The 107,848-nt window shown below is 46.5% G+C and overlaps 4 protein-coding genes across 10 annotated transcripts in view; 2 read left to right on the plus strand and 2 right to left on the minus strand.

Annotated features, from left to right (window-relative positions):
• The first annotated feature begins 3,063 nt into the window (after positions 1-3,063).
• PLEKHG4 (pleckstrin homology and RhoGEF domain containing G4) lies at positions 3,064-52,744 on the plus strand. 3 transcript variants are annotated; one of them, XM_081872096.1, is made up of 23 exons: positions 3,064-3,244; positions 17,209-17,406; positions 19,290-21,249; positions 24,641-24,856; positions 26,456-26,579; positions 28,387-28,480; positions 28,771-28,857; positions 31,085-31,201; positions 31,399-31,497; positions 32,170-32,318; positions 36,525-36,663; positions 37,604-37,726; positions 40,151-40,345; positions 45,004-45,776; positions 46,282-46,531; positions 47,035-47,124; positions 47,239-47,463; positions 47,820-47,990; positions 48,520-48,697; positions 49,404-49,520; positions 49,626-49,874; positions 50,311-50,510; positions 51,008-52,744. In XM_081872096.1, the coding sequence occupies exons 1-23, from the start codon at positions 3,242-3,244 to the stop codon at positions 51,011-51,013; spliced, it is 5,763 nt and encodes a 1,920-aa protein (XP_081728222.1). In that variant the 5' UTR covers positions 3,064-3,241; the 3' UTR covers positions 51,014-52,744. The 3 variants fall into 3 exon arrangements, with proteins under 3 accessions (XP_081728222.1, XP_081728223.1, XP_081728221.1); XM_081872097.1 differs by lacking the exon at positions 3,064-3,244 and adding an exon at positions 15,047-15,064; XM_081872095.1 differs by lacking the exon at positions 3,064-3,244 and adding an exon at positions 15,690-15,719.
• Positions 52,745-55,967: 3,223 nt separating this feature from the next.
• Positions 55,968-78,337, minus strand: KCTD19 (potassium channel tetramerization domain containing 19). Its single transcript, XM_081871876.1, is given in 17 exon segments — positions 55,968-56,118; positions 57,760-57,861; positions 58,223-58,377; positions 59,642-59,836; positions 63,916-64,516; positions 65,116-65,221; positions 66,130-66,213; positions 66,987-67,129; positions 68,373-68,470; positions 70,116-70,276; positions 70,843-71,065; positions 71,237-71,368; positions 71,795-71,986; positions 74,613-74,763; positions 77,312-77,617; positions 77,973-78,121; positions 78,124-78,337. Coding segments are annotated over 17 exon segments (3,111 nt in total). The 5' UTR covers positions 78,323-78,337; the 3' UTR covers positions 55,968-56,004.
• LRRC36 (leucine rich repeat containing 36) lies at positions 78,123-101,877 on the plus strand. 5 transcript variants are annotated; one of them, XM_081871880.1, is made up of 13 exons: positions 78,123-78,222; positions 80,660-80,782; positions 88,498-88,591; positions 88,698-88,783; positions 91,021-91,145; positions 91,859-91,910; positions 92,754-93,230; positions 95,114-95,337; positions 96,208-96,370; positions 98,031-98,209; positions 99,635-99,746; positions 100,648-100,762; positions 101,529-101,877. In XM_081871880.1, exons 4-13 carry the CDS (start codon positions 88,708-88,710, stop codon positions 101,728-101,730), a joined length of 1,725 nt encoding a protein of 574 aa, XP_081728006.1. In that variant the 5' UTR covers positions 78,123-78,222; positions 80,660-80,782; positions 88,498-88,591; positions 88,698-88,707; the 3' UTR covers positions 101,731-101,877. The 5 variants fall into 5 exon arrangements, with proteins under 5 accessions (XP_081728006.1, XP_081728004.1, XP_081728007.1 ...); XM_081871878.1 differs by lacking the exons at positions 78,123-78,222; positions 80,660-80,782 and adding an exon at positions 84,710-84,852; XM_081871881.1 differs by lacking the exons at positions 78,123-78,222; positions 80,660-80,782 and adding an exon at positions 84,758-84,848.
• Positions 101,878-103,612: 1,735 nt separating this feature from the next.
• The window catches only part of LOC309347366 (C-signal-like), a 6,831-nt gene continuing 2,595 nt past the window's right edge, over positions 103,613-107,848 (minus strand). Inside the window, exons 3-6 of the mRNA XM_081871897.1 lie at positions 106,598-106,785; positions 105,845-106,006; positions 105,021-105,131; positions 103,613-103,833 (exon numbers count right to left, since the gene is read on the minus strand). Coding sequence (XP_081728023.1) covers positions 103,720-103,833; positions 105,021-105,131; positions 105,845-106,006; positions 106,598-106,785 — 575 coding nt within the window. The 3' untranslated portion in view covers positions 103,613-103,719. The remainder of the gene's footprint in view (positions 103,834-105,020; positions 105,132-105,844; positions 106,007-106,597; positions 106,786-107,848) is intronic.

Consider the following 107,848-nt stretch of genomic DNA (forward strand, 5'->3'; position numbering starts at 1 on the left):
TTGATGGGAGTTTTAACTCCTGGGGTGCTGAGCCCAGTGCCCTATCAGTCCTGGCCCCTATCCATTTGCCTCCTGTCCCAAAGAGAGAAAGTCAAGGAAAGAGAGCAGGGAGAAGCTCCACCAAAAGGCACCATTCCAGTGATGGCTGCTCTCCCCCTCCTCGTGTTGGATCAATACTCAAAAGCTGACCATGCCACTTATCTGTTGGCAGGAATCTGTGTTACCCTCCTGCCAAGGCATCTGGGAGCCCAGGATGGCAAGGGATTCACTGGAAGGGATGAAGACTAACATTAAGGAAAAGAGCCTGCCATGAATCAGGGCTCAAGGGAAGACGCCGGGAATGCCAAGTGCATCTTGGGCCCAAAACTCAGGCTTATTCAGTGCTCTAGACTCCCATCCACTCTACATTATTCTAATAATTAGCTCCTAGCTTTTCTGCTAACAGCAGCATGTATGGAAATTGCCAGAAGCTGGACAACAGGAACAGGTCTTAACATTAACTCCTAGAGTGTGGTCAATAGCATTGGCCAAGAAGCTGGCCTGTCAAGTCAGAGCAGCTAGTAACAAACACAATCCATTCTCATTCTATAAAGGTAAAGGTACCCCTGACCATTAGGTCCAGTCGTGGACGATTCTGGGGTTGCACGCTCATCTCGCTCTATAGGCCGAGGGAGCCGGTGTTCGTCCGCAGACAGCTTCCTGGTCATGTGGCCAGCATGACTAAGCCGCTTCTGGCAAACCAGAGCAGCACACGGAAACGCCGTTTACCTTCCTGCCGGAGCGGTACCTATTTATCTACTTGCACTTTGACATGCTTTCGAACTGCTAGGTGGGCAGGAGCAGGGACCGAGCAATGGGAGCTCACCCCATCATTGGGATTTGAACTGCCTACCTTCCAATTGGCAAGCCATAGGCTCTGTAGTTTACACCACAACTCCACCCAGGTCCCATTTCTCATTCTATAATACATGGCAAATATTTATTGAGTGCCTGAATCATTTAGACCATGTAAGGAAGCCACCTGATGCTCATGGGAAAACATGGCAAGACCGTTTAGAATAATTGAATGAAACTTTGTTATAATGCATGATACACATCTGTACATATAAGAGGACAAGCTTGGGGTGGTTGTTGTTGGACAATTTATTTTATTGTTGTTGCTGTAATTTGAAAAAATAAATAAAAACATTTATAAAAACAGAATGCCAAACTGGGCCTGGTCAGGACTCCACTCCTCAGGTGGAGGCAGGAGTAGCTGCCCAGAGGAAGCTGTAGTCCCTGAGCCTGGGTTTGCTGGTAGCTGGAGCAACATTCCAGCCTGCCTCTCGACTCCATTTGGAGCTCTCCAGGGTTCTAAACATCTTGCTTGCTTGCCTTTTGGACCTTGACCTCTGCTTTGCCTGACCTTGTTTATCTGGATTTCCCACCCTGCGTTATATGACCTTACCTTGCAAGCCTTTGCTAGACCTGACTTGGTTTGCTTGATCCCAGATTGGGACTAGTGGTAGATGGCCTGCAGTTCTAGAAAACTGTATATAGCACACCCACCCATTTGGGTTCAAGCAATGCCCACTACGTGGGACAGTACAGACTGGAAGGGGTGATGCACCACTTATTCCCAGGGGCCGTGTGTCATAAAAACTACATTTCACCACCCAGCTGTCTTGTTGAGTTTCCTGGGGAATGGGTGCACCACATGGGAGGGTCAGTTTCATGAGCTGCCTTTGAAAAATGTGGTTCCATATTGGAGTGGGTGTTGAAAGAGTGGACTAGGGACATCATCTGGTCAATGAATCTGGATTAGAAGGTAGGCAGTTTAGGCACGAGTTTGCCACTCACACAAGCTCAAGTGATTTGTTGGCACCACAAAAGGCTGAGGGCCCTTTTTCCAATATGACCTATTTAGATTGTACAAAAGGCACAGCACAGCAACACTGAACTCGTAGCACTCAGCTTGTTGACTGAGAAGACAAGTATCCACCCCAGAAAAATTGTTCCTGAACAGCTACAGGAATTAGCCTTTTAAACTATACCTGCATATTGGTGCCACCTGGGATTGGCAACGAAGGGCCTCGGAACCTGGCACCACAGAAGGGAGGGGGTGACAAGTGCAATGCTGGCAGACCGAACTGTTGTGGGTGGGTTAAAGGGTTTCTTTTTGGTAAGAGAGACTGAAGGACAAGTGCAGTCAGATGGGTTGGGGTCATGGGGGGGGGGGGCAAAAGAGAATGCTGATTTCAAGGCTCAGGATTGTTTTAGGGACCCAACATCATGCCTGCTTCTTGAAGACAGGCTCGAAGCTGGGCATCACTCCGTTGGCCAAAATCAAGGGGTGGTCTCAAGGCTTGGCATCTCTTCCTGGCATTAGGCCCCTCTCCCCACCACACGGTTTGGGAATCCACCTGGGTGAGGATGTGGCTGGCACTAGAAGAGGCCAACCAGGGGCTCCAGAGGGTGCAATGGTTCAAGGACTAGATGGCCTGTGTGTGTGCCAGGGGTTGCCAAGAGGCCTCTGGGGTCTGAAGGGTGCCAGTGCCAGGATCATTACAGGCAAAGCCAGAGTTGTCGGAAGCGCAGAGGAGGCTAGTGGGGGCCTCTCTCCAGCAAGCCCTGCAACTTGGAGCAGGAGCCGGAACCCCAAACTGAGGAGGCTAAGGACAGGCTTTGCAGGACCACAGCCTGGAGTGCTGGAGGCAGGTGGAGGCTGGGGGACCAAGCAAGGCCGCCGGGACCGGGCAAGCAGAGAGAACAGCATGAGCAACAGGGGCTCCCCGAGTCTCCCGGGCAGGGGGATTCTCCGACCCTGGGGCAACGAGGCCTCTTCCAGGTGTGCCTGGGACGGGCCTCTCTCTGGCCTCCTTTAGCACAGCCTCTAGCCAGGATGAAGGCGCAGCCGTCCCAAGCGAACCCAGGCATCGCGGGGAGTAAGGGGCACGATCCACCCCGCTCCCGAGGCCCTGAGGGGCGGTCGGGGGGCGCCTCTGGAGCGGAGGCCGGGAGCTGATCTCCCCGCTACCTCCGCTTTGCTCCTGGGAGGCCGCGGGGCCTTGGGAGCCGGAGCAGTCTGCGAAGCCCGCGAAGCGAGGCGGGGCGGTGGGCGGAGGGGGGATCAGGTTACAGGGCCGGCCTGGCTGGCTCTGCGGCTGCGGGCCGGGCTCAGCTGGGCGCCTCCAGCAGCAGCAGCAGTGCCGGGAAGCGCCTGCCGCCGCCGGCGGCCGCAGCGTCGTCAACAACAACGGCCATGGTGAGTCGCGCCCGAGGGGGCGGCAGCGCGCGCAAGGCTGATGGCTCCTATGAGCATGTGCAGAGTGCCTCGGGGAGAGGAGCGGGCCGAGCCTGGTGCTCCAGCTCCGCAGGGGAAGCGGGAGCCGAACTTTGCCGGCTGGCTGACGAAGACCATCTCGGAGGCGCCCGAGCTTTGGGGCCGCCGAGGTTCCTTTGAGCATAGAACTGGGGTCGGAGTGCCTTGCCCGAAGCAGCTTCGAGGGCAGTTGCTGCGCCCGACCCCATCTACCAATCCATCGCTGCTCTTCGCCGTTTCTCAGTGTTTACGAAGCGCTGGAGGAGGCCGAGATCCCTCCAGGTGGGAAGCGAGCCGGCGGCCTCCCGGCTCAGGTGGCACAGATCCCCGGAGGGAGGGAGGGAGGGGTGGACGGCGGAGCCTCCGTCTTCGGAGGCAGCCCGCCTCTCCAGGATGCCGGAGCTGCAGAGTGACCTTCCTGCCCTGCTCCTCTTGGGCAGCTGGCGGGAAGGACCAAGGGGGCCCCTGGGATGAGCCCCATCTCTCTTAGGCACCTTTTCTAGCGCACCTGGCTAACCCTCCTTGCGGAAAAGTCACCGCGCGGCACATTTCAAAGAGCGCAATTTGAGAAGGGGAAAGAGCAGTTTTCCAGCTTGAAACTGGTGCCACCGCGGGCAAGGCACGGTCCATGGAAACAGGCTCCCTGCCATTGCAAACTGGTCTGAAAGTGGAAATGACTTTCAGGAATGTGTTCCATTGTAGGGTGCAGTAATTGTTAAAGTTTTGGAGTCCCAGGTTCAAAACCTCCCCAAACTATGACCCTTGAGGCCGGCCACCAGCTCTGCTACCTGGTAACGATAAAGGTTGCAGGACCCCATGTACACAGCCACCAGTTTGCAGCTGAAAGGTGCCAAGTAATATTTCAGCACAAGCAAGTGAAAAACTTCAGTCTTTCAGCACCTGCTGAACTAATAATGAGATTTTAAAAGTTGAAAAAAATTGCTATAGTTTCAGCCAATAAACAAATAACTTTAAGGACATGCATTTTTTCATTCTGCATAAACACAGAGAACCAAACATGATAGAACGATGAGGTTAGGCTTTCCAGAATTCTTTAATGAGATTTCCTCCATTCCCAGGGAATTTGAGCAGCTGACCCTGTTTACTTGCCTGTCTGTACTAAGAAGGAGGAGGGGGTCTTGAGACCCTCCGTCTGCTCCTGTCCTCAGCCATCCATCCTAGCAAAGGAAGGGCTATCGTTTTCATCTTGAGTCCCCAGCAGGGAAAATGGTAGGGTATAAATAAATATATAATAATTATAATAATAGTAGCAGCACAGTGCTTAAAGCTCCCTGCTTGTAAAACCCTGGAGAGCAGCAGCTGCTGCTGCTGCTGCTGCCAGTCAGTGTCAACTACACTAATCTAGATGGGTAAATGCACTGACTCAATACAAGGCAGCTTCTGAAGGGAATGTGGAAGGATACCTGTGTCTCAGTCTGTGTATTGGTTTGCAAAGTAGTTTCTCATCAAAATGCAAACAAAACTCTCGACCCCACTCCCCACAGAGAATAATTTTTACTTATAGCAACCAATTCCTAGCCAGCATTTCTTGTGTCCCTGCTCAGTTGGAGCAGAAAAACAAGTCTGCATGGACTGGAAAAGACCTCCCATCTTCGTGTCTTGTCTCTGATTTTGCGTGTGTCCTGGCTGGAAAGGGTCTTTGACACAGGGCGGGAGGGCTTCTTCTTGAACTTTGGGTTGCCTTTTCTTTGGGGTGTTGGTGCTGGTGGGGGTGGCAGGCAGCTCCTTTTCTTGGCCTGCAACCTGGCCTCAGGAGGCTTTCTCCAGCATCTGCATGCTGTCTGTGGGATCCTGGTCACAGTGTTTGCCTACAACTCATCTCTAATTAAAACAAAATACTGTAGGGGCTAACTTTGCATAGTTATTCTGCATTCCTCCTGGCAAAAATAACTAACAGGCTTGCAGCACCTTAAAGACAAACAAATTTATTATGGCATAAATATTTGTGGAACAGAGGCTATTTTGTCAGATGCAAGGAGGGTAAGTCTTAGCTGGCAGGGATGGGTGTTGAGATCAAATGGTAAAAACTGGAGATCAAATGGGAAAGAAATGCAAAAGGTATGCAGATTGTGAACATTCAGTTTAATCTTAAATGTATGCAAAATAACCCCAGTGAACAACAACAACCGTCTGTGATGACACAGTCATCCCCGCATTGTTGACTGTTTGCACCTGTAGTGGGACAGGCGTCCTCTCATATTCCTTTTATTGAAAAACGTCAGCTTCCTCAGGGCAGGAAATGGGACTGAACCCTCACCCAGGTTTGCTGCTGAGTAAATCTTGAGATTTCAGAGACACAAGCCAAGGCCACAATGGTCCTTGTACAAGAAGCAGAAGAAACAAATGAGCTCATTCGAAATGATTTTTAATTGCCTCCTGCCATCCGAGCACAAGGCTGCTGAAATGCAGGGTAGGGGGTGGATGCTGTTTTGTTCCATTTCCCCAATGTGCCCTTTCAAGAGCACAGACATGGATGAGAAAATGAAGCCCTTTAACTCTATGCCCACCATATGGACTGAAGGCGTGAGCACAATGCCCCAGTCATCCCGCTCCCTGGGAATGCTTGGCCTTTGAGCACAGGGCAAAGGCGTCTGCAGGGAGGCCTGCACACATTTTGCCCGTCTCTCCAATCTTCACAAGGAAATCACTTTGCCCTTGCAAAGTGCTCCTTTCTTTCCGCCCACGGAGCTCAAATGCATGAACTGGAGTCCCAGTCCCAGTGGAATGCTGGGGCCACCCTCGGAAGCGGAACTGCATCTTCTCGCCTTGCTGGCTTTTTCGCTTGGCCTTCCATGGCGGCTGGACAAACTGAAATCATTAGGCAAAATGCCTTCTCCTGGTATGCAGACAAGTGATGCTCTGGAAAAAAGTAACAAGTAGAGTGAAGTGCTGCAGGCTTCTGTCCTGTCCTGTCCAACATCTTTATAAATGACTGTTCTCATAGAGATGCCAATGGGAAGCACACAAGCAGGATCTGAGCACAACAGCATCCTGCCCACTTGTGATTCCCAGTAACTGGGATTCAGAGGCATATTGCCTTGGGCAGGGGAGCCAGAGCGTGGCCATTGTGGCTAGTAACCGTTGAAAGCCTTATTCCCAATGAATTTGTCTAATCCTATTTTCAAGTCATCCAAGTGGAAGGGACGTTCCATAGTTTAACTTCATTGCATGAAGAAATACTTTCTTTTACGTGTCCTGCATCTTCCAGCATTCAGCTAAATTGGACATCCGTGAGTTCTAGTGTTACGAGAGAGGGAGAAAAACTTTTCTCTAACCACTTTCTCCGCTCCATGCATAATTTTATTTGCCTCCGCCACGTCACCTCTTCTTCGTCTTTTCTGTCAACTAAAAAGGCTCAAACACTGCAACCTTTTCTCAGAGAGGAATCTCTCTATCATCTTGGTCATTTTGGTTGCCCTTTTCTGCAACCTTTTCAACTCAGCAATATCCTTTTGAGGTGAAGCGACCAGAATTTTACACAGTATTGCAAATGCGGTCACACCATAAATTTGTGTAATGGCATTATGATATCAGCTGTTTTATTTTCAGTTCTTTTCCCAATCGTCCCTAAGCATGGAATTCACCTTTTTCATAGTGGTTCCTATTTTTCTTGTGCAGCAGGTGGTACTTTCTCTTTGGGAGCATTCAGGTTGTGGTGGCTGGTGTTTTGAGGGTGGGCACTTGCTCTTGGGGGTTAATCAAGGCAGACATGATTTAATTATTTGCAATATTTACACCCCACATTCTGCCTAACAGCAGGCCTCCCAGTAAAAACTGATAAATAATAACATAATAATAAGAAACAAAATGTTGCTGTGTTGGACCACAAGAGGAAAAAACCTATTAAAAAAACTATTAGGCCAAACCATAATAAGATCTGTAGATGTTTTGTGGTTGATGGGAATTGTAGTCAAAACATATGAAGGGCACCAAGTTGGCAAAGACTGCCTTAGGTTGCTGCTGCTGCAGGTGATTGGCTTCCCCTGGGTTTGAGGGCATGTGAGCTGCTTGTGCAACTAAGCTGCACCCACACAACTGCACCAGTCCAGCTACACTACAGAGTCACTGCTGGGAAGAAATCCATAGCTGTCAACTTTTCCCTTTTCTTGCGAAGAATCCTATTCGGAATAAGGGAATTGCCCTTTAAAAAAGGGAAACGTTGACAGCTATGAAAGATATCTAAGCCTTCTGTTCTGTAAGCTCTGCAGGCACCAAGGAAATGAAACCCCTTTGCCTCCTTAGCATAAGGGAGTTTGGTTTGGCTAGACCCATATGTAGCCCTGTCAGGCTCCTGCTTCCTTTCTCTCAGGAAGACTCTGCATGTGCTTGCGCTGGCGGATGGGGCTCCCTGCAGTGCCAGGATATCTCTTTTCCAAAGATTTTGATGCAAGCTGTGCGGTCAGAATTTTGAATGCAGTGCTGCCACTAGATGGTGCCCTTCCGATAGTCTCTAGAGGAGAGAGCTTATTATGAAGATGCACATGGGGCTGATTTCAGTGGCTAACTGCAATTCTTGAAGTTTTCCGCTTGCTTGAAGGCAGGTTTTTATGTCTGCAAAAGTGAGGTCTTGGTTGCATAGTGAGGTGGCGGGGGGCGGAGAGATGGAGGGAGGAGGGGAGGGACACATGAACTGGAAAAGCATTCCAGAGCTTTTAGGGCCGCCCTATCGCTTGACAGGGGTCCAGTTTGTGACCTACCAATTCAAGCATTGCATAAATCAAAAGCTCACCCCAGAGGTTGCCGGGGGGGGGGAACCTCCTCTTGGGCCTTTAAGCCATGCTGTGCTGTGCTGCAACAGGTACGCATGCTTAGAAGAGGGACCAGGTCATGACATTTCCTTATCTCATTTCACAGACTGGACTGTGGGGGAGCTCAGCCTGGGGGAGAATGCCCCCCTTGCTACTTACTTATTGCAGCAGTAGCAGCTGTGGGAAGGGCAAAGGAGGGGCAGGAGCTGCTGTGGCTTCCTCCTCATCTTTGAGGGCAGTGCAGAGATTTAAATGCACAGGGCAGATTTCTGCAACCTTTCCCATAGTTGCTGGATCTGGGTTTAAAATGTGCATGGGGGATAACTTGCCTTCCTGCCTATCCCTGACTTAACAGGTAAGACTCAGAGAAAGCTGGGGGTACAAATGGGTGTACATGTACAGTAACTGTGGTGCACGGTGCAGAGTAGGCCTGGAGGGCAGGGCTGTTGTTTATTTACATAAGTTTACATATCACTCTTCAACCATGAAAGGTTTTCCAGAGTGGCTAGGAATTCCAAAAAATTAAACTATCGCTGTTTCCACACTAAGAATTTACTGGGGACTAGCCACACAGTGTTCACTCACATTTTACAGCCATTTACATGATGTAAACAAAACATCCCCGTGTCATATTTTACCTGTTCAGCTTCTGTTGCTGTTTTTCTTTAGAGCTGAACAGGTAAAACATGCCACAATGATGCATTTCTGTCTGGGAATTGATTCTTAAACCCTTCCTTTTTATATAGAATCATAGAATTACAGAGTTGGAAGGGACACCAAGGGTCATCTAGTCCAACCCCCTGCAATGCAGGAATCTCAGCTAAAGCATCCATGACAGATGGATATAGTATTTAATTTATATCTGTTTCTTCCCCCCATCTTGTAGCAGGGTGAGGCAGTCATGTAGCAAGGTGGAGCGAATAGTAAACTCATCTGCACGCCCCCCATTGTCCAAACTAATATCAATCTCCCCACTCCACACCCTCATATTTAAGGCAGGGAATGAGACACTGCTCACCTGGCTGCAGCATGTTGTCTGGATTTCAGAAGTCTGGAAGCAGAGTTGCTGTTCCACTTGCAGCTTAAAGCAGAACAGCAATGATGAGGTGCTGCTCAATTGTCCACATCTGGAAGCCCCCTAAGGCAGCAATTCAGCACAGTAAAACTTTGAAAGTAGGATAACCTGAGCAGCAGCAGATGTGAAAACTGCTTAACGTCAGTGCAAGTAAGGCAAAGTCATTTATCAACAGCATCTAAAAAGTTTGGGTAGATTAAAAGGACTTCAGCCTGATACTGGGACGATCACAGAACTCTTTGAGGACCACTGAAAGGCCTCAAAGGCCTCTCTGGTAGTAGCAATGTGGCAAAGATGGGCCTCTGAAGATGATCTTAAGATCTGGGCAGAAAGTTATGTGGGAGGCATGTGGTAAACCATAGGCACCAACTGCACCCAGCAGCACTCTTAAAGGTGAGCCCCACCCTTGGGTGTTCCTTCCAGAGAGACTGACTTCTAGGCCCTGACAGCTCTGCTCCTTCTTAGAAGCCACAGTTGCCCAACAGAACTGCCTTTGATGCGGGAATAAGATATGTCAGGTGTTTGATTAGGAAGTTCAATGTTCCTAACTTTCTGGTGCTCTCTTGAGAGAGATGGAGAGAGAACTGTAGGCATCAGACCCCCTCCCCTGGTAACTCAGGGCTCGGGAACCTCTGGTCTGCAGGCCATACTTGACCTGCCAGGTGTTCAGATTTTGCCCGCAAAGCTGTTTCCCCCCAAACCATGCCCACCTGCCACATGCCTGATGTCCTATGTGACTGCAGGTAGTGAGGAGACTGCTGGAGCAGAATTGAGGGCCTGTACGTGCCCCCACTGTTCTCCCTCCCTGGAGTTCAGGCTCCTACTCTCCTTCTCACCAGCTGATTATGGCATCATGTAACAGGCAATGACCAGCCTGAGTCATGTGGGAATGTCCAGCAAAGTGATGCTGACTTCACCATAAAACAGGAAGGGCAGGAACTTTTTCTGCAGGAGAGATTCAAGGGGCATTTTGTCCTTTTCCCTAGGAGAGAGCAAAGCACTCCTATTGTGGGCATCATGGCATAAAAAGTCTCTGCCAGGCTGGGCAGAGTTCTGCCAGAGATAGATCTTATGCCACCACATGCATCATCTGTCTTGGGCCTCATGAGAGTACGCTGGCCAAGGTCAAGATCCAAGCAAGGAAGTCAAGCTGAAGGCTGCAGCAGTTGCCTTTGCCAACTGGGTGCTCACCCACCCACACCAAACGTTCTTGGGCTCGAAGTCCCACCATCCCTGACTTTAATCTATGCTGGCTGCTGGGGTTGCTCGGAATTGGAGTGCTGGAACAACATCTGGAAGGCACAGTGAATCCTTGGAGGGCTTGGCTAGCTCTGTTGTAATTAAAAATAAAAATCCCATTAAGGCTCTGTCTGGCTTAGAACCTGGGCAGAGGGAGATGAGAAGAACCCCACTGTGAGATGAATTATTAAGAATAAAGATGACACGAGGTTTCTGGGAGATGGGGGCTTGCTGAAGATTGCCCCCTTTTACTGATCTTGCTCTTGTGCTTAAACAGTAGGCTCGACACAGTGAAATCAGGCATGTGCAGCTTCTCCCTCCCCTACCAGAAGATTCACCCACGAAGGGTGTGTTCATATTACTGCCTTAAAGCGCACTGACAGGGGTGTGGACGTCTTTCCCTGATACATAGCTGCCCACACCTTGGCTAGAGACTAATTAGGAATAGCTTAAGGGCTCCAATCAGTGTGAAGCTGGTTTTGAGAAGCAACGGCATCAGGCAGTAGTATCTTATAAGGAAGTACAATATTCATTTGCATTTTTGATGATGTCTTCTGACTAAAAACTCAACACTGCAAAGTTAATGAGTGCCCAGTAAAGGGGAATGTGGAATTTCAGTGTGTCGAGTTGCTGTTCAAGGCACAGGAGCCAGGCAGTAAAAAGGTGACAACCTTAGCCACCTTTTAATGATGATGAAGGCAATAATAATACTTTCCACACCCCACCACTTTTGTATGAGAATTCCCCAGACTCAGTTCTTTCCAGAGAATGAATCGTATTTCTTTTATCTGGTAGATCCTGGGAAATACTAGAGAAAGTCCACACTCTGATAATGATCTCATGGCCAAACAGTTACGGAGCAGGGAATCACAAGTGGGGAGGGCCCTGCTGTTGCACTCAGGTCCTGCTTGCTTATGGACCTCCCTTGGGGCATCTGGCTGGCTACGGTGAGAATTAGGTGCTTGACTAGATGAGCAGCCATGCTCTTCTAATGTTTTTAATTATGAGTTTCCTCTTTGCAGACAAAATCATTCCTCATAATTTTTCTGTCACTCCTTATGTGCACACTTCAGCTGGCTAAAAACAGGAAACTAGTATTAAACAACCTGCTGCACAAGAAAAATAGGAACAAATTAAAGGCAATTGAGGGTGTTTGTGAAAAATATGAGAGCACCCGCTCTCATTGGCATGTTGCTGGGGGCCTCCCACAACCTGGAATTAAGCCTGGCGGGCAAGGAGGGTTCTTGGCTTCCTGTGCCCAGTGGTATCTGAGCCAGTCTGTGCCCTACTTGCCTTTCATGTAGTGGGTGAGGAACGTACTCCTGGGATAGCATGCAGGATCTCAATGGGACAAGTATGACTGGGCATTTGGCCACAAACACAAAATGAATTTCAAAGGTGGAATGCATCACCAGCAACAAATCTGCAGAGCGCATGACGGAAAATGAAGGGCAGAAGCACCCAATTTGCCACACAATTCGTGGAACTTGTAGTTTGATCCCAACAGTGAGAGAGAATGAGGGAAAGTGGGGATGGAAAAGTTAAGGTTCTTTCCCCCCCATTCCCCCCATTTTCAACAGTAGGAAATGCCAAGGAGCCAACTAGAGATCCTGCTAGATCTGCAAAATCAGAGAGCTTTTATCTCAGTACTTGGTTGGTGGCTGTCAATTCTTTGTTCACTGGACCATCTACAGGAACACATCTCATTTTTTAAACTGAGGTTTTCCTTACACTTTCCAAAGGCTGGTATGCTAGGCTGATTAATAGATCAGGGAGAAACGCCTGGGGATATGTTCCCCTTTGTGTGCTTGTGCTTCATAAACGCCCATATTTTGGCACACGTCCCTTTCTGCACAAAGGCGTCTTTTACAAGTTGTTTAAAGTCTCCACCCTTCTTTGATCTGCATGGAAATGAAGGGGCATGTGAGGTTGTTGCTGTTCGAATAGGTTTCAGAGTGGGCTGTTACTGGAGGGAACGCTTGCGGATGAGCTCTCTCTCTCTCTCTCTCTCTCTCTCTCTCTCTCTCACACACACACACACACACACACACACACGTACGAAGCCGTGTAACCCTGAATCAGATCATTGCTCTATGTCGTGTGGGACTACAGTCTACTCTCACTGACAGCCACTCAACAAGATTTGTGACCCCCTCAGAATACTTCTGCAATCTTTTCACTAGTTCTAAGGACTGAGCTTTGGCCCTTCTGCATAGCCAGCAGGTGCTCTAATACTGAAAATAAATCCATGGGAACATATTCATTAGTTTTCAGGAATGCTTTAATCAGGGGTCAGCAAACTTTTTCAGTAGGGGGCCAGTCCACTGTCCCTCAGACCTTGTGGTGGGCCAGACTATATTTTGAAGGGGGGGAAAAGGAACGAATTCCTATGCCCCACAAATAACCCAGAGATGCATTTTAAATACAGTAAAATGGCATGTAAAAAACCCGCTGATTCCCGGACTGTCTGCGGGCCGGATTTAGAAGACGATTGGGCCAGATCTGGCCCCCAGGCCTTAGTTTGCCTACCCATGGCTTAAATGCTTTTTTTGGAGCAAGTGTCATAAAGACCCCTGGAATACTAGGATGTTGGCAGTGAAGGTCATGAAAACAAAAGGAGGCAAGATCTGGTGCTTTTGTTAATCAGCTGTTTATTTAGCTCAATGCATTTCAGAGGCGTCTCCTTTGTCAGGAGCAATAGATTAAACACAGTAAAAATAATGATAAAACTCACAGGCCAGTGACATTATTAATAGGGAAGAACACATATTGGGTGAAAGACACCCAAATATGTAAGAAATCTCCTATTGCATTGTACATTTCCTCACTAGGGATGCTGCCTTGGCTTGCATTTGCGGCCAGATAACAGAGGTGCTTCCTAAGTAAACTTTTACTATGGCAGTCTTAACCAGGGCTGGCCCAAGACATTATGGCACCTGAGGCCCTGGTTTTAACGGTACAAATTCAGTGCCTAGGAAAGAACAGAATATAGTTTGGGTGCGCTTCTAAGGCAGGGGGATAACAGCAAGAATGATGATTTTTTTTTAATCAAGTGGTCTATAAATATTCAAAATTTAAAAATTAGTATATACAAGTGAGGACAACAAAATGTTGCCAAGTATTTTGAATTACAGTATATATGTAAGAGACATTGGTGTGAACGGAAAAATAAAGATTTGGGTTGGTGTCTTGCGTTTTTCTCAGTGTGAGATTTTAAAAATAAAAAAAATGGAAAAAGCAGTGACTCGTGATTGCCATGATCCTAGGCTGCAACCAAGCAGGAAAACTGATTTGATTTTTGTGTGTGGGATATTTTGCTGTACTGCATCTGACTTCATCATTCCCTATCACCTTATTTCTTGTCAAAATGTTCACCCTGTTTTGCAAATTATGGCTGCCAGAATAAATTGTATACATTGATGCACAGTTATATAATGTAATTGGAGTACTAAACAGAGAGATTCTTGGCACGGAATCTTTTCTGGAATACACCCCTGAAGGCCCATCAAGAAGGGAGGGAGGGAGGCAATTTGGGCTTTGCAAAGGGGTGTGTGTTGGGGGACAGTGACTGCTCCTTAATGAGCGAGGCGTTTTGTCTGTGGGGTGGCTGATTCAGTAGATGCCGATATCCAAGTGCACAACCCCAGGCAGCAGCGCCCTCCATGGTTCCCCCTGAGGGGAGGGGAGACCTCTGTTAAGTTACTGCGAGGACAATTTCCTCTGTGCCCTGTGCCACTGTAGGGCAAGCAGCGTGAAGGGCCTGCTGGTGATGGCAAGGAGTGAGCCAGGAGGGTTTGCCGTCCTCCATCTTGCCTGCCAAGAGGCCCTGTCCAATAGGCCGAGGGGAGGCCTGCTGGCCTCACTGTCTGGGTGGCTCCAGAGACTCAGCTGGACCAGGGAGAGAAGAAGGTGAGACTTGAGAAGACCAGCCTCATCTTCCCCTCTGTGAGCCCAGCCCCACATTTCCGCCTCTTGCCTCATATCTGAGAATCGTTCCCCTCATAGGAAAACCTATGGCAAGCAATTAAACGATTTCCAAAGAGTGATCAGCTATCAGTAGAAAATGATGCCAGCAATTGCCAGCTGTTTATGTCAGACTTCACCCCTATTTTGTGACAAGCTTCTCTCGTGCACCCCCATTTTGCAGACTGGTGAGCCTCACTAATTTTCTGTGGGGTATTCCAGTCGTGGTATCTTGGTTGTAGTATAATATGGTGAGCGCTGAGTGACTCAAAGATTCAGGCACACCTCACTCTACTTCAGACGTAAAGGAAAAATGGATCCAGTAACAAGTCACATGATGCGTTGTAACCTGCTTCTTTATAGTGTTCAAAATTTTTGTGATTTGTCCGCTCTCTGCATGGAATGGCTATAACATAGCTGTGCTTTGCAGATAGGTGAGTAATGGCTGCCAGGGTAACTCAGAAAAGTTGTGTTCTCCTTTCTAGTACAAGCTAGCCCACCTTCTCCACTGTGCGTCCTAAGAGCTCCCACCTAATTTCAGAACCGGGGTCTCTGCTTTATAAGGCAGCTGGTCTTTGAAAGAGACTGCTGGGCATGGTTAGAAAAAGCAGAAAGTCCCAGGAACAACAGCTGCTAATTTCTGGCAGAGGCAATAGTTCACACTTGCAGCCCAGGATCTCTTGTTAAGTTCTTTCTGAGGAAGAAAGTTTGCACATGGTAACTTTTATCACCTTGCTTTCATTTAACTGCATTGCATTTATTATATTTATATCCTGTTTTTCTTCCAAGGAATTTAGGGTCCTCCCCGCACCTGCATTTCATCTTCACAACAAATTATGTGAAATCATTTTATTATTGATGATTGATTATATTTGTTATATTTATTATACTTGTTAGTTGCTATAATTTGCCCAAGGCAACTCAAAGTGACTCATACTTTGATAGGGAGAGGATAAAGTAGGATAGACTGAGCTGCATGAAAGTCTCCAGCATTGTCACTTTGGAGGGACCGATAGACTTAAAGGCTTTCCCTGATTTGGTAAATTCAGAGATTTATCACCTTTAAAATAAAAGTGTGACTTAGCCTCAGATGTTGAGGAAAGGGACACTCTCTGTGCTTGAAGCACATTCTGCAGAGTGGGTGGTTCATCTGAATTCATTTGGAGATGACAAGTTAATTGTTGTCAGATGTATTCGTTTTGGCAGTGAGCAGAACTGCTGAGACTGCAGGATCCTGCCTTTTGGTCTCTTTGGCACTGGTGTCACAGTGAAGGAAGCCACCCTTGCAAGAAGGGAGGTTGGCTCTTGAGCCTGCGGCCTACCCTGCTACAAAGATCACTCCCAGGAGGCCAATCTTATGTCTTCTGAGCATGTGCGTAGATGCTACTGTACCTTCTGCTCCCATTTTAAGTCAAAAAGGCCACAATTTTCTCAATGTTCAGAATGTGGATACATATTGGGGTTCCCCTAATCTGGAGTTAGAGTTCCTATTCTTTGTGGTAGTTGAAAAGTGGGTAAGTGATGCAGTCTCCCAGAAACCTGAAGGGGGTTTGGCCCAGACTACCCTCTCCTTTAGCTTTGTTTCCTTATAATGTGGGAAGAGGGCTTATTTTGCTGTTTTGTTTTAATTATTTAGTTGTGTTTTTATCTTGTATTTTATTCTGTGAACCACCCTGAGGTCTTATGATGAAGGGTGTATGAATTTTAATAATAATAATAATACAATATGTTCTGCTAATTCTTGCTTAAATAGCCTACCCTAGATTCTAGTAAATGCTAATAATGCAATTAAAAGAAGCAACACAATCTCATTTTTAAAATAGTAATTTATTAAATGCTTAAATGTTTTTGCACATTTATTTCATAAAATTTATTTACCACTTGATTGGAGCAAAGCAACCTTAAAGAGGTTTACAAAAAGAGTAAAACAAAAAAATCACTGATATTAACAGTTTAAAAGAGCTATTTAAAAATTATGTAAATTAGATTCCCTTATGTTAAGAATTTATGTTTTCTTGGAGGAGAAAGAGGATTGATGTAACAGTCACCAGAGCAAGAGCTGGCTTTCTCATAAAGAAAGGTGGGCAGCTGCAGATTTCAAAGGCAGGGAGGGCACCTCCAGGCTAGGGCTGGCAGAGAGTGTGCTGTATGTTGAGAGCAGAACAGGGGACAACATGGACAATGTTCAGAAGTATAATATAAACTCTTTATGATATGCTCTAGCTGGCTTTAGAAACCCAAACCCAGCTTGTGCTGGTGGTATGATGGTTCGGGCCTTCCTCTTGCTCTGCCATGCTGTCATCATGGCTGTTCTAAAGCTCTTGGCTTTGGAGTCCCATTTCTAGCTGGAGTGACTGTGAGAAAACTGTACTAAACACTTTTAGCCACTTCTTTTTCCCATACCTCCCACCCCCAGTTTAGGGGGAACTTTCCTTTTTCAATATAATTCCACCAGGGGACACCTTGTAAGCCTGCAGTCCTGGGAAGCCGTACCAGCAACTGCATAAGCCCTTTTAGTCTCTCTTTTTCACTCTCTCTCTCTCTCACACACGCACACCCTGCGCACTGATATCTACAATAATAATAGTTTAGCAACAGCCCCACCCCTGCTCAGTCAGGGGAAGGATTCTGCAGCGTAAGCTGTCTGCCGCCACTCTGTCGAGACTAGGTGAGCGCTTCATTTGCACGGTAGAGGAGCTGGGCTCGGTGGATGGCGGTGGTTCAGAATGGTGGCACAAAAAATGAAGAGGGCGGATACGTCGATGTCCTCTGCCAAGTAGCAACCTGAGTCCCGGCAGGCACAGCTTCCACCTGTTGCTCCTCCTGAGCCACTTCACGCCCTCCTCTCCTTCTCTTGGCAGGATTCCCAGTCCCTGGACAGTTGTATCCAGAGTACGCTCTCGGCACTCTACCCTCCATTCGAGGTCACAGCAGCCACGGTTCTGTGCCAGGTGTTTGATGTGGTGGAGAAGACATACCGTGGGGACGGCCTGCACTACCTCATCGACTTTCTGATTCCAGCCAAGCACATCTTGCAGTGTGTTCAGCAGGATGCCTGTGTGAGTATCATGCTGCCTCCAGGTTGACCCAGAAGATTCTGCTAGCGCTGCAGGTGGGAGCTGAGAATCCGTCATGATGCTCATGCCTAGGTTCCTACTCAGCTAAGGAGGAGGGGGGACAGGGAGCAGTGCCACCAGATGCACTGATGAAAGTAGTCAAAGGGTAGCCAAAGAATCCTTAAGGGGACGCTGCCCTCTTGCCCATGGCGCTGAGACATACTCTGGATTCCCCATCTCCACCCCCACTTCTCAGTAGCAGTGATTATTTTGGAATCTTTAAATGTTCTGACTTGTTAAGTGTTGATCATAGTGAACAATTATGTAACTGTCCTACTTAAGAAAAACAATGTTTTTTTCAGATTTAAAAACATTTTGTTTTATGCAAATACATCAGGGTTGAAGGCCTCCTTCCAACCCTGCTGCATTGCCATGCTGGCATCCTAGCTTGAGGGTCCAGCCTGAACATTAGCAACAAAACATGCCCTCCATTAGCCACATGTTCTCTATAGGTGCATATTAATGCAAGAACTAAAAGGGTGGGGTGTCTTGTAGGAGGTGTGTTCTCTTGCCTGGATTCTACAGTTACTCACCTTCAGCTCCCTCCCCTCTCCTACTCTTGGCAGGCAGCAGACTGTCAAGTTTCTGATGGAAAGGTGCCAAGTGATTGCCCAATCAGAAGTTTTGCCTCTGTTCTCCTTTGCTGTCACAATATTTGCGGAACTCAGTAGCTGCTAAGGAGGCTCCTTCTCCAGTAGCAACTGTGGCTCTCTGGTTTGTGCAGACTTTACGGAACCAGATCTGGCGCAGGACTCTGGTGCATGATGTGGAACATCCGGGTGGGTCTCCCTTCCCTCCCCACTGCTGCACATTCATTTCAGTGGGACTTATATAGAAGAACTGGAAGATTGTAACCTATCATGGTCTTCATGGAACCCAAACCTGTCCCCAGGGATGGCTGTCCCAGCTTGCCTCCTAGCAGTGCCGCCTCTGTGGGGGACTTGTGCCGTAGCGTGTTTTCATACCCAAATCAGCTTTCCATGGAAGTCAAAGGGACTTGTTTTTGAGCGAAGAGTCAATCAGAGGGTTGCGGGTTTCGTAGGCAGACTAAATTCAAAGCAGGGAAGGACCTGGGGCCTGTTCTAGCTTTTCTGTGGCCTCAGGATCACCACCATCCTCCTTTCCTCTTTTCTCAAGCTGTAGAACCACATTCAAAGTGAACAGGAGAATGGAAAGCCCCTCCCCCTTGGTGTTGCTACCACCAAAATGCTTCATTGGGCAGATTTTTGCTTATTGATGCTTTGCCTTTTGACCCTGGTCCCTGACTCATCCTTTAAAACAGTATCACAGTAAAAAAAAAAAAAAAAAGATAAGTAAATTAAAACATTCCCCTTGGGATTGATGCTCTGAAGGGCAGTATGGAAATGCCTGACATTTTTAAAAATGCTCCAGGACTGCAACCACATAAACATTGCAAAACCGAAAAAGAAAAAGCGTTCAGCAAGATTTAATTGCTCTTAGAAGCCTAAACATGAAGAACAGCAAATTGATAGATATGGGGAGGAAGGTATACAATGTAGCACCACAGTGAAGGTCTCTAATAGCTACATTGAAAGGTGGCATTACCTGAAGATCTTACTAGTGAGTCAGGGGATCTTTGAGATATTCTCATCACAATTTGCCATGTATTATATAGAAATAAAATGGGTTGTGCACACTCACACATGCCAAAAGTCAATGTAAGACCAGCCCCACTTTTCCAGCATCCGGCTGTTTCCATTTGTGTTGCTGTTAATAGAAAGCTATGATATCATTGTTAGGATGTCTGTTGTCTGTTCTGAAAACCTCCTTGCGGTCAGTTCACCTGGATTATCATTTTCCTTCAGGTCCAGTATTGTGGATTGCTGTTCCGGCATGAGGGCTGGCCCCTCTGCATCCATGAGAAGATTGTAGTTCAGCTTGGCTCCTTCGACTGGCGAATCTTGAGACCAGGAGACTTTTACCTGCAGGTGGTCCCTTACTTGAAAAAGTCCCCACGAATCATTGTGAAATGTTTGGCCGAGGACAAGCATAATGTTGATGAGCTTGTGGTTCCTGAAGTCTCCTACACTTCCATTTTCACTGTGGAATGGCTGAATGGCATCAACAGGGAGCGGATGGGAATGGCACTGGAAAACTGCTTACTAGGCACAGAAGATAAAATATTCCGGGTGCCCTGGGACAGAATAGTCAATCCAGAATTTATTGAAAGCCCGCCCAAAATGAATGGTGGCCTAAGTTCTGTTCCAGTGACTGAACAGCCTTCAGATTTGGTATTTTCAGAGGTGCCGTCTCAAAGCAGCTCCCTTAAAGTGGAGTCCCAACTTTTAAATGGGCCAAGTTTACCTGAAGACAGCTTCTTCATGACCAATACAACAGAGCAACTTGTGAGGGCAGCTGCCAGCATGGAGTGTGTGAGCCCAGGCCTTGGAGAAGACTCTATAAGTGACCTGGAAGGGGAATATGTGGAGCTCACAGATGTTTCACTGCCTAAATTCGGACCTCAATCAGTCTCCTTCAGTTACTGCACTAAGCCGAGGATGAGAGTAAAGGACAAGCCTGCAGCCAGTCAGGACAGCAGCACTAGCCTGAGGAATGGAGTTGGTTTAGCAGTCGAATTAATGCCACATGGGCATCTGGACACAGCAAAGCCCTCTGATACCCAGGCCAGTAATGCTAGGAATCTTTTGGAGGATGCTCATGAACTAGAAAGTGACAAATTGCTATTAGAAAATTATGAAGGGCCTGCTGCTGGCTCTGATCCCAAGGAGCCTTCTGATGTAAAGGGACAGGCCCAGCCAGAACATGAGCTTGACTGGAGGTACGCAATGTGCAGCTACCATGATGGAGAAGATGCTGAATGTAGGTCTCTGACAGCTGTGGCTTCTGAAATAACAGAGACAGCTCAGAGGAGTAGCACAGAGCTGGAAAATGGCAGCAGGGTCTCTGAGCATGGCTATTGCTCTAGTGTGCTAGGCATGAAGGCCACACAAGGAATAGGCACCAGGGAGGGTTGTGGGAGTTCTGGGAAGGATAACTTCCCTGAGCCTCATTTGGGACATTTGGCCAAGGACTCTGACCCTTCCAGCCCAAGGTTGCAGGAGAATGCCTTTTCCCCACCCATGCCAAAGTCACTGTCACCAAAACCCTTCTCTGATGTGAGGGCGGCAGCACACAGTCACCTCCCACAAGAACTGTCAGTAGAAGTCACAGGTCACACTTCTGAGTGGCTGGTGGAGCTCCATCACCCAGTTGAGCAGTTGGAGAAGGTGAGCCCAATGCCAGCAGAGGCATTAGTGGGGTTGGGCAGCAGTGTTTATGGAGCAGAAAGCCTCCAATGTTTAGCCAAGCAAAGTCTCTCTGAGAAGGAGAAGCAGACCAGTTCTGGAAGCACCTTGCCACTCCAAGGTGAGACAGAGGCACACCTGCTCCAAGAGGCTGGGCAAGAGAATGTGGATTGTTCTCAACAGCAAGATGAGAGTGCTTTTCTGCCTGTCAGTTCTGGGGTAACAGCAAAAACATTGGGGAGCAGCTGCAGCAGCCCTTCAGTGGAGACAGATGCACAAGTTGAGGATGCTTCTAATCAGGGTAACAAAGAAGAAGCTGCGGCTTGCTGGGTGGACCTACCATACCTGCTAAGCAAACCAAACACTTTGATGTTGGAAACCCCCCCAAAGGTGGAATGTTTGACAGGCAAGCCCCAACCCAATAAGGAGGGCCAAGTAGCACCCCTGCCCTCTGCACCAGTGAAAACGAGGTTACAAGGCAGCACCAGGAATGTCTCAAATGGGGACCAAGTAGTCACAGGTAGGATTTGTGTCATTAATTTGGGAAATGTGGGTTTGTTTGTTCTTCTGGCAAAGTGACTTTTATGCAAGGAAGGCAAGGGGTGGAGGTTGAGAGTTCAGGCCTCCTCTGATGCTTCCCTGCGCCAGGGAGGAGCTTTAGCATCCTCAGAGTATCCTAGGACATTTTTGGACTAAATGTGGGTTGAATATTAATAGTAATAATCCTACCAATTTCCACTCTCCGTTTCCCATCCTCCATAAAAAATGACAACCCCCCCCGCAAAAAAACCCACACAAATTTCTAGCCCTTGTGTTCCATGAAGGGTCCTGCTTGCCAGTTTCCTACAGGCATCGGGTCATTGGCCTGATCCAACAGGACTCTTCCTATGTCCCATTTTGTGCAAATAAGCAATTTGCATACATTTGAAGTGTGCAAACTTTTCTGGATACATAATTTAATTTTCTGGTTGCAGGATTTTGATTTTTTTGAGTGTTTGTGCAGCATATACATAGGCCTCTATAGTGCTTTTATAACACTAATCTAAACTAAGTGTGAATATGCAGGCATGAGGGTTCCCAGAGATGAGGTCGCAGCTTTGCTCCTCTTCTAGCCTTGCTGCTGCCCTGCTACCTTGAGCTAAACCATGGTTTGGCTTAGCATGTTGTCTGAACCCAAGCTTGTAGTTTGTCTCCCCCTGGCAGACTGTGAGCTAGAAACCCACTTAGTTGCAACTTGTGCTATGGAGTGAGACAAATCGTAAGCCTGGGTCCAGACAACATGCAAAGCCAAATCATAGCTTATTTTTGCTGCAGCAGCTAGGAAAAGTCACCTGGGGTGGAAACAGAAGGCTGAGAGGATGGGCAGGGAAGCAGTCCATTAGGAATGTCCTTGTTGTTGTGGCATGAAAAGAAGCAGGCCTTGCTTGGTGTGCACTTGTGGAGCGCATGTGAGTGAGTTTGCCTGCTCGCTTGGCACGTGCTGGAGCTGAGTCAGAGGAATCGGCTGCCTGCCTGCCTACCTGCCCACACAGTTGTTGCTTAACACACAACATTTCAAAATGATCCGTAATGCAAATGAAGTTCCCTCCCTGAAGAAGCATTTAAGTAAAGATCTTGAGGAATGCTTCAAGCAGGTTAGAGCATCTTGCATGCTCAGTCTATTATGGAAGGCAAAAACTGGCTGTTTTGGAAACCTGAGTGTGTATTTGTCTGTCTGTTCCTTCCTGACTCCTTTTCCCTGTCCTTTCTTGGTGGTTGGCTTCAGAGATATCCTGCACCAGCAGGGTTTGGCTATGTGGGCAGAATCCAGTTGGATTTACATTAAAAATAGGAAGTTGCCTTATACTCAGTCAAATCCATTTGTCCAGCTAGCTTAGTACTGTCTACCCTGACTTCCAGTGGCTCTCCAGAGTTTCAGAGAGGAGTCTTTCATATCCCATCCTGGAGAAGCCAGCGGGGATAGAACCTTTGGACCTTCTGTGGACAAATTGGTTGCTATCCCACTGAACTATGAGCCATTCCTCTAATTTGTAAACTCCATTGAAATGAATGAGACCTGTGCAGAGGTGCTTTTTGAGGAAGTGGGTCCTTGGCACAAGGGCCTGGAGTGGAGGCCAGATGTCACACCACACCAGCAGACAGCAGGCCTATAGCCGCAGACTTTGGAGAGGGACTGTGTGTGTGTGTGTGTGTGTGTTTGGTGCCAGGGCTGCACTTCTTGCCCTGCTTGGCTCTGAAAGCTTGCTCCCTGCGAGTCTTCATTTGGATCTGGCTGAGATGTACACAAATTGTGTTTAATTGAGTTGTTGGCAGCTTTGCTATCAATAAAAGATGCCCCTTAATGTTATTCATTGAAGGATATTGCTGAGTCAGAAAGATCTGAGGTAATTTTTAAAAATCAAAATAGCTGTAAACCTTCCCTTTTCTTGTTGAAAGGCAGCTTGTCCCAGGCCCTTTCCTCTTCCCCTTCCACTTCTGGAGGTGGGCTTGAAAACAAAGAATGGGGAGAAAACTCCTTTCTGGTCCATGCTTCTTTAGCATTCTGGAGGAGGGTAACATGGTGTGTCCTGGTCTGCAGTGGTATGGAGTACCAATAACAGCAGAAATGTCTCTGAGACAGAAGCTGCAGAACATCAAGATGGTTTGTCACCAAGGTTGGCTGCCCCAGACCTCTAGCAACTGCTGTTTGCATTCCATGCAGCAGGATGTGTACACTAGGGGAAAGAAGTAGTTATGACATAATAATGGGTGGTGCTCAGCTTCTTTTAGTCTCTCAAGGCCAAACTACTGTAACACACTCTATATTGGGCATCCCTAGATGGTGATATATTCAGAAGCTTCACTTGGCAAAAACACACAGCAGCCCACCTTCTCCGTTACAGCAAAGAATGAATTACATCAGTTCTCCAGCATCTATCTTAGCTCCTTATTGTCTTCTGGTCACAATGTAAGGTGTGGCTCTTGACCAAGAAAACTCTTAGGCTTTGTTTCTAATTACCTCCGAGGCTGCCTTCTCTCCTCCCTACGCTTGCCACAGGGAAGATCAGTTGAGAGTGCCGCCTCGGCTGTGCCATTTGCATGCCACGTTTGACAAGTAAGGTGTTGAGAGAACCTTTTTTCCTGGTAGCTGCTTCTTGAGGCAAGATGAGATGTCAGGAGATCTGATAGCAGCTTTTTGCCAGTTGTTGTTGAGATTTTTTGTGCATGATGGTGGGGCAATTGTTTCAGGTCAATGCAGACATAGAGCCTCACAAATTGGATAAATGGGGATTAGCACTTGGACAGGAGACATTTAACCCTTTCCTTCTGTGCTGTTTTTCCAATCTAAATTGCCTCCCCAACCCTGAAGCTGCTTTTATCCTAGGCACCTATATCCCCCTACAGGACAGCTTCAGTTAGGGGGCATTTAGATCAGGAAAATGGTGCAGTCAGATTAGAAACCTGCCCATCTTGAATTTGGTCCTGTGTTGTTTCTCTAGGTCTCAGCTGGTATATTTCCCATGGGAGCTGTTACTACCCTCCCCTCTTTGGGTTGATGTTCAATGGCTATGAATAAGCAGGTGTGTGGAGTAGTGGCTTTTAAACACACTATAATTGGTTATTTTTGTGTTTATTATATTTGCTTTATTTTTAACTGTTGCAGTTTAATAAATAAACTAATTTTCTCTGAATTTATTTGGCAACAGTGACACGGGTCTCTGTGTGCATCTGCGACAGCATGGGCTGTAGTTTGCACAGTGAAAGTGAAGGCAGGCAAGCAAACCTGCCAAACCAACCCTTCCTTCTTCTCCTATGCAAAAGAGGCCTTAAGAGGAAAAAGCAACACTTTTATAACCCAAGCTTCACAGCCAAATACCCAACACAAAGTTGGTGATAGACCTATTCTTCTAGCATCACTTTTTCTTTTACAGAAGCCTCATTGAAATGGGTAGAAGAATTCAGCAGAGGAGGTGACCAAGTTAGGCTGGTGCCAGCTGGTCATGGATCTATCTGGGAAGAAGGCTCAGCAGTGGTCACACACCAAGAATATCCCTTTGTTCCATCTGGTGGAAGTCAACAAACTGTCCCCACTTCCATGAAGGATGTAAACTGGGAGGTGCTTAGGAGTGGAGTTGCCTGCCTGCCAGGTAATAAGCATGGCTCTTCATAGACTGTTGCTGAAATTATTTTGCCTTTGCAAAAAGGCAGCAGGTGGAGAAGGGTTGTGTGTGTGCCTGAGTGAAGCTTAATGTTTACTTTATAGACCAGATCATTCTATGCTGCTCCTTTGGCTTGTAGTGCTTACAGCAGACACGAAACATTGCCCATCTCAAGTTGAAAGAAGCAAGACTACCTTCACTGATGGGGCTGCTATGAGCTGCTCACTGCCTTTGCCTGAGGACCAATGTGACTTGACACAGCAGGTTTCCCAAAGCATGGTTGCTGACTGTCAAACCCTTTCCCACATTGGTGCTGTAGCCTCTCCAACACATGCTGAGATCGCTTGCTTGTTTTGAAGATGTGGGGGGAAATGGAGCTTTCAGAAGACCATTCCAATGCTTGAGTATGGTCTTCATTGACAGCACTCTGTTCATTGTATGTCCACAGGTGCCAAATTCTGCCCTAATGACCTAATTACTGGTATGCAGGTTTGCATTTGTCCTTGTTAACAAATTCTGCTTCTAGGATACAGGTTTTCAAAATGTGTTTGTTTTTTGGTATTCATTCATTCTTCTGTTCATTCATTGAATATTTAGTGAAAGTCCATTTCTCTGTTGCAGTCGTGAGTGGGTCTTCAGTGAATGAGTGGATATGGTTTTGCATGCTTAAGACTCCTTTTTAAAGGTGGGGATGAGAAAAGCCAACTGAGGCTTGAGGCTTACAATAGCAGCTGCTAGACTGGGTGGCCCTTGCTGGGCTGGAGGCAACAGGTGAAGGCAGGTTCTTGTATTGGTTTTATTTATGTTATGTTAAATAACCATGTATTTGTTTAAGCCAATCGGTGCCTTAGGGTGGCAGAATATATACCGTATATTTTAAAATATATTAAAGAGTGATTGAAAAGTAATAGCAGGAGGTAAGAACAATTTGGAGGTTTGAGGGGAAATTCTGTTAATGATTTACTTCAGCTGTTTTTATGTTTTTATTGTTATTTTTTTGCATTTTATTGTAGTTAGCTTTCTTGAGCAACATTTGGTAGAAAGGCAAGAGACAGATGTAACTAACTAACTGGATAATAAACCAGTAGTCCATTTCTTCGGTCTTTGGGCTCTAGTCTTAAGCACTAGGTGGTAGTACTACTAGTAGTTTTCAAATGGTGTTCCACATACTGCATTTGCCTGGAAATCCTGCAAATAAAAGCACCCAACCCAAGTAAAAGAAGGAGAGAACTGTGAACTGCCTTTTTTTAAAGCAAGCGTCTTTCACACTTTCATCCTTCTACCTCACAAAGTCAGGTTAGTCTTGTTTAGAAGAGAGCCCAGGGAATCTTCTGTGTTGGGGTTCCAACAGAGACTTCCTTTTGGATCAAAGGCCCAAGGTGAAACCCCCTAGGTGTTTTGTCCACTAAAAGGATTAGGAGCCACAGGTTATCTCGTTAGAATAAAGTCTGTGTGTCTGCCTGCATTTTACCTGTCCAGGCGAATGGCCAATGGCCAACATTTCCCAAGGGCTTCCTGTGCGTGGAAAGAGCATAACTGTAATTCCTGCCCCGTAGCCAGATTTAACCAAATCATCCTTATTCACAGGCACCAGAGACAAGTATGGACATGCCGTGGTCATCATCACAATGAGGAATACAATTTGGCTAAACCCACACTGCAATGCTAGTGAGCTGATGCGCCTCCTCCTGTACTTACGGAGTGTCCTCAGGTTTGTGGGATGACTGAGGAAGGGAAGAAGGAGAGAGTGACTAGAGCAGGAAGAAATACTGCTGTGCAATATATGTATCACACCAGTAGGCCTTCTAGTGTTTCCCGTTATGCAGGCTGCATTTCTTCTCCATGTGTGCTGTTTGCAGAGATACTGTGCTTTTGAAAATCAGGAGGCATCGGGGCCATCAAGCCCTGAGTACAGCAACTTAGTTAACCTTCAAGATGGAAGTACGGTTCTTCTTGTTGTTTTGCTAAAATTGCACTGTGGCCTACTTTACTGGTTAGTTGAGAGGATAAAAAATGATAAAGTGCTTTGTCAAATTTTAAATGGCATTACAAAAAGTAGTAAGCTGCAAGGGACTGTTCAAATGAGAACATAGTATGTAAAGCCTATACAGTACATAGTACAGGAGCATGGATGACACTGTGCCTGGACAGCCCACCCAGGCAAGCCTGTCCCAGCAGAAACTCACACACTGGATTTGCCAAAGACTTGCATGTAGAGTCTAATGTGCACAGGCCAGAAAATCCTGGTTGTGTCCCAGATTCTTTTTTCTTTGATTTTTAGACTTACTTATTTTTATATTACTTCAGACCTTGCCTAAGCACTACCCTCAGGCCAGGGGTTGACAGGCTAGAAATCTTCTTTATTACATTAATTGCCTCATTTCCTCCCAAGGAACTCAAGGTTGCACTCATGATTCTCCATTTCCCCATAGGGAAGTTTTTAACATTTTATTATGCTTTTATATGTTCTGGAAGTCGCCCAGAGTGGCTGGGGAAACCCAACCAGATGGGTAGGGTATATTATTATTGTTGTTGTTGATGGGTAGGGTATATTGTTGTTGTTGTTGTTGTTGTTGTTGTTGTTGTTGTTGTTGTTGTTGTTGTTATCATCATCATCATCATCATCATCATTACCACCACCACCACCACCACCCTGTGAGGTAGGTTAGGTGACAAGACAGTAAGGTTAAAGGTTTCACTGCTTCAAGGTTCAACAGTGGAAATTTAATCCTGATCTCCCAGGTCTTAGCCCAGTTAATATCTCTCCACCTTATTCCATATTTTGGGGGAAATGTGTAGAAGTGAAGAAGTTGGGGAAGGGGAATACTTCCCCCCCATAGGTCTGAAAATTTATCGGACCCCTTAGTAGCACCTTTAAAGTTAACCAATTCAGGCTGCAATCCTGTACATACTTATCAAGGAGCAAATCTCATGGAGTAGACAGTACATATTAGTATGATCCTTGGCTTGCTGTTGTCCACTAGACACAGAAAACTATGTTGGTCTGTTCCAGAGATTTATGCTGGGTGGGGTTTTGTAAATAATAATAATAATCATAATAATATTGATGTGCTAAGTTAAATTTTAAATTCTAAGGTTCCTTAGAATTACAATAATTTACTATTACAATCCATGTTTAATGACATTTAATTAAATGTACTTTTATTTATTTCTTTAAATGTGCAGTTAATTAAAACGAAGATTAGAAATGCCCTTATGCATGATTTTAAAGTGCCCTTTTGCGGTATTTCTCTCCCCCCCCCCCCATGAACATTCCTTAAATAAAATCCTGAGGACCAATGTGGATAGTCAGCTGCAATTCCACTGATATCGTGGAAGAGAAGGGCAGTAATTGGGTAGTGCCAGGTTCCACCTGTAAGCACCCTTGGTGGTATAAGAAATAGGGCCAGTGGGTTGAGGGCTGCTGTTGCTGAGAGGCTATTGTCTAGAGTTGGGCACTCTAGAATAGCTTGTATGGATCCTCAGCAATGAAGTCTTCTCTTCTTTTTGACTTCCAGGCCCGAGTGCCAGGCTTTGGGCCTAACTATCCTGGCAGATGCCCGTCGATGCTCTCCAGTCCCAGCTCTCTTTAAAGCTTTAGCTGTTCTGCAGGTGAGGCCTTTGCTACCAACTCCTTTGTCTTTTCCTCTTCCTTCCAACCCCAAAGAGTGACCAGAGGAACCCGGTTAGAACAAGCAGGTGGCAGCGCCCATCAGGCCATCAAATTTGTCTCTTTCACTTTAAAAAAAGGAATGGCTTGTAGGAAGGCAGAGCAAAGTCTGTGCAAAGCAAACAGTCAAGAAAAGATCCTTGCCCAGCTGCTCATAAGACCAGACGAGACTTTGGACCAGAGCCAAAGCCAACAGCAGGGGCTCCTCCAATCTCTGTTTCTGCTCTTTCAGGATGCTGTCCCTCGCTGCATCCACGGGGCCCTGTTGCTTGTTGAGAAAGATATCAGTTTTCGATTGGAAAAACCAGCTTCTATACAGGTATGAGTGGTATTGACACACCTTTTTCATCTCTGAGCACTTCACTCTTTTACTCTCAGGCTTGTTTGCCTCTGCAATTCTTTGTTGCAAAATTCTGGGTAGTCTTATCTAGCACAGAGTTTGAATGTAGAGGAATTTCAACTTCCTTTTATTTTCCGTTATTTAGCTTCCAAGCTCAGTTGCAGGGAGACTTTAGAAAACGTGTTGGATGGGCCTGTCCTGTGTGTCATTCCAGGTTGCATGGACTGGCACACTGTGACTTTATATTTTTAACAAACCTGCTTCAATGACTACCTTTTATTTGGAGAGGTCTTTAACACTACACCACTCAAATCAAAGGAACTGCTGGGGGGTACAGTCCACTTTTCTGTAAAAATGTTTTTTTTTTAGATATTTAGATAAATGTAGATATTTATCTGCTGCCTCCCAGTGAGAAGAAAAAGAGCCATTCTGAATTTCCCAAAATGCAAAAAGCACATCAGAACAGGGCTTTATAGGAAAAACAAAAAGGCTGCTCTGATTCTCTCTCTTCCCTTCCCACAAATTAATTTCACATTAGCTCCAAAATACTGCTGAGACAAAACAGCTTATTTCAAAGCTGGTAAAGAATCTCAAAAATTGTCCTTTTGGTCTAGCTGCAGCATTGACATTTGTTCCTCTGTGGCCTCTTGCAGTCCTCCAAATATAAAAGGTTTTCTCCAGCTACATTCAACTCAGAACAGACCCATTGAAATTAATGGATTTAAGTTAGTTGTGTCTGTTAATTTTAATTGGTTTACTCTGTGTAATACTTAGTTGGTGGCAACCAAAAGTTCAGAAAAAAGCTTGCAATCATAGTTTTTGTTTGTATGGATTATTTTGGGTGAATGTCAACTTGCTCCAGATCTGAACATATTTGTTTCAAATTACAAAAGTGTTTTGTGCCCAGTCACTTTTCATGACTTTTCCCTCATTTAGGATGACAACCTGACTCTTTTGTGCATGATTTAGATTTCACATGACTTGAGCATGTGTAAAGGAACCAGCCTCTCAGGCTGAGAGAGCAAACCTGACAAGCAGAAGGCATCAACATGCCAATATGTCAGCTGAAAGGGAAGACAGCAATTAAACTAGGCGAGGAGGCTGGGGAAGGCGGGGAGATGTTCTCAGTGCTAGAGGAGAAATGGCTTAAGCCTTAAGCCAAGGAGGCTCTGGAAAGAAGGGAGAGCAGCAGAAGACACCAGACAAGTACAGGTACCTCAGAAGTCAAACAGAATCAGTTTTGGAAGTCCGTTCAACTTCCAAAACGTTCAGAAACCAAGGTGCAGCTTCTGATTAGCTGTAGAAAGCTTCTGCAGCCAATTGGAAGCTGTAGAACCCACGTTGGATGTTTGGGTGCCAAAGAACGTTTGCAAACCGGAACACTCACTTCTGGGTTTGTGGTGTTCAGGACCCAAAACGTTCGACTCGCAAGGCGTTCGACTTCCGAAGTACGATTGTATTATCAATTGGACCAGATAAGGAATGCTTTGCCATCACCAGGGGAAACCTGAGGGCATTGCTTCCCTTTTGTAACTCATGCCTGACCCTGGGTAGCTCCTCTAGTGCTGCTCTGCTGAGCTGCCACCAACCAACTGGTCAACCAACTGAGTTTCTGTTGTTGGGGGTTGGGCTGTGGCAGCCACCCTTCACCCGCCTTGCTTTGTTAGTCTGTGTTCACTCCATGCACTTCTCCTTCATCCAAGGAAAATCTCAGGCTCTCACCAGGAGGGTCTATACATCCCTTGGCTCTTGGGACAAGTTTTTAACCCATGGTGACTAAGAATCACTCTGATCCTCCCTATCCCCTACTGCTGACCAAAGATAGAGGCAGAACATAGCCATCATGGCGGGTAGCCCTTGATAGCTTTCCCCTCTTCTGTGAGCTTGTCGTACCTCCTTTATAAAGGTAGCCAAGTTGTTGATCTTCACTGCCTTTTGTGGGAGAAAATACCGCAGCTCAGCTAGGTGATGCTGTGTGAAAAAGTCCTTTCTTTTCTCTGTCCTGAACCTTCCAATATTCCTCTCGTTGTCCTAATCTCTCTCCTCTCTGAACCTCTCCTGCAAGTGCCTTATTCCAAGATGCAGCACAGCTGGGAGGTATTGGTGTGAAGGCCAGCAGGAGAGTCTGGGCCCAGTTCGCTGGCCCATTGGCCTATCTCAGGGGTCTTTGCCTCAGCTTTGCACTTGCATGTTTGTTTCTCCTCAGTGGGAACTTCTCACCTCCATGAAATCCCTCCACAAGCACATCGAGGGGGGGCAGCTGCCCCTGGAATTTGATGGGTCCCTTCCGTATTGCCATCAGGACTGGCTGCGCTTTCGAATGGTGAGTGAGTGATGCTCACATCCAGGCCCAGTAATGCTGCTGCTTGGTGGTATAAGCAGCTTTGGCCATAGTCCAGACCAGTCTCTGGGGCCTCCCAGCATTCCCCTCCCTAACCCAGGAGAAAACTGCTTAGTTTGGGAGCCTCAAGGAAGGAGGTGGGCTGTCAGTCAACTCTGTACTGCTTGCTGGCCTTTCAGCGCCTGGAGCACTTGCTGCATGGATGCGAAGATGCCGGCACCTTCCTCAGGGAAGCTATCCAAGCTGTGGAGTCCAGCAGCTGGCCAGAGAAAGCGGAGGTGAGTCTTCTGCTTCCCGTCTATAGAACAACCATCACTTGTTTCAAGAGTTTGAAGAGTAAGCAAGGGGAGGGGAGCACTGAGTAAATGACACAAACATTTACAATCACCCCAATGTATCATTATTATGTTTGGCCGCCATGGCCAGAAATGAAGGTCCGCTCCAGGAAGTAAAGAGCAGTTGCCCAGAATGTATTGTGGGAAGGGAGTGGTGTGTCAGTCTTGGGCATCCCGGTGCTTCTTTCTTGCCGCAGAGAGACAGCTTGCTGGGGAGGAGACCCTGGAGTGCCTGGAGACCTGGCCAGGCCAGCAGGCTTTGCAGCACAACTACAGCAGAGAGCAGGATGTAAGGAGGCAGTGCCCTCTGCCATTCTGTGTCATCTTTTCAGTGTGAAACTTGGGTGCCTCTTGCTGTTCTGTTGGCCTCAGAGCAGCACCTACCTGTGTCAGGAAGGACGGAAAAGGACCAGTTGATCTCAGAGCAAAACGACTGGGTCTAAATCATCATAATACCTCAGCAAAGAGGGAGGATTCTCATCTTCTGTTCCCAGGTCACTTTTAGGAGCTTGTGAGGGTGGGCAATTTTCTCAGGCTGCTTTTCATACTGGTTAAGAAAAACATTTGATTGTAAATGCCCTGAGCAGGGTCTGTGTGCTTTTCTTGGTTTCTCAGGAGGCTGATGCCTTGCTGAAGAGCTACAGGCAATTAATGAAGACTGTTCTTGATGATAGACGGCTGGTCAGGTTGCAGCTGGAAGGAGGGGCACTTCTTGCTCGCCTGAGGAAAGAAGAGTCCTGTGTTACTCTGACAGAGGACTACAGGTGAGTCTATAGGGAAACAGAGAGTGGGGAGGGAGAGTGGCCAGGAGAAAAGCAGGAAGGATGGGTGTGCTGTGAAAGGCCCCCAAGCACACAAGAACTGCCACTCTGCCCCCCTAGTGCATGAAGCCATAGGGGCTCTGGCAATTCAGATTCTGCCCCCAAATTAAAAATAAATGACGCCCATAAATAACAATGACTCATATTAAATTATTTTACTATCTAATGCTTATCCAACCTTCCCTCTGAGGAGTTCAGAGTATGGTACGTGGTGTTTTATCCTCCCAACAACCCTGTGAGAAGGAGGTAGCTTAGCCTGAGAATGACTTGCCCATAGCTCTTCAGCGAGCTCCAAGGGCAAGGAGGGATGCAAGCTCTAGTCCTTTATCCACCATGTCACACTGTTTTGTGAGTGACATGTTTGAATGATTCAGTGATGGAATGCTTTTTGTTTATTTGCATAGAGGTGCTCCATTTGCACACTCTTCATACCACTTCCCAGACAGGCCCTAGCTCCTCCCTCTGCAGCTTCCTTGGGTGGGAGGAGAAGAGCCTCTGGCTCTGCCTGCTGGAGGTTCTCCCCCTGCCCTGGGACTCCAGGCTATGAGGAAGGGAGAGCTGCCTGTCTGCAGCACAGCAGCAGGTCTGCTGATCTGGACTCTGGAGATTTGGGCAGGGATTTGTTGTGCGCATGCACAAGTGTGAGAGGCAAAAATGTGCTGTGTTGTTCAAGTGACGGCCTGCAGAATCTAATTGCATTGAATTGCACAAGCAGAAAAATGCCCTCTTGGGGCTGGTCCACACGTCTGCTTGTCCCATGCCTAGAAAGCATGGGTTTGAGTGGTTTTCTGCTTGTTCCGTGCTTTCTAGGCACAGGTCTGAGCACTTTTGTGTTTGCCCCATTGCTTCCCCCCGCCCCCAAAAACCACTCTTCAGTGCTAAAGCGGAATAAATAGCAACCCGTAGAAAATCCAATTGCCATTTGTTCCAATTCAGCACTAAACTGTGGGTTTTCCTGAGGGAAAGCGGGGGTGGGGGAGGAAGTGTGGATAAGCCCTTAGTCTCACATTAGTACTTTGAATACTTCTGAACTTGGGATGTGGCTGCACAGACCAGTCCTTCTATTGATGTGCTTTCAGATAGGGCCTCTCGCCACTAGCAGGGCTGGATCATGCCTGCTCAGGGGGACAGGGAGGAAAAACATAGGCTTTCAGCAGTATACAGGACTAGCAAAAAAAAAAAGTTCTTGATGGATTGCCTGCTGCTTCTTGTGTCTGTAACAGTGTAATGCAAAATAGGTCTCCCCTACCCGTCTGGCTCCTGTGGGAGGATCACATGTACAGACTTGGGGGTCCCTTGTCACCCTGCCTTTATTGATTTACTCAGATTCATGACAAAGTCCTTGGCTCCTGGCTGCCTTTACCTTGCTGTTGAACCAGTTTGTTGTGTTTACCTTACCTTTCTGCCTGTTGAAAAGCTCCACTCCAGTTGCACTCAGGTCTTGTTTGCAAGATTCCCACAGGCATCTGGTTGGCCACTGTGAGAACAGGATGCTGGGCTAGATGTGCCACTGGCCTGATCCAGCAGCCTTTTCTTAAGTATGCAAATACCAAATCAGCTCTTTGTACCAGTGCGCTTTTCCAGCAGTGCTCTGGGGAGTCTGCAGTAAGCAAGCTCCAATGACCCAAGCAATGAGCCAGGGCTTTCCTTTGGGGGTACCGTACTTTCCACTGCACTTGAACGGAAGTTCAGGGCCCTTCCATATGGAAGGTGGTTGGCTTTCCTCCAGCAATCAGAATCCAAAAGCAGGGATGGGGAATCTTCTTCAGACAGAGGGCCACATTCCCTTCTGGGCAAACTTCCAGAGGCCACATTACAGTGGTGAGTGGGACTAGAGGCAAAAGTGGACAAAGCAATGAGGGTGAATTTGTTTTACCTTTATACAGCCATCTAGTTTCTGTTCATGCATACATCATGCAGACAAAGAAAGAAGTACCGGTATTAAATGAGTTCATTCTACTCAGGCAAAAGCAGTACTGGTGGGTGTGGCTCAGGAAGGGGCGTGGCCTGGAGAGAGTCCTGTGGGCGAGTGGGGGGCGCTGGAGGGCCACATTTGGCCCTCGGACCAGAGACTCCACATTCCTTTGCTGAAGGAGATGCCTGGAAGTGAACCAGAAGCCAAAGGCTGTAACCTTTCCTCATAAGGGAGATGCTCCACCCTCTTGATCATTTTGAACCTTTTCACACCCTATAATATCCTTTTTGGGGTGAGGTGAATAGAAATGTACACAATCTTCCTGGTGTTGTTGCACCATAAGATTGCATAATGGGGCATTATTATGCTGGCAGTTTTAGTTCCAATCTCTTTCCTAATAATGATCCCTAGCATAGAATTAGCCCTTTGTCACGCTGTTGGCCGCACACTGGGTTGACATCTTAATCATGCTATCCACTGCAACCTTATTTATTGAATTTATTTATCGAATTTATATCCTGCCCTTCCGCCTTAAAACAGCCTTTGTTTTTAGAATCATTTAATTGTAGAGTTGAAAGGAACCCTGGGGGTCATCTAGTCCAACCTCCTGCAATGCAGGAATCTCCTGGTTAGTCACCTTCGGCTCAGACCCCAAGAGAGCTGATGAAGCCCCACTTAGCTGACAAGTAACAAGCTGTGCAGCAACAACCCTACTGCCTTCAAGAGAGTTCCAGGCCATTCTGCCAACACTTGGATCACCCCCACTTTGTATGCCTGGGCTCCCACCTGGGCTGTCCTAAGGCTGCCAGTTCCCTCTGATGCTTTTGCAAGAGTGATGGCCTAGCTCTGCCTGTTGCTTGGCTCTGACCTGGTTCAGCCTGGGAAGGTCTCCTTCCAGTCTGTGGCTTGCCTTGTAAGGGCCTGTGGCCATGCTCAGGCACTGTGGGTGGGCTCAGAAGACTCTGAAGACTAGCTTCCATGGGGCAGAGAGCTCTCCTTGCCAGGGCTAGTGGTGATAGGACAAAGGGCTTGCCCCCTGCTGGCCTGTATTTGAGACGCTGTCTTTGAAGACTGTTCCTCTTTCCGCTAAGAGTGCCTGCATTTTCCTTTTGAAATTGAGTGAGTTCAGTTTCCTTATTTCTCAAGCACCCCCACCAGCCCTTCAATGAGAGAAAGAGCCTTCAGCCTGGTAAGGAAATCTCCAAAAAGGAGTCCTGCCAAAAGCAACTTTCAGACACAGGAGTCTAAAATTACCCTGGAATCACACAAGACATTTGTTGGCACTTGCTGTTGGAACCTTCCCCCCACCCCCCTACAAAGTAACAGTGGCCAAGGAAAACAGATTCCGGTGGGGAGGGGGAGGCTCTAAACCCACTTCAAGCGTCTCCTTTTTGTTGTAGGCCTGCTTGAATCTGGTGATTTGATCTGGAAAGTATGTGTGGGGTAACCTCCTTTACTGAGCTCAGCACAGGCGGCAAGGCATACTGGCGCTCTGCCATCCTAAACTTTTTGCCCCACTGCTCCGCTTACCAGATCCTTCTTCAAGGCTTTGAGCACAGCCTAGGGAAGGCCCCTTTCGGCTGGCTGTGACTGCTGCCTCCTGCACAGCACAGAGCAGAATTAGGCAGCCATTGGCTGTGTTTGCCCCAGATTGGGGTGAAAAGGAAAGATGAATTCATTGATTGGATGAGCTTCTGGACCAGGAAAGGTCTCTGTGCAAGCTTGCCAGTCATCTTGTCAGCAGGCATAATGGGTGGTGGGGGTGGTAGCAGTTGTGGCAGTGCAATCAAAAAAGTGTCCACACTACCTTCTCCACCTACAGTAGTTCTCAGATATTTAGATGTTTCCAGGGCAGACTGAGATGCTGCTGGGTGTGAAATGAACTTTGAGGCAGCCTGGCAAGCCATGCAGCCATTCACAAGTAGAGCTTCCTTTCCCACTCCAACAAATCCAGCCAGAAGAGAGGACACCAGCAGCTGCTTGCTGCATCCTGATCAGAAGGGAAGTGAAGCTCTTGGAGGGCAGTGGGACATTGGCATCTGTTCTCTGCCCTGCCACATGGCTGTGCAATGAGCTGGTGCCCTCCTCTGTCACCCCATCACCCTCCAATGTCCTGGAATCTTGGGCCTTTGTTTGAGTCACAGCATCTCAGGGATTTAAGCAGTACCCACAGTAGCAGGTTGTAAGAAACTGGAACTCCAGCTGATGATACCTGGGCCATGCTTCCCTTTCAGAGATGCGCTGGAGGCAGCTGTTGCACTTTACAATGGAGTGGACGAGGGCATCCATCAGCTGGTGATGATGTCAAACAAGCGCATCCAGGCCCTGGAGTTGGTGATAGACTTTGGAGCCTTTGAAGAAAGCTTCCGGGAGGTTTGTTGACATTTTTCTGGCAGCTCAGATGGATTTACAACCCAATCCTTTTAACTGCTGTGCTGGCCAAAAACTATGCACAGTCAGGCTCAGGGGTTGGTGTTGACAGTGAAGCAGAACGTCCACTAAACAGCACCTGGGATGGCTGAAATTAAATCTTGATGGGGCTGAAATAGTGTGATTGGCAGGCCTTGGGCCAATGGGAGTTTTTTTCACCTCCTTTGGCCACTCAGTCTTGTAGCCTGGGGTTGAGGTTGATTGGCTGTGATCCATCACTGGAGCAGGTTAACACCACTTGTTAAAAAGGCTTGTATTTTAGAGGTCAGTAGATAGATGTGCATCCTGCATCCAGTTTGGACTCATGTTTTCTGTTAATGGAAGAGCAGTGGGACAGGGCCTTTCCCTGGGCTTGGCAGGTAAGGTTCCCAAAAACATCCATGATATAAGGACTGTGCTAGCAGCATGAGCAGCAGCATCTAGGAACTCTAGGAGCAATGTGAAGTGCCACAATTGCACCGTCCCAGTCTCTGGAGTCAAGAGACCTCATACTCAAAGTTTTGAGCAAAGAGCTCCAGAGCCCGCCCTCTGTCATTACAAGCATATGGATTTATTCATTCTAAGTATTTTTATGTAGCCAAGTTCTCAAGGCAGCTTACAACACAAAACAGGATAAAAATAAACAACACGAAAAGAGATCAAAATCTGAAAGTAGCACAGAATCACATGGCAGAGATTAAAAATAATAATAATCTAGAAGGCTAAATGATTGAGAGGAGAGGAGATTCCCTTAAGTGGGAGGTGGAGGAGGCACCACTCATTCCCTAGGAGACCAAAGGGCGGGGCGACTCCCATTCTTTCCAGGAACAGGAGTGTGTGGTTTTGCTCTCTGAAGGCGGAGAGGCTTCTTCTTGGCCTTGATCTACCTTTTTGCCTCTTGTAGGTCAGCAGATGGATGGAGAATGTTGGTCAAACACGGCTCACGGAGCTGAGTGAGCTGGATGGTTCTTTGGAGGTCTTGCTTAAAGCACAGAGGCAGTTCCAGGACTTTGAGCTCATTGCAAGTGTAAGTCCTCTCCCGACACTCTCTGCACAAATCCACAGGCTGGCTGCTTTGTTTAGAGGCAAACACTTTTTCATTAATATATCATATCCCAAGGCTGAGCAGTGACATGAAAAGAGGTTCTGGGGCTAAGCCCTAAAGAACCTTGGCTCAAAGAAAACTTTCATTGTACATTGGTTGTGCCTTGGTGAACTTTAGGATCTGCAGGCAGGACTCTGCATGGGCAACTGCAGTGGGTCCTCACTGGAGACTGGGAGTCTCCTGATTTTTGTATGCATATGTGTACATACATACCTCAGAACCAGTGATGGAAAGATCTGTCCACTTTAGCTCTCTTGGGCTTTATCTGCACATCCATTTGTTCCATGTTCTTCTGCTTGTTGCAGTGCAGATTAGTACTGCCACAAGTTTGTGCGGGATTCTGGGTTCCCATGCCACATCTTCCTCCATGCTATTTCAAGGAGGCATCGGTGAAAGAGGAACACTCGCACAATGTGCCACAAGGGAAAATGAGTGTTTTTCTGTTCAGGTGCCCAAAAAAGGATTGGATCAGAAGGGGAACAAATTTCTATTTGGTCTTAAAGGGGGTTTTCTTTTGTTCTAACACAACAATAAAAAGCATGGCTTATTTTGGGGTTTTGTTTTGTTTTGCATTTCTACATTGGGATATAAATGAAAAGCTTTTGGACAAGTGTTACTGATTTGATGCAAATTCTAAGAAACCGCAGGGCAAACAGGCCCTTACTTTCTCATTTTTCCAATCTCAGATTCAGTTCTCCACATTTCTGCAGCAGTTTGCATTAAAAAAAATATTAATGGACATTCTTCAGCATTTAGTGCAAATATATCCTAATAAATACATTATTAAATGCAGTTTAGACTAATGCACACATTTTTGTGAGTGATTTCATTTAACATAATGCCCTTTTGTATGTTATTTTTTTACTAATATAGTCCATGTTTATGTGCCCTTTCTCCTCATATATGCATATATGTAAACATTGATTGGGGAACAGCACAAAATTTGGATAAGCATGAATTTCAAAGGATTGTTCTGTGTTTCAATTCTCATAACATTTTGGAAACTGCAAATATGATTGATTTGGCTTTAAATGTCAACTGAATCAAATTTCTTCTCCATTGCTGCTCAGAACTCATCTTTATTTCCTTGCAACAGTGTTGGAGTGGAAGTAGCAGGACACTATTCCCCCTCCCTTATTCCAGTCTGTATTGCAATGTGCTTAGAGATTTTGCTTGCGATGGCACTGAAGACTCTTGGCAGCAGTTAAAAGGGCTGTTGTGATGTCATGAAATTTTGACAAACATTCTAACTTCTAGTAGAACTGAGAAAAAAATACAGTAAGAGTAAGCAGCTGTGCAAGCAATGGTAAGCAATGCTGCACAGCTAGATTCAGCAGAAGAAACCATAATAAGATGTTAAAGAGGACATTTGAACAATATAGAGGAAACTATGCACTCTAGCCAAGTGACAAGAGAGGTTACATCACCACCTACTGTTAGAGCAGGCCAGTTACACCCTTAGTCGCCTTTGACTGGACTTAACCATCCAGGGGTCCTTTACCTTTTTACCTTACACCCTTAGTAACTTGTCTCTCCAACATTAACCCCTGAGAGCAAGAAAAAAACCAGCTATCGAATACTTGCAAATAGTCTTCTGAAAGGGAAATGAGAAGTACGTTAAGGAGGGATTGAAACCTTCAAAAGACTTCCCCGTAGCGGGGATACTAGGAACTGGGGCTGAAGTGCAGCAGAACTTGGAGCTGTGGGGCAGCCAAGCCAGCACTAGGAGAACAGAGCAAGCGACGCAGTGAAAAATGTCTTGGGGGCAGTTCTCGTCTCTATTCAGGAATGGAGGTTTCCCCTGCATTTGCAAGCCCTATGCCTGGGTGGCTTAGCTTCTTGTGAGGAGGAAAGATGAGATGGATTTTGGCAGGAACATTTCTTGCCTGCAGTGCTGTGGCATATACACTGGCTGCCTCTTATTTTTCTTTGTCATGTACCCCCAATCCTCCACACACATGCACATTGCTAGGCAAAGGGCCCATAGTGCTCCCATGATCTTCAGGACTACAACTTCCATCATCCCTGATCTTGGACATCTAGGGCTGTTGGGAGTTGTAGTCTGGAAAGGCCACTTTCATGCATCTCTGTCCCATGTTGAGACCCCCTCAGCTCAACCCACCTGGTCTTTGGCCACATTTTACAGCCTTTCCAGAGGTTGGTTAGTCATGATGATTCCACCAGGCAGGCCTATATGACCAGGGCTGGTCCTCATGCCAAGAAAGGTCCCAGGACCACATTGGAATAGTCAGCTTAATCAGCCTTCAGGTTCTTTGCAACACCAGGAGAAGCTGCATGTATCCACCAGAGGCGATGCAATGATTTGCTGTTGGGCTTTGTTTCCAGGAATATTGCCGAAGGGGTTGGGAATCTCTGAGAGAGATGGACAAGTGGGAAGATGCTTCCTCTGCTGAGCTGCACGCAGGGTGTCGTGTCAAGTTGCAGATGTACAGAACCCAGTTCCAGAGGTTCTGCAGCCAACTGGAGGCCAGCAGGAGCCGGATAGGCCAGACCATCAAGCTGTATGAATTCTTTGACCAGGTGAGTTCTGTAGAGGGAGACAGATGTCCCCTAATGTAACTTCTGTTCAGATTCACTGCCATGCTGTGGCTTGCACTCTCTCTGTGTGTGTCTTAGCATACGGCATTTATTTGCCACAACAGAAGTTGAGCTTAGTCATGGATCCTTGTTTGGATGCTTTTTAGCCTGAAAGCAATCACAGCGAGACTTTGAGTATGAAAATAAGAGAGCTATGTTTATTATAGGACATGCATGCTTGATAGCTAGAATTGGGAACTCTTTCCTAAGGGCTCATTTACACTTCCTTTGCCCTGCCACTTTCCCCTGCAAAAACCTGTGGCTTAGCACTGAACCAGAACAAAGGGCAACTGGGTTTTCTGCACATTGCTCTTTGTTCCAATTTTGTGCCAAAGAGCGGGCTTTCCAGGGGAATGAAGCAGGACAAAGGCAAAACAGCTACGGCCTGTGCCTAGAAAGCCGGAGACAATCAGAAAATCACTTGGACTGTCTAGACACAGGACAAGCAGAAGTGTGGACGAACCCATCCCCATGCCATCTTACTGGCCTTAATAAGCTGAGTTGCATCCCAGCACTTCCAACAGGTTCAACAAAAGTCAGGCAGCTGACACCCCTTCCCTGCTTCAAGAGAGATTTGGGACTAGAGGTCATATTCTGTGTCTTGGCAAGTGGCTGGGCGGCGTTGAGGCTTCTCAGAAAACAGTCCTACTTTCTGTACTTAAAAAAGAAAAAGCAAGATTCTTTGCCAAAGAATCACAGGTTACATTCCATAGTTCCTAATTCCAGTCATGGAAACGCATATGTCACTCATGGAGGCTTGATTCCTCTTGGCTGAATGTGTGAACTGCCTTTGTTGAAAATGATGGCATTTGAGTCCTGCCAGTAAAGTTTGATCTGTGGCGACTCATTCACCTGTACAAGCCACCACTGGTCAGCAAGTAGTTCAAATGTCTCAGGTTGGGGGTAGGTTATAATAGTAGTCATTCTAATTTCCTGAAAAGAATGGGAGACTGTGTATCTCCTATAAGCAAGGACAAAAGAGCTCCAGGCACCCCTGAGCGGAGGTGGGGTGGGGGTGTTTGGGTTGTTTTGGTGCCTGTCTCTGTAAGAGCTTTTTTGCTTAGGAGCAGTAATGGAGTGCTGTCCCTCACAGGCCCTGGAGCCTCTCCTCCTCCCCCCACTCTTGTGCTGACTCCAACCCTTCTCTCCAGCACCCCCACCTGCCCCCTTCTTCCATCTGGCACTTCAGCAGGGAGCATTTGCCTGTGAATAGGCTGGCTCTTTGACTGGAGCCCCCTCATTGGTTACTTTTGGGATTGGCTTTGGCTTTGGCTGCAGAGGAGACAGGAGCGGGACTTCCATTGGGCTTTACACTTTTGGTGGTTCACCCTGTGCTACAGAGCCTCTTGGCAGAAGGATGAAGGTATGCTGGAGCTTCTTTCCTTTGTCTTGCAGGGGGTTCATTTCTGAGGGGATACTGTTTCTCTCTCTTAGCTGCTTGGGGGTGTCAGTAGCAGGGAGAAGAAAAGAAAGGAGATGCAGCCTCCCATGCAAAGTTAACCCAAATAGGAAGCAGAGGAGCTTGTCGTCTTTGGGGGAGTGTAGAGTTCACCCAGGATGCGGGAAGGCCTCCCCCCACTTTTTTTTTTCAAACTCTTGCCTTTTTTCTTGGCTGGTCAATTTGTCATCTGTGATGAGGGAAGGCAAAGAGGGAGGAGCAGCTGGCACCCAGGAACAATCACCCCAACTTTGACTGATAGAAAATGCTCTCCCATGAAATTAGGGGTGGGGAACTTGTGATCCTCCAGATGTTGCATGGCCAATGATCAGAGATGAGGGTGGGGGCTGCAGCCCAACAACTTCCGGAGGTCCGCAGGTGTTCCCTCTGTCTCAACATTAAAGGCTCAGGGCAGGCTATCTGCGCTTTCTTTTGCACCAAGTATATAGATACTAAAAATGTTTCCTAGCCAAGCATTGTCTTTGTTAATAAGTAAAAATATAAGGAGGCCTTTTGGGGAAGTATCAGTGTGGAACTCTGATTGCACTGTATGCTGGTGTATCTGCATGAGTAAAAGGAGAGGATGGGGACCACAAAACTTCCTAGACTGTCCCTGTGCTGACTTGTTGATCCTGCTTCTGTGTTAAACTGATACTCTAAGGGCTGCTGGCCTCACATCCTCTTCACCTTCCTCCTCCTCCTCCTCCCAACTAAACATTGGGAAAAATGGTGTAACAGTAAGAGCTGTCCAACAGAGAAACAGGCTGCCTTGGAAGGTAGTGGACTCTCCTTCACTGGAGCTTTTTAAACAGAGGTTGGGTGGCCATCTGTCAGGAATTATTTAGCTGTGATTACTGCATTGCAGTGGGTTGGATTTGATGACCCTCAAGATCCCTTACAACTCTGTGATTCTTATCTCTTTTGTGCCACGGAAACTGGAGACAGGGAGCATCAGAGTTGCAGATGCAGCCTGGGCTTGCAGATGATTTTCCAGCCCAGCTGGAAATGCATGTCTAATGAGGGAGCCTGCACACATCCCTTGCTCAGCCTGCTCTGTTCAAAGTGGCAGGCCTCAGACTCTTGGCATCTGCTCTTCTTTTCAGCCCACAACCCCCCCCCCTTGGGGGCTGGCCTTGGAGTTCTCTGCATGTCTGCAGTGGGACCAGTATTGTGAGCACAGGACTGGACATAGCAAGGATATGCAGAGTTCTTTCATGAAGACACTTTCTCTTGTAGGCCCTGTTTTATTAGTCCCTTGTGTGGGATGCTGTCTCAGGCTGTAAAGGCCAGCCATTGGCTGGGAGATTATGGAACCTCCCCCCCCCGCGTCCTTTAAACTCTACATTTATGGGCTGTATTGTGTTCAGGGTGGGGGTGGGGCGGTATATGCGATCACACTTTCAGTGCTATTTGCTCCTGCAAAAGTTTTGAGGTGGGCAGACTGCTCAGTATGCTCTGTAGCTTCCTGTGGAAATCTTGTGACACAAATGTTCTGGGTGGGGGGGTTCCTGTCCTACTTTTGCAATGCTGCCCTCTAGACAACAATACCAGAGCAACACTTGGGAAAGTATTACAGAACAATTAATAAAGTAGAATAATATGTGGACTCTCCACATATGCTACAGAATGCACTCCCATCCGCCCAAAATACCCACTACAGTCTGGCAACCAAGATGGCATTCATGAGGACCTAAGTCCTGCTCAGCACTCCTTACTTTGTTTCTGACAGGCTTTGGCTGCACTGTGCTCTATTTCCATCTCCCGCTTACATTTATTCAGAATCTGGTCCAGACTAGAACCAACCAGGCCTAACCTGGAAGAGGGGGTGAGGAACAACGAAGCCAATCATCTGAATGGACGTGGGAGTGGCCTCACTGAAGCAGAAGAGACAGCCATAGGCTACTGCATTTCTCACCACCACCAGCCCCCAAAAGCCTTTCTTGGAAATTGGCAAAAGGGGGTCACTTTTATTGAGATGCGAGGCAATGTTCTGCACTAGCTCTCACTTCAGAGTTGGTTGCAGGAGCGATCTTTGTTCCAATGCAGTTATGTCTGAATTGCGGTGTGCAGGGGGTCATGTTTTGCATTCACAGCTTGCCCACTTGTGCTATTCTTTCAGGCTGAATCCCTCCTTTGGCTTAACCCTACTCCATATCCGCCAGAGCTCTCCACATTCCCTCTGGGGACAGTTGTTTTCAGTTTGGGGCTGAGGCAGGGGTAGGCAACCTAAGGTCCGTGGGCCGAATGTGGCCCAATTGCCTTCTAAATCTGGCCCGCAGACAGTCCGGGAATCAGCGTGTTTTTACATGAGTAGAATGTGTGCTTTTATTTAAAATGCATCTCTGGGTTATTTGTGGGACATAGGAATTTGTTCATTCCCCCCCCCCGAAAAAAATATAGTCCGGCCCACCACATGGTCTGAGGGACGGTGGACGGCCCATGGCTGAAAAAGGTTGCTGACCCCAGGAGGATTCCACACACACAAGGCGCCCTCTGGTGGCACCCTCTGACTACACACACACACACACACACCAACACATACTGCTTTCTTGGTGGTGGTGGTGGTAGGAGAGGGGGATACCTCTCTGGAACAACTCCCCACAAATCTATTGTTGGGCAGAGTATTGGTGGGTGTGGGGCATGCTGGGACTGATCCTGCCACATTGATCTTCCCACTACAGGCAGCAGGCCAGTGCACCCCCTGCACTCTGCTTGGGGGCCATTTCCAGTCTTATGTCTTTGTTGTCTGTAGAGTCAGCCAATTCCCCAGTCCTAGCAGTCCACGTGATACTTGACACACATGTTTGCACACACAAGATTCTAGAGAAAACAAATGAAAATGAAGCAGGAGAGAAAAGGTGGAGTGGGGGGCAGAGGAAGGCACATGGAAAAGCTTGATGTGGCTTTCAGACTGTGGACAAAGAAGAGGAGGGCCTTTCCCAAACAGCTCCAAGTGCCACATTTCCTGGGGAGGGCCTGAGCAAGCCAAGCTGCTGCTGCCTCCATCGCAGCCTGGCAGCCGTGCCTGGCAGTCAGTCAGGCTGGTGACAGGGCCTAGCCTCAGATAGAGAGCCTCTTGTTGTGGCCTAGCTGCAGAGGCCTGTGGACCCCACCCTCCTTCCTTCCCTCCACTGATCGCTCTTTCCTTGTCCCACCCCTACAGGCCTACGAATGGGCATTGGAGGGCATGCGCCACCTTTCCAGCATCAGCACAGAGGAGGGCAGCTCCCTTGAGGATTGTGCTTCAGCTCTCAGGAGTCTGGAGAGCTACAAGAGACAGCACCCAGAAATCAGTAGTGCCAGATTCCAGGAGATGAAGGAGCTGGCATGCCAGCTGAAGAGCAGCCGTGCCCTGAAGCAATGGCAGCTAGCCTGGTCCAAGTGCCAGGAGACCATGCTGGGCTTTGAGATGAAGCTGGAAGCTGCCCTGAGGACCAAGAGTTCTCTGTGCCCTCCTGACTTGAAGCTATCACCTGAGGGAGAGCTCAGCCAGGAGGGCAGGCCGCCTTTGGAGGGGCCACTCCCCTTCCGTCTTCCTGGGTGGACTGGGGAGCAGGTTGTGCTCCCAAGCCAGGTCATTCCAGAGGCTTCTAAGAAGGAGAAGGTCACCCTGGAGAGCATTGTGGAAGTCCTGGAGGCAGGACCCTCCCGCCCCTCCACCCCAGCCTCTGGCCAGCAGCCATTCCCCAAAAGGCCCCTGAGGAAGGCCCAGAGTTTTGACCTGCCCTGCACAGAGGGACTGCGCTCTGGCTGCCAGCGGACTCTGAGTGAGCCAGCCCGTTATGGCAACACCGGCGTCTTCATCAAGGGGCTGGAAGTGAGCAGTACTGAGCATGTGGCCCGGCAACACCTCGGCCCAACCAGTTGGGCACCTGGCGGCTTGCAAGTGGAACAGAGGAGCAGCCTCTCCATACCAGAGGCAAAGAGCTTGGGCAGGTAGGTATGGATGAGGTCGGAGTATCACCTGCTAACAGCCGTCCAAGTGGGGCTGTGGGCAGATCCAGTCAGAAGCCTGTTTAACAGCCAGTCCCTTTGGAACTCCTCATTCAGGGAGGTGGGTGTTCTCAGCTTGTCAACAATCTACTGCCAGGCAGTTAAAGTGGAGTAGCACCAGCATATGTTTGTAGTGTAGATGTTCCCTGTTATTTAATTCTGGGGAGGGAGAATGAACCAGCAGGGAGTCAGCTGGCAGAGCAGTTGGCAGCATAAGCATGGAGCACTGTTCAAAAAGGCAAGAAGAAACTGGTGGGGTTGGAGAGACGTCTCTTTGGGCAGATGCAGATTAAAAATGCTTCAGGGATGTGTTTTTATCTGCAGCCATTGGGGAAGAGCTTGTTTTTCCAAGCAAGCTGGTAGGCTCTCCCTCTGGCTCCACAGACCTTGAAGAATGAAGCCTCTTCTCACCATCCTCCAACTTTGCTCCTGGCTTCCTCTCTTGCAGCAAACTGCGGCACATCATTGAAGAGATGGTGATGACTGAGCAGGAGTACGTCCGGTCCTTGCGCTACATCATTGAGAGCTACTTCCCTGAGATGGAGCGGCTGGACCTGCCCCAAGACCTGCGGGGGAAGCGGAGCGTCATTTTTGGGAACCTGGAGAAGCTCTACGACTTCCACAGCCAGTACTTCCTGCGGGAACTGGAGAACTGCTGTAACCACCCGCTGCGGGTCAGCCACTGCTTCCTGAGACATGTAAGGGAGAAACTCAGGCAGGGCTGGGGAGGGGCTGATTGCAGGGAACTTTGGTAGGTGGGCAGGCCGGCCGGCCTAAGGGTAAGGATTCGGGCTCCCAAGGGGAAATGCCCTTGAAATGCCCGCCCATAGCGCCAGTGTTTCTGGCTCTAGGTCCAAGGACCACTGCAGGAGCAGGAGGGAGAGGCAGTCAGGCAGACGAACAAGGCCTGCTGAGAGGATTTTGCAAAGGGGAAGAGGATAAAGGAGAGTCAGCAGGAGCCCCAGTGCAAGCTGAAGGCCTCCAGGATGGGGCCTCCACTATCTTCTCTGGACATGGCCTAGCCTGGGCCTGCTATCACCTTTGGAAGCATGAAAGCCTGCAGGCTTTTGTGGTGGCGGTGCCCCATTCTCCTTGACGCCCAAGCTCTGTATTTTGTGTCCGTGTGCTTGTGGCCAATCCCTTGACAGAGTCTGTGGCCTCCCTTTGTGGGGGGCCTGTGTGCTTCTAACCCTTTTTGCAGAAAGATCAGTTTGGGATGTATGCTCTCTACAGCAAAAACAAGCCCAAGTCTGACTCGCTCCTGGCCAGCCGTGGGAACTCTTTTTTCAGGGTAAGTCCTGCCCCCTCCCAGCAACCCCTTCCAGGCGTTGGGCTGGAGCAGAGTGGCCCTTGGTCTTTCCCTGGCTCCAGCCACTCAGCTCCGCTCTCCTGCTCTGGCCTCCAGCTCAAGCAGATGCAGCTGGGGGACAAGATGGACTTGGCCTCCTACCTGTTGAAGCCCATCCAGCGCATGAGCAAGTACGCCCTCCTCCTGAAGGACCTGATCAAGCAGTGTGGGGAGGCTCAGGAGCAGGAGCTGGCCTACCTGCAAGCCGCCGAGGAGATGGTGCGCTTCCAGCTGCGTCACGGCAATGACCTCCTGGCCATGGACGCCATCCGGGACTGTGATGTGAGTGGGCTGGGAGGAGGAGGGGGCAGGGGAGAGGAGCGGATTCCTGCCAGGATCAGCACCAGCTGAGCTCCTGGCTGCCTCCACATCTCCTTGATCCCATGAAAAGGGATCTCGGGGCAGCAGCCTCACATCCTGGAGTGCAAGGCAGGCTAGAAACAGACTGCTCTGGGCAGGAGGAAGAGGGACTCTGGCATCAGAGGCCTCTCAGGCTGCCCTTGGCGACAGGGCACCTGCTGCTTGTCCCCGTGGCTCGCAGTCCTCTACTCCCATGTACAACTGACATCATCCCCCGCCCCCCCAAATGTTGCCATTCCAGACCTTTTTGCAAATGAATGAATGGTTTCTTTGCCCAGGTGAACCTCAAGGAGCAGGGGCAGCTGGTGCGCCAGGATGAGTTCAGCGTCTGTCTGGGCCGCAGGAAGTGCCAGCGCCATGTCTTTCTCTTTGAAGACCTGATCCTTTTCAGCAAGCCCAAGCGGGTTGAGGGGGGCCTGGATGTCTACATCTACAAGCGCTCCTTTAAGGTAAGGCTGCCCACTGCTGCTTGCGAGTGCTGCTGCCTCTCCAAGAAACTAAAATGGCACCAGATAGGGAGGGGGATGCCTTCTTCACAGGCTGGGGGGGAGCACGATGTCGTCACACATTCAGGCAGCCAGTTTTATCAGCTGCCTCAGGCAGACCTGCACAATTTTTGATACATCAAGGTGTGTACATGCATTGCAACCAGATGCTCAGCTAGCCAGTAGGCAGTGGCACTAGGTTTTTTCTGGAGCCCACGTGCAGCTTGTGGACTGTGAGTTGGAGGGCAGGGCTTTCACACCTTCATGTTCCCAAGTACATCTTACGTCACCTTCCCTGTCAAGCTTACCAAGGCTGAACTTTTCAGAGCGAACTTCTTTCCCATTTGTAAGCACTAAATCAAACCACACCACTGAGGTGGATCATCATGGTGGCAGCTCAGGGGCACCCTCCGCCTCACCCTGTATATCCTCAGCCCAGCATGTGACCCCAGTTGCCTCCCGGCTTGCTGACTCACTCGCTCTGTCCCTGCAGACAGCAGACATTGGCCTGACTGAGAACTCCGGCGAGAGTGGGCTGCGCTTTGAGATCTGGTTTAGAAGGCGGAAATCGAGTGACACCTACGTCCTGCAGGCCAGTAGCCCTGAGACCAAGCTGGCCTGGACCAGTGACATTACCAAGATCCTGTGGGAGCAGGCTGCCCGCAATAAAGGTTGGCGTCCGTAAAGCCCAGGCACCCTCTTCCCTGTGGGATCATTGAATCCTTTCTGTCAGAATTAGTGGCTTGTGGAAGCAATAGCAGGGGCGGCACAGGCAGCTTGTTGGATAGGGCCTCCAGGTTCTTCTCTGGGCATGACAGTTGCAGACATGAAGTAGGTCATTGGTTCCTGGGATTCTCCATGGAAGCCCCCACTCCCACTAGAGTGATTGGTCACACGAAATAGAGGTGCTCTGTCTGGTGTCTGAGAGAGGGGGGGCAGTTTGTCGTGCCATATGCAGAAGGGAGGAGAGCTGCAAGTGCCAGCTAGGCAAGGCCCAGGAGCCCTGGACTTCACTGCACCAGGTGACCCTCCCCAATACTACCAGTTGTTTTTTCCCTGGCTAACATGTAATACCTGGGAGATGCCAGCAAGATGACTCTCTTGGGAGAGATTAACTAGAGCATTGACAACTGCCTGGGACAAGCTTCTTGGTCTGGCGGTTGCTTTGTCCTTTAGGACTCCTTGTGCCCAGAGCTGCTTCTCCAGAGGCAGCCAAGCTATGTGACCTGGTTCACCAAATTTGATCTAAGTTGCCCCTTCTACCAGAAATCTGCTTGTCTTGCTAGAGACCGAGGCTGGGCTTGGTGGCCCTGAGAACTCACAGAGCTACTTTTTTGTGAGGCTAGGCATGTTCCTCATGGCTGTTGTCACCCCCAGAGATCCGCATGCAGGAGATGGTGTCCATGGGTGTGGGGAACAAGCCTTTCCTGGACATCAAGCCGAGTGAAGCTGCCATCCATGACCGTGCCATTGATTACATCATGAAAGGCAGGGGTAAGTCTACCCAACCCTCTCACACCCCAGCTCCCCTCAAGGACCCACGCAGCTGCTATCCAGCTCTTCGTGACTTGCTTCCCCCCTTTTTTTTCTCTGTGGCAGGAGCCAGGACTCGGGCTTCTATTGCTGTCTCTCTGTTTGACCACGCCAACCCTTACAAGAGGTCGCAAACACCACTGCCTGCTGGCAGCCCATCCTCCTCCTGCACAGTGCTTGGGCCTCTCAACTTGCACATGTACCTGAACCAGTCTCTGCTGCCCAGCATGCTCTCGACCAGCCACTCCTTGGATGCGGGCACATGCATAGAGGAGGATGAGATGGAGAACGAGACCAGCAGCCAGCCTTCCATGAGTATGTGTGACCTGTCTCTCTCAGCCCCAGTTCAGAAACCATCCTTGCTCTCTAGGAGCAGTTTCTAAAACCATTGTGCGTTGCAGATGGCTTACTTGCTGTTTTGTGATGGTTCCCCAGTTCCAGCTGCCGTAGTTCCTAAGGACACTGAGCAGAAAGGGAGGGCACTATAAACCGTAGAAATGGGGGCAAGCAGTCCAAGAGGAGAGCCTGGTATGGATCATAAGCTGGTCATTGAGCATGGGATGGACAGTCAGAATGTGGCCTAAACTAGAACGTGAAACGGTTGGAAGTGTGTAGAGCATTGCTGTGTCTGCTTCCCAGAAGCTGAGTGGGTTCTTTGGGGCTGCAGTTTCTTACACATCTGGCTGGGATATACTTCTACCCCTGATGGACTCTTTTGTCTAGTGGCTGAATTTCTTCTTTTTCCCCCCAGCGACTGAGAGCTCAGAATCCTCCTCCCAGTGCATGTCCAGGAGTGGCTCCAGTGGCTCCGACAGTGGCTGCGTATCCAGTGCTCCCCAGGAGAGCTTCTGTGAAGACCTTGGCTCACCCCTCCCCATCCCCGAAGGCTCTGCTTTTCCCTCCCCCACAGAGCAGAAAACCTGTTTCCCCAAAAGCCAGTATGTTTCAGCGGTAAGTGGACAGGACCTTGCCAATGTGCCCAAGGGATCCAGGTCATAGAATCACTAGTCCTCCCTGCCTTGCTCAGGGAACCTCAGCCCTGTCTGTGGCCTTGACACTCTATCCTTCCAACAGACCATGGGAAGCCAACTTGAGCCATTTCCGTAAAACAAAGTGTGTGAGGCCCCACTTTAGAAATCAGCTGTTGGGGTTGGGAGACTGGGAGTTTTCCTTAGTGGAATACAGGTAGCCCTTGGGATGCAGCTGAACTATCAGTTCTCATCATTCTTGGCTGGAGTTGATGGGAGGTGGATCCAGCTCCTGGGCTAGAGATGGGTGGGGTGGGGTGGGGTGGGCAGGATCCTTGGTTTGCAGGTGCTTGTGGCACATGCTGCTCCTCTGGCCCACACTAAGCAGGATTGAGGGGGGGGAGCCAGTCCTTCCTTTCACCATGGATGTATGTAAGAATCTCCCAGAGTCCCCTGATCATGGATGATGCTGTGTTTCAGGTCTAAACGCTGGTTTCCATGATGTTTCTCAGGAGACAAGAAGAAGGAACCTGTGTATGTCCCCACACAGCACCCAGGAGCCCATAATAGTAGTGGAAAATATTAAGCAATTAACTAGACTGAGCCACAGCACTGGACATGAAAATGCCCTTGTTTGTGTGACTGAATTGTGGAGTGGGTTGAGTGCCCCCAGTGCAGGTGTGAGTTCCTGCTGCCTTCTGCTGCTGTTTCACAAGGCAGCCCAGGGACTGGGGCTGGGTAGCCACAGTGAGCAGCAGCAGTGAAAGGTTTGGGTGCCATTGTTGAGGGAGGTGGTTTAGGGAGGCAGTTGTCAAGTTTTGGTGGTCCTGATGTGGCTATGGATAGAGAAACAACTGTACGTTGAGGGTATGGATCAGAGAGATAGGTGTTGGCTGGTCACTTGTCTTTTTTACAGTTGACTTGCTTTGTTCCACAAGCTGCACATTTAGGAAAAAAACTTTTTCAAAGGGCAGAATAAAGAAACAAAGTATTTATTTTTTGAAAAAAGAGTAACCTCCTTTGTTATCCAGGCCAGTTCTTTGTATAGGTTTGCCTGGTCTTGAGATAATTTATTTCCTTGTTCTTACCACTAATTGCTTCATTAGCAGATTCCACAGGTGCCTCAGAGCCAAGTTGTCACTAGAAGAGTTGTTTCTTTCCGTTCATTGTTAGGAAACTAAATTAATCCACAGGGCAGCACTTACAGGGGTGGGGGTCTGAATATGCAGTGGAATGAGGGGGTGAAATCCAGAGGCATCAGAATGGGCAATGACATTGCAGAGGGCAAGTAAGAGAAAAACATTTTAACATTTATTGAATTTTGCACAAAAAATAGTCCATGAACATAGAAAGCTAGCACAGCAGGTAAGAGCCTAATCATAGAGTTTTCTTCCTGCTGTGCTAGTTTTTAACCCGCAGGGAGCTTTCCCATTGGGGGAGCATTCTAAAATGGGAGTTCTCATTTGCTATCTGAAGTGTTATATCTTATTCTGCTTCATGTGTAGACCAAGCTGTTAAGCATTTCTGAACCTCCAGCTGGGATCCGACCCAAGGGACAGTGGTCAGCCTCCTTTGACTTCTTAAGGGGAAATAATGCACTTGAGTTCACAGTGATCTGCCTGCCAAGGCAAGTCAGGAACAGGTCATTGCTAGCAGAGGCAGTTCTGACTCTAAGCCATTTCTGCCAAACTAGCTGAGGCAATTTTCTGAACCTCAAGCATCTGGAAGCCAGGCAGTGCTGGAATTGTGTGCCACACAGTTCTCTGCTGTTGTGCTTCTGTTTCTGGCTTTAGTCCACAAGTGCCTCTCCCTTGCCTCCCATTTACTACCCATATTCTAAAACCCATGAGCTGTAAATATAACCCTTATTTTACATTTATTTAATGAACTGAATTTCTTTAGCCCACCCTCCACAAAGAATGGAATACCAGAGCTCTTTGGTATAATATCACCTGCAGCACTGCTGGAAAGGGATGACTTTAGAAACTTCCAAGTAATGTTTCTTGGTTAATATGACTTTGACTTTTATAAACAAAGCATTTCCCAGAAAACTGGAGGAAGCCTGGGATCAATTTTGGATGAATCAGTATCTGGAATTACTTGTGCTGGGCAGTTTTTTTCATTGCTGGAAAAAAATCCTTAATGTATGCCTGCCTGGCACCAATGTTATGTTCAAAGTTTGACTGAATTACTTAATAAAAGTTGTTTCTTCCAGTACATTTTAGCTTGATTGCATGTGATCATTTCTAAGAGCTTTTGACTATTCTCATCACAAGATCTGACTAATTTTGCTTTTGCAATTCCATATGGGTAGAGATATTTTGACATTATGAAAGCACCTGTACAATAGAGGAAGAACAGCATTTTAAACTCAAAATGCTGAAAACTGAAAACTGAAAGGAAAGTGAAGTGGCTTTGCTCAAGTTTAAGTGGTTTTGAGTCTGCTGACGTGTGATATAAAAATTAATTTAGCCCAATAAGGCTGATGGCTGTTCATCAACACACACGAAAGACTGAGCAAAACTATTTCCCCTCCCTAAGTTTGCAAAAACAAAATGGGAAAGAGAGTGAGAGGAAAATATTTTGAAACATCCTTCCCTGCCTTGATCCTGCTCCTCAGTACTTCAAACCCAGGTTGACTGGGCAGCAGCAAAAATAGGCATCACAGGTTGGCTGTAGGGAGGCTTCTCTGAAAGTGCAATTATTATTATGAAACATCTTTATTATATTGTCATATTTAAACTGCAAATAATAAATGCAGTGTTAAAAAAACATACCATAGCCCTGCCTGGACCGTTCCTTTCAGTTAATTCTCTAATCCCCTTACAAAACCATCTATGGAAGTAGCTTATGCAGCAGGAGCCAGGATTTCTGCCAGTGGGTGGCTTGGATTTGACTGATGTGCAGGGAAGAGAGAGAAGAAAAGGCACACCTATCCACTCTGAGAAGAAGCTTCAGCTGCAACCCTTACGTACACACTGGGAGTAAGTCCCATTACAATCAGCTGAACTTACTTCCGAGTAATAATAATTTATAATAATAATTTATTATTTATACCCTGCCCATCTGGCTGGGCCTCCCCAGCCACTCTGGGTGGCTTCCATAGAAACCAAAAATACAGTAAAATATCACACGTTAAAAACTTCCCTGAACAGGGCTGCCTTAAGATGTCTTCTGAATGTCAGGTAGTTGTTTATCGCTTTGACATCTGCTGGAAGGGCGTTCCACAGGGCGGGCGCCACTACTGAGAAGGCCCTCTGCCTGGTTCCCTGTAGCTTTGCTTCTCGCAATGAGGAAACCGCCAGAAGGCCCTCGGCGCTGGCCCTCAGCGTCCGGGCAGAACGATGGGGGTGGAGACGCTCCTTCAGGTATACTGGACCGAGGCCGTTTAGGGCTTTAAAGGTCAGCACCAAGACTTTGAATTGTGCTCGGAAACGTACTGGGAGCCAATGTAGGTCTTTCAAGACCGGTGTTATATGGTCTCGGCGGCCACCCCCAGTCACCAGTCTAGCTGCCACATTCTGGATTAGTTGTAGTTTCCGAGTCACCTTCAAAGGTAGCCCCACGTAGAGTGCATTGCAGTAGTCCAAGCGGGAGATAACCAGAGCATGCACCACTCTGGCGAGACAGTCCGCAGGCAGATAGGGTCTCAGCCTACGTACCAGATGGAGCTGGTAAACAGCTGCCCTGGACACAGATTTGACCTGTGTCTCCATGGACAGCTGTGAGTCCAAAATGACTCCCAGGCTGCGCACCTGGTACTTCAGAGGCACAGTTACCCCATTCAGGACCAGGGAATCCTCCACACCTGCCCGCCTCCTGTCCCCCCAAAACAGTACTTCTGTCTTGTCAGGATTCAACCTCAATCTGTTAGCCGCCATCCATCCTCCAACCGCCTCCAGACACTCACACAGGACCTTCACCGCCTTCACTGGTTCTGATTTAAAAGAGAGGTAGAGCTGGGTATCATCCGCATACTGATGAACACCCAGCCCAAACCTCCTGATGATCTCTCCCAGCGGCTGCATGTAAATGTTGAAAAGCATGGGGGAGAGGACAGAACCCTGAGGCACCCCACAAGTGAGAGCCCAGGGGTCTGAACACTCATCCCCCACCACCACTTTCTGAACACGGCCCAGGAGGAAGGAGCGGAACCACTGTATGACAGTGCCCCCAGCTCCCAGCCCCTCAAGAAAGTCCAGAAGGATGTTATGGTCGATGGTATCAAACGCCGCTGAGAGATCCAGCAGAACTAGGAAACAGCTCTCACCTTTGTCCCTAGCCCGCCGGAGATCATCAACCAGTGCGACCAAGGCAGTTTCAGTCCCATGATGAGGCCTGAATCCTGACTGGATTCCTTTCCCTACAAGCCTTTCAAGAGAACATTTTTATCCCAGTCTGCATATGCATTGGACCTGAACTTGTTTCTTATATAGGTATTAATGGGTGGTGTTTTTATTGTTCAGTCATTTCAGGAGTGATCTATTAATGAAATAAATAAAGACACTGAACACAGAAAGCTAGCAAATTGATTACAAAGCCATGTGTATGCCCTATAAAAGTGAAATGGAAATTCCAGAGTTAAACTCCTTGTGTAAAAGGTGTGTATGTGTCGTAATCAGTCCAGCTAGAAGGACACCCAAACAGGTGGCCAGTTGTGACATGAAGTGTGCTGCAGCTCTGCCCTGTAAGACCGTCAAGGGGACAGGCCAGAGCAGGAACGTTGAAAGAGACTCCACCATGAGGCCCTACCTGTGCCTTGGAAGGCTCCCACTGAAGCAGAAGAAGCCAGAGGGGTGCAGGTGGCCTCTTTGCAGCAGGCTCACTCAGGCAAGAGAGCAAGTTGCCCCTTATTGAGGAAATATGGGACTTGGGGGCTTGCTGGAGGGATGCTGTCTGCCCTGCATCCTGCTGCAAGTAAGAGGGGAGAACTTATACGCTGTCTCTTTTGGGCCCCTTTCACACATTACACAGAGCAACTCACTAAGGTAGCAGAATTCAGAACTGTATCACTTCAGACAGCAGCGCAGGCAAATGAAGGCCCCTACTCTGTGGGCAGAGAATTTAGAACTTCTCCCTGTGTGCCACTTTAATACCCCCACTAAGTTTCTACATGGCTCCTGTTGCCAGTAGACGAAAAGAATCCGTTCCGCGATTCTCTTCATTAGCGGTTTATGTGAGATTCCGCGATTCTCTTAATTAGTGGTTTATCGGCTTTTAGCGGTTTATTGGCTTAGCGGATAAGCGGATTAGAAAAAGGGGGGGAGGGGAAAAAACCCGCAGGAACTCGCAAGACATTTTCGTCTTGCGAAGCAAGCCCATAGGAAATTCGTTTTGCGAAGCACCTCCAAAACGGAAAACTCTTTCGTCTAGCGAGTTTTCTGTCTTGCGAGGCATTCGTCTTGCGGGGCACCACTGTACACATGAAGGGAGCAGCTGATTTATCTGGACGGTGGAAACAAAGGATTTCAGTTTTATTAAGGTTTCTGTAAATATTTCCCTATGACAAAATGAGAGAGTGATTGAAAGTAACCTTTTTTTATGAGCAGGTCAATGCAGCAACTGTACTTCCAGGCAAATGGCAGAGTAAACTGAAAGGGAAAAACAAATAGGCTAGCAACAGCTCAAGGAGTGGCAATGACATTCTCCCTTCAGGGTTCAGTTGTTGAAACAGCTGCCAGACCCTCAGAGCTGAAGCAGAGGCACTTTTAGGGTAGCGCAACTGGTTCAGCCATGCTGCAGGGGGCGCCACAACAATGCTGTAGAACAGAGTGTGAGAGGTGGGGGGGGGGTCAGCAATTTTTAGTGTCACACAGGGTGTCACTGAAATTTGAGAGCCCAAAGTCCATCACTGGCTGAAGTGTGTGTGTCCAGATAGAAGGCCACCCAAACTCAGGAGACACGTGCTTAAAATTTAGAAGTTACTCCCTCCACTGCAGGTCAGGATTAAAGATGGACTTGGGCATGAAAAGGTTGAATGCAATTTAGTAATTGTATGCAAACATCTTCAATGAGGCACAAATCCAAGGTGATTCCCTTTGCTTCAGAAGTATTCAGACTCCCTGAGAATCAAAAGTTATTCCCAAACAGTCTGTGGCAAAGCAAACCGGCCCCCCAAGCATCAGAACCACCTCAAAGCCTTGGAAGGGTGTTCCCATCCACCTAATCTGATACATTTTGTACCTCAACGTCTGCAAAAATGGGAAATGCTAGAGAAGGTGGAGGGGTGAGGGAGAGGAGTCGGTATGCAGTTCTGTTTTGAATTGGGAAACGCTTTTACTGGAGCTATTTTTTACTTCCAATCGCAAGTACTGTTGGGAGGGTCACAGAAGAAACAGATCTCAAGCTGTTTCTCTGCTCTTTGTGGCTGGCTTTGGCAGCATTCAAGGGCCCTGTGGCTCCAAAAACAGCTTGAGGACCACAACTAACAGGGAGATGGTGTGTGTCCCCACTTTCTGAACCAATGTCTGCCCTCCACAGCATCTCCCCAGGAACGCTGGTTAGTGGACAAGAAAGGTGTACCTAGGATAGTTTGGGCCAGGTCCTCCTGACACCCCTGGATGTGGATGGTCCAGCAGAACAACAGGCTTACTGGCCACCTTCTTCACCTGTTCCACTAGCTAGTGCACGGTGGTCCAACACGCAGCCCTTGAGGCTTTTTTTGGTAGCCCTCAGCAACATTTGACACACACCCCAGCCCTCATGCCACTTTCCCAAAACCAGGTAAGCAAGGCACTGGGCTTTGAGAAGGAGGTGTGAGGGCCCCATAGGGCAAAGGGATCCTTAAAAAAAGAAACTTTACAGGTTCCCCTTGCCAAAATAAAAAACCCTGCACCCATTTACCTGACATATAGACTTTCAAATTTCATCCAATTCTTCTAAGAAATAAAAGTGACATACATTTGTTGATGCTGTCTTTTAAAGAACACTCACAGTGAAAAGTAAGCACTCAATAAAAGTGAAATCCTGAACCAATTTGGCAGAGTTCATATCCTCAGAATGAGCTCCTGTGCCTGCAAATTTCACTCAGCTCTGCTCAAACATTAACCTGTTATCCAAGCTGACACTGTGGGTTCTGAGGCTCTCCCTCCTCCCTCCCCCCCCCCCCCAGCCCTTCCATTCAATCAAATGGAGGAAGTCACAAAACAAGCAGCGAGAGCCTGGTCTTTCTGGGTCAGCAGCAGTCCCTGTCCTCCACTACAAAAGGAAGCAAATCAATAGTTTGCACTTACTTCAATCCATTTCAGTAACTTCTCACAAGCATGACTATCTGCTTTAAAGGGCGCCACATTCAGCAAGTCAGCCACAAACTCCTTAGCTGTGATCTCTAGGCTCTGCAAGAAATGAGGGCACACAACAACCATTTTCCACAGCCAACTGCGTAGAAGAGCAGTTAGCAGGATTGTGAGGAAGGGGGGGAGGTGAAGGACCAGGACCAGGCAGGCAGGAATGGCTGCAGGATTCTCTTCCGCAGAAGCCTTAGAAGAAGGGAGACATGAGGGCAGGGCAAAGCTTATTGCCTTTTGGTGGTCTCCAAATATTCCCAGAGCTCACAGGCACGCTGTTAGACTAGGAAGGAGGTCTCAGCAGGTGACATGCCCTAGGCGAGCAGAGCTTGTGCCAAGAGACCACATGGTTTCGGGATTGGCACCCAAGACCTCTATAAGCCCAAGAGCAGCCATGTTGTCTTCTTACCCACAGCCTTTGCACAAGCAGCTCGACTTTGGCAGTCATTTTCTTGGGGTCCTTCTGCCTTATGGAATCCAAGATGACATCGGTGAGAAAGCAGTGGCACTTTCGGGCATAAAAAATCTCCTCTTGTGACAATGGAAAGCTCAGAAAGACAATATCTATAAGTGGAAAGAATTAGGGAGTGCCATCAACACCCATTTCTTTGCCAGACCTTCAGTGTCTCCCTCATCGCCCTCTCTTGAGTACAAAAACAGCACCGCCTACACTGATCTTGGTTTTGCTTTGGGGCATTTTGTTTCTGACTTGGTGGCACCACCTCCCATGGTTCCTACCTGGCCCTGTAACTTAGTGTGGCCAAGGAGTCATATCCTTGGTTCACCACAGGTCCAGCTAGTTACAGCACAATCCACAAGTATTCTAGTGCCAGTGCAAAACTACCCAAGGCAAGTTGGAAACGTGAGGAGGAGGGGATCCTGTCAATTTTTATTTCTCTCAGTTTCTCAGTTTTAAATTCGGTTCTCTATATTTCCTTATCCGTTTGGAAAAAAAATATAAAAAATAAAAAATCAGCAGCATTGTAGTGTGAATTTCTCCCAATACATACATTTCCCCCTAATACTTTTGCAAAGCAATTTTCCCTACTATAAAGCAAGTTTCTATGTTATTTTCATTTTTAACAAAAATATGCATTTAGGGAGCCATTTCTCATATTTTAGTCAAATCTTTGCATGGTGCTGCTGCTGTTGTGTCCCTCCTTAAATCAAACTGCAGCCCAGTCGTGGCTCCTGACCCACTGGTTGAAGACCATTAATCTAGCATAATCTGCCTGAAGACAAAGCTGTTTTACTCAGCAACCCACACTGCTGACTGATGCCAACAATCCAACCATGTGGGCCTCTAGAAGAGAGCAACTGCAGCAGCATATGGGGCCTAGCAGAGCAGGTCACTCTCAAGGACTTAAGCAAGATGCAAGTCCCATGACATTCACTAACCAAACTGCCCAAGAAGAAAATCCCAGATACACTGAATAGTCTTACCAAATTGTATTATTGGACACTATACAGCTCAGAGCTAGTCTCTACTTGTGGCATTATTTGATGTTCAAGAAGCACCATTACCCCACTGAAATACAATAGAAAAGGCCTTCACAATATAACCATTTTTTTTTTCTTGAACTCAACAGGGCAAGATCTTTGTTACGGGAATGGTTCCAAGAGTGGGAGCTTCTTGTCAAAATATACAGTAATTTCTCATTTTGCAAGGAGAAATAGTGAAGATTCTGGGTACAGAATCGGGGGGTGTTCTATTTTTTGAGGGAGGAAGTCCCTCCCCCCCCGCCCCCGCCCCCGCCCTTCAGAGCAAAAGCAGATGAGATATATTCAGCCCTGCCCTTTCCTTATATCTCCTTCCCATCCCCAGTACCTTTGGCCATGGGGTGTGCTAGGCCACTGGCTACTTTCATGTCCTCCAGGTGTGTGCTGTAGAGAATGCTGCTTTCATGAGATGAGCAGGAACCATCACAAGCCACAATCGGAGGATGCTCCACTTTAAGAATCAAGCCAGTGTCCCCATGGGGCTCATCCATGATAGCACTGCTGCTTTGTTCAGGGAATGTCCCTGGGCAGAAATGGGTAGAAATTGTTAACATGACCTATGTATTGATTGGCATATATAAAAAGTTATCAGATGTTTCACCCTGACTTGCATCTACCAATGGAATTTAGGAAGTCGTATTAGACATGGAATGCAATGAGGCACCATTCTGTGGCCAGTTCTACACCCCATGTATTCCACAGCATGTGCACACCTCTTTCACATTCTCTCTTATTCACTTTTTCCCAAATTAAAAAGTGCCAGGTGTTGCAACCCTTCTCATAGGAAAGTTGCTCCATCCCTTTTACCTTTTTGATACCTTTCCCAGTGCTTCAATATACTTTTTGAGGTGTGACCAGAACTATACACACTAAACCCATGGTGGTTTCACCATGAAATTGTACAATGGCATTATGATATTTGGTAGTTTTATTCTCAATCCCTTTCCTTATCATCTCTAATGTGGAATTTGCCTTTTTCCACAGCTGCTATACACTGAATCAACACCTTCATCAAGCTGTCCACTACAACCTCAAGGTCTCATTCTTCATCAGTGACCCCCAGTTTTGGTTCTATTTGAGTATAAGTGAAATTAAGGTGGGGATGTTGATCCCACATGCATCAATTTACACTTGTTTTTAATTTCATTTGCCATTTTACTACCCATTCACTCAGTTTTGGGGTTAGGCTAAGCTTATTTATGAATTGATTTCCTTTTACAGCTCCTCTCAATCCTCTTCTATTCTAACATTTTGAACAATTTGGTATCATCAGCAAACTTGGCAACCTCACTGTTCATCCCTAACTCTAGAGTGAAGAAAGTAAAACACACAACCCCCAGTCACAATCCTTGGTGGAGCCCACTTTCTACATCCCTCCATTGGGAGACCTATCCATTTAGTCCTCCTCTCAGCTTCCTATTTCTTAACCAGTTACTGATCCATAAGAGGACCTCTCTTTGGGAACAGCTGACTTGAGAGACCATCTTGCCCCTCATAGCGGCCCAGCATAGAGGCATTATGAAGGGTACCACATGATGTTTTCACAGGGAACTCAGTGTGTCTGCACCTTGGCCTGGAGCTCCTTGCCTATTCATATTAAGCAGGCATCATCAGTAGTTTCTTTCAGTTGCCTACTTAAGGCACACCTGTTCACATAGGCCTTTATTTATGCTTTACCATCCAACTCTTGACTCTTTTTATGCTGTTTGATGGGTGTGTTACATTTTTCATTGTATGAGATAAAAGCCCCTAAAATAAATAAATATGAAGCTATTCAGATATGAATAGCCCAGTCCTGAACAATTCAAGCAACTTTTCACGGCAAAGTATAAGCTAAATAAGCCCTCTATGGCAACCGTGGAGCTTGCATGAACTTGCAGAAGCCTGGGAACAAGCAGAAGAACAACTGCCAAAATAGCTAACCTTCCTCTTTCTGCATACAAACGCTAGAGACTTAATCCCTTAAAGATCCCTGCAACCAGTTCATGGATCCCCATAAGCAATTAAAGAACAGGCCCTGCCCAAGTGGGCTTTCGAAACAGCAACTTCACAGAGGCAGCTGACTTGCAGCTTCTACCTCTAATTGCTAAACACAGAGCAACAATCATGAAGATTTTCCCCTTAGATGCTCCTTGCAGGAGGAGAAGTTAATCACTGTTTTCCTCTTTCATTTTTTCTTTTTATACTGATTTCTGTCACTTGTATTCCAGTCTTCATCCAGCCTACTTCATCAACCACAGCTCTTCAGTACCAGGGAGTGGTCTCCACGGTGCCAAAGAGGACCTTTTGGAACAATTGTGTCAAAGGCCCCAGTCATCTCACTGTTCCACAATGAAACAAGAGCCTCAATAGGATCACTTGCTCTACCCAATGAAAAATCCCCTAAAGCCATCAACCTCCAAGGGTGGACCAGCAGAGGTCCCCCACCGCTGAAGACAGGAGTAATCATTGCAAGACCAAACTTCACCAGGAAGTGGCCTGATCATGACAATGAGATAATATCCACCCCACCTGCTTCTACACCAACCCCTCTCTATCATGAATAAAGAGGTGATTGATCACTGAACTGGAGGCCCCTCGACTGACTTCAGGTCCAGTGTTGGACCATTTCGATCGGATACTCCCTACTGATGTGGATAGATTCCTCCAAGTTGGTAGGCCCACCACCTGCCTCCTCGATCCGTGCCCGTCTTGGCTGATTAGGGAGTGTCCAGATGTTGTGCGGACCCCCCTGGTTGAAATTATCAATTTGTCCCTTGACACGGAGACATTCCCAGGGGAACTGAAGGAAGCAGTGGTGTGTCCACTCTTAAAAAAACTTCATTAGATCCCTTAGACCTATCCAATTACCGCCCAGTTTCAAATCTTCCATACCTGGGTAAGGTAATTGAGAGAGCGGTTGCTGAACAGCTTGGTAGGTTTCTGGAGGAAACATCAGCATTAGATCCATTTCAGTCCGGTTTCCGTCCTGGTTTTGGGATGGAGACGGCTCTGGTTGCCCTAACAGATGATCTCCGTAGACAACTGGATCGAGGCGGGTCAGGACTGCTGATCCTTTTAGATTTGTCAGCAGCCTTTGACATGGTCGATCATGATCTTCTGGACCACCGTCTCGCAGACGTGGGGATACAGGGCATAGCCCGTAACTGGTTGTGCTCTTTTATCTCTGGTTGGGGACAGAGGGTGGCACTAGGGAGGGAAATGTCGTCGCGCCACTCCTTGGTATGTGGAGTGCCACAGGGCGCAATTCTCTCCCTGATGCTTTTTAACATCTTTATGCGCCCCCTTGCCCAGATTATCCGGAGCTTTGGGCTGGGCTGTCACCAGTATGCTGATGACACTCAGCTCTATCTGCTGATGGATGGCCACACCGACTCGACCCCGAACACACTGACCAGATGCTTGGAAGCTGTGGCTGGATGGTTTCGTGGGAGCCGATTGAAACTAAATCCTTCGAAGACAGAGGTCCTATGGCTAGGTCGGGATGGCATGGGGATGAGGGACCAACTCCCTTCCCTTGCGGGGGCCCAATTAGTGCCATTGCCTTCCGTTAAGAGTTTGGGTGTAATCCTTGATGCCTCCCTTTCCATGGAGGCGCAGGTTACAGCAACAGCCAAGGCGACATTTTTCCACCTTCACCGCATCAAGCAGTTGGTCCCTTACCTTTCCCGACCTGACTTGGCCACAGTGATCCATGCGACGGTCATCTCCAGGCTTGACTACTGTAATTCGCTCTATGCGGGGCTGCCCTTGAAGCTGTCCCAGAAACTCCAGCGGGTACAGAATGCTGCAGCGAGGCTCCTCACGGGGTCTCTGCCATGGGAGCATATTCGCCCAGTGCTTTTCAAGTTGCACTGGCTCCCGGTGGAGTACAGGGTCAGATTTAAGGTGCTGCTTTTGACCTTTAAAGCCCTTCACGGCCTAGGACCCTCGTACCTACGGGACCGCCTCTCCCGGTATGCCCCACGGAGAGCCTCAAGGTCCATAAATAGCAACACCCTAGTGGTCCCAGGCCCTAAGGAAGTTAGATTGGCTTCAACCAGAGCCAGGGCCTTTTCAACTCTGGCTCCGGCCTGGTGGAACGCTCTGCCTCATGAGACCAGGGCCCTGCAGGATCTGATTTCTTTCCGCAGGGCCTGTAAGACAGAGTTGTTCCGCCTGGCCTTTGGCTTGGAGCCAATTTGATTCCCTCCCTCCCTCCCTCTCTCTCTTTTTTTTCTTTTCCTTCTCCTCCTGCGACGAGGCTACATTTTAATATTTTAATGTTCCATTATTTTAATGTTGTATTTTATTTTTGTTTTTAAGTTGTAATCATTCTTCTTGTTTTTATTATTGTTTGTAAGCCGCTCTGAGCCCGGCCATGCCTGGGGAGGGCGGGGTATAAATAAAAAAAAATTATTATTATTATTATTATTATTATTATTATTATTATTATTAATCCCACATCTCTGTGAACAAGAAGCCATTATGTATAGGCAGAAGGGGCAAGGAGAAAGGAAAGGTCCCAGCAACCCCTGCTTTGGGGGGGGGAGAGAAAAAGAGGAGGGCACTCCTTGTTCCTGACATCCTCAGAGAGCGCTAATTTACAAGCAGCAAATTCACCTTTCTCTCTCTCTTTCTGGCCACTCAGTTCCTTGGCTGCAATATTTTCAGCCACTGAAGAAACCTCCTCAGAAATGCTTTGTCTTCCAATCTTGACAAGCCACGCCTCAGAAGCCGGGATGCCCAGCAGGCACTGCCCAGCTTTCGGCAGCTGCCCATTACTTGTGAGCTCAGGACTGGTGACCCCAAAGCAAGTGGCTGGTGGGAAATTGCAAGGCACTCTCCTTTCGGGCTCTTCAGCCACTTTGACACCATTGGATGTTGCCACCTGCTGGGCTTCACTGCACCGATAGTTCGCCATATCCCATCCCTGCACTAGGGAAATGAGCTTCTGGATGGGAGTGTCTCTGTTTTCAGGTTTTTTGCTTAAATTGCCTTTTGCTCCTCTTTTCCTTTCAGGCTGTCTGAAACAGCAGGAACTGTCCCACCCATCTGTGGACTGGCTATATCCTTCCCAGTTATTTCTTCGCTTTGATCCCTTGGCTGGGGAAATATGGGGGGACTTTTCATTCACTTTGTCTCTTTCTTCCAGGTCTTGTGTATTTCTAGATATATTCCAGCTATTGGCACATTGGTCTAAATCCACAGCAATGTAGGAGTGCTAAAAAGAAAAGAAAGGGAAAGGGAAAATTTTCATTAAAATTCTAAGATAGAGTGTAATTTGGCAGCGTCAATGTATCCTGTTTTCCAACTGCTTTAAGTTCCCTGCTTTTGAGTTCTCTTAGAAGCAATATAACAGGATTCTGTTATAATTTTATGAGGTGTGGCAGCTGCTTTTGTATCTTTGGGCTCTTTGAGAAATGCTGAGGATTATAGAACCTTTCAGAAATGATTGGGAGAAAGTTAAGACAGTTAAACATTAGAGGTTTGTAAGGTAGACTCATTCTAAACCACAGGGATGACTGCCAACTTGGACGGCCTTAAAAGAGGGTTAGACAAAGAGGGTAAGGCTATCAATGGCTACTAGCCACAATGGTCATGCTCTGCCTCCATGGGTGGAGGTAGGTTTGTTTCTGAATGCCAGTTACTGGAAACCATTGGAGGGGCGAGTGCTCTTGTACTTGGGTCCTGCTTGTGGGTTTCTTACAGGCATCTGGTTGGCCACAGTGGGAGCAGGAAGCCAGACTAGATGGGTCAGTGGCCAGATCCAGCAGGCTCTTCTTATGTTCTTAATGATAACATTGTGAAGAATAACCTTACATTTTGAGGCTCTTCACCAGAATCTTGTTCTTTCTCTGGCACTGCAATCTCAAGACTTCTAAATGGAAAAGCTGCTCTTTGAGCTTCCTGTTGTTGCACCCATAACCTGTAAATAAAACATTTCACATTACAAGAATCATCTGTGAAGTCAGCCATGGCTCTGGAGGTAGTGTGCCTGCCTCCGTATTTAAGAATATTGCCTGCATCTTCAAAATGTATTAAGATGTAGACACTGAAAAAATGGAGGGGGGAAGTAGAAATTTCAAGCAGTTTGTGAGCAAAAGCTAGAGGAAGAGTTGGCTGTATCAATTCATGGAAAAATGAGACCTTGAGAACTTAGTGGATAGTTTGATGAAGATGTTGACCTAGTGTGCTTCAGCTGTGAAAAGAATGTATTCCATGCTAGGAATAATCAGGAAAGGATTTGGAAATAAAAGTGCTGATATTTTAATGCCATTATTTAAATCTCAAAATAACCTCAAAAAAGTTATTGCAAAGTTGAGAAAGGGGTGCAGCATTACTCTCCTATGAGGCAAGGTTGTCATGTTTAGGACTTTTTAGTTTAGAGAAAAGGTGAGTAAGAGGCAACATAATAGAAGTTTATAAAATTAGGCATGTCATGAAAGTACAGTGGTACCTTGGGTTAAGTACTTAATTCGTTCCGGAGGTCCATTCTTAACCTGAAACTGTTCTTAACCTAAAGCACCACTTTAGCTAATGGGGCCTCCTGCTGCCACCGCGCCGTCAGAGCACGATTTCTGTTCTCATCCTGAAGCAAAGTTCTTAACCTGAAGCACTATTTCTGGGTTAGCGGAGTCTGTAACCTGAAGCGTATGTAACCTGAAGCGTATGTAACCCGAAGTACCACTGTATTGTGTCAATGCTGTGTATTTTTAGCAGTATTTGTTTTAATTTGTACTGGGAGCTGCCTTGGGTCCTATACTGCAAAAAAGGTAGAATATGAGTTGATACGTGATTTTTTTAAAAGATAAAGGAGAAAGAAACTGAGGATACCTGTATGTGTCATATTGATGAAGAGCCTCGACAAGAGAAGGGATCTGATACGCGGCCACTTCCTGGCACAGCAGAGACCATTCTCTGACAATTAGAAACAAAACTCAAGGCTTGTTTATGCAAATCAAGTGCGCAGAGAGCCCTGTCAAACTTTGTAAAAACATTATTGGCAATAAACAAGACTGTGCAACTCAAATACAGGTGCTCTAAAAAACGTGTTGAAGCTCATGTCTCATCTTAAAATATCAGGGTGGCACATGTTCCCTCAAGAGCTAACAGGTTTCTCCTCCTTACACTCTGCTGCAAACTCACACCAAATCTTGGGTGTGAGTCAAAATGGAACATTGGCTATTTACTGTGAAAGTCCGCACTGGCCCAGTGTGTTGTTATATCTTCCACCCACTATCCAGATCAGGCGGGATCACATGATACAGCTGAAGAGACTTGAGCAAACAGAGGAGGCTCCACCTCAGTTCCTTTGTAGTGCCAAGCTGGAAGCAGAGTAGATGGAAACTGGCACCTCCACAGGACAGCACTACATGTATCCCTCACACAGCACCAGAATATGGACTTTTATGAGAAGTAGCCAGCATTCCACTCTCTGTCTAATAGGAAGGAGGCATCCAGATGGGACATGCCTAGGCCAATTTCCCTTGACGGGTGGCACTGAATAGTGGCTGTGAGTTTAAGATTGCAGGGAGGACTTGCTGCAGCCCCTCCACCCAAGACCACTTCTGCCAAAGCATAAACTTCCAATTGACAAAGCCCATGTGGCTGTCCTGCATTGGTTGAGAAGGCTGCATTAATCATGACCTGACCATGTTAGGAACACAGGAAATGGCAACCATTTCACTTACTTAAATTCAGAAGGCAAGAAGAGTTTACCAAATCTAAGGAAGTTAAGGATGTGTCGAAAAATTTGTCCATCTCCATGGATGAGGAGAGCCTGACCATAAGTAATCCAATACACCTTTTTGCTATTTGACAGCAGCTCTGGAAACTGGCAAAAAAACAAACAAACAAACCAATGCCATAAAGAAGAACAGAAGCACAACTTGTTTAAAAGAGAAAGCCCACACTCACCCACAATGAAACAACCCTTACAACTTTTCTACTCCACAAGGAAAATGTATTATTATAGGTTCTGGGTGCCAGAGTTTGTGAGCGGAAACCACTCATAACTCTTGGATTTAGTAAAAGTTATAATTAATCAAAGTTTGATTAAACTGGGCCAAACACAGGAAACCCTGGATTTAGTTAGGCTAATGAGTCAAGCTGAGCCATTAATCCATTAAGAAGGCCAATAACACATACACCCTGGGCCCGACAGAAAATGGTGAAAGCCTCTCCTTGAGGTGAGATATAGCAGAGACAAAAGTCCAGAGTTTCAGGAGGGAGGGGCAGAAATGCTGTGAGCAATGAGGTAAGTGAACAGGAAAAGTGTCCCTTTTGCAAGCTGAGGCAGCAGGGATGGGTAGGCTAGAGCATGAGGCAAGCAGTCCATTTTATGCTGCAGAGAAGGTCAGACAGGATGTTGGAGTCTCTTGGAATATGAGGCTGCAGCAATGGGAAGAACAGGAACCTCTTGCGATATGAACTGTGCTCTCTCGGTCTAGACACAGGTTGTATATATGTGTAAATAAAGCATGTACTGTAGAGGTGTGAATTACCTTCAGTTTGTGTGCTAGTCTGTAACACTATTATCAAGTATGCCTGCAAAGTCCCAGGTTTAATCTCCAGCATATCCAGTTAAGGATTATTTGTATGCCATGAAGTTTTCTTCCTTGTAGCTTTCTCTGGCTGTCTCTCCAGAACTATCTCAGGCAGAGAAGAGTCTTCTCTCATCACCAGTTAATTAACCCTTTAAACTGAAGATGGTGGAGACTAAACCTGAAGCACTGGAAAGCTGCTGGGAAAGTAAAGAGCACCAAGCCAAGCAGGCCAATGATTTGACTTGGGATAAGGCAGCTTCAGGTGTTCATATGAACTATTCCACTAGGATGTAGGGAGGGGGACATGTTAAAAGATGCCCATAGAAAGCAAGCGTGTGACAAGGTGAGCTCAGAACCTTTCATGCCAAAACGCTAGCAGAAATGAAGTTTAGTGCCACCTCCCGCAAGTATGCCGATACAGTTCAGTGCAAGCACCTCAGTGCTTTTAGGAAATTGGCCTAAATTGGCCTAAATTGGTTCAGACTATCAAAAGGCAAGAAAGGCAATGTCACACGTTCTTAAGAACTGTACCTTCAGTAATGTTTGCAAGTAAGTTGCATACCAGTGACTTCCAACATACACTTTGACAATATGATGGAGTGAAAAGACTGTTAGTCCTGCTGCCCAGCCTGCATGTGAAAGAGAAACAGAATGCAATTTTAAAGGCATTGCTGCTTTTGTCAATGTGGTGAACACCCTTGATCCACAAAATCCCTCCCTATTGCAAGCTCATATACAAATGTTTTGCCCATGCAAGGAGCTGCAGATAATCTACTGAACTCGAAAAGCAAGTTTTCAAGCAAGTTTCCCCACCATTTGCCCTTAGAGCAGGGCAGTTTTCAGCTGGCCCATGGGCAATGATAGCCATACCAACCTACAGCTCAGCATTCATGCACATATTGCCAATTACTCAACATAATGTCATTTTTTGCTCACTTCTATTAATGCTTACAAAGACTCCTTTGCAGTCGCAGGTCAAAATTTGCTCTAGTCTTACTTCAGCACACTGTGTCAGAAAGTTTATAACTAGATTGCGGAATTAGATCTAGCCAGTGGGCCTGATTCCCAATTCTACCACTGTGGACCAATTTTGACAGCAGTAAATCACCTGACATTAGGTGTCTGCCACCTGCCAAAGTTCAAAGAAGGTCACTGTAACCACCAATCAGCTGTGAGAATGCATTCAGAGGGGCTCGCTGTAACCACTGATCAGTAGTTACAGGGAGCCTCTTTGAACGAATCCAAATGGAACATTTTTTCCTCTGCTTGTGGGCTTCCAAGAAGCATCTACTTGCCCATTGTGAGAAAAAGATGTGAGATTATATGCATCTTTGGTCTGATCCAGCAGGGTTCTTATGTGTAGAAAGTTGCTGCATATATATGCAGAATAACTTCAGTTTAATCATCACAGTTGCCAGCTATCACTTGCAGACAGTGGCGGAGCTTCAAGCTCCGGCAAGGCGGGCGGCGGAGAGCAGGTGGGGGGCATGGCTGGCGCGCGACCCAGGGGTGTGGCGCCCAGCACAGGGAGGGGGCAGCCACGATGGCACCCTGCCGGGATCGTGCCACCAGGGGTGGTGCACTCCCCCCGCACCCCTGTTCCTCTGCCAGTGCTTACAGACAGTCCACTAAAGTCCCTACTTAGGTTGCTGTTTTTTGCAGATTATCTGAGGTTACTTGTACACTGCAATAATCAGATTATGCTGAAGTGTGCATGTTCTTGGATATAATGCATATTGCTCAGAGAATGTATAATAGCTCTCAAGATATGCACAAAACATGCAGTGTACACAATTCTGCTAAAATATGCACTTTCTTTGATGTGTCTTGGAGGTTATGCATATCACCTGGAGAATGTGCCAAATGCTGACAAGATACACATATTCCCCGAGGCCTCTTGGAGAATATGCAGTGGTTTATTTTTAAGCATTGGGGTGTGCCTAAGCACACCTGGCAGACTGCCTTCACATCCCTACAGTTACATGCAGTTATATACTTTTCTGTGGAATTCTGATTGAGCTGCTATAATTGTAAATCAGAGTATTATGGACATAAATGCAATGATATTCCTTATAAGGTAATTTGCAATGTTAGTGACAATAAACATATTGTGGGGAATGACTACTTATTTTGTAACAACCATTGGTTCAAACTTAACGTTTCATATTCTGCTCTTTTATAGCTTCAATATTCCATGTTGTTCATTACTAAAAAGACATTGTTCCCTCCCTTAAAACTCAATAAGAAGGGTCAAATTAGTAACAGCTGACTTACCTTTTCCCACGGTTTCTAAAGGTGCCTTTTGTTTTAGAAAAGTTTTCAAGGCATCCTTCATTGGCTCATATATGATATCCATTTGATCCAAATAGGCACAGAGTTCAGGAAGCTCAGACATCTTCCGTATAAGTGGGAGTCTGCAAGTGCCTAACCAATTCCTTTGGATAAAAGGGGGAATAGACTTGGAAGAAATTACTTTATCTGTTTTTGCATTTTTTTTAAAGATATCCATTTGATTTCTTTCCTACTATTTTGGCTACACATGGATTCTCTCCACCACCACCCCAACTCCCAATTTTATTTAAATCAGATTCATTAGACAACTAAGAGAAACTTCAGTGTGCCTAAGACCTTCAATTGCAATTGTGCACCTGAAGAACAGTAATTAAGGCTGGTGGAATGCAAACATGGTCAAGAATCATATAAATTAACCATCAAACAAACAATGCCATCAAAGTACACGAAAGTAAAACCAAATAGGTGTATGGTCAAATGTATTAAGATCAAAGCATTTCCCTACATATTTTGAAGCCACCAATGATTCCCCTTTTTTCTAGGGGCACAGCAATTGCTCAAAGACCCAGTCATGCTCTTTTCAATTTCAATTGAGAAGCTCCTCTCTTTTGAGTTTGAGCATAGTGCAAGGTCAATTATCCCACCTCACCCCAGTGGTCTTAGGCACACTAACAGCTAATTGGTTCTGCTTTGGTGCAAAAAGACATACATGACATGTTGAAAGAGAACTCCGTTCCCGGATATATAGAGCTTGTTCCCATCCAGGGTACTCTCCATGTGAAGCTGCCCCAGAGCAGAGTCAGGATATTTGACCAAGAGACCAAGCGCCATTGGGAACAAAGGGAGACTTGCTGCTTCCTGAACAGCTTGCGGCTTCTTCATGGTGCTTTTCACAACGCCTTGAAGGTCAGCTGTTCCCTCTGAGTAGATTCCTAAAAGGGAAATGTACAAATGAGAAATGAACAATTAAGAATCCTGATTATATTTTATACCTCTCTTGACTTTCTAATCCAGTGAAAGTCCCATGGCCCAATCCCCATTTTATTTTGAAATCTATTAATATAGAGATGAGTTACACTGAAAGATGCAATTAAGAACCACACCAGGGTTCCTCTTGTAGGTCTTCACTGCTTCTGTGACTTCGGGGATCCCCAGAGCCTCAGCCTCAGCCTCCAGAGCATCCATGTTGGAAAAGTTGTCGGGCAAAAGCATCTTCTCTGAGCGAAGAAAATTAGCTAGAAATTACAAAATGAAAAACACAAAGATGAGCCCAGAGTGTAGCAAGACCTCAACCTGATTCTCTGAACCTGCTCCCATAGGTACTAGCAGAACACAGTGCCACCCACCCCCAGTTCATAGAGTTGGTCCAGGAGGATACTGTGGTCAACAATAATTGAAAGCCGCTGAAAGTTCAGGGTTGCACTCCCATTCACCACTCTCTTGAAGATTACCCATCAGGGCACCAAGACCAAAACCAAACCTGAACCCACATCCTACTCCCACATATTCCACTTGCCCCAACATGACCTGTGGTTCTGAGACTGCCTCTGGTAGCATATTAGTAGTAGAAAGGGTGTTATAATAATTTAAAAAATGAAATAGAAGGAAACGCTTATTTGTTGCCTCCTGCTGCTGCTGTCTTCCTCAAGGAAAAGGCTTACCTATGAAGCGAAACTCGCTGCTTTCACATTCTATCAGCACAGCATTGTCAGACAGCCACAGCAAGTTGTCATCATTGACCAAGGAAGGATATTTTTCAACCATATCAAGTGGCACAAAGCAGTAATGCACTTCTTCTTCAGTATCTAGCAACGGAGTGTCCATTAGTCCTAGGGGGACTTTCTCATGTAATCCTAATAGGGAGAAAAAGTGAATGTCAGCAAGGAGCTAAGAAGACCAGAGACAGCAGATAAAGGACTAGAAATCTGAATCCAGAGCCTGGGGTCACACACACCATACACTGAAAGCACATGGCTTCCCCCAAAAATCCTAGAAATTGTAAGTTGCCCTTCATGGAGCTAAAATTCCCAGCACCCTTTAACAAACTAGTTTCCAGGATTCATTGGGGGAAGCAATGTGCTTTCAGTGTTTGATGTGTGACCCCAGTCTACACACGACATCCCAGGCAAATAGCACCAGCTGTTGCAGCTGATAATCACTAGGAATCCCAGCAGGCTAGGAAGCAAGCTTAACCGTTTTTCCTTGCTGTAGTCCTGTGGAAAAATCCTCATCTGAAGCTGGTATTTGTAACTGAGAAGAAATTCTCCACTGGTGCAAGCAGGGGAGCAAAAATTCCAACTGCTAAAATCAAGCTCATGATAATCTGTGCTGGCTAATGCTATTTGCATTTTTTTTAGACCCGGCAAATTAAATACAAAGAAATAGTTGACCTCACATAGTTGTTGATCTTCAGCAAGCTTTGGGATTATCTATGCCAAAAGATTAGCCTGGGTCATTATTAATTTATTTATTTATTTAATAAAATTTATACACCATTTGATTTAAACAAAACTCATAATACAGTTTACAAATCTGAAGTATATTTAATGGGTATAAACTCAATAAAGGGAATAGTGAAATCTTAGTAAATGTGACAAAGGAATTAAAAATGAAGGGAAGTAAAGCTCTGGCACCACTGCCATTCTAAGAGAACAAGGCAGAAATTCATTGTGAGCTCCAGCACCTCTTTTTCTAGAAAAATAGCACCGGTTATTATAATCTCATTCATATATATATATATATATATATATATATATATATATATATATCACACACATTTTCTCTCTCCTTTCTTATTACATAGGGGTATTTTGGGCTTTATAAAATCTTTGTTGCTTGTGGCATTGAGTAGTAGTAGTAGTAGTAGTAGTAGTAATTATAATACAGAAAGACAGCATTTTTTAAAAAAATATGTCATCATTTTTCTACTAAAGTACCCAGGATGATGTACCCAGCTTGGTAAAACGTAGTAAAAATAATATATAATATAAAAAACAGATTGAAAACAATTAAGAAAAGAAAGGCAATTAGTAATAACAATTCAACTGAAAAGACATCTGGGTAAATAAAACATTTGACTTTGCTCAATTACAGGAATATGTACCAGTGACTCTAAGGCAGTATCTGTATAATAGACCCAACTCTCTCTTATCAATGAGCATCAACTTTCAGTTCAGCCTCCTACCTCTAGAGGGCAAAATGAATCTGGTCTTGTGCCTTGCCGCCTTTTATCACGCCTCTGGGACCAAAAGTGACAGGAACTTGGTTTCCGTTTGGTTTCTCAGGGGATGTTTCTCACAAAATTATACAAATTTGTATTAAGAGTTTTGTCACAAACAACTTAGCAGTGTGCCTAAGTTCAACTGCTAATTTCTCTCCAGAGGACTTAAAAAACAAACAAACCACATTCAGCGCCTTCACGGGCATGCTACTTATCCTGTCATAACCCAGACGAGTGAAAAATAAAGCAAGCCTCATTCTAGAGCAAATGACCCAAGGGGCAGCACTCTAATTAATGTCAGGCAAAAGTTTATTAGGAGGATGAACAGTGATTTGGAATGCAGCCAAACAATTAAACATCAACATCAACTCGTTTTATAATCCTACTGAGATATGTGATTGTAACTGAAAGTGAATGACTGTAATCTGCTCACCTAGCCACCTGGGGTTGCCTCTGAAGGTTTGGGAATACAGCTGCTAGGCTTAATTGGAATGAGTCATTGCAAGCATCTTGCACCACTAGTCCTCTCCTGTAAAGCCCTTCTTGACATAGGGCCAGGGTACTTGAATGATGGCCCGTCCCCTCACCTGCCTCTACACTTACATCTGCATTGGAGTTCCTTCGCTGGGTTCCCCCATTGTCTGAGATATGGCTAGTTGCTATCAGCAAATGGGCTGTTTCAGCAATGGCACCTGGTTTTGTTTTTAATTGTTTTTACTGAAGATTTTCTTGGGTAACAAAAGTACATACAGTGTTTCAGCTTTCAGTTCATAGAGTCCTTTCTATGGATCAGTTACATTCGATGTGAAACACTAATAATGTTATAGACATTATGAACTGGTCTCTCCCCACCCCCACCCCCCACCCAGAGGCTCACTTAGTGACCACTCTGAAGTTGTTGTGCCATCAGGCAAAGGCTTCTTTGTTTTCCTAGGTGTTTATGCTTTTTGGCTGATGCTTTTATAGGGCTGCTGCTTTAAGCTTATATTAATGTATTCATGTGATGTGTTATTAAATATTATATTTTAGGTAGTCCTGTTAATGTATCTGAGGGATGGGGAGATATAAATAAACAATGACTGAGTTTTCTTGGAATCCACGTCTCCTGGGCTTAACCCACACTCCATCCATGGGATCATGTGGGCTGAATGAAGCCAGGGGAAGTTTATAAAAATTATCCAAGATGTTTGCTGATGATCACTACAATTGTCATTTTGGTCCTGTCTAACCTTAAGTAGTTGCTTACAATGGACTTTTACCAGTAAATGCTGGACTTTTAAGAGGAAATTCTGAAGGCTTGCTGATACATTTTCGTGTTCTCCAGTAATTCATAGATGCTCTTTCAGCTATTGGTATATCCGCAGGACGGACACGTAAATTATGTTTTCCTTCCTTCAAATTGTCTAAGGTCTGTTAAGACAGGCAAACATCTCTTAAGCATGCATTTCCATTATATTTAAACAAAATCATAGGAGTGTTAAAAGAGGAGGGCTGCAATACAGCATGGTGCGCATAGCAGGATACTGTCCTTCGGCTCTGCCATCAATGATGTTTGCTTCAGTACAAAGTAAGAGTTCCTAAGCAATGCAAAGCTTAAAGTTTTTAATAAGCCCGTGGTCATCATCATCAATGTAAGCGCTATTCTAAGCTATATGATGCTATTTTCAGGCTCATAAAGATGCTTCCCTTTGGCAAACCTTTTATGTGCTTCTGTTCCATCATTAAGGAGGGACTAAGGGGGAAGAGGGAAGGTAGCTTCTCTCCCTTTTCCTGAGGTGGCATCTGGAGAGGCTCAGCTAGGGAGGCTTCAGAAAAACACAAGAGCCTTGCAGCTGGCTCAGCCCAGAGGGCTAGCACTCTATTTCCATAGTAGCCAATCAGATGCCCCTATAGGGAGTCTGCAAGCAGAACCTGAGCTCAACAGCACTGCTCTCCCCACTTATGACGCCCAGCAACAACTCAGGTCCTGCTTAGTTGTCCACTCCTCTTGTCATCCAAGTTGGTGGCCATCACCGCATCTTGTGGGAGCGAATTCCATAGTTTAACTATGCACTGTGTGAAGAAGGGAGTGATTGCAACAAACAGCATAACTGCTTATCAGCTCAGCAATGTAGGCAGTGGAACCAACTTATTTTTCTGTCTTCAGGAGAAGCCTAGGAGGAATCTGCCATAGATGTTTTTAATAAAGGGCAAGTCAGACCCGTGAAACCTAGCAAAGATAATCTATATCCTATTCAGAAGTGTAAATTACTGTCAACTCAGACAGTTCATGGCTGACCCATTATAACCTGTCATAAGGCTCATTCAGACTTCCTTTTGCACTGTGCATTCCAGGCACAGGTCCACACTTTAAAACACTGTGTCAGAACAGTTTATTTTAGTCCCAGCGCTTTATCTGGGAACACTCGCATTTTACCACTGAATTGGAGCAAATGGCAATACAGTATGTGGAAAACCTGATTGCTGTTTGTTCCAATTCAGCGGTAAAACGTGGGTTTTCCTGGGGAAAGTGCCAGAACAAAAAACAACAGTGCTCAGACATGCAGCTTTAAAGTCCAGACCTGTGCCTAGAAACACAGCACAAAGGCAGTCTGGATGAGTCCTTAATGAGGGTACTGAGTAATTTAAGAAGGTGATAAATCAGTGTTGCTGTCCAATTCATTGTGCCTTGTAGGGAAAAAACAGCTTTAAGTAGCCCTGAAGCTCTTCATCAACCAGCTTGCACCCACATGTCTATGTGACAGGTCCCACCCACACCTGTTGATAGGCATCCTTCCCTCTCTACGTTCTCCGTGATGCCTCATCTGAGAACAAAGCCAACCTTTGGTCTTGGTGCCCTCCGTTTCATTGCCTGAAAGTGAGACAGGCAAGCAGCTGAAGACTGAGGTGGGTCTTGTAAATCCTCATCACCTAGGTTTGGTTTAAAACACTGACACAGGAGGCACAATCCACTGAGAACTTTTCCTGCCCAGTCTATCCCCTTGAATGAAATGGAACTTATCTCATGGATAGAGGATGTAGAACTAGAAGTGGAAAACTCAGGATGGGGAGGGATCATGCTCCATAGTACGCTTAGGACTTGCAGGGTCCTCTTCAGAGACAGCAGGAAAGTGGGGAGGGTGATCCCACAACAGTCCCATTAGTGAAGCAGGCATAAAGAGGCCTCCAGATGGGCCAAGCCAGGTATAAATAGCTTCTGCTTTGGCTTCTGCCTAGACAAGAGAAGAACTCCCAGTTTACTATTCTCTTGGGCTTTTGTTTCCCTGGACTTCAGGCTCCTCAATCTAATTGCCTTTGCTCCATCTGCCTCAGTGCTTTGATTGCCAGCTTGAATACATAACTCAGATGTAACACTGAACCATGGCTTGGCATGAGGGAGGCCTCTCTCCTCTTGCATGCAGATTCCTTCCTTTGTATTCTGCTTGTCATTCACCACACACTACCCAGACATGCAAATTGGCAAACCCAGTTAACACTAGCCACCTAACCAGGGTGTACAAACTCACATTGGGATTCCAATCATGAATGTGAAGAAAATTATTAGCTGTAGCTTGCCAGTCCAGAAGCTACAGCAGCTTATGGCTGGTAAAAAACAGGTAGTGGGAAAGAACCCAGTTGTAAGATGAAGCTGGGAGCACATGAGTTCTCATGGAGCTCCCACATTCTAAGCCCATGGTTAAGCCTAACTTGAGCTGTTGCCTGCTTTGGCTTCTAATTCTGCCAGGGTTTCTGTACAACTGACACAGGCACTTGCTTTCCCAGCCAGACAGAGATGCACAACCATCCCTATAAACTGTTCCACACTCCAAAAAGGACAGTTCCAGGGCAGCCAGAGAAGAAACTACTGTTGTGAAAGTTGTCCCATTAAACTGGGCTCTAACTTATCAGCCTTTTGACAGCTTACATCTTATTTGGGCAATAGAGCATGTTTTCAACCCACAGCCAGGAAAGGCAGTACCTGCAATAGTGGGGTCAGCTGCAAAAGCATGGCCTGCTCGTACAGCAAATTCAGTTCAGCACAGCTGGAGAAGGACAGCTTGGAGGTGTGCAGGTAATAGTGGACGTGCCTGAAGGTGTAACCATCTCTGTCAATGAACAGGCGCACGTTTTCATTCTGAGTCAAAGCCGAAACCTCTTTCCAGATCAGAGAGTCTGGAAACTGGGCGATTTTGCTTTTGGGAACTGAGAAGCACCAGCCTCCGACATTCAGGTGAATCAGCTCTTCCTCAGAAGATTCAGCTTCAGAAACTATTTCTGATTCTTCCTAAGTGAAAGGTGGGGGAGAAATCAGTACAAGCTCAGAGCAGATGCTAAGCCTTTAAAATAACCACACCAGTGAATTCCCCTCCCCCACCCGCTCTTTTTAAATCTATATTAAAAAGAAGCCTCTCCGATAATGCTTCGGATCCAAGGATGCTGTCGAGTGTGGATGCATGCTCCCCAGCTGCACATGCTCAGAGACGCTCTTTCCCGGCGCTGAAAAAAAGGCGGAGAGCGCGCTCCGTGTGGGGGCGTGTGTAAAGGGAGACCTCCCCCGCCCCCGGTTCCAGCCCCGCACAGGGGGCCCATTGGGGGTTTCCGCTCTCTCTGCCCTGCTCTCCTGAGAGGATCCCCTTTACCATGTTGCTGGGCAGGCGGAGGGAGGGGCGGAGGACCATCCTGAGGGGACGGGGCAGAGCGCCCAGCAGGGCAAAGCAAAGGCCGGGCGACGGCGGCCGCTCAACGGCCTCCTTGGCTCGCGGCCTTCCGCCGCCGCCGCGCGGTGTTTGCCCGGTTGCCAGGCAACGCGCAGCGGCCTCATGGCGGTGGCGGTGCCGCTGAGCGAGGCCTGGATTCGCCGGCAGCCGGCTCTGCGGGGGCTACAGCCAGGTACTGACCGCCAGCTAGCGAGAGGGCTGGCCGGGGGCGCGCGCGAAGGGGCCTCCTCGCTCGGTCTCCCCAAGGAGCGCCCCCCCCCCAGCGCCGCCATGGGGCAGCCTCCCCGGCCGGCCGGCCGGCCGACCACGGCTACTTAGGCCCAGCCAAGCTCAAGCCTCCCTCCAAGCCTCGCTGCTTCCAGAGTTCAGGGACCCTTCGGTAACCGGGTGTGGACATTCTGCACATGCTATGGGGCGCCCCTTTTCATAGTCGGGCATCGTCCAGGACTTCATTAGAGCATTCGGACGTTTCCAGGGAAGGCTGGCCGGTCGGGAGGGTAGTGTGGGGTAGGAGGCATGTGTGAAACTAATTCTCCTGAACTTTTGTTCCATGCGGAACGGCTCCCTTTTTTCTTCTGGCTTCTTCTCTTGTTCCCCCGCCCTGGCGAAAACTTCTCGCTATAAGTGCGCGGAGGAGAGGGGCAAGTACTCCGCGGTGGAGGCCTCAAGAGGAGGACTCAGAGGGGGACTGAGTGGGGAGGGGCTTCTTTCGGGGACGGTGGTGGTGCGGGAGGGGTTGGGGTGCTGGTGCTTGGCACAGGGCAGCCAAAGTACCTTGCTGAGTAGCACGAGGCCACTTCAGGGATTTTTCTGCAACTCAGGTGCACTGAAGCAAAACCAGGCTAGGGTGAAGCAGTTAGCTTTGTTTTGTTGTGTAGCAGGAACCCCCACCCCAATCATTCAGTTTGTACAAACTTCACACACACTCACACTCATACACTACATACGCTACACACTCACACTCATACACTACATACGCTATGCTTCTGTTATAAATTCATATAAAATCAACCATACATCGGTTTTGCACTGTTCCACTTTTATTTTACTCCATGAAGGAAGGACTACAAAATGGGGAAGGTTTGATACAGGGCAGCCATAATCCCTTCACCATCCCAGCACATCCACAGGAGCCCTGCCCAGTTGCTATGCCAACACTGATGGTCCTAGACAGAAGACAATCAAGATCACAAAGAACTTGCATATGGGAGTGGATTCAGCATGGACTGGAACAAAGGACAATGATCAGATCTTCCCTCAGGGGGCAGGAAACTGCCAACTCCCCTTTGTCTCCTGGAAGTGACTCATGGGGAGGGGGAGAGAAGGGAACCAGCCAGGTGACAGGACACTCAGGTTACCACCGCAACTCCTCCCTCAACCCCTCCTTTCTGTAATGTATGCATGATGTTTCTGGGGGTGGGCTTGACCTAGAGGAGGGGAATTTCAAAAGTTTTTATAAGGTCTTGCACACCATTTTTCTGTGTCTTTCCTCTCACCTGCAAGTGAGGGGAGCACCCTGTTGCAACAGTCAATAAAGGCCAAGCCTACAGGCTGCTGATTTGCTCCAATTTGCTCTGGTTGGTGTCTTTACTTTTTGTCCAAGGGAGCCCTCGGATTTTTCCGGTAACAGTTGTGACGGGATCTTACATAAAAAGGGAGATCCCACGAGCCTTCTACAGCTTTCTGCCCTTGGCACCAGGTTGGGGAATTTAATATTGTTAAACCTGTACAGTAGCAGCAAATTCAGTGCTGCCTTAAGTCCACTCTGAATGTGTTGGGCAGATTGCCTGCCTCTCTTTTTATATGTTTTAATACTATTTATAACACACTCTTCTCTCTCAAAGCAGCCAGTCAAAGCAGCTAATAAAAGTACAGTATTAAAAAGAAAACAAAGATAAATCGTTTTTTTTAAAGAAACAAAGAAATAAAGAAAGAAAATGCTAGATAGTTTGTGTTTACACTCAAGAGAGTGGAATCTGATTTGAAAGAATTGCTTCTCATTTTCTAAATGCTCATTAGAGACAGATTTAGGGAGTTTGACCAGTTCGTTCACACGGTGCAGAGCCTAGGGGGCGCTGCAACTATTATTTCGAATGGTGCGGAGGAGGTGCTAAATTAAATATTGAGACCCCAAGGTCCTCCGCTGTTCTCATCCAAACCATCTTTGCCTCTAGATAAACTGGTTCTGCAGGTTTTGAATGGTTACAAAAACCTGTTTGATTAGAGGCAACAGTGCATAAAAAGATGTTTGTGCACCATGGGAACTCTTCTAAAAGTATTTTCTCTATCCTAAGAGATCCTCCTTTGAAATGCTGCTTATGACTTGTGTCTCTTGAGAGTTATTTCTTTATTTTTTTTTTTAGTTTAGTGCCAGTTTGCACTATTGTTTTCTGCCACAGTGGGGTTTAGGGGTTGCAGCTTAATAGGACTCATACTTGTGGATGACAGCAACATATTTTACATCTAACACCCACACCCACACACAGTCAGAATATACAAAGCTAAAAGAAATCAGATAAACAAATTTTCTGATATGTGAAAAACTGCAGTTTAAGAACTGTAGGAAAGACCAAAATACATTTACAAGTTGCCATTTTTTTCCAGAACAGGTGGAGTCCATTTCTCTGCAGGGAACCCATGCAGCCAAAATTGTCTCTCTTGGAGATGGCCTGAAAGCCTTTAAAAACCTTCAGTCCTTAGATTTGTCAAAGAACCTGCTTGCTTGTCTAGAGGTGAGTTCTGCGGCCTTTCATGGTTGCTGCAGGATAATCTATTGAGAGATTAGCTCTTCTTTGCCAAAAGCCAGAGCCTGTGATGCCCCTGAACTGTGAAGCCGGTAATTGTGGTGATGAATGATTCTTGTTTCCCAAGTGGAGGAGCTTGGTATTAGTAAGAGGCATCTCACCCATATCCTTTCCTGCCTTCACATGTCTAATATGGCGTGCTAGCAGCTCAGTCTTGGAAGTGATATATACCTAGACTGTAGGCTGCAATCCTAAACCTGCTTACCTGGGAGTAAGACCCAATGAATTTAGTGGGCCTTATGGCTGCATGTTGGGAAAGATGGAGGGCACAAGGAGAAGGGGACGAGAGAGGACGAGGTGGCTGGATATTGGACAGTGTTCTCGAAGCTACAAACATGAGCCTAACCAAACTGCGGGAGGCAGTGGAAGACAGGAGTGCCTGGCGTGCTTTGGTCCATGGGGTCACGAAGAGTCGGACACGACTAAACGACAAAAATGCTTGTACAACTTAAACTCACACAGGGACAAGCAAAGGAGGACACCTTCACCCCATTGTGGCTCCCCTTTATCACATATACAGCCCCACAAGACAGTGTCCTATCCCACCACACCCCACAACAACATACAAATCAATATGGCTAATCTGACCCAACAACACCCTCCCACACATGCAAACATACCACATTGCAATCAGCAGAACACAACCAACTAAGCTCTGGATCCGCTAATATTTTGTACCACCACCAAAAATAGATATATAAATAAATAACTCACATGACGCTGACACAAAAACCCTGAACAAACACTATGCAACAAAATGAAAAATCCTCTCCCCATCTCTCTCTCTCCCCCTTCCCCCCCAGCCACATAATGTCTATGTCAACAGTGTCTCATACTGAATGTAAATGAACTGTGAAAAAGACTATGAATTGAAAGTGGAGACACCATATGTTCTTTTTTGTTGCACAATAAAATCTTTAATAAAAATATAATTTAAACAAAGAAACAAAAAAACTTTGTTAAAATGTGCTTTGGAGCAGTTCTCCTAACTTCTGGTTTGGAGTAACTGTCAGTATGGCAATAGTTTCTTTGAATAAACTGGGTTCCTACCAGGAAGCTCAGCTTGCATATCTGTCTTGGATTTCTTTCTTTAAGGTTTTATTCCCTCACCTGGGCATGAACCATTGGGAGGTGGTTTAGAAGCAAATCTCTAGTACAATGCTAAGAACAGAGATGCAGCTCTGTGCTAGCTTCCTTGTGTTTTCCAGCACAATTCAAGATTGTACCAACCTTTTACAGTTATTTGAGAATGTTGACAATATGTGGAAATATAAAGGCAATTATGCAGATATTATATATTTTGAAGGAAGGGCCACAGTTTCGTGGCAGAGCAGCTGTTTTGCATGCAGAAGGTCTCAGGTTCAATTCATGGCATCTCCAGCTAGGGCTGGGAATGTTCCTTGCCTGAAACCCTGAAGATTTTCTGCCAGCCACTGTAGACAGCACTGACCTAGACAGACCAAGACTCAGTATGTGTTCCTATATACTTCCGAAACACTTCTGACAAGAGTCTTTCTCTTAAGCCAATTTACCAGTTGCAGAATTGTGTGTTCTCTTATGACTCAATAACTGGTTTAATACCAGGAAGCAGATGGTAGGAAAATGTTTATCTTTTACACAATAGTGCAAGATTTGAAATTTTTAAAGGCAAAAATAATATGCAAATGTTCATAAATAAATAAAAGAATGCAACGTGGCTTCTGAAGGCTGGAGCTGGTGGCTGTGATGAGGCTGGAGTTAATGCTAAGGCTATAGTTTGGCTCTCCAGGTATTGTGAACTGCCTTGAGATTTTCGGATGAAGGGCAGAATATAAATTTAATAAATAATAAAATATATTTGGACTCAAAGGTGGGTGTACAGCAGTATAGTGGGGTTGCAATAGGAGTTTTCTGAGCCACAGAAAAAGCCAGAGGTGGAGGTGGGTGGGCAAGTCAAGAGATAAGGCAAAAGACAGAGGCATCTCCAAGGAAGAGTGTGAGGGACTAATGTGATGGAGGGATAGACTCAGACCTGCTCTGGAGGCTGTTAGGTCTAGGAGCAAGGGACAAAGAGTGGTGCTGAGCCCTGCCTGCCCTCTGGCACAAGAGGGGTCTAAGAATACTCCGGAGGGTTTGTTCCTGTGGAGAGTACCACAGGGCTATTTAATTTATTCACAAATAATCTGGAGGTACAGGAGGCTTACTTTCCACATTAAGTGACAGTGTGAATGAGCTCATAGTCATTTAGAATGACGAAAATGCAAGCAGATTGTGAAAAACACCAAAAGAGCTCTCCAAACCAGTGTTTCCCAGCCGGGGCCATATGGCCCCCTGGGCCCCTCTAGGATATTCCAAGGGGGCCACGGGTGAAAATTGCGTAAATGGGGGGACCACAGCACGAGGTTACGGGGCCACAGAGGGAAGTGAGAAGTGAAGGAATATATATATCTACTTGGACAACCACAAGAGGGTAAGAGGGCAGCTCACCAGGGCTTAACACTCTTTTTTGCCATATGCATTTTCTTGGAGCAGTCCTGGTTTGTTTCCCGCAGGAGAGGGTGATCGCTGAGGCTCCTGTTTTGACTGGTATAGCCCGCGATCCAGAACCCCCAGGTCAGTGCTGGGTTAGGGTGGCAATGAGTAGGGCTGGGAGATCTGGAGCTGCTTGTTGTTGTCACCACTGCTAGGCCCAGTGGCAGTCTGGGCCCGACTCTGCAAGGTGCAGGGTGCAATCCACTCCAGCACCTAGTGGATCAGGGCTTTCAGATGTTGCCAAGGGGCACAGGGCCTGTTGGCAGCATAGGCCCGGCTCTGCAAGGTGTGGGGTGGAAATCCACTCCAGTGCCTAGCCAAGCAGGGTCGTCTGGTGCTGCTGACCTGCATCTAGTAAATAGCTAAGTATTTGCTCAGAAGAAGGCTGCACTGAGTTCAGTGGGCCTTACTTCCAGGTAAGGGTTTGTGGGGGCTATAGTGTTTTATCTAGGCAGCCAGGGCTCCCTGAGATGACAATATCTTTTTTTTTTTTAATTCTCCCATATATACAGAACTCCCTATGTGCCTTTTGGACTGTATTTGTAGGTTTTCCCCTCTGTGTCAAATAATTGGGGTCAAACAAATGTTGTTTACTTTTTTATAATACATGGAAGATGGATCTCCCTCTGAAGGTTCTGAACTCTCCTTCCTTGGAGTTTTCTAAGTGAAGGTTGAATGCTGGTCTCGCAGGGCCCACCTTTCCCGTTGCTGCCTCACACTGGTCTGGCCTAATATATTGCCCATCTTTAGCACCACACTGGAATGCTGTGTGGGTCTGATCACTCCCTTTTGATAAAGGACAGCATAGAGTTGGAAAAGGTCTGGAAAAGATCAACCAATTTGTTCAGGCAGATAACGTATATTCTCAAGAGGAAAGCCTTAAGCATTTGGAGGCATTTAGTGTCAAAAAAGATAACTGTGATAGGCCTGATGGAGGTTTATAAAACTATGCATGTTATGGAGAAAATGCATGCTCTCCCCCACTTCCAATGTATTACTCGCTCAGTTGGTGAGATCAAGTTCAGTGCTTAAAGAAACATTTTAGTTTCAAATTGCAACCTTGTCTTTTTCTCCATGCAGGGTCTTGAGTATTTACAGTTGTTACAACATCTGAATTTGTACTATAATCATGTTTCATCCTTGCTGGAAGTTGCCCGCCTTCAAGCGTTGCCTCTCCTTAGAGAGCTGGACCTGCGTCTCAACCCTGTAACCAGGAAGGAATCTGATTATAGACTGTTCACTGTGTACAGATTACAAGCTCTGGAGATGCTAGGTGAGAGATGAAGCAAGGAGGGACAGTAGAGGTCATTTCTATGATGCTGGCATAAGGGCAAATCTTGTCACTGTTCCAATTGTTTACTCAAACATTGCAGTCATGGCTTTAGCCAGTAACTACAAGTAGCTCTGCCCCCCAGTCTCATGGGGAGCTACGTTGATGGTCAGGATACCAATCCCAAATTCTCTTTCCTGACCAACAGATGAGGCAGGTGAGAGTGCATTGCCCCCATAAATTTAAAGCAGATGGGGAACTCTCTGACACCGTAGTTTGAGAACCTCTGCTTAATACTATTTTAGCAGTCCTAGAACTGAGCCTTCCCCCTTTTCTTCATGACCCTGTGCACTGTTTCTAGGGAGTCGCCCATGAAAGGGTGTGTGTTTGTGGCTGTACTGTGTACTAAGGGCTTTGCCTTCTGTTGCTATGGAGAAGCACATTATGCTGTCACAAATCTTTGCCTCACTGAATCTTCCATTTTACTTGTGCTCACTTTGGATAGTTAGATTAGTCAGTAGTCTGATGTTTTTGACTGAAAACCGCAGGTCCCTAGAGTTTAAGATTAGACTGAGCTCCTGCTATAGACCTTTTGTTTTCCTTCAGGTGCTACCTGTCATGCATGGTGTATCTTCTTGAAGAACAACCAATCTTGATACAAAGACTGGAAGGTGTGGTGGAGTAAGTTTGGAGAGAGAGAACGGGGAAATGGTGACATATAGCCAACTGTTGCTTCTATATAATGAACTTAGAAAGCAAATTGGGAGCATAAACCATATTCTGTACCTTGAACCGTAGCAAAATTCCAGTAAATGTTTGAGTTTTGATTCAGTGAATACCATGCCTTATTTCTAGTTTGCATCCATCTACAGTACCTTAAAATTGTCCTGCATCCTTCTTTGCAGTATTCTCAAGCATAGAATAGGGCTGGACAGAGCTGTACTTAGGAGTTGGTGAAACCGGCTTCCACCGGGGGGCGGTGTGTGTGTGTGGAAGCTGTTTGGGTGTGTGGGGAAGATCACCATTGGAGATTGACTGGGAGATGAAGTGGCACTAGCCCGCTTTTGGATCCTGCAGCACGGGGCAAGAGAGGGGAAAGAGGGCTTTCAAAATATGTCTACCCCCACCCTGCAGTAACTGCCTTTCAGTCAAACCTAGTGAGTTGGCAAAGCTCAGCAGTCACAGATCAGGACAGGCTGCTGCAATGATGAGCCCTAACAGCAGCCACTTCCTTTTGCTAGGAAGGTGTCAGACCAACTCTGTGAAATATATATGCCTGAGTAGACTTGCAAATTTAGGTAGCAATATGAGAGTAAATCCTATTGAACTGAATGGGGCTTATTTCTGAGTAGGCCTGCAGAGAAATGTGCTGTTTGTCAGTTTTTTTGGCATCAGAGATACAAGCCTTACTGTATTAAACAACATGTTCAACAACATACTGAATATATAGATTTGGGCTCATGTTGGGGAGGGACACATTACTTTGTCAGTATTTTGGACCAACGCTCACTGGAACATTTGCTTTTAAAAAATAAACTCATAGGCGCCGACTCCATGGGGCCTGAGGGGGCCCGAGCCCCCTCAAAAATTCGTTTGGGGGGGCTCTGCCCCACCAATAATTTAAGAAAATTATTAGTTATATTATGCTTTGTAAAATCACAAAATTATGTTGGTATTTTTTATTTTCCTTGTTTGACGATAGTTACCTTTTAAAATACATTCAGTAATGAGTTAAAACAAAGCGACTCCTGATCTAGAGAGGGGGTGGGGTTGCGGGCTCTCGACCCATCAACAATCTCGCGGGGCTGGCGTCCCTGCGAGAAGCGGGGATTCCCCCTAGCTCATTAATATTCACCGCCCACGGCGGGAGCCAATCGGCTGCCGCAAAGGGCGGGCCCTCACAGGTTCACTTAAGGTCGGGGCAGCCCGGGGCTCGCCCCTTTCGTTTCCCCAGTAGCAGCGGTTTGGAGGTCTTGGGCCCCCCCAATATTTTTTATAAGTCGGTATGGGCCCCCGCCCCCCCAATATTTTTTATAGGTCGGCGCCCCTGAATAAACTGCACCCCAAAATAGTTCAGTTAGCAAAGGATCTGGCCTGTGTTCCAGTCTACAAGGCTTACCAGGATTTTGAGTACTTGGGTTGTGTAAAATTACTATATTTCTAATGTGGCTATTGCAGTAAAGTGATTTTTTCCCCTGAGGAGGATGTAATAGAGCTCCTTGCTGAAGGTGCAAGGGGCCCTAGGGCATCTCTGTGGCCAGATGCCCTGAGTTGTGTGAGTGTTGTCAATGTATTTCATGAACAATACTAGAATGCTGCTTATGAAAAGAGGCATAGAAGTGAGCAGAGATTGCCCACACATGTGGCATTCTAAACAAATGTTAGGCAATATGGTACCTAAAACTGTGGCCTAGTTCATGTGTAGTGTTTATCCATGGTTTACTAAACTGTGGTTTATTTGATCACCCAAACCCTGGCCAGCAGCGTAACCATGGCCAGCGTAACCACAAACCAACCACATTCATAAGCCATGGTTTGTTGTTGGATTACAAACCTTAGTTTATGCTAACTATTGCTTAACATTGCATATACGGTAAGAAAGACCTCTGTGTCTGTTCAACTTGCACATTTCACATTTGGAAGTTAGCTGTTGAAGGGAAAACAACACTCAATTCATCAGAACTGACACAGAACACAGAACATACATAGTTTTATAGTTACATTAAAATAAAAAAAATAGCACGTTCCAGCAATCTTTCTGCATTTTGGAGGTATGTGTCTCATATATACAGAAACAGTCTTCATTCTATGCTTCTTCCTTCTTCCTTGGAATTGGTGGGTTTATGATGGGCCTGTTAGAGATTTCTGTATTTACTTGCAAGATCACAACTCCAAGGATTGGGTGAAATATGACTTTGTGGTGTTGTGAGCCGGTAGGGTGTAAAGCAGGGGTGCCCAAACTTTTTTAAAGAGGGCCACATTTGATGAAGTGAACATGCGTGAGCTTTTTTTAGGCTTGGAGGATTGAAGTTTTGAGCTTTTTAAAGGATTTAACCCCCAAAATTTTGAGCTTTTTTGGGGATTGAAGTTGCTGAGCTTTTCTTAGGATTTTAACCCAGGACATATACTGGCACAGGGGCCAGATTAAATTGACTGTTGGGCCGGATTAGGCCCCCAAAACAGACTTTGGACATACCAGGTATAAAGCATAGGGAGACATGAGGGACCCAACTTGGGCATGGTTCATTGAATGGCCTTGGGCTAGTCACTCTGCTCTCTAAAACTCTTAGGAAATTACTGGACAGTGAGGATAAGCATTCCATAGTTTACAGGATAAACCTTATACTTGCTTACATCATGTGCTGAGTGAATTTGAACTGCTTGGTCCCATTTCTTTACTGCTTCATAAGTCCTTGGTGGGCTCTGCTGCCTAGTAATCAGATACCAAAGTAAATACTAAAAAGGAGGGCAGGATATATCACCTGAATAATCACATTATCAGATGAATTTTGTGGTACTTCTGTAATTCTGTTGTCCTTTGTAAGCTGATGTGATGCTGTAAAGTGGGATATTAGTACAGTATTCTAAACAAATGACACCAAGCTACAGGCAGAAAAATGGCTGCCTGTCTCCATAATTTCTAGTGCTGCTGCCGCCCTTTATTTCTGACACTTTGGTCCAGGAGTGGAGAATTGTTATGGTCCTGTGGGCCAGATCTTTATCTGTCCCCACCTCTGCAGGCTAATTCTAACAGGTTGGTAGAGCAGCCCATCTGTCAATCACATGGCACCATTATGATTTCACATGATTGCTACCGTTCTTTGAAGCCAGTCATTGATCCTGCATGTTTTCTTCTTCATAGATGAAAGAACTATTAGGAAGCGTGAGAGAAAAGCTGCCCACCTGCATTTTAACCTCAGGAGCAAAGAGGATCCATTGGAAAAAGACAAGTCAAGGTATGGAAGTGGTCTGATGAAAAGTAACACTTTTGGATGGGAAAGGAGGTGCTTGATATTGAAGGTTACTTAATCCTAACATCGCTGTTGTTAAATTTACCTCAAGGGAAAATACAATGAGGAGTGAAGTGCTAGACCAAGAAAGCTTTGCAACATCCAGTATGAATACAGAGAGCAACAGGACACGTACTGGTAGGTTTTATGAGACAATCACACTGGGATTGGAAAACCTCAGTATGCTTAGCCTGAATATTTGATTGTGCTCATGTACATTATGTGGTGCTGCCCTTGTATCTGGTCTGGAAGCTGCCATTGTCCCTGACCGTTGACTCTGCCGACCCAGCATGCCCCTCTGCCAGAAGCCACAACAGAAGAGAGCTTTTGCCTCTATGTCCTGCTTCTTCATGGAGGCTGCTGTGGAAAACAGAATGCTGGACTGGATGGGCCACTGGCCTGATCCAGTTGGGCTCTGATGAGTGACTGACTCTCCATGAGACATGCTTGGATATTGGCTGCTTTGAGCTTTACAAGGCATTCTTGCAATTGTGAGTGTGTCCACACTTTCCTTTTGCCCCGCTCTTTCTAGGCACAGTTCCGTGCTCTAAAGCTCAGTGTCTGGGCATTCTTCTTTTAGCCCCCCCAGCTTTCCCTGTGAAAACACATGCTTTATAGCTGACATGCAACAAATGGCCATTCAGGTTTTCATGGATTGCCAAAAGTAGGTTTTCATAGGGAAAACTCTGGAGTAAAAAAATGGTGCTTGGACAAAGAGCTTTAAAGCGTGGCTCATGCTTGATCTCTCCTTTCTATAGCTAGTCTGTAAGTCCATATCCAGTGGGACGCGGGCGGCGCCAATCAGGAGGTCGGCGGTTCGAATGCCCGCGGCGGGGTGAGCTCCCGTTGCTCGGTCCCTGCTCCTGCCAACCTAGCAGTTCGAAAGTACATCAAAGTGCAAGTAGATAAATAGGTACCGCTGTGGTGGGAAGGTAAACGGCGTTTCTGTGCGCTGCTCTGGTTCTCCAGAAGCGGCTTAGTCATGCTGGCCACATGACCCGGAAGCTGTACGCCGGCTCCCTCGGCCAGTAAAGCGAGATGAGCGCCGCAACCCCAGAGTCAGTCACGACTGGACCTAATGGTCAGGGATCCCCTTACATTTTTTTAAGTCCATATCTGACCTTTGTTTCACTCAGACTCTTGACTTGCCTTCCCTCCTTCTTTCCTAAGGAGGAAATGTCTGTGGTTGCAATTTGCTGGTGTTTGTTTCACCACAGATCCTAACCATCCCTTTTCCCTGAGGGGCAAAACTGTATATTGCTACAATGCCTTGAAGCAAAGATAATCCCTTGATGTCATCTTCTCAAACAAATCCTTTCAAATGCATTTAGGGTCTTCAGATTATCAGGTTATCAGAAAGCTTCTCTTACAGTGTTGCACAATTTATATTCTGTTTAAAGGTCAGGGAGAAGGGATTTAGATTTCTCACCCAAACTTACTCCCTTGTATTTTAAATCTTCTCATATCATGTAGGATATGGCCCGCCTTCAACTATTTTAGCAGCTAGTAAGACAGACAGACAGACAGACAGACAGACACACACACACACACACACACACACACACACACACATGGTACAAAGGCCCCCATGTGTGTGCCCTACAATCTCCCTGGGTGATGTTGTCACTTCCAGGAGGAACTATGGTAGGATTATAAACATATGTGGCAGAGGAGTAGTGTGCATTAGCCACTTCAGATAGCTAGAACCTGTAAAAAAAAGGTGGGGAGAGAAGACAGCCCCCAGACTATTTTGTGAGCATTTTAAAGAAGTCCTGCATTCATGTGGATTCTAGAAAATCCTCACAGAAATGGGATTAAACTAATTTCCTGGTCAACACATGTAACATGGAAACGAACTGGTATAATTAAGACTGTTCCATCCATCCCTAATTTGAACCAATGTTTTCTTTGTTTATTCCTTTGACTGTAATACTGTGGGGGGTTTAAATAACAAAAACTTATATTTGTGGGGTGATGTTCTGATCTTTGATAGAACCCTTGGTTTTGGGGAATTGGGTTGGCAGATTTTTGAACCCAGCAGAGTTGTGACACTATTCTCCACTTAGATTTATCTCTCTCCCCAGATTATACTTGATTTTTTTCTCTCTAACTCAGGAAGGTGTTGCAGTTATTTATTTTGGGGGTATTTTATGGTACATCTGAGCTCAGTGGTATATCTGGGAGCTATAAATGGGTTTAGTGCCCCACTGGGCTGCCAAGGCAAGGAAATGGATAAATGCCCCCTGAGGAGCTTCCTGTAAGAGCAAAACAAAAGGATGGGCCTCAGCAGTCTGGAACACGTGTGTTTCATTCTGATTCTTCTGCAAACGAACAGTGGGTGCTCATCATTATTTCTCCTTATAAAACGAAACCAGGTACAAAGTATTCATCTCCTCGCCATATGTCATGCCATGATGAGAGAGACTCATTTCTAAAGACATCGCCTGTTTCTGTGTTGCCAACCAGCAAATTAACTAAAGGAAACAAGGACCAGATCCTGGTAAGTGAGCTTGATGAAGTCAAACAGAGGCAGGTGGCTTCTGCTGCTGTTTTGGGCAGCGCTTTGCTATGTTAAACTTCTGTGTCCTCTAACTGTACAGTTGCATCAGTGTCAGCAGTAGAAAGTTTTCAGGTGTTGTATGCATTGAGAGGGAGGCCTTTCCTTTTCAAAATTGTGGCAACCCCCCTGTTTATGTCCTTTCTTATATATAAAGCATGATAATGCCAAGCCTACTCTTTTTGTCCATCCCATTTGTATTGGTTCATTAAATGACTAGAACATGTGTTCACATTTTGGGTTATGCAACTAAGTGAAGTCAGTAAACTCCAGGCTAGTTCATAGACTAGAAGGAGAGAAACAGTAGGCCTATATGAGAGCTCATTGTCCTCATGGTGCTTCCGGGGACAGTGGCATGATGGTAGTCTTATGAGTGTTTGCTACCACTTGCCTGTTGAAATGCCTAATTCTGCCCCAAGATCCATTTATAGCCTCTTAGTTGAAACATTCAGAAACATTTCGTGTGGCGAAAGAAAAGGGCCAAAATGAAAACCAGATGTGCTTCCACCCCCAGGCCTGGAGAAAGCAACTGAAATGCAAAATACTTAAAACAATGGTAAAGCAATGCCAAAAGCTAAGGTGAAAGACTGATTTTTCTGAAACAAATGAGTAACTCTTGCTATTGGACAGAATATTAACTTTGTAATATCTTCCAGCTAGACAATGCAAATGCAAGACAGTTTCTGAGTCACAACTCTTTGGACAGAGGTGAGTGTTTTCCTTTTTCGACCTGATAAAAATCTGTGTGCATTCTCAGCCTTTTGAGGTCAGATGACTCTCCTGATTCTGATGTTTCTCTAAGGCCAGTTCTCACAAAAATGCAGACCGGAAGTAGTAAAATCTATCCAGATTCTGCTGCTTGAGCCTGAAGATTTAATCAGTACATTAAAAAAAACACCTTGCATGTCAAGGTGAAGAAGGCTTCTACCTCTGAGGTCCCCCCCCCAAATGGGGACCCATACTCCATCATGTAAGTGTCCACTTGCAGTCTGAAGTGGAACAGTCCAAATATGGGCTTACCACCTACCTGCTCTTTCTGAATACTAGGTCTAAATCTAGATGAAAACTTGACTAGTTGAAGATTTGGGTGTTTCTTACAAGGTTTTATTTCAACTTATTGAGATGTTTTTCAGTTTGGTACAAAAATATAATTTACAGGATAAGTTTTGAGTGATTGATGGGTTTTCTTTTTGCAACCATCAGTATACATGGCAGGTATATTGCTAATATTCTTCTCAACCACTAGAGCTCCAGTTTTTTGGCTTGCTCAGCCTTTGCCTCAGAGCATGAAATAAACATCTGTCAACCCACATAATTTAATTTATAAATGGAGCCTTATCTTAAGTGTGACTAAATTCACATCTCTTTCTTCCCAGCAAGGTTTATTAACCATGATTATCTTGTGATAAATGGAAACAACTCCTGATATGAATTTATGTAAACCACTTAGAGGGTTTTTTATTGAGCCATCTACGCTTCTTGTTGAATAAAAATATATTTAATGAATGAACAAGTGAATTGTAATGTCCTCCCTCTGCTTGTCGCTTGCAGAACAGAAACTCCGGTCTCCCACTGCCCTGCAGGCACAGACTTCCCTGCCCTCCCAGATGAAAAGCAGAGCTGTGTCTGGTAAGGGGAAGTTTCACGTGTCCTTTTCTGAAGGCTCATCTCTAGACTTCCTCTGTCCAGGAAAAAGAGAAACGGGAAATAGGAAAGTGGACATTCTGGACCTTGGCCGGGCTGCTTCTCCAACTAGGAGGCTGAGTCTGAGTGATGATGCAGGGAAGACCAACCTCAGGCCAGAGAGTTATGAGCACCTGTACCTCCCATCCTCTGCTAATCGCAGGGAGCTGGTGAAGAGGCTTCATGATGAGAGGAATGAGAAGACGGCAGCCGATGATGTTTGTAATTACACCTCACAGTTTGCTAACGAAGTCCTGGCTCCTGCCCGGTCCTCATGTGGAGATTTCCTGGGACAGCACTCAGAAGCGGATGCAGACCATGCAAGTCCCTTAAAGCTCAGCTCAGGTAAAGGCTGGCTTTATTGTCTTAGTTTTCAAGACGTAACTTCTTCAGTCTTTCCTAACCTTTCTGAATGAGAGGAAATCTTTGTTTGGTTCTCTCCTGGTGACTCAAAATGTCAACTTTCTGCCACTATTAATAATATTCCTTAGCCTTCTCCTTTTGCAAAATACAGGTGGTCAACAGTATAATGAGCAGCCAGCTTCTGTTCACAAATTTCAGCTTCAAAAAAAGAGGCATAAAGACAAAAACACTGAGCAATGGGCTTTCTCCTAAATTTCAGAATTCAGTGTACAGTGGTACCTCGGGTTAAGTACTTAATTCGTTCCGGAGTCCGTTCTTAACCTGAAACTGTTCTTAACCTGAAGCACCACTTTAGCTAATGGGACCTCCTGCTGCTGTTGCGCCGCCGGAGCACAATTTCTGTTCTCATCCTGAAGCAAAGTTCTTAACCCCAGGTACTATTTCTGGGTTAGCGGAGTCTGTAACCTGAAGCATATGTAACCCAAGGTACCACTGTATTGTCAATAGTCAATAGCCGTAGAAGAGAAGATCATTACTCTATATCTTCCACTTAGCTTAAAAGAGGCAGGCCTAAAGTGAGACTAGGAATGGGGGAGCAATCTGATTCCATTCTCAAACTTTATAAAGTACATTTTCTTGAAAACTAATAATTACAGCAAAGATTCTTGTTCCTCTATCTATTGAGTACATAACTGAATGTAGTTATGAGACTGATACTCAAATCTGGGAGTTAGGAGAAATACCCACAAAAGGGCGGAAAAACAGGGTACAAATGAATAGAGAGAACAAAGTTGATCTCACAACTGTTTCTGCTATGTTCAGCCCGTTCCCACGCTCCATTGGTAAAAGTATCCTGAGCTGCTCCATTGGGAAATGAATTTACAGCTCTTGTCATCACACATGCTTGGATTGAGCCCGCTCTTCCTAAGAATTTTCACACATGGTTGATGGTGTACTCTTTCTACCTGTAGGAGCATTTGGAAGGACTACTTTGTTACACCAAAGTTGCATGATGAACCGGCCTGTGCACAGCTTGTCTGAGGCCTGGAGTGGGAGTCTTGTTAGAATAAAATTATTAGCATGACAGTGTTAAGTCCTAGCAGGGGGCCCCAGCCAGCTTAGCCCTCCAAGGCCCGGGCAAGCATACTTGGTTGCCCCCTCCCCTGCACAGGTCTGATTGTGAACCATAGAAAGCATGGAGGATTTGGGCATGGCTACCAGAATTTTTGGAATTTGGTTGGCCTAAATTCTACTTTGGTTTCATTTGTTTTCGAGAGTTGGCCACAAGTGTAGAATTGATGGCTGCTTGCTTTCAATCTTGGTGGGAAATGGAAAAGGGGAGCTCACTGTGGGTGAGAAATAAAATTATGGGCATGCATGCCAGTGAGCTTGGTTCAACAGCCTAACTTGCTACCTTGTCTACAGTGCTTTGGGTAAGCTAATCACCTTTTAAACAAATGCTGGATTAGTATTTATCTGTTTGTTTTGACACCTTAAAAAAAAAAAAGTGTAAACTGTCTGAGGAATTGTGACACCAAGGGTAGTAGAAGAAGCAGTACTGTGTACAGTGACCTGCAGACTTGCAGGATTTATTTTTTCAGACATCAACTCTGGAGAAATCATACATTTAGATCAAGAGTGGGGAAGACAGGGTGGCTTCACTGTTATTCTTTGCTCTGTTACAGTGCTTGGATGCTTAGCCACTATGAAAATAATTCAGGCCCTTTTTGGGCTGGTGGAGGATAGAACTGGACTAATAGCCCACCTTCAAGATGGCTGGGAATTAAAGATGCCTTGTGACAAGTGTAAGCCTTTCTTTCCCATCTGCTAACCAAACAGTTCCTTTCTTTCATTATTCAATTCAGCTTCTACAAGCTTTGGAGATTTCCTTTCAAAGCATCGTTCTTTGTTAAGTGAGGTGTCTCTTGGGAATTCACAATCGGCTACAGCCTTAACATCCGCATCCAGGAAAGGGCGAGACCCACCAGCCTGCCGATCTCTCAGTCCTTCAAGAATGGAGTTTAAGCATACCAGCAGCCAGCACACTCCAGTAACCCCCAAGCACTGTTTTAAAGAGCCAGTAACGGAGGTGAGCGCTTTGTTTTGGATCCTCTTTGTGGAGCAGGTAGAGCAGGGGAAGGATCATGGGGTGGTATGCTGCCTAATGAAGCATGTGTGGTATCTGTTCTTTAGCATGGCTGTGAGACATTTATGGGCATGCCTCAGATTGTTCTGAGTGACATTCATTTGCCCTTTCATCTGTTCCTCCCAGCCCCATTCTGCTGCAGTTGATTTCTTCAGCACAGTATAAGCTCACCATTGTATCTCAGCGTGTTTCCAGACTTTCAGTATTTTGTGAGAGGGATTCAAACGCTTACTGGAACTTTAGGTTTGAGGAGCTAAAATGAGTCAGAATACTCTGTTGCCCTAGCCTAGTGCAACAAACCCACTTTAGAAAAATAACTCTTTCAAAAGTGTGTGGTTAATGAATGTTAAACAAGAAGCTTGCTCCCAGTGTCAGTCAGTTGGTTGGCATGAACAGTGCATCATCAAAGGTAATCACTGCAACCACTGGTCTGCCATTACAGCAACCTCCTTTGATCTTAGACTGGTATCAGTCACCTGACAACATTATGACATCAGGTGATTGACAAGTGAGCATATAACTAGTTATCAAGGCTGAGGGCTAGGCCAGGAGCAGACCAGTATCGGCCTCTTTGTTGTCTGTGTTGTGTTAGTTACTTAATAATAATAATAATAATATAAAAATTCTAAGCTACAAAAACAACTGAAAAAACCAAGAAATTCCGTGATTTATTTGAGAAACAAGTTGTCAGAAATTCTCTCCTACCCTCGAACTTTAATCCACCTCTTTAAATGTGCATAAATAAATTTTAGATGTTTGTCAGAATGCCTCCATATTTCCAGATGTAACAAATGTTACTTATGTGTTTTGTAGCTTCACTCCAGAGAGCATAGCAATATCCCTCTCCAGACATCAAGTATTGTCAGCAGCACTGAGAAACCATGTCTTCTTGTCACTGTCCTGCAGCAACTCCTGGATTTAGTGGATCGTTATTGGAACGGCTCTGGCTCCCTTTTTATCAATAAGGATTTCCTTGGTATGCTCTTCTAGGCTCAGGCTATGTGCCTAAAACTCCCACCACCCCTTTCTTTTCAGAGAAGGGAAGCAGACCACTTGCCAAGCATGTCACCAGGCAATATTCAGTGTCCTTGTTTGCTGTGCACATCATCAGACTATTTGCATCAGGGGTCACAAAGAATCCTATGCAATTCTTGTATTCTATGCAAGGCTGTGATCATGGGGCCTTTGAAACAGGAAGAATACCTCTGAGGATGTGCAGAATGACTTTCCCTCATAACACAGGGACCTGATAACCAGGTCACATACACCTGGGCATTGGGGTAAACACTTTTAGGTAAACAGGATAACTCACAGGCTAGCTAGAGGCTCAGCACCTCTTGTCTTTACTACCTCTAACCCTGAACTTGACTGGTGAGTGCCAACAGCATAGTAGCCAAAATTGGGCCATGTAGGATCAAACACAAATTTTGGCTTTGTTTGGCCTGCTTAACTTGTTCTAATATTCTCTTTTTTAGCATTCTTGTGACCATCATACCTCCTATCAGATGGATCTGCTTATTACACTTACTGTATTTTCTCGAGTCTAACATGCCATGAAATCTAATGGGCACCTCAGTTTTCAGAACCTTGAAACCAAAATAAGTATTTGCTGGCAAATGTAAATGTGCCATCGAATCTAATGTGCACCTTACTTTTTGCAAAATGTGCACCTTAATTTGGCCAAATAAAGGTGAGCATTAGATTTGAGTAAATATGGTAATATTTCAAATTTAACTGTAGGGCAGATTTTTTCATCTTTAATGACTCAGCAACTCCTAGCCTAGTTACTAAACACTAGGCAAGACCAGCTCTGTTGATTTTTCTTTTTGCCTGAAGCAAATTCATTCAAGATATTACAACACCCAATGTATTTCTTACTTTAAGTAAACACTATGTAGATTACAGCAGTAATAGGTAGAGAGCACATCACCCAGATACTTTACTCCACAAAAAAATGCAGCTCTTCAGGGTTATGAGATGACCAGCCGCTCTTATCTGAAAAACGCTGTGTTATGCAATACTCCCTTTACAGGCAAGTCTGAATTCATTAAAAATATAATGTAATTGACCTGCATGAAGGACTCTGCAACTTGAAAACAAAGACACTGAATGTACTTTTGTTACTCATTAAAAATCTTTTAATAAAAATGTATTTTTAAAAAGAAAAACCAGACCTCCAAGCAGATAAAATCCAGACTTATCTTCTCTGGTCACCACTCTGTAAAATACAGTATTGATAAGGTGAGTTAAAACCAATTAATATAAATTTAAAACTAAATTAAAACTAACTTTAAAAGCTGAAAGCTACAGAGCAACCAGGATATAACAACATATTTTGGGGGATCCTAAAATTTGCAATAGTACAGAAAATCTTTAGAAGGAGAAAAAACACAAATGGAACGACAGCAACAACATCCAAAGCAGGTCACTGGGGACTGAGTATGCGCAGTAGCCAAAGAATGTGAACGACAGGGTCAGGAGAGGTGAGGTGGGGGTGGGGCTGACTGGGTTATCCTGAGACAGGGCAGGGCTGGTTGGCTGGAACCCTGATCAGGAGCAATATACACACTGCAACATTTGGCTGCAGGCCCCACTTACCATGTTTTAATCTGGCTTGTGCTTTTATTGTCTTGCAGCTCCAGCACGCGATTTGCTTGCATACTTGATGGCAGCTGCCCGTTCACAGCAGGATGTTTGCTCAGCCCGCAAAGCCGTGCTAGGCCCCAGCTCCTCAGGGTTCAGTTGCCAGCTTCCTAGGGAACAACCAAAGTATTCTCAGCAGCACTGCAGCAGTGCCATCGACAAGGCTATGAGGGTACGTGCTTTTCACCATTGCTTCCCTCTTCCTTCGTCGGTAAAGTGGAAGCAAACCCTAGTTCTGTTTTATGAGAGAATATTTAATGTTTTATAATTAAGATAACTTACTGTCCAGCTATCTGATAAGCCATGTGCGCAAGTCCGTGCTGCTACTCTGAATTATGGAGCTGTCCAGCCCAGAGCCTGTGACTTATGTGGATCACCATGTGCCAGTGGTCAGGCAGTGGCTGAGAGCCCCCATAGACTCAGAAGGACCCCTCCCTGACCCAGGCTGGCTGTGCCAGCACTTGTCACCTTCCATGCCAGCCCTGTCGGCTGATGCCACCTCCAAATGACAGAACAAGAAATGTCCACAGACCCCCTAACACACTGGGGCCTCCTGCCATCTGACACTGAGCCTGAGCGCTTTGTATTTTTCTTTAAACACCAGAATGTGATGCAAAACCCACACAGCACAGCTTCCCTCTGGGTATCTGGGTAGCCTCCCACTGCCACACACTCTCATAAACAGTACCCTACAGCCTCTGGATTGCTCTCCCAGCAAACACAGGCCCATATCATAGGCGCCGACTCCATGGGGCCTGAGGGGGCCCAAGCCCCCTCAAAAATTCGTTTGGGGGGGCTCTGCCCCCCCCAATAATTTAAGAAAATTATATTACTGCTGCGAAGAGGCGGGATGGAGAGGAGGCCCCTTGGGAGGAGCGGGCAGGTGCTGGGGCGGCAGCGCCGGGCGGGGGCCGAGGGGTGGGCGCCCCCCTGTGCGGGCATCGCCTCGCCGCCGCCGCGGGCTTGGCTGGGCCGCCGGCCGAGGGGAAGCGCCAAACAAGGCCAGGATCCAGGCCCGCCCCGCTCTCCTTATTTGGTGCCCGGTTCCGGCTCCCGGGTGGCCTCCTCCCACCCGCTCTCGCTACCAGTGGAAAGAGAGACGGAGGTGCAGCAGAACCCGCAGCCTTTGCAGGCGCCGCCCAGCCGCGGGAGGGGAGCGCGGAGGAGCCCCGCGGGCCTGGGCCCGGCCAGCTGAGCCCTCCCGAATTGCGCCCCGCAGCCAGGATCTTGTGGCGAGGACCCCGGTATGGGCCCCCCCAATATTTTTTATAAGTCGGCGCCCCTGGCCCTTATAGCACCTTCTTTGCAACCCAATATTCTCAAAACCTCTATACTCTCTTCATAGTCATGGGGGTTTTATGTTGCGGTTTCATTACATGCATTGCATCTGAATGCCAAAAAACAAACATTGCTTTATTTAGAAGGTCCCGGGCTGATTGGTGACGGGATGGTGTTGTCTTCAGAAATCTCTAGCCCTGCCTAAAGAAGAAACCTTCTTGATCTCACATGCGTGGCCACATATTTATGTCAGACCAACAGAGTCCCCTTTCCTCCTTGTTGAACTACCCTACCAACGCTTTCCTTCCCTCCCCAACAGAAGGTGGAAGAGAGTCAGAGCCCACCTTTCAAAGAAAGAGGTGTGGAAGGTGCTGCTGCTGCCGCCGTCACCTCCAGTTCCAGCTCCCATGGAATATATTCTCTCTCTTATGGTAAGTTCACTGGTAAAATACCAGAGCGATGTCTGACTGCTTTTGTCAATGCTAGGACATTTCTACACTTGTGTTGAGGTAGGCTTTCCCATAATCAGTCAGCCTAAATGATGTTTCTACATGCTCCAGATGAATGAGAGATTGACTATCTCTCCTGCTCGAGTCAAGACTCGGGCTGGCGTTGAAGATCACAGGCACAAGCCCCTGCCCCAGTAAAATAGACAATGTCCCCCATAGGATGTTTCATTGTGCCATTTCCACCACCAGTGCCCATTGCTACAGAGCTTGCCTGGGAGAACTTTCTCTCAGCTGGGGAAGGCAGATTAGTACCACAACATCCAGCCATGGGGGAGGGGCTTGGGGTGAAGCCAGAGAGATGCAAGATGACATAGAAGGATGCACAGGGTGACAAAGGAGCTGGAAGGAACCAGATTTTGAACCGTGCTGATAGCCATTAAGTTTACTGCACCTTCTTGGGCCAGTCACAAGGATTAAATAGGGGGCAGGAGGAATGAGGGCATGAGTTTATTGGAGGAAGGGCAGGCTATAAATAAAATAGTGTGTTGTTTTTAAAAAAAGATTAAAAGTGTTGATTAAAAACTAAACAGCAGTAGCAGCATCTCAACAATACAAAAGTACATTCGAAGTCTACAATACGGGTGGTAAAACAAAGTCTCCAAAGGGGTGCATGTTCCAGTTCAGTTTTCATACTATCTCTGTTCTTCCGCTGCGCCTAGATTCAGAATAAAATGGATACCCAAAAAGCCATTTGAAAGACTTCAAATGATCATAGCTAGAATAATAGGTGGGGTTTCATGGGTCACTTTGCTCTGTACCTTTTCCCATGCCTTTGATCAAGCACAGCTCTAGCTTTGCTCATCCACTGATATTTTTCTCCTAGATGAGTTGTTAAGTAGAAATGAGCAGCTGAATGCCCAGGTGGACATCTTAACTTTTGAATTAAAGCAGCTTAAAAAGCAACAGGACACCATCAGTTTGCTGAAGGAGAGCCAAAGGTAAATTAAGTTTGGCAGTTCGATTTAGGGGAGGGGACGTAGGGCTGTCATTCCATTTTTTATCCCTCCCTTCCTAAAAGCAGCTCAGCATGGCATTTATGGTGCCCCCCCCCCCACTTTTGTCATCACAATATCACTGTGAGGTGGGCTAATCTGAAAAAGTGACTAGTTGAGTCAGAGTCTCTTTCACAGCCACAGTGGGGATTGCAAATTTGATGTAGAGGGGAAGAAGAAAAGAGCATTGATAGCAGATCCTGTCCTTTGCTGATGCTTGTGATAGACACCTTTCGGAGGGGAGAATGAAAGCTGCTTTTTGTAAGCAAATGCAGCAGGCAGGACTTCTCCTGTGCTCTACTGATGCTCACAAAAAGCACCTTTTATTTCTTCTTGCCTTGGCTGCTGTGCAGGGAAAACGCAAGAGGCAAAATCCTGGTTTGGCTGCAAGTACCTGTTTGCAAACCCACGACAGGATTGAACAATGCCCTCCTGTCCATTAATTAATGCCATGAGCAATGTGACCTGGTTTGTAGGGGGACATGGGTTATGGGACAATTAAACCCTCTAGTCAGGGTCAGGATTAGTCCCTATGCCACATGTCCAGTGATTGAAAATATCAAGTTGGAGACTTACAGGTTGGCAACTAATGAAACTCCTGTTTGATGTACGTAGCTTTTCTTGTTGGTTTGAAAGTCCAAGAAAGCTAACTCATTCAGAGATGCTGGGCTCAGTCAAGAGTGGTCCCTGTTCATTGTTTCCTTCTTGCCAGGTCCCTTGTTTCCACAAACAACTTCCTTCTGCAGCAGCTGAATAAAGAACAAGACCCTTCCGTAGGCAAAGCAGGCCGTCTTTCGGAGAAGATCCCTGATGCTCCTTGTCATGCCTCTTGCCCTGTGAGGACGTCCCATCGTGCTTCCCTCACCTCTCCCATTGCTTGGAATCCAGAAATGTTAAGCGGCTGTCCTCTCTGACAGAAACCACAGAATCACTTTCTTCCCATGGTGACTGTCATACAAATTATGCTTCATTTTCACATAACCAATCATCAATCTCTTTATTACAGGCAGTGACCAGTATTCTTCATTTTCACATAAGTATAGTATGAAAGCCTGTTGGCAGGTGTGCCTACTCTTTGCTGCTTTTATTGGTACCATTTCTTTGACTCCTCATGGCCCTAGGAGGGACTCACTGGAGTGTCCAGATGTGCTCTGAGGACATCTCAAAAGAGAAGCACCCACAAACATACTTATTTCACACACTCCAAGGCCAGGAAGAGAGTCCACAGCCTCCCTGCTCTACCTTTTTTCCTCAGGGACATTGGCTTCAGCTCCCATCTCCCAGTTTGTCCTCCATGCCTGAACCAAAGCCCAGCTTTCCAGTGGCCATCCTACAGTGCCTATGGTTAACTCCGTCTCCTTTTCCCTATTCCAAAACACCCTTCTGCTGTTCTCTTCCACACATACCCCTCAGTCCTTTCCCTGGGCCCAGAAGGCTTCCTTTCTTCAAACTTTATAGAGTGGCCAAGGCTTCATTGTCTCACAGTATCCAGATGGAAAAGTGTGGTGGTTTGATGCAGTAACACAATGTATTAATGCTGAGTATAATCCTTAGCTAGTGGGATTACACACCAGAGTGTGCAAAAGGGGAAATTGTAGGTGTTGTTAAAATGATAATTGAATTCAAGATGTACCATCTCTGATAACAACAGCTTGAAAGTATGTAGCTAACACTAAGCTTGAATTGAGAGGTATCACCCATTTATCCTGGCCCATCGTCATGCATTTGTGCAGCTCTAAACTGTGATCTGGACTTGCTGCAAGGCAAACCCACAAAATCATATTGCAGCCATAGGGAGAGAAGCGGAGGTCTTCTGGCCAATTGCTCTGGTTTTGGCCTGACCTGGCCAACTTCTCTCTCCACCCAACCCAGACGAGTAATAAGATGGAAGCTTATTATGGAATTGGTGCTGCTTGTACAAACAAGCGTTTTTGCAGCATCCATATATTGCATCATCAGAATGACAGGCCAGACTTTCTTCTGCACTTTAATCTGAATTTCCCTTTACTGTGGAAAATCTGGCAAGTAGAAAGAGCCCAGGATGCAGCTGCAGATGCTGCTTTTGTGAAAGGCTCATGATGGCACATTTCTTTTATGATGATGAGCGATTTGTGGGGTGTGGTGATGTTTTTAGTGGGCAGCAATTCATGCCACTCCCCTCCTTCCATTTGCTTCCAGCCATGTTGATGACACTCCTGTGCCTATTTCCACCACTTTCTGCACACAGAAGGCATGCAGATTTCAACAATCCACTATGTGTGGAGAATTGCCTTAAGGCTGTGATAAGAAAAGTACCAACTACAGAGGTCTAGCACAAGATCTCTATCACTCGTGCACAAGAAAGACCTCAGTATTTTAAAAAATCTTAACAATTTTGCCAGTGCCATATCTCACATACAAAGTACCTTTTTTGTTTCCGATACCTAGTCTTCTTGTGTCACAGCACTTACAGTGCTCAAAAGAGCAGTCCTAGTCTAAAAATTGAGCCCTAAGGACACATGACTGCAGAGGTGGCCAGCTCACTCCAAGTTGCCTCCTAATTTGAGAAACCTTGTGATGTACTGGTGAAGGCAAAACTGCCAGCAGCCTTTTGAGGTTGGGTTCACCAGTCCTCTGTTTTGCCTTAATTATAAAACGGCTTCTGCGAGGGAGAGCAAGTAGGATATAAATGGGTGCATGTTTCGTTGAGGGAGGCGTGCCAGTAACCCAGGGCTGGTGAGTGGAGAGAGGACTGGGAATGGAATCCCATTTCTTTACATGTCACATTTTGGGACAGAAGACAAGAGACCCAAGAGATGCCGCTTCAATTTTTATTCAAAACTCATGATATAAAGCTTTACAAAGCCTCAGGCTGCTCCATCCTCATTATGCCTTGGCCCTTCCTTTGGTTCCTTCCGAGGCTCTCACCATGGCAAAACATTCCCTTCCCAAGTCACCAGCACCCCGTGTTGCTTTTCAGAGAGGTTGCAAAGCACTTTCATAATGCCAGACACACTTTCTTCGACAGTCAGGTCAGCCTGCAAGGTACAAACCATGGTTAGATAGTGATTCTGCAGAGGCACAAGAAAATCTGCAGTGATGGGTGAGAGCTCAGCCAACCACATGAGTGATGGTTTTGCCTATCTAGCTACCAAAGGAGTGCGCAGAAGGGAGGGATGAGATAAGTTTGTCCTCGGTTGTAATTTTAGTGTGGGCCTGACTGAATATTCACTTCTCCAAACAATAAGCAAAACTATATGCAGCTATCCTTGGAAATCGGCACACCCCAAAAATCTGTGATGCAATTCTCCAACCAAAAATGTGATCAGCAGTGTATTTATTACAGGCAAGTGTGAATAAAAATGCATCTATTAGTGAGCTCTTTGCTTCCAGGTTGATGTATATATGAATGAATACCATGGAGAAAGCGGATAGAGGAAAGTTTTTCTCATAACACTAGACTAGAATTCTTGAACATCTAGTGAAGCAGAATGTTGGAAGATTTAGGACATACAAAAGAAAGTTAAACATGGAACTCACTCCCACAGAAGGCAGTGATGGCCGCCGACAGATGGCTTTAAAAGAGGATTTGACAAATTTGTGGAGGCTATCAATGGCTACTAGCCATCATGACAACAATGCTCTGCTTCCACTGCCAAAGACACCCCAACAACCGGCGGCTTCCTTAACTCAGACTTTAGTGGCCAGCTCCTTGGGGTTGGCAAGGAAGGTCAATGCTCGGGCCTGCCAGGAGGAGCCTCTTCCCTTGGGTGTGCACAGTATTAGTAAGACTTTCAGCAAGAGAACTGGTGAGGCTTAGGCTCAGCCAGACTTCCTTTTGCACTACATTTCTAGGCACAGATCCAGGATTTCCAGGTCTGTGCCTCAGTGTGGGGTGTTGTTTTTTTGTTTTTGTTTTTTTTGCCCTGCCACTTTCCCCAGGAAACCCTGTGTTTTACTGCTGAATCAGAGCACACAACAGTTTGCGGGAAAGCTGATTGCCATTTGCTCCAGTTCAGCAGTAAAAACATTGGTTTTCCTGAGGAAAGTGGCAGGGCAATACTCTCTCTCTCTCTCTTTGCCAGGACCTGGAAATCGCAGGCGTGTGCCCAGAAATGTGTCCCAAAAGGAAGTGTGGATGAGCCATTAGTGTGTGTGTGTATAGTTCTGATTTAGAATGAAGTAATGCAGAGAGTTCTTAAGAAGAAATCTTTAGCTGACTCACCTGCTCACTTCCCAGCTCTGTTTTCACCCAGCCAGGATGAACAGCAGTGCACAGGATCCCATCATCTTTGTAGCCCATTGATTGGCACTTGGTGAGCATGTTCAAAGCAGCCTGGGGATGGACGAAGACATGAGCAGACCCCAATCATAGATGCACAGAGAGCAGAAAGGTCAACTAGGCTACTGGCTCAATATAAATTGAGGTTATAAGACCACTCACTTTGGACCCAATCTCCCTGCTGTTCACATAATCAACACTGATTGGGCAGACACTGAAGCTGAATTCTCCTAAGTCCTGGACAGTTTTGCTACTGAGACACAGAATATACTATGCTAAAAAGATGATGCCATGTGTCTTCCATGTCCATAAAGTGTAGTTGCAGTTGCCACATCACTTGTTACTGGTCCAGAAACTTCCCCCACCAACTCTAACATCTCTAGGAGGTAACAACCACTGGCATGGAAACTGCAACAGGTACCAGGATTATATAATGTAGCCTTACCCAACCTAGTGCCCTCCAGATGTTTTGGACCTCAACTCCCATTAGTCTCACCCAGAATGGCCACTACATGACTTTTGGAAGAATTCTTACTGCGGAATTCAGGTGCACAAAGCAATTTTATCTACTCATAAGGCAGAACAATTTCAGTATGGACAAAACATCTAACTTGGAGAGGAAGAAAGCTGGTGGGTGTTACACAAGGCATTTCAGTAGCACATCACTCACTAGACCAGCCATTGTTGGGTACATAGAAAAACCTTTTCAAGGAAGGCAATGGACAGAAATGCCAGATTTGACCCATGTCCCGCAGGAGAAGCCTGACCTTGCTGCAGCGATAGGAGACGACTGGGAAAGCGAAATAATGCTCTGGTGTTTTCTCAATGGATCCTAGAACAGTGGACATGTTGATGATGGCTGCTTTCCCGCAGCTCATGCCTTTCTGATTGGATCCGTGGGCAGCCTTCTTCAGCAACGGCAATAATTCCTAAAGAGAGGCAAAAGCTCTTCAGCTGTACAAACCTGGCCTGCATAAAGATCTGCTAGTAAATGGGCACAAGATTGCAAAGACCAACCACTTCTGGCCTTGTTTCTTACACCTCTCAATTTCTACCCCACAATATCCTAGTTGGCTTTTTCAAAACAGAAGATATTAAGACTCAGCTGTGTTTGGGAGTAATGGAGGGTAGATGCTGTCACAGAGCTGGGCTGATCCTGCAGAACTTTTTCTTACCAACTCAACCTGTGAATTCACCTAGCCAGAGGCTATTCTCCAGGGGCCTTTTGAAGATAGGAGGAGTGACCTCCCTAACTCAAATCCAGGTGTCACCATTTACAGTCCACTAACCAAGCCCACAAACCCCATTCTTTTCTCTTAATAATTTTGACCCTCAACAATGAAGCAGTCTGCATATGCAAAGAGGAAAGGCTGCTGTATTGCCCTTTGATGTATCCGGCCAGCTGTGCTGCCAGGAACTGGCCTGGGAGGGGCAAGTCCTAGTCCACTCTGCATCATGGGGGTCTGCTTTCCACCCTGTAGTCCAGGGAGGGATTGCTCTTCTTGTGAAGAAAAACTGACCTTGGTCACTAACATTGGGCCCACAAGGTTGATGGTGTAGACGTCCAGCATGTCTTTAGCAGTGGCTGACTCCAAAGTACAGGGCGGCATGACCCCAGCATTGTTGATCACCACGTTCAGCCCAGCGCCTCCCAGGCGGGCCTCAACCTTCTTGGCAGCTGCCTTGACACTTGCCTCATCGGTGGTTTCTACAATGAAGAACAAACAAGACTCTGTTTTGTGTAGGACTTGATTGCATTCTCACCTGTCTCGCTTGTGTCAGCTATTTACAATAGGTGGGATTATTGGCATGCTCATTCACGTAGGAGAAATGCAGGGAGAGCAGGATTACATCTTGTGGCTCTGCTTCCAACTTCAGCGTCTTCATCTGAACACTTGTAAGCTATGTAAGGACACATGTTTGGATGTGTACATGGAGGTTGGTGGGGGCATCTCTCTCTCTCTCTCTCTCTCTCTCTCTCTCCCACACACCACTCCATGCATTGATCATACTAGAGAGCCAGGCAGATCTCTGGAGGGAATACCATTCCTAAGAGGGCTTGGCTCTCCTTCTCGCTCAGCCATTCATGGTGATAGAGAGGAGGGCATCTGAGGCACAACTTCAAGCCCGGGCTAGTTAATACAGGTGCAGATGACTCTTGAGGTGACCAGGCCCAATACCTTTAAATATATATATAGAATAGTTAAGTGAGGTGATACTGGGGCCCACTGCCAAGAGCATTTTGGAGAAAGCATCCCTTTCAATCATACTTCCTTACCCCTCTGCAAACTTCTGTTTCTTTAAGGGGCAGTCGTGCAGTTTTGCTTTGTATAGCCAGGGGGGAAGGAGCTGGGTGGGGCAGGGAGGGGTGAGGATTAGAGTTGAAATGCCATCAAGAGGTGCCTATCTTATTTCTTTCATAAGCAAATAGAAGCTTGCCCGAGGCCACTTGTCAGTATTTGGGAGGGGCCTCAAAAGCAAGTAGAACACCTAATCTCTGCTGAGCGAGGCCCTCATTCAGCTTTACAGAGGAGTTGCACGCACCCATTCCATTGCCATGGCAGCTAGATCTGATCAATGGGGTGTGGGATAAGTCAGCTGCCAGGACCAGCCTGTTGCTATCAAATGTTGCTGGGAGGGGACCATTTATTGGCTCAGGGCACCACTGCTAATCTCTGCAGACATGCCAAGCCTTCCTAGTACCTTATAAGACATTATCTTTTGGTTACTCACAGCGATTTCTTAACTTATTACCACAAGTTTCTTTTTTC

Source organism: Podarcis erhardii (genome assembly GCF_964252035.2).
Source record: "Podarcis erhardii genome assembly, chromosome: 7".
NCBI classification, from domain to species: Eukaryota; Metazoa; Chordata; class Lepidosauria; order Squamata; family Lacertidae; genus Podarcis; species Podarcis erhardii.

What these genes read in the sequence shown, in the direction of transcription:
- LRRC36 (XM_081871877.1), top strand. Translation starts at nt 85,258, where the DNA reads ATGGTGTATCTTCTTGAAGAACAACCAATCTTGATACAAAGACTGGAA. An exon ending in GAAACAAGGACCAGATCCTG is followed by an intron (nt 91,146 to 91,858) that starts GTAAGTGAGCTT and finishes AATATCTTCCAG; the next exon opens with CTAGACAATGCAAATGCAAG. An exon ending in AATATATTCTCTCTCTTATG is followed by an intron (nt 99,747 to 100,647) that starts GTAAGTTCACTG and finishes TTTTTCTCCTAG; the next exon opens with ATGAGTTGTTAAGTAGAAAT.
- PLEKHG4 (XM_081872095.1), top strand. An exon ending in TACTTACGGAGTGTCCTCAG is followed by an intron (nt 26,580 to 28,386) that starts GTTTGTGGGATG and finishes TTTGACTTCCAG; the next exon opens with GCCCGAGTGCCAGGCTTTGG. An exon ending in GCTGGCCAGAGAAAGCGGAG is followed by an intron (nt 31,498 to 32,169) that starts GTGAGTCTTCTG and finishes TTGGTTTCTCAG; the next exon opens with GAGGCTGATGCCTTGCTGAA.